This window comes from Corvus moneduloides, chromosome 11 (assembly GCF_009650955.1).
Source record: "Corvus moneduloides isolate bCorMon1 chromosome 11, bCorMon1.pri, whole genome shotgun sequence".
Classification (NCBI taxonomy): domain Eukaryota; kingdom Metazoa; phylum Chordata; class Aves; order Passeriformes; family Corvidae; genus Corvus; species Corvus moneduloides.
The window spans coordinates 6,389,696-6,533,874 of record NC_045486.1 but is presented as its reverse complement, the minus strand read 5'-3'; the positions used below and the strand labels follow the sequence as shown (position 1 = coordinate 6,533,874).

General features: G+C 44.1%; 2 protein-coding genes across 4 annotated transcripts; both read left to right on the top strand.

Moving 5' to 3' along the window:
• The first annotated feature begins 35,261 nt into the window (after positions 1-35,261).
• Positions 35,262-44,591, top strand: KBTBD8 (kelch repeat and BTB domain containing 8). The gene is made up of 4 exons (XM_032120926.1): positions 35,262-35,366; positions 36,671-36,881; positions 37,508-38,622; positions 40,865-44,591. Exons 1-4 carry the CDS (start codon positions 35,351-35,353, stop codon positions 41,326-41,328), a joined length of 1,806 nt encoding a protein of 601 aa, XP_031976817.1. The 5' UTR covers positions 35,262-35,350; the 3' UTR covers positions 41,329-44,591.
• An 8,246-nt stretch (positions 44,592-52,837) lies between these two features.
• LOC116449427 (monocarboxylate transporter 2-like) lies at positions 52,838-88,092 on the top strand. Of its 3 annotated transcripts, none has more exons than XM_032120938.1 (5): positions 52,838-53,184; positions 53,417-53,674; positions 76,853-76,996; positions 82,808-83,683; positions 86,136-88,092. In XM_032120938.1, exons 2-5 carry the CDS (start codon positions 53,458-53,460, stop codon positions 86,426-86,428), a joined length of 1,530 nt encoding a protein of 509 aa, XP_031976829.1. In that variant the 5' UTR covers positions 52,838-53,184; positions 53,417-53,457; the 3' UTR covers positions 86,429-88,092. The 3 variants fall into 3 exon arrangements, with proteins under 3 accessions (XP_031976829.1, XP_031976828.1, XP_031976830.1); XM_032120937.1 differs by lacking the exons at positions 52,838-53,184; positions 53,417-53,674 and adding exons at positions 62,539-62,637; positions 63,149-63,396; XM_032120939.1 differs by lacking the exons at positions 52,838-53,184; positions 53,417-53,674 and adding an exon at positions 75,718-75,742.
• Positions 88,093-144,179: the final 56,087 nt, after the last annotated feature.

Genomic DNA, 144,179 nt, shown 5'->3' with positions numbered 1-144,179 from the left:
AGGGCAGGAGGCTGGGATGGTGGCAGGCTCCACTGATAACCATTGGCTCCATCCGCAGGATCCAAGCTGGGGCTGGAGATTCCACAGCAGAACCAGAACTGTCCACACTTTCTGTTAATGCCACTAAAACCCATGCTGTGGGTGAAGGAAACTGCAGTACTGTCAGATGGTGTAGCTTGTGAGCAGTGCTGGTGGCTTCCAGCAAGCAGTGCGTGTGGTCTGGGGTCTGTAGGAGTACCTGAACATGATTGGACATGAAGGCTGCAGTTGGGTATGTAAATGCAGTGTCTCCTAAAATGACCAGAAGAGGACTGAGAAACTAATGGCTGAGGAATGGTTTTGCAGAGTGGGCATCCTCTTGTCTGGTGTTTCAGTTGTGAGATAGTTTGGTCTGGCGGGCTGAAGCCTTATTCTTTCATAGGATCAGTGCTTGGTTCCCCACCATTAAGCTGATTTCCTTGGCTCAAGGGGGTCAAAAGAACTGGCTGTTCTTTGCAGGGATATATTCATGGTAGTGCCAAGATAAAAGCCTGTTTCCACCCATGGTGCAGCCAAGGCAGTTTCCCCTCCTCGATGCTGGAGGACTGAGCTGAGCCCAGCTGCTCCCCTGGGCCAGGCTCTGCCCAACACACACAGCCTCTGTCCCAGGAAGGAAGGGCTCCTTTTCACAAAGAACTGATGAAAAAGACTGGCAAAAACAGAGGAGAAAAATTCTCAACTACTTAACACTTCCGATAGCTGCTGTTGTTTTTATTTCCTGGGGCTGAACCAGGGCTATTTTGCAGAGTGGGAGTAAATCCCATACTGAAATACCACAATGAATATTAGCTATTAGTAATGCCTCGATAGAAACACAAGATACAACCGCAGTGATCAAGAGGGATATGCCAGAGATGATTTCACTGTTCCAGAAGCTAATGAGATTGTTAGAGGAAGGAACTATTATTAGCTCCTGCAGATCCTTGCAGCCTGCCTGTTCAATAAACTGCTGCTCGTGGGGCTTTGCAGGGTGGTTTATTGCAGAGTGTGAGCCCACGTGGTTTCCATCCTGTGACAGCATCCTGCAAAGTCCATGCTGGTGTCCCTGGGGGTGTCAGCTGTGATATGAGCCGTGCTGCAGTCTCCCCAGACACCTTCCTGCACCTGCTTAATCTCCTCGGGCTTCATCCTTCTGCACTTTTCACCTGGAGGGGATGGGGGTTGTGCTCAGCTACTCCCATGGGAAGATGCTGAGGAAATCCTACTGCAGTGGTTGAATTCCTGGGGCAACCCTGGGCTGCTGTTTAATAGGGCCGTGGCTGCAGCTTTAATCCAGACCCTACAGATTCCTCACTTTACATTAGGGTAACTAGTAAGTGAGTCCTAGGCCATACCAGATTCATGCTGGTGATTTGCATGCTGGGGGAGTCAGTATGAGCCAGCACAGAATCATAGAATAATCAAAGTTGGAGAAGAACTCTCAGATTATTGAGTGAATCATTAGCCTAACGCTGCCAAGCCCACCACTAAACCATGTCCCTAAGCATGACATCTACTGCTATTTGAACACTTCCACTTCCCAGTTCCAATGCTTGACCAATGCCTGTTCCAATGCCTGACCTTCCAATGCCTTTCAGTGAAGAAATATTTCCTAGTATCCAGTCTAAACCTCTCCTGGTGCAACTTGAGGCCATTTCCTCTTGTTCTATCTTGCTACCTGGAAGAAAACACTGACCCTTACCTGTCTACAACCCCTTTCAGGGAGTTGTAGGGCAGTGCCATATGAGGGACAAGCTCAGTTGACAGGCGCCGCTGTCACTGCTGCTTCTGCAATCTCTGACCATGTTTGATTTCAGGGGGATGTATATAATGGCTCAACTGGACTTGAAAGCCCTTGGATGTGATCCTTCTCCTCATCTGGACAAAGCAGGTTGGTTTTTCTTAATGCAGCCAATGCTGCTGGGCAGGGCAGGCAGGGAAATGAGATCAAAGTTCAGCCGAAGCCTTTCAAAGCAAAGCAGCAGAGTAACTTGTGATTGGGCTCTTAACTAAAGCTGCACAGCCACCCTTTGAAAGTGCCTGGACCCAGTATAAACCTTGCATTATGCATGGGAAACACCCAGAGCAAATGCTTTTATCATCCAGAGCAATCAGGGCTGGCTATTAGCTGAACACAGCATTAAGAAGACAAAAATTTGGCCTATTGATGCTGCTGAGAGAGGTTATGAGGTGCAATGAGTTTTCCACTCTGAAAAACAAGACTGGAGTAGGAACATGGACAGCAGAGGTGAAATGGGATCTCCAAAGAGGGCTGAACTCACAGCCCATCAGGTCTGGCTCAGTTATGCCCAGCATTGTCAGGGCATGCACATCCTGAGGCTGCTGCTGCCTCACTTCTGCAAGCAGCTTTGAAAGCAAATCTGTGGTGCCCACACCAGCCTGGCAGTCTCGCTTTACATCTTAATATGGCCAGTACAGCAAAGTCTGAGCATCCCTGTGTGTAGCAGAGGATACTTCCAGCCTTCCCAGGTCAAACAGTTTGTGTGAAACTGTTTGGCAGCAAAGGGAGCTGCAGCAGCTCTCAAGGTTATGGGAACCAGGAGAGGAGGCTGAGATGTTAAGAGTGAAATCGTGGACCTCTGGAGGCTCTTCTTGGCCCTGCTACAGACTTTCTGCATGACATTAGCTCTACTTTTTTTTTTTTTTTTTTTTTTTTCGTGAAGAAATGATTTTCATTTGCTGGCAATGGGGTCCTTCATCTTTTCTGGTCTGGGTTCTCTCTTGGTAGATGGAAAATTCTTCCTTTTCTCCAAGGGACTCTCAGGGTGCATGTCTGTTCTCACCACTGAGGCACTTGCAGACTGAGGTGATGAGAAACCTATAAAAACGTATCCAGCTCTGTTAGAACTGAAAAAAATGAAATGGGAAACAAATGTTCACCCCATATTAGAAGAAGTGCAGAGGGATTGCTTGCTCTGTTGGGGGAAAAAAAAAAAAAATAAAAGAAGAGTAATTCTGTACATTTTGGTCTCCATTTGGTGTGGAACTGCACAGCTGTGAGTACTCCAGGGTGAAATGACAACCCATCCCCGAGGTTGCTCTTACGAATACTGAGCCTTCAGAAAGACGACAGTTTTAAACAATTTGTTCCTAATTGAAAGAGGTCACATGAGACTGACTTTACAAAGTTTACATAACAAAGAGTAATTCTGTTAAGTAAAATGATTAATTCCTGTCACTGCACATCAAACAGCACAGTTACAAAACAGTATTGTCTATGCTCGAATTGCATTGAAAGCCATTTTTCCTCCAGTTTCCCTTCCCAGAGCGAACCTTTTGACAAAGCCTTAACTCTTTGGTGTTATTCAGGGCAGGAATTTGTGAATGGGAAGCGAGTAGGCTGCCATGGACGTGTGAGGTATGTTACGGTGGTGTGGTGGCAAGCAAAAGACAACAGCCCTTTAGAGCAGGACCAGCTCACCCAGGGCCCCAGAGCTGTGAGAAATGCTTGCCAGGACAATGCGTTGGTTGTTGCCCTTCCTTGGCACAATGAGGCATTGAGGGAGACTCATGGCCCAAAATGGCAAATTCGGACTTTGAAATTTTTCCATGGTGTGTTGGACAGACGTGTTAAGGACCCAGAAGAGCAAACAGCTGAGTAATTCGGTGCTGGGATAGCCTGAGAGGATATGGATATCCTCACACCCATCACACTGTGTGCTTGGGGTGTGCACAAGTACCTGGGATAGCAGAGAAACTGGCTGTTCTGAGAAACTGAAAAACTTGGAAAGCCCCTGTGTGATAGGTGGGGATCTGACAGAAGGAGAGCCTTTAGCTTTGGAGCAGCACCCTGTTACCGCTGCAGGGTCAGATCTGGCTTTGGAGGGGAGGCCGTGTATCCACGTGGCTGCAGGGAGACCAGACGCAGCACCCTGTCTGTGGCAACAGAGGTCCTTTGATGTCCTCAGGACAAACCTGTGTCTGTGGGGCTGGGTGCCACCTTCCTGACTCGCTGGGCAAGGGAGTGGTCTGTGCCCCTGCAGACTGGGATGCACTGGGGTGCACAGCTTTGCTGGACGACTGTGCTTGAGGCTTGGGCTGGCATTCAAACCCACTGCTGGCTTTTAATATGATGTCTCCTGCACCCCATGAAGTTTTCTTTCCTGCTTGTCCCTCTGCACATTTTTGGTCTAAGACAGTCTCTTTCTTGCTTGGTAAGAACCAAAGAGAAAGGAGGTGCTGGTAAGGGCAAAGAAGACATAAATTTGTGCTTAATCAGGCTATAGCTCTGCAGCTTCTGAAATTCCTTGTTTGTTCAAATAATTTGGGATTTGTTTGTGTGTAAATTTATCTTTCCCCAGCCTGTGAAGTAGAAGTGACTTTCCTGTAAGCAGTTATTCTTGCTTGCTTATTCAAATAGAGCGTTTATTTGCTCTCTTCATGTTTTTTCTCATTACAATCTCTTTCCTTCCCTTACTCCAACCTCCCCTTGGATCTCTCCTTCCTTGCCTGCATTTCAATTCAAAGCCCTGTTGGAGTTTTCCATTCTCTTCTAGGGCTGAGTCACTGACTTTTGTCAGCCTCCCACCATGGATGGCAAGGGGGAGGAGGAAGAGAAAGAAGAAACAGACAGAAATAGCTTCAACACTAGCCAAAAGCTGCATAAAAAGGCCCAAATGTTATGGCATCTGAAATAAAATCAAGCACAAGCGAGCCCTGCCAAATCTCCCTTGAAATGCTGGAAATCTGGAAGTGTTCAGTGCAGTTAAAGTGCAGCTTTCTAACCTAAATGTCAGCGGAGGGGTCAGGGCACATATCCTGCTTTGCAGGTGGGATCGTCGTGTTCTCGGCACTCTCCAGGCACAGCCAGGCTCAGCATCCCTCTCCTGCTGTGAGGGCAATTGCTGTGCAGGGAGATGATGCCATCCATGGCTCATGCTGCAGTTTGGTGGCCTGGTAGCACACATGTGGCAGAGCTTGAGTTAATCCCTGGATGAGCACATGTTGGAGCAATGCTAGGAATGGCTGAACACCCAACTCACCCCCAGCCCCAGTACTGCCCCAGCACTGCAGGAGCTGAGGGAAGAAAGGGTTGGGGCTGCTGCTACATCCCAATGCCATCTTCAGCCTTGGCCGTGCACAGACCGAGCTTTGGACCCTGACTCCCAGGGAGTGCTCCCAACCAGTGCTCAGGCCGCAAGGGCATGCAAGGCAAACATATCCCCTGTACAAATCACCCAGTACCTCCTTTTCCCCCTTCATTTTCAGGGCAACAGGTCTCGTTTCCAACTAGATAGAAACCTGCCAAGGTTAATTAATCTGTCTGGGATGATGACAAGTTTCCCCTTGTTGAAATCAGACTCCTTACTCTAGCAGAAGCCATGGGCTCAGCATGGCACCCAGAGTGTCAGAGCCCTGCTGCTGGCTATGGGCAGCTCTGAACCTCACCGAGCACCTCAGTTGTGGGTGCAAGGAGGGCTCAGACTTTGAATTCTCCAGAGCATCCCAAACTGCTGTGGCCAGGCCTCTGCTTTCCCTGATCAGGTGGAAACGATGGAGCAAACAGTCCTTCTGTGTCTACAGGGAGAAGTCCCATCTGTCCCAGGTCTTTGCCTGGAGAGGGAAGAGTTGAGAACTGCTCCACAAGGACATTTGAGCTGGATTTTGTCCCTGCCTTTGACTATATTCTGGAAAAGCCTGTTGTTTTCCACAGACTATATGAGTACTAATCTTCTCCCCATCATGCTTTCCACATTAAACACCACCCCTCTCTTCACCCTTCACCACCTTTCAATGGCTTTTCCAAGCCCAGAACAGACCTTTCATGGTTTGCCTTCATGGCACTTGGCTCCCAGAGCTCCCAGAGTAGGTGAAGGTTCATTTCAATGTAAGTCCACTAAAATCTACTTCTGCCATAAAAGGCTATCACTGGCAAGACTCAGGCATTTTCTATACCTCTTGCCATAAATCTAAGCAGTTTTAATGGTATTTACTTATTTATTTGTGCCACCAGCTAATCTGTTCTGTTGAAAAAGCAGATTTTGTATTGTTTGTCATTTCAGAGACATTTTTTCCATCTCTTTCATGTGCTAAATCACAAGTTCTCTAATGTTGCAATCCATTTTTCTCCATAAAAGTGTTTAATAAAGATAGATTAGATTGGCCTTTCTGACAGATTAGATAGGTTTTTAGGTTTGGCCTTTGATGAAATTACAAGGGAGAGCATGAGACAAGTAGTAAAAACGTCCTCGTAGAGAAAGGTTTGACTTCTTATCTTCATAGATTAGCACCCTGCCTCTGCAAACAGCTTCCAGAAAGCTTAATGAGTCTGTGGGGACTGACTGTTATCAGGAATAGTTGCTCTCTGGGGACTTGAAGGGCAAGGAGCAGTCACTTTGATTTAATGAGTAAAAATATGCTGTGCTGCCCACTGCAAGGGCCATTAACCAAAGGAGGCCATGGGCTTCCTCAGTGCTGCACACACATTGTCCCTTCTCTGTCTCTATGCACACCATTTCTACACATTTTGAGAAACCCAGCACAGCCAGTGTAATGGGATGGGTAAAGGTTGGTGGTTTAAGTTCTCAGTCCTGTCCGCTGGGTCCAGCCAGCCAGGAAAGGGGGAAGACCTGGAGTCTGGGATAAGACATGAGTGGGCAAACCAGTGTGATTTCCATCTAATTAAAAGGAGCCTGAGGACATCCTCTGTTCACTTGCACCTTTCTCATGACATGTATTCATGGCAGACCAATATGGTCTCCTTTGCCTGCCTCCAGGAGCTAGGGAGGAATTTCAGGAGCTGGGAGACAAACAGATCCAAGTGCATCCTACTGTTTTACCCATGCCTGTGATGAGCTGTACTCCTCAGCTGCCACTAGTGTGAAAGGAGACTGGACTCCAGAAAGACACCAAGGGGATGGAAAAGATGGAAACCAAAGCTCTCAACGTCCTTCTCAATTGCAAAAGTGTTGGAAGGTCCTTAGAGGAAAAGTTCTGCAGAGAGTCTGTGGTGCACAAATATGCTCTGAGAATGATGCAGGCCAAATGTTTCCAGGAGGAGCAGGAATGGATGGATCAAGCTTGTGGAAGCAGTGGGTGAGGCACCATCCAGAACACTCACAGACTCAAAGAGGATGCATGGGAAGATGTGGAGGCAATGGGGAGTCTATCAGAGAAGCAGCTAAACCAGCTTGTTTAGTCTGGCAGAGGTGAAGGGTGACAGGGTGGTCTCTATAAACACACATTTACAAAGCAAGGCCCCATATTTATTTATATTTTAGTTAGATCAGTTAAAAAATGGGAACCCTGATTTTGTTATATTGGTTTTGTTTTTTTGGGGGGGGCATTTGTTTTGCTTTGCTTTTTTTTTTGTAAAGTAAATGCAGTAGGGTTCACAGTCATTTCCATATATCAGTATCCTTAAATTGCTCCATGCAATAGAAATTTTCAAGTGCTCCCATTTACTTTTATCTTCCTTTCCAGAAGGCTGAGTTCACAGGTGGCAGGAAGTGGTGGAGGGACTGAAGGAGTGGGTCCTGCCAAGATGGACCTGTACCTACCGGAGCTGTGTGGGAGCACAGAGGATCTCCAGGTGCAGCCTATGTATCTTGTGCTTCATGGCTGTGTTTGCTCCTTGGTAGCCAGGTGTCCCAGCGAGCTCATCTCCCTGAGGCCAAAATCCCTGAGGCAGCCTCAGCCCAGCAGTCAAGGGGCTGGATGTTTGGTCACTCACAGGAACCTGGGCATTTCCAGGCCAAAAGGAGGATGTTATCCTCCTGTGTGGACTTCTCTGATCTCCGAATCTGCCCATGGCTTCCTCCAGCAGCAAGGAATATCTCATGGCAGTTTCACTACAGACTACCACTTTTATTTTTAATTAACACAGAATATTCTCTTTCAACAAATCAAAGCCCAAAAGACATCCTGGGCCTTTGCATTGTGTCTTTAAGGGACAGCCCTGTCCTGGAGGGGCTGCAGGACTCACCTGGATGTGTGGTGTGGCGTCCTATGGAAGTGCCACAGCCCCAGGGATCTTCTGCAGGGCTGAGCTGGGCACTGGGCTGCAAAATCCATGGGGGAGCTCTACAGGAAAGCACCAGGATGTGGAAAGGACTCGCACAAGGAACAGGAGATGACTTTGCTGAGTGAAGATGTCACCCCCCTGTCTTGGGAATGCCAGTGTCTCTTTTTGTTTTTTCTAACCAAGAGAAGGAAAAGATTGTTGTGAAGCTCGTGAAGATTTCTGAAGCTGCTCTGGCCCTGCAGCTCCAGCCAAGGAATGCTCAGAGGGTGTCAAGGCAGCATCATTTCCCTCTGTGGGAAAAGGAAACATGCTCCCCTGTAGCAGAGCCCAGGCATTCCCCCAGAGAAGGCAGATTTGTCCCTCTCTACAGAAATATCTTCTGTGGTGGAGGTGGCTGCGGTGCTGCATTCCCTGATCGTGATTCCAGCAAAACAAATAGCTGGGTTGATTCTGGTTGGTGAAAAAAAGTGTCTTAACAGCATCAACAAGTCGTTCTCCTCTGGAACAAGACCCCAAACTCCTCAGGGCTGCAGGCTCAGTTTCACACTGTGAGCACTTGGAGAAACCCTGTTCTGGCAAGGGAATCTGTGCGTTCCCCTCACACTCCCGGATTAATTAGAGAAGTCTTCAAACTTCCCAAACACAATGATTTCCCTATGATTTTTAAAATAAGCAATTTATTTTAGAAAAAACACCTCTGCCTCAGGGACCTGCTATCTATGCAAGTAGTTTTGATTAACTGCAGAGAGGAATCCTTTGGGGTGAAAACACCAGCTTTCAGAAGGCTGTAAAACACTGCTAATTTGCACTTATTTATTTATTTGACAAAAGCCACGAAAACTGAAAGGCATCCCAATGATTATTTTAATCTCCTTGCCATTCTCTGGGTATTGTTTGTATTCTGGGGAGATCACTTGAAATTTCAGCACTGTCTTCTCATACAAAGGATATGTTATTAACATGCATATTCTTTGGCAGCAGTTCCACGTGCTTTTTGAACCAGGAAGGCATTTTTTATCTTGCTTTCATTTGAAAGGTGGAAAAGCTGTTTTTCCATTAGGGCAGATCATCAAGGGAAATAGTTCAGCCTGGAAGAAATCAGTCACGGGAGTGTCAATTCAGCTGCACAGGGCCCCAGAGGAAAGATTGGAGGAGTTTGGTACTGTCTGGACTCCATCTAACACAGCAGACTATCCAGGCCTGATGGCTTTTTTGTGTGGACAGTGACATCCAGGGAGCTTTTGAGGATCTATGGGGCAAGGGAAGGCTGGACATGGCCTGGAGAAAGAGGGACCAAAGCACCAGCCATGCTGCTGAGGACTCTTAACTTGTGACATGTGTTGGCAGCAGAGCCTGGCTCCTTCTGGGCTCAGGGAGATGCTTTTAGCAACAGAAGGAGTTTGGTTCCCCTGTCACCTGGGCTGATAGAAGCTCCCTGTAACCCAGGCCAGCCCTGCAGAGCTTGACTCTGCTTGAAGGCTTTAGCTCACGCACTTTGGGTTAATCTGAATCAGCAGCTTTCTCTAGACATGAGTCTTTTTCTGCTGCAGCACGAGCATGAGCTGTTTTTACCAGTGTGCCTGGATCCAGAAGGGAATTTCTGTCCACAGGAGGGCTTTGGAGCAGAGATGCAGCAGTGAGACTCCCCCCAGCACAGCTGGACACGCCAGGAAGGGGCTCTGTGAGGCTCTGCCTTCCCTGTGCTCCTGGACACCCCCCAGCATGACTTTATCTTTTGGCCTAAACGTGTGTGCAGCTGTTTCACTGCCTGCTTTGGGCCTGGAACAAACTTGCCTGATAATGTCTCACTCTGGCTTTCCCAAATCTGTTTGTTGGGAGTGATCTTGTACATCACTTTGTGCTGCTAACCTCATCTGCAGCCAAGAAAATTAATGGCCTCAGCTGGCTCCATGTTTTTCCCTAAAGAAAGGGCACAGGTGAGAAGGGAAGGTGCCAGCAAACAGCCAAAATTGGGTGTCCTGGGAGATGGCTGGAGATGTGTCCCCTTTTCTCACACGTGCAGGCAGTGCCCTCTAGTGCTGCTGCCTTTTGGACAGGGAATGTTAAATAACGAGAAAAACGGAGAGCAAAGCTCTGGTCTGAGCTGATGGCACAGACAGATGGACATAAATCCCTCAGTTCTGCCAGCACCCTGGGCACAGGGCGGCCGTGGTTGCCCTTCTCCCTGGAGGAGCTGCAGTGGTGGTGGCCATGGTGGCCAGTGGTGAGGAGAAACTGGACCACTGTGGAGAGGTAAGACACAGAGGAAAGCCCATTAGACACTGGGATTTCCCCCTGGAATCACAGGAGGATCTGGAATGGGAATCACAGGAAGAGCACAGATAATGGGTGGTGGCTCTGCAGGATGTCCTCTCCCAGTGGAGCCTCAGCTTTGGATCCCTCCAAACTTGTGGTACATTCATGCTGGGAAGCCCCTTTACAACCTGTCACACTCAGCTGCCACCAGAGCACCACATTTCAACCAACAGGTGATGACACTCAGTCACACTCCTGGTGAGACAGGTGCCATTGGCATAAATGGGGAGAAAAGTTAAATCTGTTTTGAATTATGAAAACAGCAATGTTAGTTTAGGTTAGGGACTTCTTTTGTATCTTTCTTCCTTTTATTTTTTCCTCTAAGAAATGTTTTTTATTGTCTTGAAGGTGCTGAACATTTTGTTGCTTCATTTTCATTTCTTCATCACAGTTTGTTTGCTGTTGGCTCCTGGCTCTAATCAGCTGTGCTTTCCAGAAGGGAAAAAAGGTTTTTCTTTTCTGGATGACTGTATGTTTAATGAAAAAAGAAAACAAAAAAACTCATCCTACCTCTGGTTTGAAGAAAATTTTCATTGGTACCCTTGGGAGCAGGTGAAAAGCTTTTCTATTAAACACAATGAGAAAGGAAATTTGATCCATATGATTCCACACAGCCTCTTCCTTCTTATTTCTGGCAGCATTCTCAGAGGGTGTCTTTTATCTTCATATCGTCTTGGCTGACACCGGCCACAAACCATGTACTGCTCTCAACATACCTGAGCACAATCCTGCTGCTGAAAATGCCTGCATTTCTCAGCCAGGAAGGCGTCATCTATTACTTCTACCCCATTGGTCTCTGGGGACTGAGAGGGGAGCAGGTTTCTTCTGTGTTAGTTGATGTAAATACACACAATTAAAATTGCTCACTACTTCTTAGAGATGGAGACCAATGGGAATGGACGGACCCTTGGCACAGTCCCTTAGGGCAGAACTGGGGCCAGGTGAGGTGCTGGAGCAGAGCTGGGCTCTGGAAAGTTGCCTCTTCTCTGCCTGTCTGAGGTCCTCACTGTGAAGGCCACAGCTCCATCTCATGGTCCCTCCACCCACATCCACAGAGTTCATGAGCCAACCTGGGTACCAGCAGGGAGATCTCCCAGGTGGGGCTGGTGTGCCCCAGAGATGAATTCTGAGAAGTGCCTTAATTTTTCTAATTAATGCAATCCCAACAGTCAAGTTTTTTGTCTTCAACAAGTTCAAACTGACTAAATTGCCTCACTGAACATCCTTTCTGAAACTTAGAGGACTGGATAACTCTTTGGTTGACACATAAATATCCTGGCCTGATACCAGAAGAGCAGGAATCTGGGTGTCTGTTCCTGGGACACAGTGAAAACCTGGGCACAAGTGCTTTGTGGATTCCTGCTGAAATTGATACTCTGATATTGATTCCAGTGTAGATGCTGCCTCATTAACAGAAGAGTTTTAACAGAGACACATCCCCCTGCCAGCATCTTCCTTGGCCAGAAAGTAACTCGTCTTTTACTGAGCTGAAGTTCTTAGTTAATACTCATTTTTTCCTTAAATGATATTTCACTGGTACAGTAAATGATCAATTTCTTTTCCTTGTAATCAAGGTCAGGTGTGAGAGAATAATAGTCTCCTACCCCAGCCTGGCACACCACATGGAAATGATTTATTGCATTTCTAAAAGAGGATTCTTGACATTTTGAAAATGCAGTGTAGTCCAACAGTAATTAAGCAAAAAGCAGGCTGCTGAACAATTGATTGCCACTGTCAGCAAAGCCTGATTAACTCAGATGCTTGAAGAACTGTTTCTACCACCCATGAATTAAAGGTTAGTAATTAAATTTATGGGCCATGGCTACTGTCTCTGGATGGCACTTCATTTATAAGCATCCCAATGAAAAATAATCAGATAGAAAAAACAGAAGTTGTTACCTCAAAGGCTTTTTATTGAGAGACAGTGAAAAGTGGCAGAGGATTGTGCACCTGTATCAGCCATTGGGTGATTTGTGGCCAGGAAAAGCACTTCTGGTAGGACTGATGTCCTGACAGGGTGATGGAGCCTTGTTCAAGCTGAGAAGCAGAAACTTGACTTGAACAGGAATTTTACTTTGAAGAGATGAGCATTAATCATGTCTCTCCCACTTGGAGCCTTCAGGAGGGGTTCCTGACCCACCAGTCTGATGCACAATGCTAAACTTGATACAGAAGCCACTGGCTGAGTTCTCCCAGTGATGGGAGAGGCCAGACAGTGACGGCAGGAGCTCTTTTGCAACACAACCTGGTCACAATCAGCTGCTGCTGGGAGCTTGGTTTTGGGCCCACCCGGTCAATGCGGAAAGCAGACGATGGACAGCAACCACCTTGAAAAATCACTGTAAAGACAAGGGGCATCTTGATGTTCTCAAGGCCCCACATTTCAGGTCCTCCCTTGTGCAGGCTGAACAACAAGAAAGACTTATGGGAATTTCCCACCCTTTAAAAACACCTAAATTTCTGGCTCAGATGTTTGGGGTTTCAGGTCCCCCTTAGGGCTGGGCTGCCTCATCTGGGATGCACCAGCCCCAGGATAGCCAAAAGGCAGGGTTTGTACCCAACCACTGCTTTGTGACAAACATTTCTGTGAAACAACATTTTGGGGTTTGGGAAGACAACATTTTTTACGGGATTCATGAAATCTGTGCCTTCATCATGCAGGTTTATTGTGTGTTTGTCAAGATTAAGGAGGTTTTGGGAGATGCCTGAAGTTCTGCTCCTGAGCAGAAGTTAATAGATGTTATTTGATTGCTTTGACAGTCTTAGGCATTGTTTTTGCAGGTTTCTTCCCACCACTGGGCTGTCATTCTTCATGAAAGCAACTTGAATTTAATTGCAAGGCTACGTTGGACTCCTGCAGAAGCACTTTGTAGTCTCATTTTCACATTAGGATAAAAACGAAAAAAAAAAATCAATGCATAATGATTTTTGCAATCTGCCATCCTCTTGGGTGAAACTCATCCAGAACAACTAAAGAACAGTAAACACCCACTTCTTCTGTGAAGAACCAACTCTGCTCATTACACACTGAAGATTTCTGCAGTTTTTCTCCCCCTTCCTGCCAGTCCTGACAGACACATTTAAAATCCTGCACGTTACTGACAGCAGCTGGAAAAGCACAGTGTGACAGAGCTCGTGCTGCACCTTCACTGTTATTTTCCCTCATGAACACAGGCCTGCAAAACCTCCTGTGCATTCGGAGGGTGTTTCCACAACAGCTGCAGGGTTAGTCAGAAGGATCAGGATTAACCCTCCCTTGTGGGTGCAAACACACAGCATTTAAATGTGCCCATTACCACCAGGTTTGCTCTAACACAAGTTACCTCTCCTGCTAATTGCAGCTCTGTAGATACCAGATCCAAAGCAGAAGAAATCTCATGGGATTTCTGAGGATTGTGTGTTAATTTTATTAGGGTCACTGGGAATCTCATGCTGCTGGCTTTCAGATTTTGTTCTTAGGCTCTTCCTAACAGACACTGCACTGAGTTGGTCTTCCTTCTGTATCTAAGAGAGGGGTTTTGGTCCACCTTATGGCACTTTCAAGACCCTCTGCCTGGTGGTATTGTTGGTGGAGCTCCATGACGAGCACACACGGCTCTCATCTCACACCACAAGAACACAAAAATGTCACCATGGGGCAGACAGGGGTGGCCAGGGATATGTGGCCAGGGCAGCACTATTCACTCATGCAGCCTGAATGAGATAAATAGGCTGTGATTCATACTTCCATGGGTTTGTGCACATTCACACAGCCTACTGAAAGGAGAAGAAAGAGTTATGATGTGTTCTGAAATATAAATTATATCAAAGTCAAAGCTCAGGGTAATTGCTGCTGAAGTAGATCCAAAGGTTGACATTATGATTAAATAGTGCTGCTGCCTTTAAGGGGAAATCTAGTTACAGACAAACAACATGGAGGTCAGCAACAAAATATAATTTAATTCCTAGCTATGAATTAATGAATGTGCTTTAGATTAATTTAAATCCACAAAGAGACTTTGTGTTGCAGAAATATTCATTAAGAAGTTTACCAGATTACTCCTCTGGCAGGGGTTCAGCTTCCTGCACTCCTCCAGGTGAACCCACTTCACACACAGGACAAGGAATGTGCCAGTTTTCCTTACCAAACCCATCTGCTTTGGTTTTTGATGCTTTCCCTCTGTTGCAGCTGACCTGTACAATGCCTGTCACTGCTCACCAGGCTCTGAACAGGACATTTGCAGGGAACGCTAGCAGGATGACAGACTGAGGGTTGTTCGAGCTCAGTTTGATTTGTTACCTCATTTGATTGAGGTAACAATGAAATGGAACCAAAAATCCCTGCTGGAGACCATCACCACCCAGGGACCAGGTGATAGCTTTCTACCTTTTGCTCTGGGATCGTGGTCTCTCTGCAGGAGAACACAGGTGTCAGTGGGGCTTAAGTGTGTCCTTGAATGCTTTCTGGTTAATGGGGCTCTTCTCAACCAGTGCTTATGAGGGGGTGTGCTGGAAGTCTTTTATTTTTCCATGTTATTTGGAACCTTTTCTATGTTGTAATAGTCTCTGGCCACCCTCCTAAACATGCAAGGAAAAGAGCTGATACAGCCAAGGACTATCCAGGGGAGGAAAATAAAATGTTTTCAGTGGTCACAAGAGGGGATGAAGCGGGGACAAGTCACACCAGTAGGTTCACAGCCCTGCCAAGGGGTGGCGAGCCCCAGTCCTGCCTCCAGGAATGGTGCCAGAGTGGGAAGGGCTCCTTGAACCACCACCCCTTCTCTGGAGGGAGCTGGGGCTGGGGGAACTGGGCTGGCAGGACATGAAAGCAGCTCCAACACTGCCTTGGCTTTGCTGTCCCTGTCATGGTGGTGAAGGAAGGATGGGTGGCCAGGACAGAAGGCCACTTGCTTCCTTCCACCTCCCATGACCCTCATTTGCTTCTTCGCAGTGCTGGAGTGATTTATGATGTGCCTTTATGGGGGCAGAAGGCTGCACTTGAAATAAGATGGACAGACCCTCTGTCCTCACTCAGCGTTTCTGTGGCTTTGGGTTGCAAATCAGACCATGAAGAACACAGAGGGCACAGGGGAAGAGCAGACAGCACCTCCCTAGAATGAAATACTTGGACATTGAAAGCCAGATCAGCTCACCCCCAAAATAAACTGCTCTGAGCTGCTGCAGAGCTGCTGTGACAGAGACAGGCTGGCTGTGCTCAGCCCACGGTACCTGCTCGTCCTCTGCAGGAACCTCCAGCAGGGGCGACTGCTGGCCACAATAGCCACCCCCCACTCCTGCTTGTGACATTGCTCGCTGTCCCCAAAGCACTGCAGGCAAAGCCTGTTCCAACTCCATCGACCTACTAAGACGAAACACTTGGCTACATGTCCTAAGCATATCTTGGTGCATTGCTTCTTCAGTGGAGTGCTGCTGCTTTTTCTGTGGGTTTACTTTTTATTTTTATTTTGTTTGGTTGGTGTTTTTCTAAGCAGAACACGTTGTTCTTCTACGGTTTGATGTGGTTTGTTGCAGAGAGCTGTCATAGCCTTGGGTAGTCACCCTTCCCAGCCTTCTGCTCCAGGTGGCTTTGCTTTCCTGCAACACCAAGAGCTTGTGCCACAGAGGCCAGCAAGTAATAACTCATAAGCCACTTTTGGCTTATTTTAGCTCCCAGTCAGGAGCTTGGCTGGAAAACATTTACTGTGGACAAGCAGCAGCCATTAAACGTGGACTTTGCTTTCCAAGCACTGTGGTAATTTCTCACCCGTAAGTTTCACTCATTATTATGGTAGGAAATCAGCTGCAGCAATTTAGGAAGCTTGGGATGTGGCTTCCTTCACCCTTGTGCATACTCAAACCTCAGGGAGCAGGTGGAGACTCTTCCACACTCATAAAAGGTGATTTCCAGTGACCACAGATTTGGTCCTGGGGTTTCTGAAAGGCTCTCCCTTGGCTGAATATGGGCTACTTTTTTTTCCAGGCACCATTCACACCATCCCTGGGGTCCTTGTGGAGACACCACAGAATGGAAATCCTTGTCCTGCAGTAAAGAAGCAGGTGGACTAGGGCAAGAATCTCCTTCTTGTATGGCAGCTCTCATAGCTGGAGTTAGAGAACAAGACTCACTGCTGGCATGAAATGGTATAGCTCAAATGAAGTCGGATAATATCTGCTTGAAATGAGATGCTCTAATTTCCAAGCAGCAGGAAGAGCAGCTCAAGTTGCTCAGCTGAAGTCTTTCCTTTTGAGCATTAAGCAAGCAGCAGAAAGAGGGTAGTGAAGGCAAACCTGCTTGTGCTGCTCTTGGGGATCACAGGCCTGATCCTGCCCTGTGAGATTTAATTCATTTTAATTCAGTCATGAGTTGCAACCTCCCTCTTTGAGGGTGCTGTAACTTGTCTGTAAGCTTTACCAGAAGATTTTCTCTCCTGACCTAAATGCCATGGTAGCATTTGAGCTGTGCACCTGTTCCCAGCAGAAGCATTTTGCTCCACTTCCGAAACACTAATTTAATATCCTGGCAGTCCCCAGGACAAGTGTGTGTGCCTGTTATCAGCATGTATCTACTATCTATTACCTAAATATATTAAAGGGTCAACATGATATTTGTGACCCTGTCCTTTAAAGGGCTTCATGATGGAAGGAAGGACCTGTGTTGACAGTGTTGCAGATGCTTGATTCAAACTGAAGTTTATTAAAAGACTACCATAATTTCGAAGGATTTTTTAACTAAGAAATAGAAGAAATCTTTAATTAAATCTCAAACCGCCGTGAGAGGAAACACCAAGTGTGTGAACATTTGAAAAAAGCAGCACACCATAATAGATTCAGGAAATAGACATTTTGGGCTCACGGAGAGTTCTCAAAATCTATAAAATTAATTGAACAGGAATGAAAGTAGTGACTCCCACGGAACAGACGCAGCAGAGAAACCTTGGTTACTTATCTGTTGCTGTAAAACTCTGGCTCAGTGTCTCTTCCCACTCCCACCCCTCTCTGAAGGGCAATCCCCCGGTGTCACCATGTCTCCCTTGGCACAAAGGCCACGTTACCATTATCCTGGTTGGACATTGGAGCTCTTGCAGGTCAATTAACTGGGAGGGAGAGAGGGAGCAGAGAGACTGTCCCATGGAAAACATCACTACAACATGTCTCGCCTGCAACCAAAGCATTCCCGAAATGTTGAGTGCTTTTCTCTCCATGGGCACCTGGCACCCAGAGGCCTGGGATGAGATTTTCACTTCCATTGCTGGCAGCCCCAGCCCAACGCTCATTTTCATGGGATGCAGCAGTTTCACTGCAGGTTTGCAGACCGTGGGCTCTGTGTGTGGGTGTTCACTGACCTCTCCTGGCCAGACCCAGGCAACTCGCAGCCGGCTGGGAACCAGCTGCCCTTGAACACCTTCCCTGGGAAAATATTCCTGCTGGGAAGCAGCGACAGGGCGCAATTTACAGTTAAAAGGCAACAAAGAGGCAGAACCAACCCTTTGGGGACATGCAGGAGATCTTCTGTGGTATCTTTAACAAACTAAAAGCATCTGTGACTGTGAGTTATTATTGCAGTAATAAATCACAGTACAGGGACAAAGGAGACCTGGAAGCATCCAAAAATACATCTCAGTCCTGCAGTTCCTACTGGGGAAAAATTAGGGGTAAAACTAAGGGCCACAAAATGATGCCCGTGAGGAAACTGGGCAACCTTGGAAACATTAAGTAAGTATTAGGAAGAAAGGAGAAAATCCAAGAAGTTATCACATGTATTTGGGAGGGCATCATTCCCTGAAGGAATCTGGTAAATCTCTCAGCTGCACAGTGTAGGACCTTCTGTAAAAACCTGTATGAAAATGGTTGTTACTGTGCAGTTGTAGTGAATTCAAATACGCACCAGCAGCAGCAGCAGTAATTTTCCTGACAAGATAAGCCAAACATCTCCCTATTCTTACAGATTTCTACAAATTCCTCTTATTTATGTAACCATCTCAAAACACCTCATTCAGCTGCTATTTCTCAGCTGCATATTTCAACACCTGCACCTCACAGAGCAGAGTACAGCTGTAAGCTGGGGACTCACATTTGCTTTCAGGAAGGGGCAGCACTCACCCCTCCACAGTTCCCTGGCAAAGCAGTGCTCTGGGTCCAAACAGATCCACATCTCCCGTCTCAGCCTGCTTTCTTTTTTTTTAATTTCTTTTTCCTGCTGGAAGACAAGGAGGATTAGCTAAGCCTATAGCCTAAATATTATAATTAATTGGTGCTTTTCGATTTTTTTATATGCCTTCTGCTGCTATGCTAAAAGTGGGTTTTCTTTGTGTGAGAAAGCCTTTGTTTGCCTGAAACAGGCTTTCCCCACCCCTGCATAAATAGCACTTTGAAAAATTGCATCACAAAACCTGCAGCACTGGGATTTTAGAAAAAGAGCCTGAATGGCTGGAAACTTCACATAGCTCTGCAGCTGGGAGAGTGTGGCTTTCATCTGACAGGCTGTTTAAGGATGGTTTGACCTCTCTCTTCCTTTACATGCTGGGAGTTAACTTCTCCTGTAAGTGTCCAGCATAAATTATTTTAATGCAAATTTCCTTGTCAAAACTACAAACAGACATTTGATCAAAGGTCAGCTCTCCTTTGTGTTCCTGTTTGATATAGAAATTTCTATTTCATCTTTGACTGTCATGGTCAGTTAAGGGAACTGTAGCCTGATGGGAAATTACTCATGCATTTCATGTCCTCTCTCCAACAAGGCTTTTTCCCCCCTTTCATATCTTATGGGTGTTTTAATTTGAATATGTTTTCATTTTTTAATGGAATAGTTAAATTAGCTTTGAAAAATGTCGTGGTATGACACTGAAAATTGTCTGCTTTTTAAACTGAAGCTCAATTTACTGCCATTTGATACCCTGGGAGCTGATCAAATAATTACTATTCCCTTACTGCTGGTTTTATTTCATGCTTAACTTGTGGATCTTTATTTTTTTTTTTAATGGGACAGTGCCTGAAGAACAGGAATTGCAGCAAAAGGAAGGTTTGGGAAAATTTTGTATGTATTTTTTGGGGTTCTTTGGCTCTGCTGTATCCAAGAGAGCCTGGGGAACCTGGAGCTCACTCAGAGCTCAGGGAGCACAGCAGAGGGGTGAGTGCTCCTGGTCCCATCCTGCCCCAGCACTGGGATCTTGTGCTCCTGAGTGGGAGATGCTGCAGGGAACTGGCCACACCGAGACTGGGGAGGATGCAGACACTAGCTAGGGAATGATCCTAAAATCCCATTTCTATCCACACAGACTCTCCTAAGAGGTATTTTCTTCTTTTTTTGAAACAGTTTCATGGTTTAACCAGGCTGTACTAGGCTGGCCAGGCTGTTTGCCTTTCCAGTGTCCCCCAAGCTCTCCTGACTAACAGTCCCTCTTTCCTCATTAGCTTTGCACCCGAGTCCCATGATGAGATTTAGCATCAGGGCACCTTTGGAAGGCAGGGGAACTTAATTTTAGAGCTGTGGCTCTCGGGTTAAGTCTCCAGGGATGTAAAAGGATGACTCCCATGAGGCTTTGAGGCACTGAAACTACATGATTTGCTTTAAACAGCACAGGAGATTTCTGCCAAAGCAGGGAATTGAACAGAGCTCCTCCTGTGGCCAACACTCCAATCCCTATTTATCACTCTCCTGCAACTTTTTGGAGCTCTTCACAGTGCGTAAAGTCAAGACTATGTCTAAATCCTTGTAGGATTAAACCACTGCTGCAGTGTCCCTTTGCTTTTCCCTATGCAAGTGCAGAGAGGTGTCTGTGGCTATGGGGCTGACAAACCCTGGTGAGATTTGAGGACCAAAACCCAGGTTATGATTAATGTTCAAATGTCCAAACCTAGAGCCACTCTGGGGGGGCCTTGCCTGTTGATGAGTTCTGAAACCCATCCCCCTTGGGTTTTTTACTGACATGTACCATGACTTACCTAAAAATACTGGAGCCATAACCCCATCTAATGAGGTGGATGGCATAATTAGATACCACTCTGGGAAATGTGAGGATGCATTTTAGCCTTAAGAGAATGTTGCTTTCATACTTAAGGCCAAGGCTTCGAAGACCTTGGACTCATGACAGAGGCATTGCTTCCTGCTCCCCACATGGCTCCAGTTTGAGCTCCCAAAGACCTGCACTTCCTGCTCTGCTCCGTAGCTTTGCAAACCTCCCCTTTTCATGAGCATTTCCTGGTGGCTTTTCTGGAGCAGGATGTCCAGAGCTGCTGATCCATAACTCACACTGCCAGGTTGTGTCTCCTCTCAGCAAAAAGTCTTGTAACCAATTTCCCTTTTTTCCTGTGTCTCCTTCTGTTACCTTCAAGCACATAAACCGGTTCCTTTGAGATGGAGATGGATGCGAGGCAGCTCAGATGTGTAGAGCCCTCCTTTGCCAGGGAAGTGTTTGCCCTTCTTCAGTGTCTTGGATCAAGTCACCTCTCATTTATCCAGCAACTTCTGCCTGCGATGTCCCAGCTCTCCTCATCGGTGACAGTGACACCAGATGGCAGCAGTGGCCTTCGGATCCACCTCCGGGTGAAGACACCGGTGAGTGTTTCTCTGTGTCCCAACTTTTTCGAGGACACCTTCCCTCTGTACTTTCCTTCACTGGGGCTCAATCAGCTCCCATACAGGCCGTCAAAATAAAATTGCACTGGCTATCTACTGCTGTAGTTACTTAGTGTGTCAAAATGACACACAGACGCCAACTTAGAAAGCCAAGAAAGAGAATTCCTATCTTCAGGTGTGCTTTAAATAATCATTTTGTTACGGCTTTGATGCTGCACTGACAAGTGAAAGCAAAGACTAGGATTTTTGAAGGTCATGGGGATTTTGGGGTGTCTGGTTAAAGTGATTGCTAACTGACCATCTGAGGAGTTCCCAGTGGGTAAGTGAGGATTTGCGGCATCCTCCATCTTTAGCCCTTGGTCTCATGAGGCTTTGGAAGATGTTGGATGGCTCTGGCTTCATCATTTTAGGGCCTCCTGTCCACTGTGCCCTGGTACCAATCCTGTACTGCCACTCCTGCCTGCCAGGCCCCCAGGGGATTCAGCACTGAAACTGTGGCAAGGACCAAAAGTTGTGCCAGGAGGCCACAGGCTGTCTTTGTAAGATGCTCTCACCTAACAAACCTCCTTTGCAGGAGAGGAATATGGGGCCCTGAATGCATTTTGTTTATGACGATGCCCAAGTATTTACTGAATTTTTTAAATTGATCTGGGGGCTATCAATTTACCTGTTAGCCACTCCAGAAATCATTACTGTACTAACTGCAAACAGGAAAAGAGAGTACCCAACTTGGATGATTGATTGTTCTGTGTGTTGGGGCAGACAGTTCCAGCAAAGAGAAAAACAGAGGTAAATCCCATTGGTTGAGGGGAGACCTCTTAGTGATGGACAAAAATGGAGAAAGCCCAGTGAGTGCCATGCTTGTTCCTCGGATTTCGGAATGGTACCAAAACCCAACTAAAATGGTGCTAAGTAATTCACACTGGCACACTTTAAAACGGTTCTAAACAGCTCAGCAGTGAGAATCCTTTGGTGTAACAGAGGAGCTGGACTTTTTTAGGTTAAATAAGAGAAATACTGATATAGTCCAGAAATCCTGCTGGGTTTTTCCTCCTAGATACTAATAACTGCATTTTAACTTCTCTGCTACTCCCACTGACCTGGTCTGCAAACAGAAACAAACCATTACAGCTTAATTTATGCAGGCCAGTGACCCTGCAAGTAGCAGAACAGGAGACCCAGGCTCAGTATTCTCTTTACCTGTGTCCAGGAGCTTGGGAAAACTCAAATTTTAAGGAAAAACCTCTGGAGTCAGGGAAACCTCAGAAATTCCACTAATCCTGGATTGCCGGCTTAGTTTCTTTTATCTGTCTCCATTACCCCTGAGCAAACCACTGGACTGGTCTCCAGGTATGCCCATGGGATGAGCCTGGAGGGGCCAGGAGAGGCTGGGATGGATTCCTCTCAAGGTGATGTATCAAAATACGGAACGTAAAGATATGACTGGCAGTGTCTGCTACACACTACTGTCTTGAAAACCTGGTTTAGCTCACTAGATAACCTGATATCATCTAGAGCTGAGACCCCTTCCAGCACCAGGCAAAGTGAACTTGACCCTACTCTGGAGTTATCAGCTCTTATGACCAGCTCTATAACCTGAAAACAACTGGTGGCACCTGAACAAAACTGTGGGTGTTCACAACTGAGAGAGGAGCTTGCACTGGCTTTGGATACAACAGTGTTGTAGCTTTGCAACTTGGGATGCTGAGAAGGTGTTGCATCATATTGCCTTGTAATAACACGAAGCAAAAGCTCAGCAGAAAGTCTGTGAACCAGATAAGATTGATTAAACAATTTCTAAGCAACGGGGTTGCACATAAAAATTTTATTAAAACCTCAAGTGCTAAATTTATTTCCTGGGTCTGTCACCGCTATTTTTTTTTCAGAAGTGATAATTACTACATTAGAAATTAAATGAACCTCATATACTACATCTTTCAGACCTCCTAGGAGAGTTGTGAAAGTGATTTAGGGAAGTGAATTTGCTATTGTGCCTAATCAAGTTACAGTAATTGTCACCTATAATTTTAACTTGACTGCTATGTGTTTAATTGGAAGCTTTACCTTTGGTTTTTTCGTAACTGAGCTTCTCTGTGACTGTTTTTCTACTTTTCATCCTCTTCCAAAAGCCACTGACAGAAGACAAATCATTGCATACAGCTGAGCAGCCAACAGCATTGCTGTTTGCAACCACATTGGCTTCCTCATCAACCTGATGTGTTACAGCATCAGGTGATCTTCCTTGTGACACCAGCACCAGGTTGTTTCCTTTGAGAGTCTAATCGCAACTGTGTAGATATGAGTGACAATAAAGGGTCTTTCTGGGCTGAGGGGCTCTTTAACAGGACTGCAAGTATGGTTCTGACTGGCCTTTGTTTCTGTAGGTTTGGTCAGAGATATAGTCACAGACCTGACCCTGCTTTGTACATGCTGGGTCATTTGCAGCCTGCTTAGAAAAGCTCATTAATGAAGTCCCTTATTCTGATTCCTCCAACCCAGACCTCGTTTCCTTAATGAGCTCTGTGGCACAGCATGCCAAAGGGTTTACAGACCTGCAGGTGAGTCACAAAGTAAGATACAATGGAGACAAAGGTGTCCCAGTGCTTCTCAGCAGGTCCCCAAGCTGCTGAGTTGGGAGCTGGGCCAAGAGAAGGCTTGTGGAGGCTGTAATGCCTCCTCCCAAACATGTGCAGTGAGTGTATTGCACAAGTTCCCTCCTGTGGTGGGAGGTCTGGGTAATTGCTCTGGTCACTGAGCTCTAAAACAGGACTGGCTGCTCCTCCTCCCCTTTTCATGCTAAAGAAATGTACCTGTATATAGATATGACTGCAGTCTGCAACAGGACAAGGTTTCTTGTGGACCTAGGGAAGATAGTAATGATTATGGACATGGAAACTCTAAATCTGATTCACGGTAACAGATGGAAGAAGGGGACTGCTTCTAACCATACCCATTCAACACAGTGGAATACTTGTCCTCCTGAAGTCACATAATATATAAAACTTGTTCAATTTCAGCTGGAATCAGGCCCTTCATTTTTAGAGAGTCTTTTATGGAGCATTAAAGATCCAGAAAGGCTATATTATGTTGATGCAATTAAAGGAGGTTACTTGAAACTATTTTATCACTGTAACACTCATAGAAATTATTGTGCTTGTGTGGCTTTGGGCTGGCATTCTGGAGCAATGTGTATGGAACAGCAGTAACCTTGTCCCTGAATAATTCATGTTGTTTGTCAGCCACTTCTTAAGCCTTTTTGCTTAACCACAGAAGATTAGCATTTTTGCTGCTTTTTTTTTTTAATCAAAGGTTTGGGGTGGGGGGAAGGGAGAGTGTCAGTTTTCTTTTTAACTTACTTTAAACACTTCCCCAGGCTTTCTGTAGGTACCATAATAATTCAAACTGGGATATTTTGGTCTTAGAAGTATTTTAGCTGGCTCTTAGGCCTGCTGCATTATACAACTTTCTGGTAAATCATGAATAAGCTGAAAGGCTAGAGAGCTCTTTTCCTAATTTCTCAAGGGTCCTTTTACTACCTAATTTGTTTTCATCCCATGTTATTTACTGACTAACTCTAATCAACATTTCTGGTATTGTTCCAGTCCACAAGTGTGGGAAGGTTTGGCAGGTAATGCGTGGCAGTGCAGGGAGGCTGAAAGATCCTGGCCTCGAAATGACTATTACTGGTTGGAAACTGGACTGCATTCATTACATGCTGCAGTTCTCCTGAGCTTTGCCTTTGATTAAGGATGCTCCACTGCTGTAAAGCAGCAAAGCTCTGTTAGGTTCTGAAGTGATGCTGAGCTGCACAGCTGCAGTTCAGAAATACTCAGCCTCAAAATCAACAGGATGGAGGTATAAGCCAAGGGTCTGGCTCAGAGCAAAGTGAGGGGGAAATGCCAGCCTGGGCAAATACAGGGTTGGGGTGTGTTTTCTTTGCTTCCACCTTAAGGTCATGCAAAGTAGTCTTTGGATTTTTGGTTTTGGGTTTTTTGTTAGTTTGTGTAAATTAAAAGTGAAAATTTGAATTAGTGATGCCATTAAGCATCCATCCTGTATTCCTCATGGAAAGGGCCCAGCAGAGGTAACCCAGGGGGTTTGCCATACACTGGCTGGTTATGATGATGATAGCAGGCAGCCCACTGCCCTGGCCTCTTGTCTGGGAGCTGCTCCTGACCCAGAAGTCACTAAACTGGTGACACATCCACTTTGTCTGTGGATCTGCATCAGCCCTTTGCACCTAAGCAAACTAAAATCACTGGCATGCAGCAGCAGCCAAGTCCTGCTGGCAGGAGAGCGTCACTGAAGGGGAGAGTGTTTGGGCTGTGGTGCTGACAGATTTCACAGAGAAATGTTGAGATGTGCAGAGATCTGTGGACAGATTTGGAGAAGGACAGGTTGGAGTGAGATCACCGGACAGGACACAAATTCCTTGTCTCTGCAAGGCATCTCTGCTCTCCACTGGTCTGTGTGTTCCCTCAATTTCCATGCTCTTTCTTTAACTCTGAATTTTCATCTGACACACCAGGGAAGGTCTGGCAGGGGATGAGGTGGCAGGAATGAGGATATGGCCACAGCTGTTGAGTGTGGAGAGCTGTGGTGTGACATTCACACCTTCCTCTGGCACTCAGAGTTGGCTCATCTCCTTTTTTCCATTGCTAATTCTTTTGTTTTCCTCTCTATGCTGTAACATTTAAGAAAGAAAACCGGGATGCTCTTGAAAAACCAAATGGCTTTTGGAAGAGACTCCTGTCTTAAATCCCAAACTTTGCAATTCGAACTTTCCAATCAAGCTAATTTTCCAAAATGCTGGCACTGAGTTTCTCCTCCTTTCCTCACTGATACTGTTCCAACCTCTTCTCCTGGAGCTGCATCCTCCTCTGCTGTGTGTGGTTGCCAGGAGCCAGTCCACAGCTCCCACCCGACACACGGCTGGAGTGACAGCTCCAGCTTTCACACGCTGCTGCGCTGGAGTCGCTGGGGAGTTTCTCTGTTCCTGTTCCACTATTAGGTTTCAAACCTCCCTGCTGAGGAGCTGTCCTCAAGTCACATCAGGTAAGCTTAGCTATGCATTGAATTCAAGGAGTGGAACTAATCCCACATTTCAGCTCAAGAGGAGAACAATGAGGCAGGAGCTGAGCCTGGCCCCTGGCTCAAAGGTAAAGGGTTTAATATATTAGTTGAAACAGATGCTTTACACTTAAGAATGTGTGTTGTATCTAATTCCAGGTCTATCTCTGTTTAGCTGAATGACAGGCCTATATATTTCATGGAAAATAGGTACGATACATAATGTATTACATATATGTCCAAATTATGCATATTATGCCTAATGTGTGTATGCTTTGGTCCATTACTCCTGACAATGCTGCAATGCCTGGATCAATAGTCTGCATATAAATTCAGGAAGACACAGAAGACTACTACCATTAGCAGAGAGCAGCCCCCCACAACAAGTAGATGCTTTTGTTTTCCCAACTGTTGATATTTCAGTCACTGAAAGAATTAAGTTCTGTCCCAGGTTTCATCTCCACTACTCTGTGGAGAAGTATCTGGCCCATAGTGAATTTTCTCCCAGCATTCCCTTTGCCTCCAAGGGACATTTATATATATATATATATATATATATTTAATGATAAAAAGATGAACCTTTATTCAGATCTGAATTTATAAAATCTTTATTTATAAAGATTTGAATCTTTTAGCTGAGTGGCTATGCTGGCTGCTAAAAATGATACTTAGTTGTCTTACCAGGTCTCCAAAGTGCAATTGCCATCTTTGACAAATAGAGGAAAAATTTAATTTCCACTAATTTGAAATGTAAAAATAATGGTGAATAAGAAGTACTGCCCTGAGATCTTGCTGGCACAGTGCATGCTTGAAATGAGAACAGTCTCTGCAAGAAGGAAGTGGCAATAAAATGACTTTCCCTTTTAGCATTTGTACTATTCTCCTATTAGTAAAAGGAACCAAACTCAGAATTTTTCATGCCAATGACAAGCAAGCATGACAAATCTGAAAATGAGTTAAGACATTATTTTCTTTTTCCCTGCTCTTCAATTCCCGGCCTCCTTACGTGGCTGACAAGTTTTCCCTTCCTGTTTGTTTGGGCCAGCAGAAGAGAAAGGTCATTTCCCAGCAGGGGGAGGATCGATGCCCAAGCCAGGTGTGGGCAGGGCAGGTTGAACCTGCTGAGGAGTTGCTGCAGTGGCCTGAAGATTTCACAAGGAGTCCATGGGAACACAGGGCCCTCGCTGGCCCAGCCAGACCAGTTTGTACACTGGCTCTCTGGCTGATCAGCAGGTTTACTTTTGGAGGCACAATCAGGCTTTAAAAAAAGTGCAGATGTAGCAGTGATCAATCCTCCAGAGTGAGTGCTTTCCTCATCCCTAGTGTGACTGTCTTGGATTTCCTATGGGAATTATATGTCCTGTACTTGCCTGGCATGTGGCTTGGGGAAAATGAGCAAGTAAGAATCCTGATTTTCAATTTCAGTAGGACTTTCACTGTTCGCTCTTAAATTTGTGAAGCAAACCAAAATAATTAAGTTAAAAGATGAAGGGATGCTACAGCAGGATAATACAGATACCTGTAGCAGTGCAAGTAGCTGCAGCCACCCTGACCCCAAAGAACCCCCTGAATCCACAACTTGGTGATCAGGCACCAATATTTAACAACATCCTGAGGTTATGGTGAGAACCCATAAGCCTCCAGTTCTGTAATCTACATATTCTTATATGATTGGTTAATGTTTTACCCTTCCTGTTTTATGTATGAAGTTATTCATCTTCATTTCCCCTAGTTAACCATGCATCAGTTCTAGAAAGTTCCGTGATCCTCAACACCGCATTGCTTCCTTCCCTAAGTCCCTCCTATGTATTAATCCCATCGGTTCCCTCAGCTTCAACCCCACCTCCTTCCCTTAATCTTATTGGCTGTGTCCCTTATCCCCGCCTTATCCATCCCCGCTATAAAATCCCTGGACACCTTCAGATTTTCGGCTCTTTGTTCCTGGTCCCTCTGCAATAAGCCTTCTCTGTGGAATCCATACGAGGAGTCCCCCTCTCCTTCTTTACCTTCTCCCGTGTGCTCTTCCATCCAGCTTTGAGACAGCTCACAGGGGTGAGGAGCTTACCCCATTTGGTGAAGCCGCCTTGAATCAGTGAGGGTGCAGCCAGACCTCTGGGCTTCTCTTAGCTGGAGTGCTGGGTGCACCAATCACCCCCAGATAGCTATATATGAATCTCTACTTTTATTTATATGTCAGTTTATCAAAACACCCTAGGGATGTTCAGTAGTCAAGGTAGTGGTATTGTGTGTAATTTTTAAAATGTCAGAATTGAAACCTTGGGCAGTCTTGCCCTTGCCACCCAATAGCAAGAAGTGAATGCCCTGCCAGGTCTAAGGATAATATGAACCATTTAATCTTAACTATTTTTATTTGGGAAGCTCTTCTTTATTCTACTAGGTTAAAGAGTAGGCATGTTCTCTCAGCACAGTTAAATCCCACAGCTTATTACCATGAAATACATAAACTCAGAGGATATGAAAGAGTTCCATCCAAGAGGATATGAAAGTGGTCTGCCCAGAGAGAGTTCAAGGCCTCCTGTATGTGGAACACAGTTTCAGGCTTTAAAGCTGTGCCGTGTCAGGACTTTCAAAAAGGCAGTTTTCAAAATGGCCTTTTAAACTGGCAATTATCTCCCATGGATCATTAAGACGGAGTTGTAGAGGGGAAATGAAAACACTGAAAAGAATTCAGTTTGGAAGGGTTCCTCTGCTTCAGAGATGCAGTGGGAGGATGTGTGGGGACAGTGCAGCCAGGTATGCTTTGACAAGCCCAGGGACCCAAGAGCAGCTTAAGTCACTGAGGCATTAGGAGCCTAAATTGGGTGTCAGGTCTATATCCCAGCTGGCATCATCACAGCTCTACTGTTGCTGGAATCTCCTTGGATCAGGCTAAAGCTGAGTGACTGCAGTTAGACACACTCTTACCTGGGAAAAGAATTAGTGAGCAAAACCCGTGTGACCTTATTTGTGGGAGAGCGGGGGTCACATGGTGGAAAACCCTGTTCCCCGTCTTCCTGCTTTAGATTTCAGAATCAGTCATCTATCTTTTTGTATATTCTAATTCAGTATTTGCACATAATTTCTAGGAATCCAGCCACTGTCTGACTTCCAGTTATCTTACTTATTCTGGACCTCAGCTCAGTGTCCCTCCATTCAATACTAAAGATACTGACCACAAGGAGAAAAGGATTTAAAGCCACAAACAGGAAGTACAAATTGCCAATAAACAGAAGTATGTAAACTGAAGTTTTGCAGTCAAATATTCCATATTGAATATAATCATAGTCCATAGAATTAAAATTATGCAACTGAATTTGGATAGGGCAAGCAAATAAGGGCAGCTATTGGGGTATCTGTAACACACCCATTATTTCATTATTTTAAAAAATAAACAAACTATTGCCCTGTATTAAACTTATTCCCTCATGGAAGCTGACATGTGGGACTTTCCTCTATTATCAAAATACCCACATTATCCATTGTCTTCTCCAGGATGTTAAGATTGTTTCTGGTTGTTACCTTTCTGCATTCTGAGTAACACCACACTGCCCCATCTTGTTAGATTGTTTTTAAGCTACAGGACTTCTGAGATACACTGGAGTTATTTTTCTATTAAGCTTCCAGTTTTCTTTAGGCTGAAAGTATGAAGGGGAATGATACATTCCTTCCTATTGCAGCTCTGGGGATTGTATGTTTTATATTCAAGTTCTTCAAAATGCAAAAAACCAAAAAAAAGTTACTGAAGAGAAGAGCTCAAAAACACACCAGCTCTGAGTGATGACTTCAGAATAGCCCAGGAATACAGGATGGTGTTGAGTAATTCAAGTTTACTTTCTGCTAAAAGATCCCTCTGGCTTCACTGGCTCCCACAATTAAGAAGGAAAACTAGTTTGCTCTTAACTTTCTGGGCTTGTTCCAGGCAGAAATGGCACTTTATTTTTGCTCTCACCTTTCTCTATCCCTGTGTGCTCTTTGGGAAGTGGCTGCAGCTTTCCCATAGTTGAATCCCATTCTGACCACAGTGAGATCAGTTTATGTCTACAGTAGTGCATTAAAGTCCCAGCTCTCTGTTGCCACTGGTCAGGCCATCAGTGACATATTTCTGTGGAGGCTGGTATGGGTTTGTCCATGCACACTGCAGAGCTTCAGTAGCCCACATGTAGGCAGAAGTGAAAATGGATGGAGGAAAGAAGGGGCAGCAAGACATCATTGCTCTTCTCTGTTCTTACCTCTTGCATCATTGCAAGGGTCTGTTTCATCTGGGCTGTCTGGAAGTAGAGAGGATGTAGGCAGAAGGGCTTGGAGATGAGATTAAATCACTTGTTCAAATCCTGGAGACAAGGACAGAAACACATCTTTTCCTGCTCTGGATGGGGTATTATTTGACATTTGTATGTGGTTTATTTTACAGAGTGACCAAGTAGCCTGGGGCATATGGGTCATGTTTGCCAGCAAGAGAGATTTTAGAGACTCCAGGTCTGCTATGCAGTGTTTGTTCCAAAGAGCTGGGAAGCTGGCTATTTTTTAATTGGTGCTTTTAAACACCATTTTTAGGAATAAGAAATAAGAAGCACACAGATATGCATGAAATACCAACAAACATACTTCACTTGCAACGAGGCTGGAGGTAATTCAGTCTCAGGATGCTCTGGCAGTGCCACATTTTCTGTTGGCAGCCTGGGCTCTGATGCTCACTTCTAACACAGCCGTGGGAAGCTTAAGGGTCCTGGTGTCTTAAGGAAGGATCACCATAAAACTGTGATTAGAGACTTGACAAATTGGAGCAGGGCTGTGTCCTTTCAGATGGCTTTGGGTTATACCTGCTGAAAAATGAGGTTTTCAAGGGGACCAAACTCATTCAGTCTCTTCTTCCTGTTCCCTGTGTTGCACAGAGCAGTGAGATCCAGCTGAGTACCGAGTTCTTGTCTCTGTGCAGGTACCCCAGCCTTCTCTTTGAGGCTCCTGGTAATCACACACTGCTCCTGCCAAACTTTATTTTGACAGTGGAAGAATGGCTATTTTGTTCTGCCGTGACTGCTCCAGGATACATCACTGTCACGTCACCTAAATGGCGCCAGTCACCCCAGTTTACAGTAGCTGCTGGGACTTGCTGACCGCAGCAGAGCCTGTTGTTCTGAGATTAAGGAGGGATTAGCTCTGCAATTTCAGTCAGCCTTAAGAGAAAGGTTAAAGACTTTGGGAGGAGGAGGTATGCGTGTGCGCGCACATGTGTCTTCCAAAACAACAGATGGTTTCAATAAAGTTGCTCCTGCTGCTAGGAAGTGGCACTTCTTGACACTAGCAGAGCCATATCTCATCAGGGTTCTTGTTTCTACCAGCCTGGCTCAGCATGGCCAAACCCACTGTCCGGCATGGGGTAATCAGGGAAGGCACTCCGATATCTGCCCCATTAATTGCCCCCTGCCAGTCGGCCCTCTCTCCTGATGTAACGCCCACTGTGCTCAGTATGGCGGGATCGATTGGCTTTGAAGGGCAACTTTCCCTAATAATCAGCAATTCCCCCTACTTAAACTGCAGCCAGAACTGTCTTTTTACGGATTCTGCAAGAAGTGTGTGATTTCTTGGAACCACTAAACAAAAAGCTCTCTGCTCCAATCAATGGATCGATGTATTAAATTATTGTGCAACTAAATTAATGTGCCCCTTGGTGACAGAATTGCAGAAAATGAGCAGCGTTTTATGCATTAAAGACAACCTGGTAAAAGATTGTTTTTCAAGGTTAGATTGTTCCACAGTGAATATCAAGATTTTTCCAATTAAAATATGAGGGGTTTCTGGAGCTGCATCAGCTCTATTACTTCTCACAGTGTCACAGTGCAAATTAACTGGGACAAATAACTGAAGAAATGTAAACAGTAATTGAGACATATTTGGGAGTTAGCAAGTAATACTGGGGTTTTTTACTAGTTTGTATTTAAATTCTATAGGTAAACAATTTTGCTGGAAATCACTGTGGGGTTATTTTGGTGGGGTGTTTGTTTGTTTGTTTAAACTCAAGAGTCATGAAAAATTCCGCCATTCATAACGTTGTCATTAAAAACTAAAGAGCTTATGCAGCCCTTGGTTTCCTCTTTTTGGGCTATATGGCACGTGTGGGATTAGGCTATGCCCTCTTTTCAGTGAAAAAAACAGAAGGGCAAAGAAAAAAAGGGAAATAGGCTGCAGTGACCTCTTCCTACAGCTTTAACATAAACATGATACCCAAAATGAAAATGGGAATATTCACATGGATTAAAAATCATTATCTTTTAAAGCTGCTTGAACAAACCCTGGTTTATATTTCTCTGACTTTTAGTCCAGTTGCATTTCTTATCTTCATTTTGCTGACAGGAGAAAACATGGGAAATTTCCTACACACCTAATACTGTGCAGCAAGAGCTGCCTGTTCCAAAAGTGCTCTGTGCATGCTCTCTTGTGCAGCAGGAGCACTGGGGCAGGTTCCTTCCACGTGACCCAAACCAACCATTTCATAGATAGGATGTTCTCTCTGTCCCTATGTTGAAGGCAACCAGGTGAACCAGTTTTCTAATTAACTTGCTCTGCAGGAAATTAGAATTTCTCTGCAGGAAAACGTTTTCAATAACTTCATTGTTTGGTCAAACTCTTTTTATGGATATCTTCTAAGTTCTCTGAAATATCTGAAAACACTTGTATTTTGTCCACTTTCTCCTGAAGCTTCTTCCTTTTCCTCTTTTCTTTCTTGGGCTCATGACAAAGACATTTTTATTCTGAAGGCAAGGATCCCAGAACCACACAGTGCCAATTGTGATTTTATAAGGAGTCCAATGTCTCTACTCACTTATAAAAGACAGACATGGACTGTGTGTTCCATATCAGTTGACATAATTTCATTTTTATTTTGAACCTTTGGAATATCAGATGGGAAAATTTCGCCCCCAAGTGTACATTTTCAAGCTCTATCTCCAGGAATGATAAATTAGGTGTGAAATTAAAGCACAAGTGAAAGCATCCCAGTCCCTCAATAACAAGGACTTTGAATTCTTGCAAAATCACCAAATAGGTTTCAGTGCATTGCTGCCACAAGGAAAAAAAAAAAAAAAGGTACCAAAAAATTATTAAAATACATACCAAAAAATATTGTAAGATAAAAGGATTTACATGAATATATGCATTCACAGCTCCCCATTGTCTCCTGGGAAGCCAGAATTCATGAAATCAAATTATTTGGTCAACAGCATGAAGAAATTTGTGGCAGCATGAAGCTAAGAACCCAATTTTTTCATGTCTATACTCAAATATGGGCCTTCATCGCTTCACAGACAAAACAATGACAGGAGAAAGAAAATAACATGGCAGAAGGGAGATGGAATTCTTTAAGCATCTTGTAATTTCTGAAAGAACAGGCTCAAATATTTGTGTGTAATGCAAATGCCATTTATATGAAGCTTTAACATGGTGTGTGACTGTCATGGATTTCCGAGCAGCTTGCACAGCCAACACATCTCATTCTGCCCTTCAGAGTTCCAGGGAATAGTGTGCAGATCCCTGGACTTCCCCTGGACTTCCATGGGGGTGCTACATGGTAGTACATCCTGGGAGTGCTAATGGGGGTTTCCAGGGCGGGGAGAGGGTGATGGTGTTATTCCACTTAAGAAAGGCTTCAGCCTTAGCAAAAGTGCTCCTATCAATGCCTCTTAAAGCACATCTAAACCTGTTTGTATGGCAATTTACTTGCTTCACCAGAAACCATACAAAGATAAGCTATTTCAAGAAAGGCTCATGCTCCAAAGTGCCAGTTCAATGTGGGATCTGTATTAAAAACCATTCTACATTTGGCTTCTGCATTTTAACACTAATCCAGCCTGGCCTACATGCCCACACTGAAGGAAATGAACTGTATCAGGCAATGTCATTTGCTAAAGGGTAAGAGTAGAGGAATTCTCCACCCCTTCATTTTATATTTCTAGGGACAATTTCACAGGCTGTGCTGGTGCTGAATGGGGAAATTGGAAAACTGCAGAATCGATTTGCAGACGTGAAGTTCTATTTTCTTTTACACCTCCTTCATCAGAGTCTCCATCACTCCTGCGTTGTGCAGCATTATCAACGGAGCAGCCTGGACACCACTGATAATTGCCGAGTGAGGGAAAGGCTGTGCCTTGCAAGCAAAAGTAAAACCAGTGGGGTGGCACTACCTTTAAATTCACCAGCTTTGGAGAAGTAGGCACGTACTCAGGCTACTATTTCTGAGAGTTAATGAGAAATTAACTTAAAAATACTATTCAAATTGGTTTTGTTTGCTTTTACTTTTGAACAGAAGTTCACAGCTAAAAGCGGTGAAGCTGTATTAAATCTATTTTGCGTAAAAAAATAAAACACGATTTTGCAATGCTTCCATTTTTTAGTTCTTTTGTTAATTGTGTTTCACAAGAAAAAAACCTCAAAACCTCTTCCACAGCAAATGCTTGATAATGACTCAGTTCCCAAGAATGAGACCAGTGGCTAAATGCTGCAGAAGACTGGAAAACCTGGTGACTATCATCCACTTGACCTCTGGGATGGAGAGAGAAATGTCCTTTGTATTAAGGGTCAGGGGCAACAAAATGGTCACTTGTGTGCTACAGTCACTCAGCAGCTCTGTGGGGCAGCTAGGGCTGATCTGGCTGCCCACAGCATGCTGGGGTTACCAACCCTGGAAAAACTAAGAATATTCCTGGTGTAACAAGCTAACAGACCAAGTAGCCGATTATTGGTTTCCATTAAAGGTCAATTCAACCTTGCAGAGATATGGATCTCCCATCCTGACGCTTCCCTGCCCCTCACCACATCCTTGCAGCATTAGGACATCGGCAGGCATTTCTGTCCCCCTTTCTGCCTGTTTTCAGCAGTAATGGTGGTGGCAGCTCTGCCCAGCCATCTCTGGGTGACACCTCCGCTCCCCTTAGGGAGGGTTTGCCCCAGGAGCCGCAGCTCAGTGTTGACAGGAGAACTGCAGAACTTTGGGGTGGAGGGGGTAATTATTCCTCTGGAGAAGCCATTTCTGCCGGGTGTCTCTGGTGAGGAGGGAACAGGATCCAAAACTCCGGGATGAGGCGCTGGAGCAGCCCACACGTCCCTGCCAGGGGCCCAAAATGGCGGCTCGCCTGGAGGCGCCGCCGCCTCGTTGCTACGCGACCGGCAGAGCCCGCCTCTTCCCGAGAACTACAACTCCCAGGCGTCCCGCTCCAGAGGGACTACAACTCCCGGCATGCCCCGCTCGCCGGCGGCTGCCGGCCCGCACTACATATCCCGTCAGGCGGCGGGGGCAGCTACCAATCGGCGTGGCCGATGCTGCGGGGTGCGCGGCCGGCGGTGAGCGGGGGAAGCGGCGCGGTGACATTTCCTGCCGGGCCGCCCCCGGAGCCGCTGCCCGAGCGGGGCCCAGGATGGCAGCGCTGGGAGGTCGGTGCGGGGCGGCGGGGGAGCGCCCGATGTGAGGGGGGGGTGTCCTGGTGAGGGTATCGGAGCCTTTGTGTTGAGGGGTGTCTGGGCGAAAGGGTGGGGGGGTGGGGGGCGAAGAGGGGGGTTGGGCCTGTGCTGGGGGGGAGCACCGTGTGAGGGGGTTCGGGGGTGCCCGGGCTGGGAGGGTGTGAGGGGTCCCTGGGAGGGGCAGCGGTGCTCGGGTGTCGGAGGTGGTGGCGTGAGGCGAGAGGCCGCCTGAGCGGGTGGCTCTGTGGCAGAGGGGGTGTGCGAGGCAGTGTGCTGTGTTAGGGTGGAAGGAGGGTGTCCCATGAGGAACACCCCTGCTGTGTGAGGGGAGCGCAGCCGGGAGAGGGAGTGGGGTTGATGAAAGGCTTCTATGAAAATGGGTGTGCTCTCTCTCCTCTTTGCCCCTTTGTGTTGCCCAAATTTTGTTGGAAGCACTCTGTTGCAGTCAGCAGCTTTACCTGATTTGCAGCTCTTGCCACCTATTGTTTTTCTTTTGAGCTCTCCTTTGTTGTTGTTGCGTAAAAATTTTGTTGCTATTACGAAACAGATTTTTGTGCTTGAGCTATTGCTCAATTTTCACTTTGGGATTTATTTCATTATGCTTATCACATGTTATTTAGCAGCATATGCTCTACTAAATATGTTTCCGCGGTGATATATGAGCTCCTTCACACCTGAGAAAATTCAAATTATAATTCAGTTTTATTTGTAGAGAAAACATGTAACTGTATCTACAGATTTATGTGAGTTTAGGTTTGTTGCCCAACAGACTTACTGTAGGGCTGTTTCTTCATGAGCCTCTGCACTAGCCATTACTTGTGTAAGGCAGGAGCTAGTTCCTGTTTCAATGTGAAGTTAAATATTTACATACAGACTTGTGTAATGGTGGGGTAAGTTGGGGACTTATTTTATTTTTCTTGTTCCTTTTTGTTTTATAAGTCAATAAGCATTGGTGTTTCTTGACTTGATTTCCTCTTCCCCAGTGATATGAAGTATTTGTATTGTTTTCCTTAATGTTAATGGATATTAACTTTATAGTTTATAGGGATATAGACTTTAATGGTAACTGACATGTGTATTGTGAAATCTTTATCTATTTACTCACCCTTGAAAATGTTTGGCTTGTTGTTGATGGATGGTGATGCTGAGGAAGTATGGACTATTAATTTGTGCTAATTCTTGGTCATTTGCAGGTTTTTGGCACATATATGAATTTTTTTGGAGGCTGTTTTTTGTTGTTAGTTGTTTTCTGTTAAAGTTTTACTTTTGCTTTGTAGAACCAAGTCAGTTTTCACAAACACTGAATGGAATTCCTCCCTCAAACCCAGTCATCAGTGGAATGGACCCCTTCCATGCTTGTAGTATTCTCCAGCAGCTGAAGACCATGTATGATGAAGGACAGCTGACAGATATTGTAGTGGAAGTGGATCATGGGAAAACATTTTCGTGTCATAGGAATGTTCTTGCTGCAATCAGTCCTTACTTCAGGTACAACCGTCCGTTGTTCTAGTGGTGATCAAAGCAGATAGAATATTAGTATAGGTACGATTTTTTAAAATATTCATTTAACAAAAATAAGTTCTATGTATTTATAGTGCACCTAGCAAGTAAAGATTATTGTTCTCTTAAGGTCAGTGAATTACCAGTGTCTGTTTCTCAAAGGAGGGTTTCATTGGAGAAAAGGTCACACCATTTTAAGCCAAATAAAACTGCCTCCGGTACTGAGGGTATCAGGGATACAGTAAGAGCATATTGAAACTACTTTTTTTTTCTTTTAAAGTTACATATTTTAGCATGGTAGATTATCCATACGAAATAACTTGTTGAAAGTTGAATGCGAAGACTTGGATACGTCAAGAGCTTTGCTTGTAAACCCAGTGAATTTTAAAATGGGATTAGTGACATAACTAAGCAAAAAGCTCCACTTTTGTTTCAGTAAGTGTAGAACTGATCTTAAATTTAGGTACGCCAACAGGAAAGTTTAACAACTGTGATAAATGTATTTGTGCTGATGGAGGAGCAATCGCGTTGGGTTTAGCTGTACAGTATATTTAATTTTTTACCTCTAGTTAAAGGTAATTACAGACAAACTGCTGAATATTTTTGTTTTGCAGATCAATGTTCACCAGCGGCCTTACGGAGAGTACCCAGAAAGAAGTTCGGATCGTTGGTGTCGAAGCAGAGTCGATGCATTTAGTGTTGAACTATGCATATACCTCCAGAATAGCGCTGACAGAGGCCAACGTTCAAGCTTTGTTCACTGCAGCCAGTATCTTCCAGATCCCTTTCATACAAGACCAGTGTGCTAAATACATGATCAGTCATTTGGACCCACAGAACTCCATTGGGGTGTTCATCTTTGCTGATCACTATGGTCATCAGGAGCTTAAAGACAGGTCACAAGAATACATTCGCAAAAAGTTTCTGAGTGTCACCAAAGAGCAAGAGTTTCTTCAGTTGAGAAAAGACCAACTGATAAGTATCCTCAACAGCGATGATTTAAATGTAGATAAAGAAGAACATGTTTATGAGAGCATTATAAGGTGGTTTGAGCATGAACAAAATAAGAGAGAAGTGCACCTTCCAGAAATATTTGCCAAATGCATCCGTATGCCTCTGTTGGACGAGACGTTTTTAGAGAGAATCCCTCCCGTGTTTGCACAGGCGATGGCCAAAAGCTGTGTACAAAAGGGACAGCCCAGTGCCAATGGCTACACACAACGGCTTGGAATGACCGCTTCCGAAATGATCATATGCTTTGATGCTGCCCACAAACACTCAGGAAAGAAGCAAACAGTGCCTTGTTTAGATTCGGTCACAGGGAGAGTGTTTAAACTATGCAAGCCACCAAATGACTTGAGGGAGGTTGGAATTCTTGTGTCTCCTGATAATGATATTTACATTGCGGGTGGTTACAGGCCAAGCAGCAGCGAGGTCTCCATCGACCACCGAGCAGAGAGTGATTTTTGGATGTATGATCATCCCGGCAACAGGTGGATTCCAAAGGCTCCTCTGCTGCGGGCCAGAATAGGCTGCAAGTTGGTTCACTGCTGTGGGAAGCTGTACGCGATCGGGGGGAGAGTTTATGAAGGAGATGGGCGGAACTCCCTCAAGTCTGTGGAGTGCTATGACAGCCGTGAGAACTGCTGGACAGCTGTGTGTCCCATGCCGGTAGCAATGGAGTTCCATAGTGCTGTGGAGTATAAGGATAACATCTATGTGTTACAGGGTAAGGTGGTTTGACTGCCTCTGTGGTGTTTTATTGGAAGGGGGGATTGTTCATTCTGACTGACTGTGGTTTCTTAAGCAACTTGGAAAAACCCCCGGGGTGGTGGCGGCGGGGAAACTAGGAAGAGGGAGGTTGCTGCTTGAATTCCCATGCCCTGGAAATGTGTCACTAAGTTGTAGTACTGAGGTATTGTACAGATGACGTTTTTGGTGGTATTCTGAGTCAAAAATACGGTATTAAACTTAACTCTGAAAATTCTGTATTAAATCTTTACCTGGGTGAATGCACCAGTGTTGAAGATACTGTCCTATGAAAAAGCACTTTGCATTTTATTTGGCTAAAGCTGGGAAAATTCCTGGTGTCTTTATTCTTGGTGGCTTGTAAAAGTTGACTAATGACTGTAAGTCTTCATTTCCTGCCCTGCCCTCCTTTCTGAAGTCACCCTAGAAACTAGAACGAGATAAAGCATCTTTCTTAGTTAACGCTGTTTCTTTGGTCAGTAATTACAGTACTGTTTTTACATTCAGTGCACACTGAAAAGTGCTGAGACTGGTTTGAGGCTGTGGTAAGATGCCCACAAAGTGGAAAGGAAGAAAGAGAGGGAGGTGTCTCAGTTTTGTTTTGCTAAGGGCCATCTCTGTAAATACCTGCCCAAGTTGGGGTCTCAGATGCACACCAGCTCCTTCTTGGGTCACTTCCATACAGAGCTGGACCACAGGAGAGAAACAGGATAGTGAGTACTGTCAGATCCTTGTTATTTACCAGAAGAAGTTAACATGATTTCTTGACTTGCATTCATGATCTTCCATGTGACTTGCAGAGTTTTCTTCTTCTGTCATTTGGTTGTGGCTTTAAATAATTCTGTTATGCTAAAAAGTTCTCTAAATCTCTTTCTTTTGGGTCAGATGTCTGGTTTAGATGGTTAGAAGGGAGTGCTGAAGAATATTGAGCTTAGTGGTTGTTCCTTTAAATGTTTCTTAGAACTGGTAAAAAGTGGATATTATTATAACCTATAGAATAAGAGTGAACCTTGTTTACAAATTTTAGCTGCACTCATTCTGTGCTTCAGTGCTTTAGGTGACAACTGACTGCTCATATAAATAAGCTACTTCCTGTGCTAACCAGCAAATTCTAAAGAGTAGTGTTACGGGTGGCTAGATAAAACCTTGTGCTGTAGTACAAAGAGATTAGCTTTTAGTAATTTTTCTAGGGAAAACTCATAAGTTAGAAGCAGTCAGTAAGAACTGATGAGAGTGTGAAAATGCCAGTGGAGTGCAAGTGTCAGTCACAGGAGATTGCACTGTGGAACAAAACTGAATAATCAAAATTAGTATTATCTGTAAGACTTAATCTCTTAAACTCTGTTCCACCAATTTTACTGTCTCATTTCTGTATTCTTTGTTATACGTGAGGTGCTTGATCACACAGCAGCTTGGTTAAAATTCTTAAGATAGCTGTGTGAAATCATATATGATTTGAATTATGCTAGTATTTGGCAAATATTAGGCCTTTCTTCCACTGAACTGTGCAAAAGGCAAGGTGTTCTTTATCCATGTTCTTTTCATGAAATGTTACAGAGCATGAGTTTTTGGTCATCTGAACTTCCATCATCTGTAGTCTGTAGATGTTGCTCTGTGCACTGAGCCGCACAGGTGTTTTATAAACCTAACTGTGAATCAGTAGCTTCATGCAGGTTTTCACCTGGCCTCCTTTTAAGCAAATCAGCCTAAATGTGTAACCCAGCCACCTGATGCGAGTAGCTTCGAAACTTGTGTGTAGTGTAAGACAGAAGTCAGTGTTTGAAAGCTGCTAAACCTGAGCAAGTAATTGTGAGACTCCCCATCTGCAGATGACACATTGTGAAGATGCTAAAGAGTTAAACAGATGTACTTCAGACATTTCAAGACTGGAATCTTGAAAGGTTTTGTCCCAAATTAATAAGCATGATTTAGAAGTAACAGAGGATACCTAGAAACTATGTAAAATGTGTTTCTGACATGCTTCCCTCTGCTTCAGCTGAAACAGAAACTCAAAGTAGTTTTTAGTCGTGCTATTAATATTTTGTAATGCACTAGAAGGAAAGCAGTTGATGGTGCTGGGGTGTTTGTTTTGGGATCCAGGCTCTAGAAAACTCAGAGCGTTTCTGTCTGTAGAGGAACGTACTTGAAATCTTAATTGCCACAGAATTGTTGGTCTGGAAATGAAGCATAAGTAATATTTTATTTTTGCTTTCTCTTTTCAGGGGAATTTTTCCTTTGCTACGATCCTCAGAAGGATTACTGGGGATTTTTAACCCCAATGACTGTGCCTAGAATCCAAGGCTTGGCAACAGTGTACAACGACTCCATCTACTACATCGCTGGCACCTGTGGGAACCATCAGCGCATGTTCACCGTTGAGGCCTACGACATCGAACAGAACAAGTGGACTCGAAAAAAAGACTTCCCGTGTGATCAGTCCATTAATCCATACATAAAACTTGTTCTCCTCAAAAACAAACTCCACCTCTTTGTCAGAGCTACTCAAGTCACTGTTGAAGAACACGTTTTCAGAACCAGCAGGAAGAATTCACTCTACCAGTACGATGAGGTCACTGACCAATGGCAGAAAGTCTATGAGACTCCAGACAGGCTCTGGGATTTAGGCCGGCATTTTGAATGTGTTGTTGCTAAATTGTATCCGCAGTGTCTTCAGAAAGTTATTTAATTTTTTTTTTTTTTTCAGTAACAGGCCTTAGTGATTTCAGTGGTAATTTGATGCTAGAGAAAACATGTCTTAAAAGAAAACAAAGAAATTCTGTCAGTATTTATTGTAAGATGAAACAGACAGTTTTTTGTATATGGGGATGGGTGCTCATTAAAGGTTGCAGTCCGGGGAGGGAATTGTTGGTTCAGTTTCATATTTACTGATATTTTCCTGGGAAATGAGAAGGAGGTTACAAAGTGCAATTATCAGCATTTTATTTCTGGTAAACACTTAATCATATCATGTTAAAGGTTTTTTTGTGGTAAAAGCAAGTTAAGTGGAAGAGCCAGGATAACTATGCACTACAGTGAAAGAAAATCTAGCATTAATAGTTAAGGATGTCCAAGATGTGTTGAAGTGACTTTTCTTCTTTTTCTCTTTTTTTTAATACGGGTAAAATTTGAGGCAATATCACTAAGTTTTGTTGCTTTTTTTTTTTTTAATTTAGATTTGAAGTACATAGAGAGGAATGGTAGATCCTGATTCATAATGATCTCTTCTTTTTGTACTGTTTTTGAAGTCTGCTAAGATGTTTGTGATGTTGTTTGTGCACTGCAATTTGGGAGAAAAACTCAAGTCAGAATTGGATTGTGGAGTACCTTTGCCCCGAATGGAGGCCTGTTCATATTGTTGTACCAGTTCCTGTCTGTGGATTTTTGTTGAGATTGAGCTTAATGATAGTGGGGAAAAAATCCCACCACCTGTTTTTTGCCACATAGATGTAGTGCTGTAAAAACGTTTTGGTTTTTTTTTGACACTGATTAAAACCTTTTTTTTCACCCCGTAAAGGGCTTTAACCCAAAAGTTGATGGTGCTAGTACATTTTTAATACTTGTTTGTCTGAACTGGGCCAGCCTTCTGCTACTGTTTAAGACAGCCTGGTACTTTCCATGGCATGTGTGTCTGTCTCCAGGCCCTGTCCTGTCATCAGATTGTCTTTTCTAACATAACATTTTTACTGCAGTGGTGTTCTTGCACAGAATGGTGACAGGATATGGCCTTAATAATACTGATTCTCTTTTATTTTTTCTCTTTGTGTGGAGTGTTCATTCTGTCTCCACTACAGTACAGTGCTATGTGCAGAGTTGGCATGTGCATTTGGAAAAGTGTGGTTTAACTTTGCAAGTTGTTTTTCTTTTCTCTCTGCAGTCAAGCTCCCAACTATCTTCTATTTCATTCTGATCTGTAATGTGAAAAATTGCACTACTGAGCTGTCAGCATTATCCAGCGTATTAACGCAAAATTGACAGTAAGCATCCATGGCTTAAATAATCTTAGGTGAAATACAGAATAAGGAATATATTGCAACACTTTTCTTTATATATTTAACATTTAACTTATTTTTAAAAAGTAAGTAAGTTCAAAGTTCAGCCTCTACTTCAGTAGTGAAAATTGGATTTAAAAGGGAAAAGAGGAATCCTAAAACTTACATCAGCTGTAATTTACCACGTTTCTTACTGCTCTACTTTTTGCAGAGCTTTAAGTTAACTTACTCTTTCCTATTTTTTCCTGTTGACCTAAGTAAACCAGTTAACTTGACGTGGCACTGGCTATCACTGGCTGAAAGTGCTTACCATTATCTGGCTTAACAGCTGACATGTCAGTCAGCCAAATATTTAGCTCATTGTTTATCCCCCTGGAATGGCTGAGGATTTGGATAATGTTTGTTTACTATGTGGTCTTCCTGTTCCCAAATGGAATCTTCCTAATACACAAAAATACTTGCCTGGTTCTATTTATTAATTATTGCACAAAATGTTTGAGAGGCAAAAACAAACAAAAAACTGTGAAATGAAAAGCAAAATAAAAATGCCTCTTTGCATTACATACCTCATCTTCCAGAGATTCACCAAACTCTTCTTCCAATGCGAGCACCTGCGTTTTGTTTTTTTTTTTTTTTCCTGAATTTGGCAATTCTTGCTAAGACTGCATTTTCCAACAGTGTTGAAGTGTGTTGTTTCTTTGTTTAGTTTTCTTCTGGATAGTTTTATCTATATGCATAGCCAAGAATAAGGGGTTTTCTGAAAAGTACTAATAATTTAGTTTTTAACTAATGATCCTTAGTCCTTGGCTAGCTCTCTTTGTGCTGTTGTAGGCCTCTAGCTGCAAGCTTTCTGAAGCACCCTCCCTAACAGTGTTGCATTTGTGTGTAAGACCTTTTTTTTTTTTTTTTTTTGCAATGTGTTATGTAACTTTTTCCTTGTTTCTTTCTTTGTTTTTCTTTTTTTTTTTTTTTTTTCTTTGAGCTTGGTTGAATATTTACAAGATTTCTTGCTGCTTTTTGACAATCTATATTTATTTGGTAGAACAAATTTCAATATATTACTTGAAACTATGAAATAGAATTGAGTTAGCAGTTGACTGGTCATGTGATGTATAGAAGTACAATATGCTGTGGTTAATTCTGCAGTAGGTTTGTTAATTTTGTTTATCTGCACTAAAGTACGAAGATCTCCATTCTGTTTAACCATTCAAACTGAGGGTGTGATCCAAGTCTATCGTGTTTGAAAGCTAAATCCTGGAACTTGCTGTGGGAGTAGAATATACTAAATCTTTTGCATGAGGAGTTTGTTGAGACAGTAATGTAGCTGTGACATTTTGCCAGTTCTTAAATGCTTCTATGTTATGCTGGAAGTCAGATTCCTGGTAAAGTTTTGCTTTAGAGTCAGGCTTAAGTCAACTTGCACAGCACAAAAAAAATAATTGCACCAAAGGTACTGATAATATTTGAACAGTAATCTGTACATTTTGCTCATTTGGAATTTTATTTGCATTGGTTTAGTTCCTGTTATGAAATGAATTTCTAGCATTGTAAGAACTTAGGTGAGTGTAACTCTCTTCCAAAATTATTAGTTACTTTAGAAGAAAACATTTTGTAATTCCACTTGCTTCCATCAATGAAATTGAGAATAACTCAAAGCAGTTTTGGTGCACCAGACATGCAGTGTGTGTATGTTCTACAAGAGATCCAAGAGCTCCCTGTTTGCGAGGCTGTTGAGAAGTGGCATCCAACATTCAGTGCTCAGGTATGTTAGTAAGAAGTACTGTAGTCCTATGAGGGCAAATGTGTGGATTTTTAAACATTTTGCCATAATTGCACAATTTTGCATTTTTACTTAATGTCATGTTATGTTTCTTAAAATAAACCTATTGTTGAAATACAGTGGAGTTCAACTGTTTTTGTGACAAATCTGTGTGCATTTTAGTAAATTTCTGAAAATTAATCTGATGTATTTTTGGCGTTTGTTCAGTTCTTCTGTTTCTGCACTCGTGCCTCGCCTGTGTGTAATGTCACTTGTTTTTTTAAGATGGAAGGTGCTTTGTCCTTTTGTCTCATTCCTTGTGGCTATTCAGGTCTAACTTCGCGTTTGTTTGCACACAGGTGCATGGTCTTTCCCTTCCCTTTCTCCTTGTCTTTGTTTGCAGCTGACATCCCAGCAGGAATGTCAAGTCAGGCTTTCCAGCCTGAGAATACTGCGTATTGGAAAGCCCCAACCCCCTTTACATTGAATTTCCCAGCATCCTTGCTGCAGAGCTGAGAACTAGAGGCTCCTGGCTTTTAAAGCAAAGCTCCAACATCCTGTGTGGTTTCTGCTGCAGTGATGGTGCTTAGCAGAACTGCTTGTACATGATACTGGTTGGTTGAGAACCCTTGTTCTCTTCCAGAGATTGTCTTGTGATCAATGGAGGCGCCAAGTCACGGCAGCCTAGGAAAACAACATGGAATTCTCTGGTTTGGGACAGTGCTGTTGTCAGGTTCTCCAGGCACCATCTGTGTGCAGTCCCAGGGCTCTGATCTCACTGTGACTGCAGAGGTGGGGTGGGATGGCTTGTGTGACTGGGGTGTTGGTGTGAAGGGCTGCACTGCTCGGGAAAGACAGACCAGGAAGGCACCGTGGTTCTGGTGGCAGCACTTGGAATGTATCAAGGCCTTGTCTTGGGGTGGGTGGATGATGAGTGAGTGAAGAGCTTATGGGCTCTGCTCATAGGGCACTCTGGTAAGGGTGACCTGCTGTGGGTGTTTGCTACAGGCAAACAGGAGGAGGAACTGGATGAGGCTTTCTACTGGCAGCCTCTTCAGGGGTCTTGGAACAATCCCATGGGAACTGGCATTACAGGGAAGAGGGGTCCAAGAGAGCTAGTTGATATTCAAAGATCACTTCCTTCAGGGTCTAAAATGATGCAACCTGATAAATTGGGTCAAAGGGGCAAGACACCTGTGTGTGTAAAAAAGGAATTCAGTTCCTGCATAAGCAGGAAACACACGGAAGATGGAAGCAGGGTCAGAACAAAAGAGGGACAGGAGTGTTCCAGACATGTTCTTTGATTCCCTAATTTCTCTTCTGCTGTCATGGCAAGGAACAGATACATGGGTTGTCCCCCAGTGCCCCAAGTTCCCGTGGAGCTCTTATGAAATCCTTTCAAAGTTGCCTGTGTTACAATGCCAATGCTATAACAGAGGTGGATGAGATCTCTTTGCAAGGTCAGGTTAACCTACTTGGGTGCAAGGACCATGAGCAGCTAACTGAGGGAGGCGGGGAGCCACAGGTCTGCAGATGATTACACTCTTTTAAGCGTCAATAAGGATTTTTCTTCTTTGAATACTAAAGTAAATTCCAATGTATTTTTTTGAAGAGAGAAGTAGCTGGGCCCTTGAGAAATTCTTTCTGTCTGCAGGCTGGGGGTGGAATTACTTGCTGGGCATGTTTTTCCTTTCAGGCATCCTTTTGGAAGTGAGTTGTGTTATTTTGGAAGCATCTGCTGCTGAAGGACAGGAACACACAACGCCCTGCACACCCCCTTAAATGAAGTAGCATTACTTAAATGAACTTATCCACTGTGTTTGTGCCCCAAAGCTGTGAAGTACATGCTGCATGCAGGGGAGTATCTTAGTTTGGCACTTGTGTGCAGCCAATAGGTGGGGAAATATCCATCCAGCTGTTGCTTTCTCCTTATCTCTTTGCAGCATGTTCTCCTCTCTGGGCCTCTCAAAGAGTGAGACCAACAAAGCTGGAACCTCCCCCATTTTCTTAATATCTCACTAAGGTCCCCTGTGCCTCACTGCTGATTTTTGTGTTTGTGTTTTACGTAAATAATGATGCAAATATCCGCTGCAAGAGGCAGGTATTTATTAACTTTAACAAGGATGCTGTGATCAAGTTACTTCTTAACAAGTAGGAGCAGCAAAACCAACTGATTTCTAACATCTCTCCAAGTGGAATTTCTGAAGCACAACAAAGGCGTTTGTCAGCTTTCCCTTTCAGAAGGTGCTGGTGGGGGTCTCTTTGTTTTTAGCCAATAGGACACAAATCCTGTACAGACTCTGTCTTTGAAAGCTTTTGGCCCTCTACTAAATGCAATTTAAAGCATCTACCACCTGAGAAGCTGGGGAGGGGAGGGGGGCAGGCGGTGAGCAGACATTGAGAGTGATTGAGCACATGTACAAAACCCTGAATATTGTGTTCCTTCATGGAAAAAGTGCTAAAAACCCCCACTTGGAGAACATTTGGCTGGGTTTGGCTGTTTTTGAAGGATTAGGTGGATTCCTGCATGTCACAAGCTTTGAGTGAAGAAGGCCTAGGTCTGCCTGAAGAGGAACAAAAGGGAAGTAGGTAAAGCATGATGCCCTACTCTTTGTAGTACCTGGGTGATGGGGAGGCCTTCCCAGCATGGTAGGACCTCTGTGTAACTCATACAAGTGAGTCACAGGTTTCTCCTCTGCCCTCCCTCTTTCTGTGGCTGTGGGCCAAGGCATAGCCTGGCCCCAAAGCCATGCCAGGATAACAGGACTGAAGGTTGTGCCCAAATAACCTCAAGCTGCTGTCTTTTAACAGATCAGCTCCACAATTTACAGATGGTATGTGCTTATTTAGACCTTTAAGTGTCACTGAGTGCTAGCAATGATAACATACCCGTAAAACATCAACCAAAACAGTACCAAATATATCTATTTAAGGAATGCCCTCTGTGTTCCCATATCTCCTTAGATCTGCAGAGCTGTGCTTTGCAGCCCTCACTGTCACACAATGCTGGCAACATCCAGCCCAAGTGTGAGAAGTGTGAACTGTATGCTCACTTTGTACCAACTTTTGGTCCTTATACTTGATACATGTCTATTTTTTGCTCATCTATAAACTGAGTTCTAAATTTCATTGGATTAATTATTTTGAAGTCAAGACAGTATATGACACATCGGTTTCAGAAAAAGATCGCAGAGATGTTTTAAATTACTTTAAACCCTTCCAGTTTGATTCAGTTAATATTCCTTCATTAACAGATTTCTTTATAGATTCTGAAAAGTTCAGGGGCAGGAATATTTGGTGAATATCAAATTAACCTTGTCCAACAGCCAATAAATTAAGTGCTGAAATTGTATTTACTCTGCAAATTTACATTTTTTTTTCTTAAATAAAAGTTGTACCATATTTTATATCAAAACTAGTATATGGAGAGGAAGTGTTAAGAGTCATTGGATTAGTCATTCAAATTTCAATTTTGCATGGGCCAATGAAATAGTAAAGGAGAGTTTCTTCTGCTTTTGTCCATCTCAGCCACAAGGGAGGTTGTCCAAGGTTTTCTGAAGTGATTTTGAAGAGCAGTCTCAATAGTGTGAATTGCTATTGTGTCTGAAGTGCATTAAAAATGGTCACAGCCCAGTAACTATCAGCAAAAACCTTTATAAATGAGGCAATTGCTATTAACATGGAGATGGAAGGAGAGACAATATCTAACAAAGGCAAATCCATGTTTTGATTTGGTAAAGCACCAGTCTCAAATGGCTCAGTGCCAAGGGAACTGTTAAGTATCCACAAGCAAAATACAAAGTACATTTTTGGAAGTGTAGAAGTTAATTTATTCTGAAAATCTAAAGGAACTCCACCTTTTGCAATACCATTTTTTTTACAATAGCATTCTTCCAACACTACACCTTTAGCAATACATGACTCCCATGAACTTTAGGTCTGGTGTGGTTGCAGCCTCCTCGACAGGCAGCTCCTGGTGCCCTCCCATGAGGTGGAGCACAGAGGACCACATGCACCTCCAGCTGCCTGTAATGAATCCCCACAGCACCTATAACTACCTTAAAGGATGTACTAATTTTAGAAGACAGAAAAAGCACCAGATATGCTTGTTTATATTTCTGGCTGTAAAACATTTTTAGAGGGAGTAACTGGTAGGAGCCATGACTGGTGAGGCAGAAAGAGCTGGACCACATGATCGATCAGCCCAGGGTACGTGCAATTGGAATTCTCTCCCTGACTCGGAATTACTGGTGGGTGCCTGGGGAGACAAGCATGGAGCTGCCTGTCAATACTTCCCAAGCTCCAGCAATTTGCCATCTGCAATGCCAGAGGTGACATCTCTGTGTTTAATAGCCCTCGATGGATTTCTCCCCAGAGTTTCTCTTGCTGTTTTTTGACCACTGGAAACTTTTTTATCAAGCTGTTACAACTGCCTGGTAGAAAATCCTTTTAAATGGGAGATGTGCATTGTGTGTCCTGTGTTGTGAGAAGAACATTGAGCTGGCTGGGAGAGCACCATTTGCAGCCTTGTGTGCTAGTGCAAATGGGAACTTGTGTGTGGGTTTGGGCATTCCTTGTGTCCTCGCAAGGAAGATATTTCTGCTGGGGCCATATGAAAGTGTGTGGATGACTGCATGTGGCTATAGGGCAGGAAATACGGGCTACAAGAGATGCTGACTGGCAAAGTTAACTTAAATGTATGATTTTTCTGTCTCCATTTACCTTTCTGATGAATTTTCTACTCAGATTGGATAAAAACATTTCCCCAGCCCACCTACAATCAGTTTTTTTTCCTATTTTTTTAATATGCTTCAGTAGTGCATTGCAGCATTGGGATTATAAACGCGCCAGGGGAATGTTTTAAATCCCCCAAATGGGGATTTGCAACATAAGTCTAGTGGAAACATTCCTCCTGAAATTGGGTTACATTAACCTTTACAAAGCATGGACTCACATTGTGGACACTGCTCGTTTAATAGTCCAAGTCAACTGCTTGGTACCTGGCAAAAAAAAAATCAGGAATTTTCTGTATCTTTTCCCCTCACTCCAGGGTGACATTTACCCCTTGCTATGTACTGTTGTGGCTTGCCAACCCCTTCACTTCTTGGGTGATCAAAATCTATCTGACGCAGGATTTTGGGTGACCCAGAGGCCATGCAGGAGAACTTCAGGCAGAAGGGTAAAATGCCTGTAGCAGGATGGGGAAAGACCTCCATATGCAAATTTCCCTGGAGGAGAGTGGGAGCAGAGCCTGCAAAAATATGTTGAAAAGAAAGAATAAGTTAATATGTACAAGGAAAAGCGATATCTGACAAATAATTTATCAACATCCACAGGGAGCTGAGAGATGCCAGCATTCCAAGCACTGCAAATGGAGAGTTTGCCCTGGATTTGTTCCTGGTGGGTGATGGGCCACCCCTGTCCCAGAGAAGTTAATGTGACATACAGTAGCCTTTGGGTGTAACAGGTGGCACAGGGTGTTCCAAGTTACAGAAAGGCTTTACATCTGAGGGTAGAGCCTCTGATCTCAACCCTTGATCTCAGCAGCATCTGGGGTGGGGGAAGGAGGTCAGCAGATGGCTTTAAAAGCGAGCAGGTCGCTCCCAGCGGAGCCAGCAGCCAGCGTTACCGAGGGACGGGAGCCCGAGCGGTGCCTGCCTTGGCCAGAGAGGGAGCAGTCCCATCAGACAGTGGTCAGTGAGTGTGTGTGTGTGGTGGCATGCTTGGGTTGAGGGGAACTTGGCTCCATGGAGCCCTTGGATCAGCAGGTGAAGCCGCATTAGACTCAGGTTTCATTTATCACGGTGCAAAAAACCAGCCCCAACCAAATAAAACAAGTGGTGTAGAAAAATAATTGTATAGTCCAAGAAAAGTCCCCAGTTGATCTGGGTTACAGAATGAAGACTGTGATTGTATGTGTTGGTTCCAAAAGACAGCAATTCAATAATCAAGGAAAGAGGATGGTAAATGTCAACTGGATTGAGATGTAAGGGCCTTGATTGTGCAAGACACCTGGAATTCCTTTATTTCCAAGTTGTTACCAGTAGCCTTAGAGAGATTCATAAAGAGGACTGAAGAATAATGGAGAAAGAATCCAGGATACCTGTCTAAAGAGTAAGTCTAAATAAACCAGCTGGAATAAAGCAGGAAGCCTACAGGGAGTGGTAAGTGGAGAAATGGGACATCCAGACTTGTTTGACTTCACAAAAAGGAAATAGGGGTAAAATGAGAGAGCTGACAAGTAAATTTGTGCCAGACAAAGACAACTCTCACTTTAAAACTGCAAAGTTGTGGTTAAGAGGATGGTAACAGCAGGGGTAGTGCCTGTGAGAGAATGGTCCTGAGCCTTCCTTAGTGCTGAAGTCTCAGAAAGCAGCGTGCCACAGGAGAAATGACGGGAGACTGGGACTGTATCGCATCACCATCTGCTGATTGCTCAGGCTATTGAACCCTCTAAAAATAACCCCAAATTTTATAATCCCCAAATTGGATTCCCTTAAATCTTCCTCTGGAAGCCTTGTTTTACAGTTGGGGAAGTAAGATTCAGCTGGTGTGATTTTTATTTTTGACTGTACACTACCTTTTCATTTAACTTTGGTTCCTCTCTTTGGTTTTCTGTATTATGTAAGAATTTGCCTTGATAGAGAAAAGATGGACAAGGATCTGATACCGTAATCTGATTTTATGATAATGTCTTCTCAATATATCTCTCATTAAACATCAAATCAAATGAAATGCACAAATATATTCATCATGTAAGACTTCTAAAGGTGGTGTAGAATTAGTCACAGTTTTAGAATTGATAGTAATAAAAAATAACCTTTCTTTTTAATCCTATGTATAAAGTTCAGGCTCAACCTTTTTTAAAGGACTAACAAAAAAATTAGTATTTGAGGGGCCTGAGAATTTTGCATATCCTAAATTTTGGTAGACTGTGAAACAATATATTTGTGAATACCAAATGTAATGTTAAATAAGGAAACGTGTCCTCACTACAACCACCCCTTAATCAGTTTTATTTTGCCTAATTTCAGTACCACTAGTATATGTCAATATTTTTGGGATCTTGGTATTCTCCATAATATTTGAGTGGCCTAAATTTGGGTAGAATAACCATAAATGAAAGAAGCAGTGAAATGAAGTGCAATTTGGTGAGTAATAAAATCCCTTAAACATCAACAGACAGGCATTCCAACATCACCACTATTACTTTTTAACTTAGGTTTTCCTTTTAAAATCTCACCTTACAGTAGTGAAGTAGAGTTAATGTAATTCTAAAAGAAAATTATTTCTTTTTATGGAAAGACTTAAGCGATGGGTATAATAGACTGCATCAGAATGTTCCATATACTGTGGATACCTGTAATGGAAAAATAATATTTCACGAATATCTATCAGACCACTTTGTTACCAGAGCAAAGGGAAACTTGCAAGTACAATCTTCCTTGATCCTGAAATTAAAACATAGCATTCCTCATAGTGTAATGGGGCATTTTCCTTATTATTTATCATTTTACTCCAAAAGACTTGGTCATCTCCTGATGCAGCAAAGAAATGTCAAGAAACCCAGCAACTTGCCATCCTGGATATTATCAAGATAGGAATTAGAGTTCTTAAAGACTGGATTTATTAAATACGACATTTTGGGCTAGTATTTTTTCCACTTACAGTCAAGTTCCTCTCATGTTCCAGTGAAATTCTTGGCAAGGGGTTGGAGCTGGATGACCTTTAAGATCCCTTCCAACCCAAACCATTCTGTGGTTCTGTGTAAATGGCAGTGAATCCTCTCCTGGGTCTTAGTGGATCAAAGTTTGGAGCCATGTGTGGGACAGTCTCTGTCCTGTTAGACTGGCTCTGACCATACCTCCTCACCCATAGAGGCAGGGAGTGGATGCCAAGGGATGAGGGTGAGGATGGAGCAGGTGCATGGTGATCCTCTCCCTCTCACCCTCTGAGGGCCTCCAGAACCAGCAGTGGTGTCTTTAGAGCACTGAACATGGGTGTACATGAACTTCCTTTAATTAAAAATAAATGGAGATGAACGGTCTCGGACTCTAGCAACAAAGACAGTGAAGAAAGGCTATGGCAAGAGCAAAAATCAGCCATTACCTTTCAGGACAGGACTGAATGATTTCAATGGAGGTCTGGCTGTTTAGCAAAGAGATTCCAAAACTCATCCCTGATGTATCTGAAAGACTCATAGAAAAGAAATGTATGTTTTACTTACTTTTCCTTTTATCCCCATTTTATTTTAATGACCAGGGAAAATGGGAAGAATGCAAATGAGTGAATGCCCTCTTTGATCTGTGTTGTTCCTGAGCATAATCTGGTAACCTGGCAGGCATCAGGCACAAGTGGAATTGCTGCCCCTAAGAAGGAAGAAACTTCAGCCCCTTTGCAAGCAGTTGCTCAGTTTGGCTGTTGGTTTGAGGGAAGCAACAGCTAAAAGAGCCCTGTCCCCCTGCAGAACAGGGGAGCTGGGCCCACTGTGGGGCTGATCACCTGCTGTTTACATCATGGGGATTACTCTTTTGAGCAGGAATAACCTGAAATCATGAGGACTTCCACCCACACCTGAGAAGTACACAATGAAGGATTCACCCTAAAAAAGGTACAACCACAGCACCGGGTTCTCTCCAGAGGGACTGTGACAGGAGTCACCTCCAGAAGCCATCTCCTGAGGTGGACACAGAGCCACAGGCTGGATATGGGAGAGAACAGAAAGTGGATGCATTGACTTCATCTGGAACTGAGGTCTGTCCCTGGACATGGAGGCCACAGAAGTATTTTGAGGGTATGTATTTAAAATACAGGTGGAAGAGCTGGACAGGGTTACTGGAGAGGGAAGAGTGATCTTGGTTGTGTTAGAATTGAACAATAGAACTGTTAAAAGGCAGCAAAAGGATTAAGGCTTTAAGAGTGGGTGATTCTCTGTACCTCTAAATTATTTTATTTTGCTTTAAAATGATGCCTGACAACATGTTATGCATATTCTGTACAACACACACATCTCCTCTGCTCTGCAGGACATCGGGAAGCAGGGTTTGCTCTGGAATCTGCTCTGACCATGTCTCCTCCAGTCCTTTCAGACCTGGGCTATGTCCCCCCCGATGGTGGATGGGGCTGGGCAGTGGTGTTTGGAGCCTCCATCACAATCGGGTTTGCATTTACCTTTCCTAAAGCTTTCACAATCTACTTTAAAGAGATCCAAGCTGTTTTCAGCATCTCCTACAGCCAGATTGCCTGGACAACATCCATCATGTGTGCTACCACCTATGGAGGAGGTAAGTGAAGCAAGGCTGTATCTCCTTTGGAAAGAGGAGATCTGATCTCTACACCAAAAGGGGAGAATGTATTTCTTTGAGAAAGTTCTTGGCAAGTGCTTACTCTAAGTCTGGCTTTCTGTTTTCTGATGATATACATGGGCAAAACTGAGAAAACTGGTTTTTATATTGCCAACATATATGAAGTCATCAATTATTATTTCATCAGAAATCTTGCTATGCATGGGTGAGTGGAGGCTTGGAATTATTTGAGTGTGGGCAGTTATTTCAGTAAATTTAATCTTTTTTTCTGTTCCTATTCTTGTCTTTCCTCTTGAAACAAAAATGTGCTACTTGTACTCATGATTGCAGAGAAGCCACTGAAACTCAAAGCCCAAGTTTTGCTGACGTACAGACGTGGAATATGTGCACTCATATCTTGAGATAGCATTGAAATATGTTTTTCCCTAAATCTGTTGCTAAAAATCTTGTTTCAACTGAGTAAGGGATGATGTTTTAGGCTTTTCTTTGCAGAATCTTTCTAAAAGAACAAATACATACACCAGTTTCTTAAATTAAAATGTTCACTGGGTACTTGAACCTTGGCTGCAAAAGTCGCTGTCGTGGGAAGGTATCTGTCGTCCTCATAATGAAACCATCAGGTGGATGTTCCCCCCCGAGGGATGTTTCCCTCAGATACTGAAGCCAGGTTATCAGTCTGCCCCTTGGATCTGAGTAGCTGGTTAATCTTGCTGTTAATGGTTAGTAGAAACCATCTGGTTTTAGGCTGCTGATGCCTGTGAGGTGCAGCTGCTGGCAGCTATTCCTGGGCTCTTAGCAGATCCTGGTGGTTCTTAGCTTGTTTTGCAAGGGTGAAAGTAAAAGGATTAACACTTAAGGGCACAAGAATAGCCACCCAACTCACACCTACCCAAACTTGTATTCTCCTAAAACAAGTCACTCACACTCTTTGGGCAAGAGTATTACAAAAAATTTTGTAGATGGAGGGATCTTCTTGGTACCCTCTCACCTTCAGGACAGGGTGGTTTGGAGGCTCCCTCAGTCACTCATTGCAGAGATCAGGGGTACACCCTGTGTACAGAAGTCTTCCACACTCATGTACTTTAGGAACTGGTTTTACATGGCAATAAAAAAAAGAGCTGGTGTGGGATGGATTAAGGTGAAGGAGATGTATGTGACCAGAGAGGTGTGAGGGATGAGCTGCTTGCAGAAAGAGCCTTTTCAGGTCTGGCTGGAGTGGGTAAGACCATCAGTGAGGCAGATTTGCTGGGATCTTTGGGCTTTGCCCTCTGATGCAGATGGACAGAAGGGGTCACTTCCAGGGGGAGTAACACTGATTTTTCCCTTGAAACAATGGCTGTGTATCCTCTGGCTGTGGTTTGGCTCTGGTGTTTTTGTGTCAAGAGCTGAGGAGGGCTGACAGAGTCAGAGCCAGAGACTGAAGAGAGATTCATTTAGAGGGTTCATTTCCTCAGGGTGGCTGTTGAGGGCCCTCTGGAAGCTGGATGTCTGAAACTGAGCACCAGATATTGGATGTGTCTCAGAGTTGTTGGGACTTCTGGCTTTTTATTCTCCACATTCCCTGAGTGAGGGCCCTTGACATCCAAATGGAAATACAGAGGAGACGACAGCAAGGGAACTGTCTGTGGTATTGATGGGGGAAGAAGCCGTTACAGGATGAGACTTGTGGCTTTCATCACTGATCTTCCCATCTTTAAATACAGACTTTTATGAAATCATATTGCTGCAGAGCTGTTATTATAAACTACAGCCATGTGTGCAAGTGCCTGACTTTCCCAGATACCACCTGTAACAACAGGAGGGTGCAGCACAAGCAGGATAATAAGAGATGCTGTGAAGCAAGTTGACTTTTCCTTTTCAGCATTGCATTTATATTCACACAGACTCTGGGCCAAGAACTCAATGCTGGTAGGGACGTCCTGTCTCTTTCACAAACACCTGTGCTCATTGCTCCAAGAGCACCTTTCCTCTCTGGGGGTTTGTCCCCCAGACAGTACCTGTTGCTCTTCACCTCACTCAGCTTTTAAATCACTGCAGCATCTGAAATAGATCTTGGAAAAACATAAATCTGAGGAAAAAATCCCTGCGTACTCTCCTAGAATTAAGGAAGATCAAGTGTCTCGTCTGTTCGTGCACATGATTCATAATTCTGAACATTTCCCTGTCATGCTCTCATCTTTCAGTTTTGCTGCCAGTAACTGGTGTTGACATCTCCATAGGTCTGAAAGCAGCAGCATGCTAATAATAATAATAGAAGATGGAATGGCAATAAGAACACATTTAGGAGTTTCATCTCGGGGAATAAATATCTTTGAGAGCACAAGTAATTGAATACTCAGTTTGATCTTCCTTTCAGCTACAGCAGCATAAGTCTACAGCAATTCTGTAGCATCCAGTGAGGCTGCATGCTGTGTTTGAGGAAGGAGGAAGGCACCAACAAAGCCTGCCCAGAGTGGTTGAAGGAATGCAGGGGATCCCTTCAGACCTCATATTTTATTTCACAAAATTCAGAAAAGCTGCAGCTAACTGTATATAAAGCAGTTGTTTAGGACAGCCTGCACTAGAGCAAATAGGAAAAAAAAGAAAGCTTCAACAAACACTGAATATCATTTTGGGTGAAGCCTGGGCTGCACTGAAGTCATCAGGCATCTTGCCATCACCTTTAGTGGAGCCAGGATTTCATCTTTCAGCTGCTGAGTTTGATGTGCTGAACTGTAGCACTAGAAGCCTGGCAAATTTCAGCCCTAAGCATTTTGGGAAAGGGGGCTTCCCCAAAGGTCTTCAGGAATGTGAAGTAATGGAGCACCCTGTAAACCTTACCTAGATAACAGGTGCATCTTTAAAGCATGTCTTACAAGGAGTCCTTTGTGTGGAACTTAGGGGGCTCTAGGTCAGTCTGTAAACCTGGGATTACAGCAGGCTTGAGTAAATACTACACTTGGACCAAAAAGTCTCCTCTTTTTGATCTTGTGGGGTAACAGGGATGTACAATGTCAAAAGTTCAATAAGTTCCTTAAGCTCTCTCTGTGTAAGACCTTGAAAGTTAATGCTAAAGCATCGTGCTTGATCTGCTGGACAGTGGTCAGCCAGAAGGGCAAAACAACCCAGAGAATTCAGGCCCAGGAGCCCGGCTGAGTTTGCCCCAGCAATCCTGTGCATTGCATCACCCTGTGTTAAGGGCACAGGGATGTTACACACAGCTCTCTGCACTGTGTGATCTGTGCACTCAACTCCTCCCCGGTTTGTTTCTGTCTCTTATTTCCATATCCCAGCGTTTTACCAAATTTGAAGGGTAATGAGGAACTTCCTGGCTTTCCTTCGCCCCACCAAGAGGAGCTGGTTGTGTTCCAAGTAGCTGCAGACTTGATCCTGTTGTCCTGCTTCCCACCTGCTCTCTTACAGTGCCCAGAGCCTCGCTGGTGGCAAGCACAGTGCGGTGTCAGCTGAGACTGGCTCCTGCTCAGAGCATCCTTGTCCTTGAAGCAGATCAAAGGTGTCCTACATACACACAGCAAACAGCAGTACCTGCTCCCAGAACACTGCAGTCCTAGAGAAAGATTTCTTGGGGAAACTCATGTCAAGAGGAGGTGCCTTTATGGAGTTACAATCACATGTCACAATTTTATTTGGTGGGGAACCAAAACCCATAACAAAGCCCCAGCTGCTGCTTTATGATGTTTTTTCTGTACCTGTAATTGACTATCCCTCCATTATCTTAAAACTTGGGTGAGGTGTGGTTAATTTTTTTTGAAAATACCTGTGTTACGTAATGCCAAGGAGTACTATGATCTGCAAACAATGGTGTTCCAGAGATTGTTTGTAAACTGGTGTGCCACCCACCTGTCCCCAGGCCACTGACCCTCAATTCAGGCTCAGCCAACATTGTGCAATTCCAGGTTTTTGCTGCTCTGGAGTGGGAATCACTCTTAATGGTGATCCTGCAACATCTCTCCTCTCTCAAACCTCATGAGGGTTTAATGAGATCTAAAGCTCTCCAACTTGGTGAAGTGTTATTCAGGCAGCCTTGTGGCAGCTGATCCTTTTTCTGCCCTGTTGACAACTACTTGAGAGTTTACTTGGAGATGAGCTGGAGACAGCAGTGGTTTTCTGGACCCAGATGTGCCACAGCTGCTGAGGGCCATGCCTTGGAGATGGTGCTTGTGGAGGGGCTGGATGTGTCATAATTCATAGGATTAGTTTTGGCAGTATAAGCTGCAGATCTTTGCTAACCTGGTTCCTTTTCACTGAAGGGAGTAAGGAAACTCTCACAAGAATATTTCCACTGGAAATCACAGGCAGGCTAAGTGGGTAAGACCGACTGGGATAAGGTGGGATACCATGGTGGTTTTGCTTTAACAACACTAAAGACTCTTTATTCACTAAAAGTTTACCTTGTAAAAAATGTAGGGACTCATTATCCTGTGGTAAAACCTCACAGCAAGGACAGCAAGGCTTGAGTCTGGAACTGGAGAGCCACAGGGTGGGGAAGGCAGAGGTTTCCCTCGGCACACAGTGTCACCACTGGAGTCCCCCTTACTTCCAGTACAAATGAAAGAGTGACCTGCTCTGCTCTGGCTAATGTGTAATTACACCTTCAACACAACCTCCTGCCCCAGCTGTTTGTTTGCCTTTGTCTGCACAATCTTAAATGCCTTCAGGCTCTGCATTCAGCAGTGGTTGGAAAAAACCACAGTATTTCTACTCATTTTCAACCATTTAGGACTTGGCATAACCAGACTTCTGCCATAAAAGTTAATAGGTAAATTCTTGATGCATCTCTGAGTACTTCAACCGTGTTGTTTTTCCATTTCTATGCAGTCATTTTCCAAATATAACAGAGGAAGTTCCTTCTGGGATTCAAATGTAAATGAGACAAAGATGAAATAGCAAAGGAATAATTAGTTTTAATTCCCCAGTGAAAACATTCCAGTTATTAGATCTAGATTGTCACCATCTTTTTACCAACAAGAATGTTTTGGTTTGAGCTGCTGATTAAACTCCTGCAACAAGGGAAAAACAGAAGAAGTGATGCTACTGCTTGGTTTATTCTGTTTTCTCCAGGAAACCAGCACATCCCGCAGTGATGCTTCATGTACCTGTCTCGTTTGATGGCATAGACACAGGGCTGGGGCTGTCTGAGAGGTTTCCTGGCTCTGGAGAGACTTATTTCATGTCATGAATCCCTCTGCCTGTCTGGAGTTCATGCTATTAATACCGGGGTTTAGCAAAAAGCAAGTTTGACATTTCATAACTTTATATTTTGACCTCTCCTTGACCCCCTTGTAAAACATTACTCAGTGAAAAACAAAGCCAGGAGGCTCTGCCAGCGTCCCAGGTGGTTTCAGTGCCAACACTGATGTCACTTGGCTCTGTGCAGTGTCACCCCATCACCAGGTGCAGGGGGGTGAGGGGCTGGTGGCTCTGCCTGCAGCAGAACATCTCACTCAGCAGCAAAGAGGCTGCATGGAAATTAAAGGTCCCCCCTCCCAAATAGCCACGGAGATGTCAGGGGCTGTGGATTGACCGTGTCTGACCAACACATGCCACTTGGAATATGTTGGTGGGGTGCTGCCTGCACCCCTCCTGCTGCTCAGTGCCCTAGGAGCCACCAGCCAGAGTTAGGTTGCCTTTAATTAAAAACTCAGGCATGAAAATATTAGTGGTAAATCCTTGAATGATGGAGTCTTAGGGCTAAACACTGAGGAATGTGTTTTATCAGCCTGTGTGCTCAGTGGTGGGGAGAACACAGGGTATAAGGGTAATTCTGTGCTTGTTGGGAAGAGGAGTGGTGCTTTGTCCCCCAGTGTAAGATACCTTCCACACCCTAGCTGGCATTTTGTGGTGGCATCTGGTTGGGGTCCAGCACCAAGAATTTTGGTGACTTGAACTCTACTCTCAAGTACTAATCTGTATCGGTATGGAGCGATCCCTTGGAAAAAGTTAAGAATTTCATTAGGAACATAAATATATGGGCCTATTTTTTGAGGACTGGGATGTCTCCTTCCTAAGACAGGTCACACAAGGCAACTGCAGGGGCCATTCTTTAGAATGGCATCCGATTTAGTATTTCTGGAGAAGGGAATTCTCATCTTCCAGTGATGGTATTGTATGGGTCCAGCTCTTTGGATTTGCAGAAAATTGCTGCCTATATTCTCATTCATTAATTCAGGAGCTCCATTTTAACTGTGGTTATGGATTGGATTTCACTGCTGCTGTATTTTATGAGCAAATGGAACATGACAGTAGAGCAGTTTTAAGAAATGGGGTGTGCCATTAAAGACCCTTCAACGAAATGCAGAGGTACCTCTTTTGGCACTTACCAGATGCTGTTTTCATGTAGCAGAGCTAGGTATGGATTTTTTTATTTTATGTGGAAGTAATTTCTAAAGACTTTAGTTGACTTGAAAAGACTCAATGAAGAAAAAACTCTGTTGGAGTTACAGAGCCGTAGCTCTTACCTTTGGCTGCCATATAAGGCTTTGCATAAAATGCTTTGAATAAAATTATTTCCAAATGCCAAAGTGGTTCACTGAAAATAAATAGAAATGTTTTCAATTCTTGAGGGAGCCCAGCGTTTTTCCCCCCCACCCTGTTTTTTTTTTTCTTTTTCCAAGACAAGAAAAAACACTCAAGTTGTCCTCATTAGTCACTTTTGGAGGGAGGAACTTATGTGCTTCACTATATGGGTGGTGAGGCACTGATGCAGGTTCCCCAGGGATGCTGTGGCTGCCCCATCCCAGAAAATGTTCAAGGCCAGGTTGGATGGGTGTTGGAACAACCTGGTCTGGTGGAAGGTGTCCCTGCCCTCCCAAATCATTCAGTGGTTCTATGATTTTAAATATTGTTCATCAAATCTTGGACTTCATTAAGTGATGGTTATTAGTTCACTTGATTAAGAAGTCATGACCTGGGAACTGTCACAGAAAGCTTTGTGAAGACTGGGAAACGGGGAGAGAGGAAGAGTTTCAGATTCTGCTTGGCTCCTGGCCCCTGTTCCCGGCATATCCCTCTTCTTTCAACACCTCTGGAGCAGAGCTCTGGGAATTACAACAGCAGTCACTTATTTACATGGAGTGCTGTGATAGGGAAATGAGTCATTTGAAAAGGTGTTTTGCAATTTTAATCAATTTTGTTGCTGCTTGCCAGCAAATTAAAAAACCTGCCCTCTAGAAAGTGTCTGCTGTCAGTGGATGAGAAAGCAGAGCCTGGTCCCGGGGGAGAGTCTGTGGTGCCGACATGGAGGGGGAGCACTGCCACAGGCAGCTGCTGTGAGCTGAGCCCAAGACTCCCTAAATCGCTAGGGAGGCCTTTTTGACCTAGTGAGCCCAGGATTTCCAGTGTCAGTCCCACCCCCTGCCCTCGGGCTGTTCTGATTTGCTTGTGAGCTTCTCTTCAGAGCAGCAACAGCAGTGCAAAAACTTATCACATTTAGACATCTTTAGAAATCATTTGTTTGCCCCCAGTATCACCTGCTGCAACTGGTTTCCTGCTCCAGTTCTGAGTTTGCCATGAGTTTGTGTGAAAGTTTACCCAGAGGTGCCCTGCTGGGGTTGGCTGCTTTTAGCATGACACACAATTTAGTAGTTCTGGAGAAGGAAATTCTCATCTTCCAGCTGAGAGTTGTCACTGCTTCCATGGCTGGAGTTGTATTTGCTTCTTCATCCCTCTGCTCCCTGAGCTTTCTGTGTGTCCTCCCACCTTCCATGCTGCTGCTAGGGATGTGCCAAGTTCAATCTTGGGTGTGTTTATTTTGTTTTGGTCTTGTTTTTGATTTTTAACAGAACACAGAAAGCAGCTGCTGAAATAACTGAATGCTGGTATCTTCACAGCCCATAAAGTGGGTCAAGGCTGTACCAAAATAAAACTCTCCAAGTCATCACACTGTGATCCCACAGATGAGAGTAAAGGTTTCTGGTCATTTTGAGTTTACTCAGTTTCATAGGAAGAAAGAAAGGGCAGTAACAAAATATCTTACAGTTTTGACGAGATTTTAAAGCTCCAGATTAACTGTGCCAGGTAAGCTGCAGAGCAAGGCCCTGATTTTTTCCCCCTCTCAGTTGCTTCATCGTGCATGTAGAAAAATGGGACACACACGGGGCTGTTAGTTAAGCCAGGGGGAGGCAAGGTTGAGTAAGACACAATGTTTGTGGTGAAACTGGACCTTCCCAGCCAGAGCAAACACTGCTTAATGTTTTCTCAGCCAGAGCTCCATGTAAATACTAGAATACACAGCAAACTGGTGGACATGAACAGGGGGCAGAAGTCTACAATGATCACAGAATCATAGAATTCTGAATTGGGTTGGATGGGACTTTAGAGCCCATCCTGTTCTAACCCCACTGCCACCTTCCTCTATCCCAGGTTGCTCCAAGCCCCGTCCAACCTGTCTTTGAACACTTCCAGGGATGGGGCATCCACAGCTTCTCTGGGCAACCTGTGCCAGTGCCTCATCACACTCGTAGTGAAGAATTTTCTCCCAACATCTGATCTAAACCTCCCCTCTTGCCGTTTAAAACTGTTCCCTCTTGTCCTATCAGCATCCACCCGTGTGAAAAATCACTCTCCTTTTTTTTATAACGACGATGTGGTCCAGGGGCAGGAGAGCAGCCTGCAACTTGGTATGGAGGAGAAAAGAGGAGGGGATGCAGGTGGAAACACAAGGGAAATAAAAAAGAACGATTTGCGTTTAAGTAACTGAGGGGGGTTTAATTAATGCCCGCGGGGGGGCTGGTGCTGCTGCCTCGGCTGGGGGCGAGCGAACACGAGGGGACAGGGTGCTGGAGTAAGGGATGTGATTCCCGTGGGTGTTTGGAGCGTGTCCCCTGGGCCGGGGCGGGCGGGTCCCGCCTGGGGCGGTGCGGCTGCTCCGCCGTCCCGTCCCGTCCCGTCCCGTCCCGTCCCGTCCCGCGGGGCCAGAGCCGCGCCAGCGCCGCGCTCCGCAGGTGGGTCCTGCCGCGGGGTGTGCGGGGTCCCGTGTCCCACGCGTGTCCCGGGAGCTCGGCAGGCATCGGGGGGGCGGAGCAGCGGGTTGGAGCCGCTGTTTCTGGTTTTCCCCACTTCCACGTGGCGTTTCTGCCCTGTCCCGCTGCCCCGGCACAGCTGCCGGCGGCTGGGGCTCTTTGCGTTCAGTGGCCACGCAGGGGGCTCGGGTGGGCTCCACACTAGGCGGGACCCACTAGAATGAAGGTGTGTTGGGGCGATGCTGCGCTGCAGGATAGGGTCCGGGGGAGCAGCATGCCGGGACTGGGGATCTAGGGAGCAACACCCCAACACTGAGGTCGGGACAAGTAGCATCCTAAGACTAAAGGTCCAAGGGAGCAGCATTCTGGGACTGGGGGTCCAGGGGAGCAGAATCTCCTGGCTGGGGATCTGGGGAGCAGTATCCTGGGACGAGGGGGTCCAAGGGAGCAGCACCCTGGGACCGACCCCGCAACTCTGCCCTTTGTATTCCAGGGCTCCCTGAGGAGCGTGGGCCCACCCGGCCATGCCGGCCCCCGCGGAGGCAGGGCGAGCCCCCGGCCCGCCGGATGGCGGCTGGGGGTGGGTGGTGCTTTTCGGCGCCTTTGTCTCCATCGGCTTTGCCTACGCCTTCCCCAAAGGCTTGGCCATCTTCTTCAAAGAAATCCAGGATTTCTTTGGCACGTCCTATAGCGAGATCGCGTGGGTCTCCTCCATCATGCTGGCCACGACATACGGTGCAGGTGAGTGATCCTGCACCAGCCCCTGCGGCACGGTGTGTTGTAAGAGCAGGAATAAGCTCTTACAACCGCCAGAAATCTCCACTCTGGGCCAGAGTAGGGGGAGAGCAACCACAGTGTCCATCTGCATGAGCACCATCCACAGATTTGCTTTCTGATCACGTTTCCAAATGTTTGTTTAGGCAGACAAGTAATATGTAGAGCCTAAGGGGCTCCTATCCAGAAATCAGAAGATCACCTATGAAAACTCTCTATGGGCATCAGGGAAAAAGCCCTGAGAATAGGCTGGTGTGAAATAACTGGTTCTGGGTTTCAGCCAGAGCTGAGTATGGAGTAGAATAATAAATGAAGTAGCTGCTTGTTTATTGTGGCAGCTGATAATCATGGCAATGAAATTGCCAGTCAGTCGTTCTTATCAGCTGTAAAGCAGTGCATGTAACTTTGCTGTTTTTTATGATTTCAATATCACTTTCATGACTCAATGAAATACTTGGGCTGCCCTTGATTAAATCTGCAATTGGAGGTGGACAGGAACCACACTCTGCAATTGCAGAGTAAATATTTCATCAATATTTATCCTGTCTATTAAACAAATTCTGAAAATAATCTTTGTTCTTACAAGGGCTTTTTTTTCCCCCTTAATAATGCACTGTAGTGCTTTTTGAAGAGCACAGTTGCTAAAGAAAATAAAGTTGTTTTGTATAAGTTTGTAAGGTGGAAATGAGGCTTGAGTCAGAACCTATTGTAATCCACTCTGTTGTAACCCAGACTCGGTCCTACAGAGATGAGCTCTGCAAAAGCTGAGTTCCTAGACAAGAACCCACAAATGGAGCACTTGGAGGGCAAAACCCAAGCAGTGATTTAGAAAGAGAAATCCCCTGCTTGTGCCAGTGCTGTTGTCCCATTGGCTGTCCCATGACACTGCAGTAAATGTGCCAAAGTAGTCCCCTCTGAGCTGGGGGCTCCCTGGCTGCCTCTGTGAGTTGTTGGCAGCTCTGCTTTGTCTTCCAATAAAAAAATGTTGTCCCCTCGGCTGTATGTAAGAGATGCTTTGTGTCTGACCATGACCAAGTGAGGAACATGCTCTGCAGATTAACCTTGCACCTGGCAGCACCTCAAGTTGCTCACAGGGATTTAGATGGGAGCTTGAGCCTCTTGGGGTTCAGCTCATGGCCAATGAGCTGGTGCTGGAGCAGGTGAAATGCTGCTCTGATCACCTCTGCCCCCTTCCAACTGCTCATTTTCCAACCCACCTTCTTCTCTGTCTCTCCAAAAGTTCAAGTTAGTGCTGTGTGCTCTGTACCTGGGATGTTGTAGTGGACTTTTATCCTAATTAACTGAGCATCTCCTGCCTTTTTGCAGGAGCTTTAACTTTACCCTCCCTAATGCTATTTCGTGATGATGTGGGGGATGATACAGCTGAATTGCAGGTGACCGTACCTTTGTAGCTTCCCACTTGCCTTGCAGCTGCTCAGTTATGTCCAGTTACCAGTCATCCCCTCCTCTGCTCTGCTCTGGAGTAAGATTGATGCTTGTTGGATCCTCCCTGTTTCCGCAGTGACCCCGGCTGTGGTGTTGAGTCTCGCAGTGGCTGCAGACGGGGCTGTGGTGGGAGCTGGAGGAACACAGAGTCAATGAAACGTGGGTGCCCAAGAGTGTATTTAACACATCTGGTTTGATTGACTGGGCATTTATTGCTGGAGCGGGGTTAGCTTATGAATGACTCCATGTGATTTGGAAATTCTCATTAAAGGACAGTTCCTCTGAGTTGCCCAAGTTTTGCTCTCCTGGAGTGCCTGTTGGAGCTGTGAGGATGCAAAGCTTGATTTACTCTGCTGAAAAACTAGAAAACAGTTTAACACTGGATTTTTGCTAATCTTTCTGAAAAAAGAAATTCTAAAGACACCAAGCTTTTAACATACTCCTGAATAACTAACAGAGTTACTAAACCAGGTGATTATTGCCATAGCATGTCCATCTCTTCCTTTCCCAAATCAGTGGTGATGCAGAACGGTCACAGGCTGTGTGGAGGTGCAGGTGATGCTGTCTGCAGCCATGTGGGAATCGTGTGGGGGCACTGAGCATCTCCTACATGAAGAACATGTCCCCAAGGGGCTGGAGGGGCCAGTGGTGCATTTGCTGGTGTCAGGTGTGGGCATCAGAGCCATGGAAGGAAATCCTCATGAGGACTGACCCACCCCAGCTCCCTCCATCCCCAGGAGCATCACTGCTGCCCCATGCCCTGGCAGGGCATGCAGAGGCCAATATTTCCACTGACCACAGCTTTTGCTTGCAAACATCCCCAGGACACAGTGCCTGGTTTCCTTGGTGTTCTCATTGGTCTAAGGTCTTGTTTTTCGGCTGTGCTGCTTACATTGTAACAGAGCTTATGTTTGCATTTCATAAATAATGCAAATGAAGCTTATTTTCTGAAAATACATGAACTAACCCAAATCTCCACTGAGAAGCTGTGTTGACTTTGACAGCATGGATGCAGATTTACAGTGACCACCTGAGGCTTTGCTTGTAGCAGCAGAGGAGTTCCAGTTTTTCAGACTAAAACTGAAAATCAGCAGCCAAGACTGTTTCTGCCCTTCACTATCTGCTGAATTCCCCCAGGAAGCTGTTTTATACCAGCCAAGGCTCTGGCAATATATATTACAGAAGTTAATGTGTCTTATCCCCCAGTTTCTTAATCTGAACTAGGTTGCAGAAAACAATTCTGTCACTATAATACAAGTAGTAAAACAGATTACTGTGCAGTAAAGTGGATAGCCTAGACTTTATGATGGGGTACTTGTAGTTCTTGCCAGAGCTCTTGTTCAGCAATTCCACGTTTCCAATTGCAGAGGGCAGACTGGGAGGTTTGAAAGTGAGGAGCATGAGGGAACATTGCTTTCCTCTGACCAAATCCCACAGGCTGAAGCCCTATCAATCTGATAAAGAAGGATTTGTTCTGCAGTGTTTCTTCTTTTCTTTTTTGCCTTGTCCTAGGTGAAGAGCTCATTCCTTACCCCAAATGAGAAAGGTATTACAGAACAGAGTCTTTGATATATGGAAAGAAAAGGAAAAAGGATCTGATCAATGATCTTGGAGGTCTTTTCCAACCTTAATGATTCTCTAAGAGACCAGGGGCCATGGCAACATCCTTCCCTAAAGGTGCTTTCAGCTGCACCTCAGCACTCACTAACAGGCTCTGGGGGTCAGGAGGACCCAGCAAATGTCCCAAAACATGAAGTACCACAGGGCACCGATCCTGCTGCCAGATGCCCTGGCCATGGCTTCCTTTTGCAAGCTGCCTTCTTGGGCTTTGCTACGCCAACACAAGACCAAGATTCCCAAGGTTTTGCCTCATGTTCGGGGGTGAGTTTTGTTTAGGAAACAATTTCATTGCAAAGCCAAAAGCCTTTGGCCTTTGCACCTCCTGATTTGGGCTGTGTGGTGGTGCCAGGTTCCCAACACTGAACTGAGCTGCCCTTGTCCCACTTCTAAGGGTGACACATTTCAAGCTAGGCCACAGATGTGTCCCTGGGGATAGACATTACCAAGGGAAAGCAGGAGGCAGCTGAGCTCTCAGGAAAGAAAAGATAAGCAGTATTAATTTGCTAGTAAATTAGTTGCCCTATTCAGCATCAGGGGAAACAGCCAAACATTCTAAAAATAAGAAATAGCGATGCCACTAATTTAATAGCAGCCATGTTCTTGTATCTGTTACCTTCTCCTGTAAGGCTGTAAAAGAGGTAAGGATTGTGGGAAGAAGTAATGTCTTTTATTATGGCCAACTGTTGGAGCTTGAACAACGAGTCAGCCTCCTGGCACATGTGCCAGAATAGAGGGAATAATTTAATACTAGGATAGGATCTGCATTTTCATTTTTTTTATTTTTTTGATGGTGACTGTGTGGCCAAATGCTTCCTTCATCTTTATAATGGAATAACAGGAATCATCCAAGGGAAACTGAGAGAGCAGATCCTCCTGCAGAGTCATTTCAACTGCGTGGCTTGAATAGCTGGGGCTACACCAGGGGACATTGGAGCATCTTTTTAGTAATTTTGAAGAATTTCACTCTTTTGCAATTGCTGTGCATGTTTGTATACAGCTTATAGGGGTAAATAAATATATGCTGCTTCTGTTGCCCTTTAATACATAAAAAACTCGGTTGCATCAGCACCATGCATTGTTTTTATTTACAATGTACTGCAGTGGAGTCTTGTCTCAGCCTCGCTATATCCTGCTGTAAACGCCCCCCCAAAATCTCCAGGGTGCTGCTCTAGCACATCCAAATTTCCATTAAAATTAAGGAATCACCTTCTGTCTATTTTACAAAGACAGCTTCAGAGAGCCACATTTCGCAAACACAAGAAAATTTAGAGTGTTTCTGGTGAAAAAGCCTCCACCTGAAACCAACCAGTGTTTATTAGTCTTGTTATTTATTGGTTTGTAATCTGGTGAAGATCAAATTACCTGAAGATTTAATTCTGGAAATGCTCCACAACAGAATCTTTTCTCCAAAGAAACTTTCTTGCAGAGCTTGTGAGTGCTTAATAGAGCATCTGCTAAAGCAGCAAGGAAGAGATAGGGAAGCTGAAAGTCCACCATTGACCTTGAACATTTAATCCAAAATTTTATAGCTGTGTTTTATTACACTGCTAGCATGATAAATTGCAGTGACAGGTTTAGAAAGCACCTTACAACATGCAGTGGTGTAAAGCTATATTAATAATGAGTTTGATTCTGCAGTTTTTAACTTAATCAAAACTGCCAATGTTCTCTCCTGCTCTGGTCCAGACTCTATCAAAACCTTCTCTGTCTCCAGAAGAGCCCACCCAGGGCTCTCCACCCGTCCCAATTGCCTTCAAATGGGTGTGAAGCACCACAGCACTACGAGGGGAAACTGAGGCATGGGAGCAAGGTGGGTTTTTTCATGGACAAGGTTATGTTCACAGCAACATCACCTGTGTCAGCTCTCTGTACCGCTGTACTTACAGCACTGGTTCAACAAACATTCATTCTCAATGGGGCTTTTACTAGGATTTCCCTAGGCATGTGCTTTTCCACCTGGGTATTTTGTGGAGGCTGAAACAAAAGGAGGAATATTTTTCTCTTCATTCATGGTGGATATCCAGCGTCCTGGCCTAAGCCCTGGCAGGTGCTCCTTGGAGCTGCCTGATGCTGGACTTCACCTTTCTCTTACCCTCCCCTTGGAGTCCCACTCAATCAGTGTCCCCATGCTGTGGAAACAAGACATCTTCCCGTGCAGGGGCAATCCCCAGGGTAGCAGCACCATTACAATCCTGGATTTTGATAAGAAAGCTGGATGAGGAATGATCTGGTTTCTGTAATGAATGGTGCTGCAGATTCATATACTTCTCCCAACTCTCAGAGAGCACTCCAGCTCTGCAAGGTCACCACATATGGGCTTATATTTTTTATTTTTTTAAATAGCTCTGTTCTACTTAAGAGCCATAATAGCCACTATAGGTTCAGGTGAAATATTTCTGTGTTCGTGGACTTGGTCACAAAGCTTTATCATTTTGCCCTTCATTGGAGCAATCAAGGTCACCAGGCAGCAGTAATAGAGATGTGATAGACTTAATAAAAACCAAGATTAATAAGAACTAGGAAGAAGGAAATGAAGAGTTTTGGTTGAGGGGTTGTTAATAGTGTTAACAGGAGTAAGTTCTAATCCATTCCCCCCAAGTGGAATTCAAACATGTGAAAGCTTCTTTCCCCAGATGCCAACCTGTCCCAGAGTGTTGCAGCTCTTCTGCCCCTGGATGGGCTCTCCAGTGTAACTGGTCTCTTGGTCAAGTTATGTAGGGCTTCCCAGGGGTGGGCAAAGCCCTTTGGACATCACAGGCGGGCAGGGGCTGAATTGCTCGTGGAGCAGCGTGTTAAGAGTGTTAATGAAGAGCTGTTGACCTCTGGGAATGGCTGTTCCAGCCACACAGGGAACTCCTGTTCTGCAGCTGGGCTTCCAGTGATGGAAGGGATAAAAGCCAGTGGTCCTGCCAAGGCAAAAGGACAGCTAAGGAAATCACGGGAATGCAACTCAAACACCGCGATGTCATGACCTTGTGAAGGTGAGCAGCTGTGATCTGCTGTGTGGTGACATCCAGACCTGCAGCTGGGGAAACCACTGAGTGTTGTCCCCTTGCAGGAGAGGTTATTTAATTGCCTAAATACGAAGTGACATGAAGGACCTTGGCTGAGCCCCGGTTTGGGAGCTGCTGGCCTGTGGCTCCTCCATGCGCCGCAGGAGCAGCGCGTGTCAGCTGGGTAATCTGGAAATTGAAATGCCAGAGCACTGATCAGATAAGATTGCCGGATAAGGAAGAGAACACTTTGTCTTTCAGAAGCTTGGGCCTTGTCTGCTTTGTTTTTCTTCTTCTTCCTTTTTTTTTTAACATCAGGTTACTGCTGTGGCAAATGTAAGTGTTTCTGATGGGAGGTCAGGGTCCCTGTGTTCCCAAGGGCATGCCTGGTGGGTGCAGGGGAGGAAGGATTGCTGCAGCCTGGTTGCTGCAGTGGATCATTGCCCTCACTGCCTTCCCATCTGAATAAGGTGCCAATCCTGCCCGGGGGACTCAGCACCACAGGACTGACCAGTTTGATGACTGAATAATGTGTGTCCAGACAATTTCTCCCATGCTTGGCTTATGTATCATCTCACAGGGTTTGTGCTGAAGCTGCAGCCATTACCCCCTTAAATGAACTGACTGTTTTCCTCACCTATGAGGAAGCAAGTGAAGCATCTCTGGGGCCAGGTTAGCTGTTGGAGCTGCTGTGGCATGTGCTAGATTTCAGCCTCCTTATTTAAAATTGATTATTTGCAATGCAAAGTAACACTAATAGAAGGCATCAGGATGGTTTGGCTGTGGACAGGTCTTTGGAAGCTGCTCTGTCAGGTCTGGCAGAAGAGTATTTGAGACTGTGGTTGTTACCTGAGGCGTGTGCTTGCCACTTGTCCTCAGTGCGTGGCCATCCTGTGTCCAGCAGCACTGCCTGAGGAAGGACCAATTGTCTGTGGGCTCCTCAGCCAATGCAGGTGCAAACTGAACCATCTGAACCAAGCAGCTGAGACTAATAACACACTTCATTATGGGCAGGTACCACCAGTTGTTCTCTGGTGATCTGGAGAAGGCAGGTGCAGGGCTCAGTCACTGTGGGGCAGTTGGGGAGCAGCAGTTCTCCCCGCTCTGGTGACACAAACACTTAAAAGCATGAGCTATCCAAGTCTCTTCTGGCATGACAAAGAGTGACAGGCTGCAGGTTTTAACCCTCTCATCCCTTTCCCCCCCACTTGCAACTGGGCCTCGTGTTTTCTCTGGCTACCTGCCTTTCAGGCTGTGCATTGTTACCAGGGGCTGGTGGCTGATCCCCGCCGTCTCCAGAGGCTGGTGTGTTCTGGCAGCACGTTAATAACGTGGGGGCACTTGCTTTCATTCTGGGGGTAATGAGGAGGTTGCTCTGTTACAATGGGCTGGTACCCTGGTGGATAAATTACGAAGCCAAAGGCAGTGTTGTTATTCCACGGAGGGAGTGAGATTATTACTGAGGAAATTGCAGGCCTGCTCTTGTCGTTGTTTTACTACTGGTGTAATAATTGACTTTGTTTCATTAGTATAAACGATTTCCCCCCCTTTCCCTCTCAGCTGAGTATGTTGCACTCCTTATGTCCCTAGTGATTCCCCACAGTCAATGGCAGTCATGGCATGCTGAGTTCCTATTTGTGTTTTCATAATAATTTGGAAAAAATTGACTATCTGGGCAGTTCTTTTGGTGCTGACCAATGTCCCTGTGCAGGAACAGCTCTTTAGAGCCACTTGCCACTGTGGAAAAGCAGAAAAAGCTGAGCTGCATGTTGCAGCCCCAGCAATGGGGGCACTGGTGGTCCCAAATCTTCCAGCACTGTGGTCCGTGCAGTTGAGTATTTTAAAGTGTTGTTATGTTATCACCTGTGTGGTCATCAAATGGTCTTACCAGCAGACCTTGAACATTTGCAGTGGCTCTGTGCCACTTTACACTGTCAGAAGGTCAGTGTTGTGAAACCTGGAAAAAAAGGCACATTGCTGGAAGCCTCTGGGTTACAGATTTTCAGGGCCTCAGCTCTTAGCTGCTTATCTGAGAGCCTTACACAGAAATATTTCAGCAGAAATTCATCCAAGACAAGTTCCAACAAAAAGGAGGAACGCTCTTAGTACTAGGTTAAGTCAGAAAAAAAAGACAAACCAAACCTTACAGATAAGGGATACCTGTATATACATGGGGTCAGAGGTATGGGAGAGAAGAATGTTTTAGTCCCTATTAGAAACACATCAGTGTTTCACACCGGCACTGGAAGTTTTGCAGCTCATAAAAAATTCATAAGGCTTGTTGAGGAAAACAGGAAGGCAATTCAGGTGTCTATTTTTTGAGCACTGTCATACTTGCAAGAGTTTAAGCCAGTCTGGATTGATATTTCTTGTTATATGCCAACTCTGCTATATGATCCTCTCTGGATCATAGTTCAGTGACTGAAAAAGAATGAATGACAAGGTGGCCTGGCTTTGTGGAGGAGAAGAGAGAAGAGTCCAGGGTATTTTGGCTTTTCTTTATGGTTTTACAGTCTCCTCTTCAGGGTCCTTTTCACTTCTGCAAACACAAAACTCAAGGTGAAAAGTAATTGGACAAGCTAACAAATGAGTTCAGGCTTGCTGCATTCCCCACTGGCGAGTCTCTGTTTCTCTTGCCACCAAGAGCAGCCTCTTTGACACGGCCTTTCATGTACCAGCTAACAAAGAATGGAAATCTGCCACAGGTATGAGAGAAGAGAGGCTTTAAACAGGACAGGCACTAAACCAGCATGATTTATTTGGGCTGAGTATAGTGCTTTACATTTCATCAGTCTTCCAGGGGCTGCGTGATCCCAGCTGCATCTTTTGGGGATATTTGGTGTGAACTGTTGCTTTCCAGGCTGCAGAGCTTTACTGCGGGCAGAAGCAGAAGCCTCATGGTGTGCACCCTACTCTGCAAGGGCTTGGGGTGTAGAGTGAAGCACTTCTGAGTGGACATTCCTTGCTCTTACCACGGGCTGATGGAGACACTGGAGAGCGTGTCCGTGTGAGCTAGGGGAGGTGCAGAGCCACAGGCAGAGCTCTGAGTGAAGCCAGCAGCAGGACGAGGCTCAGTGTCCCCACTGTGTCCTCTCTGTCCTGTGTCGTCCCCCTGCAATGGATGATAAAAGATGGCCATGGCTGGAAGTTTATCAGAGGGGCGGAAGTCACTGGGTCATGGAAGGGGCTGCCATGTCTCCTGAGGCTGGGTGGGTGGGAATGCCATCCCTTCCTGCACTGACACACCACCCGAATGTCAGCACTCTTGTCATTGGAATGTATTGGGGTGCAAGGGGTTAATTAAATGACACTTCCAATTTCACCATTAGGAGTTGCATTGCTGTCATGGTAGTGGGGCTGTGGGGACAGCCCTGGCTGCTCCTCTTCCTGAGAAGCCTCAGTGCATTGAGGACATTCTTGGCAGCTGGGATGGCTGTTGCTCCTTGCTCTGACTTTTCAGGGACTTGCACAGCATTTGTGTGGCTGCTCCTGCAAGGTCAAGCCTGGCTAATGGCAGCTTTCTGAGAGCTTTGCCAGCTGTTTCTCTAGCCCTGTTCTCACCTGACGCTGTAAATTAAGAAGCAAAAATCACCCTGACTCGTGTTAGCTTCTCCCACTGCAGGCTTGCAGGAGGGAACAATGACTTCATTTGGATGCCAGGACAGGGAGCCTGTGGTTCCTGCACATTTGACCAGGCAGGTATTAGCAACTAAAGGTACCTTGGGATCTACGCTGCACACGCTGTTACCATAAGTGGTTTCTCTGTGGTAATATACGATATCTTTATTCTTTCCATGCCAGCTGAGTAACTGGTAAATGACAGGTCCTGCTTTTCAATTCTACTGTGCTGCCATGGCCTGTCACGCTTTTAATTTGTGCAATAGCTGCAAGCAGAGCAGTAATTGTGTTTCCCATTTCCCACACCTGCAGTGCTGGCTTTGTGTTCCCTCTTCTTCAGTCCTCTGCCCCGACTTGAGCTGTTTAATGTTTTCTGAAGCTCCCCACAATGCTGCTGTTAAACTTATGTAATGTTTGATGTCTAATCCACTTCCCCCCCAAGAAATACACTGTGGGTGGCATGGGGCAGAGCAGGGCAGGAGGGTGCACTCAGATCTGCTGGGTGGGATGCTGATCGCTGCGGACACCTGGGCAGGGTGAGGGGGTCTGTGTGTGTACACAGTCACCTGCCCAGGCTGGCAGGGTTGGGAGCTGAAGTGTGCGCAGCTCCCAAATGTGACAGATTGCGTGTGCCACTTTCCGCCCAGAGATGGGACAGATTTTGAAAGGCTCTGCTAAAGCCTGTGGATGTTTCTGTAGGCCCAAATGACTTAAGTGGAAGTAAATTTGGGGATGTGATTTTGCATCTGCTTCAATGCATTTGAAAGGTCTGCTCAGGACTGTTACAAACTCTTGAGCCTTTGAGCAACAACTCAGGGAAGTTTGATTTCCCAGCTGTTTGAGACTTTGGGTTGGATTTTTTGGTGTCTAATCTAAGTCTAGCTTTTCCTGCTAGGTCTAGATTTTCCTGCTATTTCTGCAGGTTGAGTGCTTCTCATGGCTTTCATTGTGGATTATCTGTGGTTGAGAAGGTTTAGTCCAGATGTTCTGCTCCTGTTTTCTCCTCTAACTGGATGCACTCAGTATCTGAGAGGTCTCTGATCCCCAGTGCTGTGTGGGTGAGGCTGGTAGGGAGATCAAATGCTGTCACTCACAGGCATGTGCTGTGATCCTGTAGGCTGTGGCTCTTCACCAAAGCAGGCTCACAGGGCCTGGACACTTTCAGGCTGTGAAGGAGAAAGGCTTCTGTGGATCTGAATTTTGTCACAGTTCCCTGTGAGCTCAGCCCAGCCCAGGCAGGTGACATCTTTGAGAGCACAGCTCTCCCACCTGGACTGGCAAACATGGGACTTTTGTAAAACTGATTGTTCTGGTTACAGCAGATGAAGGTTGTTTGCTGAAGGTCATGCAGACCTGCTGTAAAACATTGCTGAGAGATCACACATGACAAGAACAGGGAGAAATTGCAGTCTCATGGCTTAATAAGTGATTTCTGGAAAGCTGGGATGTAGCTGAGGACACAGCACACTCATGGAGTGTCCCCAGGGACACAGAAATGCTGCTCTCATTTGTAAAGCCAGTAGTTGGGATACAAACATTTATTTTCCTCTTCTTCAGCCTCTACCCTGGCTGTCCCCACAGCTGGGCAGAATGTGTCCTACCCTTAGCCCCTTCCAGTTTATTATCTCCTGTCATGGTCCACACACATCCTTCCTGATGGCTGAAGCCAACCATTTATGGACTGAAGGGAGAGGATCTTTAATCCTTATTTCCTTTCTCCCAGGCTGGATGCTGCAAGAGTGGGACATATGTGAGCAGTTCTGTTTTTTCTCTCATGGGCTTCTCTCCATGGTAGCTGTCCCAGATCAGAGCAGGAGAGAAACCTTAGCAGGAGTATTGCGGGCTTTAAATGCTTTGCTCCATGGTACAGCATCGTATAGGGTGAAAGCCCTCTGCCAGTGGGCGAAGGTAGTTGAAACCACATTTTCTTAGTTGAGTAATTAGATTGATTCTGCAGAAATGCGGACATGTGGAAAATTGAAAAATGGAAGAGTTGCATACCCTTAGGCTGCAGATGAATATGTTGGTGCCTTTCTGAGGAACACTGGCTCGATCTACTGAATTACAGGACGTGCTGAGACCAGCTCAAGCACGATGCAAGTTTAGGCGCTGACTGGGGGAAACTCAGACAGAAGGGGGTCTCTTTCTCACTGTGCTGGTCTGAAATATGTATCTCTTTCCCCTCATTGAATTCTGTAGTGTGCTGTGCAGCAAAAGGATGCAGGTGTGTGAATCGAGTTACAAGATTAGCAGAAAAACTCTCCACATAATTACACACAGAGAAATTTTAATTGAATGGTGCATTTGATGGGACCAGATCACAGATCACACAGTTACAGGGATGTTGTTGAGACTGTGCTTGTGTGCATTTAATTTATAAGTGTTTTGACTTGTTTGATGTAGAGACATCTAGTGGAAAGTATTTCTATGGGCTTCATTCCCCAGATTAAACCAGCCATACCCACTGTTTTCTATTCTTGCACAATATAACAGCTGAGAACTTGTTCAGATGCTGTCAGCCATGCTGAGGGAGTGTTGGGGTTTCTGGGTTTCGTTCCTGTGATTGGGAGTGCTGTGGTTTGCAGGGTCTGGAGAGAGCTCCGGAGCTATTTCTGGCTGAGATTATTTAAGCAAAGGTAAATATCCTGCCATGGCTCTGTGGTAAGGTGGGTCCCACAGGCCAACTCTTCAGAGATGCCTGTGAGTTTAAAATACCTGTTTCCAGTATTGTGTGTGTGTGGCTGGTGTGGGAAGTGGCAGGAATGAAGGCAAACAGGCTCACTGGGCTCTGAAACGCCATTACTGTATGACGAGTAGCATCACAAATAGCCGGGTAAGTTCAGATATTAAATCTGCCTGTATTCCCCTTCCTCATTTCCAGTATCACTTTTGAAGCATTTTAATTCAGGATTTTTGAGTAATACAGAATCTTTTCCTGACATCTCACAGCTTGGACTTCTGGACTGCTCTTTCCTGTTCAGTTTGCCTTCTCTAGTTGTGGCTTCTCAGTCTGCTCCAATTTCAGACCTGGCTTTTCTTTGAGCAGGAGGTTGGTCCTGAGGTACTATCAAAGTCCCTCCAATATATATCATACTGTGATTCTGATTTTTACTGGTCTCACTTCCTCAAATTTCAATTCTTTGTTTCAGTGTGCACAGGTTTTGTCAAGCCATTTCCCTCCTTCATAATTTTGCACTTTCTTGAACCTCCTCTTTGCATATATGCAAGTCCAAACTGGTTCTTTTGAGCTCTGGCTAATCCATCATCCCAAACCTTTTCTACCTACATGGACTGCTATTAAGATTTAATTAACAACTGTTCTGCTGAAGCTTCAGTTCTGGTCAGCAGTATTGGAATTGCATTAAATAGAGGCATTAAAAATGCAACAGAATTTGTGATATCAGCCTTGCAATATGAACCCCTGCTTTGTGTGTATAGTTTAACATCATCATAAATCAAGAAGCTCCTGTGCTGGGGTCCTGTGTTCACATGATTTGTTATTGCTGTTTGCCTTCTCTGGTGACACTTGAAAGTCCTGGGGGCAGGAGCTGTCACCTGTTGCATTGGACATGCTGCCATCTCCATGTGGTTCATCTCTGCTTTCGCATTTTCTTCCTGAACTCACCCTAGAAGCTGTCAGCAGCACTCAGGGCCATTGATATTGCAGAGTTTTACCTGCTTTGTGTCAAACATGCCCTTCTGTCAGAAGATATGACCTCAAGGTCCCTTTTGCCCTCTTTCCCCAGGTCCCATCAGCAGCATTTTAGTGAACCGCTATGGCAGCCGCCCCGTGGTCATGTTCGGGGGCCTCTTGTGTGGTGTGGGGATGATCTCAGCCGCCTTCTGCACCAGCATCCTGCAGCTCTACATCTGCGTGGGCTTCATCACAGGTGAGAACAAAGCATCTCCTTCCCCTCCACATGTGAGGCTCCCTCCTGATGGCTTGGGATTTCCACACCTGGGCAATGTGAGGACCAACACAAACACAATGGGAAGCTGGTGAGATAAAAAGCTTGAGATAAAAATCTGGTGAGGTAAAAAGCTGGTGGGACAGGGGCCCTCCTTATCAATGCTCCAGATGAATTTTAGCAAAGAGCACATTCCCTGCTCTGTGCCATGTTCCTGCCTGGACATCTTGTGTGGGATCCAGGCAGGTCTGTACTCTCTGCAGCTGAGTGCTGTGGGCCAGGGTGCTGGGGACGATGGGGTGTCCCCCTGGTGACCATCAGTGCCCTCAGCTCCCCCTGCAGCGAACCCAGGTTGAGGGTGGTCTGCCCTGGGCAAGGCATGTCCTTCTGGGTACAGGTGTGGCTATAAAGAAAGCACCCATGTTCCTATTTTACTGTGTGTTATCTTTCCTCTGTGAGATACATGAAATGAGATTTCAGCGGTTTGCTTTAGTTTACTTGCCCTTTGCCAGCTTGTAAGGTGAGGAGATCCTTTATGTGAAGATAAGAACTGCTGGAGTAGTCTGAAACAGGCAACAATCTCCCTGTTGTGAAAAAACCGACTGTATTTCCTTCTTGAAGTTCCAGTTGGAATTGCCTATATTGAAATATGAAATTCTATATTGGAAATTCAAATGGGATAAGGCATAGGCTCAGTCCAGTGTCTTTAAAGCCTGCAGGTGCCAGGTTATTGCTTTTAGAGGTAGATGGATTAGAGCTCTCCACCTGTGTGACTATAGATGCTTAATTGTAAGTATTTTTGTTTTATTATTTTGGATAAAGTTCAGCGAAAGTTTCTTCCAGTGCGGCTAGGACATCTGCTTGAAAACATGACACAATGAGTTCAAAATTGGCTTTTGAGGTTGCCAGGTGTATAGTTTAATGAATGTTCCCAATCTCTCCTCAGATGCATTAAGTGTTGCTGCTTTCTGAATGTAAAAATGTGAGCTCAACATTTAAAATCAATAAAACCAGCCACTAGCAAGTAAATTGGGACAGAAAGTTTGTCACCCTGTTCTTCTATATCAATATTACTTTATTGAATCTAGAGTAGTGAATAAATCCCCGTGTAGGACTCCCTCTCTTAAACCTTACTCTTCCTAAGGACTGTCACTGTAATTAAATGAAGCTGTGTTATTATTCGATGGATAAATCTTGCAGATTCCTTGAAAGAGACTCCAGAAACAAAGTGATGGGAAATAAAAATAACCAATGTCTCCCAATATTTATTAATGCATGAGCTTGCATCATTTTCTGCTAAACAAATAGGAAGGCAAGGGGGAATGACTTTAAACTGACAGAGGGCAGTTTAGATTAGATACTAGGAAAAAATTCTTTATTGTGAGGGTAGTGAGGCCCTGGGACAGTTTGCAGAGAGAGAAGCTGTAGCTTCCCCATCCCTGGAAGTGTCCAAAGCCAGGTTGGACGGGGCTTGGAGCAACCTGGTCTAGTGGAAGGTGTCCCTGCCCATGGCAAGGGAGTTGGAATGGGATGGGTTTTAAGGTCCCTTCCAACCCAAGCCATTCTGTTATTCTAAGTTGACTAATGTTGGATTAGCACATGGAAACCATAAGTCCTTTGCAAAAAATATTCCATGCATTTTGGTGAGCAGGACTCAGGCAAGAAACAGGGCTGTAGAAAGGCACCGGCTTCTATGTTCTAAAGCACTTGGCTAAAAACATGACAGGAGGGAATTCTGTGCGTAACCCTAATGGACCTAGGATTGATAAAGACCTTGCTCTTGCTTGCCCCTGAATGTGTTTGCAAGTCTACTCCATCACCCACTTCAGAGAGCTGATAGTGTGGGCAGTGCTCAGTGCACACAGGTGACCCTCATGCCAGTCCCAAGGTACAGGGCTAAAACTCCCACATCTCTTTCTCTGCAATGCTGTGTTGTTTCCTCTGAGCAGAGGACATCTTTTGTTATGTGCATCCTTTCCTCCTGCTTGCTGAACAAGGGCAGCTGTGCAGATGAGGTGTTGGCTGATAACCCATCATCTCCAGGCACAGGGTGTGTGCTGGGCAGGGAATATTAACTTGACAGAGAAGAGAAGATGCTTGTAAGCCTGCTAACATGCTTGATGTGTCTAATTAAGCTTGAAGTATTTTTGCTGGTCAGGCCTAACATGGAACCGTTCAAGGACAATTACGATGCTGCGGCTGTGGCAGCGCTGCTGCATGAGGAGAGAGGCTTTTGTAAAGGGCATTTGCAGCAACTGTAAAGCAATCTGTGAACATCACACTCTTTCTAGCCTCCTTCCTACTAGCCTGGAAAGAAAACAGACTGATGTAAAAGTCTGTGTTCATGTAAATCACAAGGATGGAGGTAAAAACAAGGTCTTGGTACCAGGAGATGTCTGCTACAGTCCTGTGCCTTTGGCATATTAGTAGAAATCTCTTCAGAGGAGCAGAGCAGGAAGTATCTGTTTGCAGTGGAGGGATTAGACACAGCAATCTCAGTTCCTGACTTGATTATGCCTGTTTCCATTTGCATGCAGAGCAGGAACCAGGCTCTGCTGGTGGAGGCAGCTCTGTCCTTGATGGCATTCCAGGCTGCACAAGGCACCTTGCATGCACTGGAAACCCCACAGCCTCTTCCCATTTGTTTCCCTACAGCGCTTAGAAAAAGAAATGGGGTTTCCAAGCTGTCCACCTGGACAGATGCCAGCCTGAATGCATTAAATAGCTGCTTCAACATGCAACCTTTTCTGAAGTCTGAGGTAGAAACAGCAAATTCCAAAGCAAATTGCAAGGTTGTAATGACTGGCCAGAGTTTAGTTCAATCTGCACCAATTAGACTGCCATGAAATAAAATGGGATCTTGGGTGAGGCATATGGACTAATGAGAGTAGAGTCTTTGCCATGGCTGTAAATGTTGAGCTCTGAAATACCTGGTCAGATTGTTCCTTACTAATAAAGTAAGAACAAGATCAATAACTAGACAGCTGAGTCCTGTAGCACCACTTATTTCCTCCTAATATGAGTGAGATGTATTTAATACAGGAAAGGACACTCCCTCTGGCACAGGTTTGCTTCTGTTCTTGCAACACCACTGACAGACCTCTCTGTCGTATCCCTGGGGAGAAAATGTGGTTATTGAGTAACAATTCCAGCTATGGAAAAGCTGCTGTAGTTTCTGAAAACTGCAATAAAATGGACGTAAATATTTCCTACTAAAGTCAGCCAAAAGCTTAAAGTAAATTGAAATTCCAGTTATTCAATTTGAAACTCTCCAAATTTAATTAATGGGAAGAGCATGAGGTAATATTAAATTAGATTTGTCTGACTGGCAAATTAATGTTCACATAATAAAAAATTTGAGTTGATTATTGTTTAAGTGGGTAGCTGGCATCCAGTCTGATTTTCCTCCTTTGGAAGACATGTGGTGTGTTCCTACCAAAAATGACTCTGTAGAAATGATGGTTCAATTTCTGCCCTTCCTGACCAGCCTGGGAAGTGGGGAGTTAATGCGAACTCTCACCTGCTGTGCTGCATCTTCTCAGGTGAAAGAAGATGCATTTCTGTATTTCAGCACTGTCCAAGGGTGTTCTCTAACCAGGGCTGTGGTTTTCCTCTGTGGTTCCCAGGTCATGCTGAATTTGGCCTTATATGCATTATAAGCAGGCTGCACTTCCCAAAGATGTGCCCTGCCCAATATATGGACTATCTAAAAAAGTTCATGCTGAGAATGTTTTGTATCCAGATTTATTTTAATATGTTGCCATTTCAATTTATTTTTAATGTTGTAAACTTCAAAGTAATAAAAAAAATTTAGACTTGGCAAAAATCATAATTTTGTAAACCCATTTAAAATGAAGCTATCCAGCATCAGCTGGATCCTGCTGCATCAGTTGGATTCTACTCTATCAGTGACTAATGATAGTGCTCCTTAATTAATTTTGAGGACCTTGACCTTTGTAAATTCTCTTCTGTAAAGCAATATGCCTGATTATGTACTGCACAGTTAAACAAACTAATTATATCGACTAATGAACAAGAAAAAATCTGCATGACCCTATTTTCAGGATTCATGTTCTCTAATATAATCACTTCAAGGATTACATTTCTGCTTTGTTCTAATGTGGCTCATTCTTTCCTGGATGATGGAGTGGAAAATATGTGGCATGACTTTTAAATGCCATTTTGATGGAGTTCTGAAAAATTAACTTTTTGTGAAAATACTGCATGTCAAAGAAATGCTTGAAAATGTTATTGATGTTTGATTATTGATTGTTGATGTTGGGCATCAGGAAGAATTGTTGGACATCAGGAAGAAATTTTTCACTGAAAAGGTGGTTAAACATTGGAATGGGCTGCCCAGGGAGGCGGTGGATTCACCATCCTTGGAAGTGTTCAAGAAAAAACTAGATGTGGCACTCAGTGCTCTGGTCTAGTTGATAAGGTGATGATTGATCAAAGGTTGGACTCTGTGGTCTTAGGGGTCTTTCCCAGCTTTACTGATTCTGTGATTCTATGGTTCTATATGGCAGTGCTCTCAAACATAGAAAATTGAGACCATCACAGCATTTGGTATCTCTGCCTTCAGATTCCACCTGTGCAGGAGAAGGTGGAATTGAATTAGCCAATTGAATTAGCAATACAGATTTAAAATGGCATTTATATATCTAAATGCAATAAAAATAAATTCTAATTAAAAGAAACACTCTAGGGTCCCATGTAATTAGCATCCTCAGTAGAGGTTTTGCTGTGTACTTGCAGACCTCTTAATCTTTTGCATCAGACCTGAATTGCTCACAGCACCAAATCAGTCATGGCTGAGGAGGGTGATGTTATTTTCTGTGCAGGTCTGGCTGCCCGGCAGCAGAGTTGGGTGCCCATGGAAGGGAAGGCCAGCCCTTGATGGATGTACTTTGTTGGTTGGCACTGGCCAAGCCAAAACAACCTTCCTGGAACTGGGAGTTGCCGTTTTTTAAAAATAGAACCATCCTCTCCCCCAGCAAGGCTGCTGCATCTGGACAGAACCCACCAGCATTCCATGAGGGAATAGTTTGGGTTCACTCTGAAGCAAACTCTTGGTGCTAGTTTTGCCACCCAAGAGATTTGCAGTGCAAAATGAAGGGGCATTCTCTGACTGAAAGAGTTTTTCTGGAGTCTGGTTACCCAAATGTGACAGCCAGAACTCAGAGACACCCTGAGCGATGTTGCGGTGCCTAAGTCCACTTTACACCCCCCAAGTTACCCTAAAAGTGATCTCTCCCTACAACACTGTGCTAGAAAGTTCTCCCTTTGTCTAGACTCTGCTGGTCACTGGCCCTCTCCCCCTCCCATCCCTTTTCCCATTGGCCCCTGTAATGTCACTCAGCCTTGCCTCTGCCCCCGAGCCCTCAGACCATTGGTTTTGGATGCTCTGCCCGCCTTTGGGAGCTTTTGGTTTTGTGTTCTTGCCTCTGTTCCCATTGGGGTGTTGCCATTAAACGCCTCGGAATCGCAGGCAGAGAGCCCCTCTCGGCTCTGTGTCTCCGGTTCGTGCCCAGACTGTGGCTGTGAGCGGCTGTTTGTGACCACCTGCGAGGGTGAGATGGGTGCACGCGTGGGTGCTGGGAGCCACGAGGGACCGGCAGGGACAAACACGGCACCGATCCACCGAAGCCCGCATCCAGTAGAGCAACATTTGTACCCAGATTATTGCATTGAAGAGCCACTGGTGAACCAATTGCCTGTGAATTTCCTTAAACAATGAGCTGAGGAGAAATGGGTGTCAAATCTTCCTTTGTTTATCTGACCTTTTTCCAGGATTTGGCCTTGCTCTCAACCTTCAGCCATCAGTGATAATCATAGGGAAATACTTCTTGAAGAGAAGACCCGTTGCGAATGGCCTTGCTATGGCAGGGAGCCCTGTGATGCTTTGCACCCTGGCACCTTTAAACCAATTCCTTTTTGACAATTTTGGCTGGAGGGGCAGCTTTTTAATTCTTGGGGCAATTTTATTGAACTGCTGTGTGGCAGGAGCTCTCTTCAGACCCATCGGGGCAGGTACAGCACTGGTCAAAACCCAGGTGACTGAGGAAGGGAAAGATGCTCTGAAAGGAAAGATCACTCAAGATGGCAAGGAAGTGAGTAGTGCCCTGAACGTCCCCATGGAGAACAAAACAGAAGATGAAGGAGAAAAGGACTGCTTTGAAAAAGTCAACCAGTACCTTGATTTTTCCCTCTTTAAACACCGAGGGTTCTTGATTTACCTGATCGGAAATGTGCTCATGTTCCTGGGATTCTTTGCCCCCATCGTTTTCCTGGCACCCTATGCAAAGCACACTGGCATCGATGAATATTCAGCCGCTTTCCTCCTTTCCATCCTTGCTATTGTGGATATGGTTGCTCGCCCCGCCACCGGCATCGTTGCCAACAGCAAGTGGGTGAGGCCACGGATTCAGTACTTCTTCAGCTTCGCCATTGCTTTCAATGGTGCCTGCCACCTCCTGTGCCCGCTGGCCTCCAGCTACACAGGGCTCGTGGTGTACTCCAGCTTCTTTGGCTTGGCCTTTGGCATGGTGTGTGCCATGCTCTTTGAGACGCTGATGGACCTGGTGGGAGCTGCCCGGTTCACGAGCGCTGTCGGCCTCGTCACCATCGCCGAGTGCTGCACGATACTGCTGGGACCACCTATTGGAGGTGAGTGTGTTTTCCTCCTCTGCTGCCACTGTGCTGTCACTTGAATTTAGACTTTTGCAAGCACAGTTTGCAGGAAATTATTCTAAATGTGTTTTCTCTGCCTCCCAATCATTATTTTTCCACTAGTGACTGGACAGGAAAGGATGTCCTTGATGTCTTCTCCAGCATTTCCTCTTTCCTCCTTTCTGTGTATTCCTGCAGTTGAAGTCAGTCTTGGAGGGTCATCTTTTAATCCTGGATCCCTTCAAACACTTGAACTAAACTTGCAGAGTGGGACTTCCTACAACACCAAGAACCTTGCACTTCAGACAACTCCTCCTGGAGATTCCTCCTTTTGCAAAAGGCTGGAGTCCACCACAATTTAAGTATAACACAGCAGTTCTATGAAAGCCTCTTGTTGACTCAAACCTTGCTGTTTGTCTCTAAGGCTCTGAGTACACCATTTAGGAATTTCAGTCATCTTAGTGCAGCTGAAAGATTTAAGTCTGTTCTAAAAATAATTTAAGAAATATTTATTTGGGATGGCATGGTTCGAAATATCAAAAGGCAGAGCCCACAAAGGTCCATGTGGACAGTATTGAGTCTCCAGGAGGACTTTCAGTCATCTAAAGATAAGTAAGGGCAGTGATCTCCTGTGATTTAACAGCCTTAGTATTCCCTCTATAGCATGTGCTCTTTTTGCAGTTTGAACCCTTTTCCTGGATTCAAAACTGAGATCTGGCTAATGCTCCATATGACACATCCTGCAGAGCTGTTTAATTCTTCATATTACTATGTAGCTCATACAGTGTGACAGAAGCAGCTGTACCCTCTTGCTGTCTTAGAGATTCATTATTTAATTAATGACAAACAAAAGAAAATACAGTTTTAAAATGACCATTTTCTGAATTATATAATTTTCTGTGTGGGAGATTAAGTTAATGACCAGAGATTGCTAATGAGGCTAAAACAGTTCTGTGTAATAATCAGTAGTATTAGTTTTGTAGGGTTTCCCCACCACTTTAATAAGCAGCAAATTTATTGGTTCTTTGGCATTTTAATAACCTACTGCAGGGTTCTGCTTTAATGAACTAAGTAAATTGTTCCCAGTGTGTTTTATGACTTTATCTTATTCTCAAAGGAAAAGAGGCAAGACTATCCTACTGTTGAATTTTCCAATACTCTACTCATTAAAACTCTCATTGCAAACTATTTAGGAGACCTCTAGGTCATCCTGATGAGCAGAAAAGGAAAAATTGTTGCAATTAGCATTTGGTTGATGTTTCACCAGCAGCATGAAAAACACAGTGCATTGAAAATGGTGTACCAAGTCAGCTAGGGATGATTCAGGAAAAAACACTGTCCAAAACCAGTTAAAAATTATTATTTTTGTGATCAGGAGATACATTTGGTGACCATAAAAGCCCTTGTTAGTGCAGTGGGATAATTAATCATCAGCTTTTCAACATTAAGGGTCAATCAGGAAGTAATTAAAGGTCCCTCTTTCTGAGGAGGAGAACATATTCCAAAAAGTCAGAGAGCTAATGGATGATGGGCCAGTTTCAGGGAAGATTGTCTGTACTGTGAAGGCCAGGTTAGGAGTGGGTCTTACTTTAATTAGGATTTGGAATGTTAAGAATGGTCTGTGTTGCCCAGTAAATGGGAATTAATGCTCAGGATCATAATCCCAATAAGATTTGCATTACATTTTGACATAATGGAGAACGGTGACATTTCAATTAAGCCGCCTCCCTTCAATTACTCTGTAACTCCGTAGCAGAGGCATTAACCTTTGAGAGGAACCTGTCACATTTGTCTTGGCATTGAAATTATCTGACATTGACAGCATCATCTTTGCTTTTCCTGGAACTAATGTTTTCCAGTTTCACGCTGTGCCCTTTCCACTTAAGATCATGAGTGTAAATGCAGAAAGGGCAGCTGTGACCAAAAGCTGGGTTCCTTCTAATGCTGGTGAGTGACCCGTGGTGGAATAAATCAGAGGGTCTCTGCCAAGAGCCTGAGACAAGACCCAGTGGGCAGGTGCCTTTTCATGAAAGTCGTCCCAAAAGCTGCCACTATTTGACTGCCAAGCCAAATGGACTTCCTTGTAGTTGATCACTGGAGTCAGTGGAAAGGCTGCCTGCAGGCTCTGTGATCAGAGGAATAGTTCAGCATGGAAAACATAGGTGTGCTTTAAAAGTCCAGACTTAGCAGTGTAGGTTCTGTCCCCTTCTACTGAACTGTGCAAATTATCATTACCTGTACCAATGTCAACTACCCACAGGCTGTATAGTGCAACACATGTTCAGTATTTGCAGGCTCAGGGTGTTTGTGGAAGAGATCAGAAGTTCAGAGAATGTCTTATCCTAAAGCCACAAGGATGTTCCTTTATATATAGGATCTGAAAACACAATATCCTTGCCTTTATCTCTAAATTTCCTTTTTTTTTTTTTTTTAAATATATATTTTACAGGAATTCTTATTGATACCTTTGGGGACTATAAATATATGTTCATTAAATGTGGAGCTGTGATGGTCCTGGCAGGAACATTTCTGTTCATTATGAATTATTATAATTATCGTATGCTTGCCAAGGAGGAGAAGGAAAGAAAGACAAAAGAAGAGGATCCTAAATCTGTAAGGACAGAAAATGAAGGCAGAAAAAACTGGAGTAAGGACTCCACACAGGATGAGCCTGAGCTGGAACCTTTGAGAGAAGAGGGAGAAGGAGTAAAGAAGGAAATGAATGGCACAAAAGAAGTTTAAACCTGTTCTCAGGGGCTAAATGGAAAATGACTTCTGGGTTGCTCAAGTGAGCACCAGCTGTGAAATCACACTAGGTTTTTAAATTTTACTCTATTCTCTGTCATGTGCATCCTCTTCTTTGTTGTAGGAGAAGACTAGAACAGAAACAAGTCCTGGTTCTTATAAACTGCTGGGACACTGCAGTATCCACTTGCATACCAAAGCTCCTGCAAGATTTTCCTTTAGATATTTCCCATTCCCCAGAGAAAAGGGAAAGATGATTTTTTGCAGGCAGCCAGCACAAGGACAACATGATACAGGAGTCCTTCTTCAGGCGCTTTGTGTGCACGGGGCAGAAATTTAGTCTTAAGCTTAACCGTTGATCTACATTCGAACAGTGCAAATTTAAATTTTCCTTAGGAGGTTACAAAGTCCTTATTATCCAATTTCTGAGTCATTTCTAGTGAGCTTTTTCTTTACAACACCCTGGTGAGACAGTAAGTGTTGCCACTATTAATTAATTGTACAAATGAAGAACTGGAGCACAGAGGAGCTTTGGGCGTCATAGCATCAGTGGACAAAGCTTAGGTGTGGCAGAACTGAAATGGAATCCACTGCCCTGAGTTAGATGCCTAAAAGCCTTGCTGAGCACAGGTATCCCCTTGCTAGAAAATAGGGAATACCATGGATAGCAGTGCATTAAACCACAGCCCACTCTGCAGCGCAGTCTGCTCGCTGTGTGCCTCATACTACTCAGGATTAGTGATTTTGAACACTGTCTCAGAGCTGGGACCTTGTGCCATATTTTTTTAACCTGCTTAAGTTGCATCCATCCTGGAGGGAATCCAAACCCAGCTGCTTCCCCCTTGTTTGGGCTGGAGTAGGCACCTCCCTGGTGCTGGCACTGCAATACCTGCTGGCCTCATGCTGTCCTGTTGCATTAAGTAAAGTTTGCCCAGGTCGGTGATGGAGGTGGAGCTGAGAGCGCTTAGGAGGCTTTCATCCTGTGCTGATGATTTTGAGCTGGGAAGATCTGCACTCTGATGTATTTTATACCAAGCAGCTGTTGCCCAAGAGCCATGGATGCTGAGCATGACATCATGCAGTTGAACCATCAAACTTTTGAGGAATTTCATTGATTTGATTAGATGAAAACAAGGACTTTTCCGGCAGATCACCCAAATCCAAATCTAAAACTAGTCCAAAGGTTAGTTCTCCTTTTTCTTTGCTTCAACGTTACTCATATGTGATCAGATCATTTTTTTTCATGGTTTTGTCTTTGAAGAACTGTATTTTCTTGTCACTTGTGTACACAATATGAAGAAAGGCTTGTAAAAATATTTCCATAATACACTGTACTCTTAAAATTGGATAATTCATATCTTCTTGTACAAAACCTTTTCTGTGAATTCTTTTCTTTCTTTGAATAGTGGTCTTTGACTTCAGTAGGACTTAAATTTTAGCCTAATGTTGTAACTTCTATTTTGTCTGAAAAAACCAAAATCTATATGAAATAATTAGGCTTTCAGTGCTTGTTTTTAATACCCTTTATTTCTGTCAAATATCTATGTCATATTTCATTAAAAAAGGCATTAATAGAAGGTCATGAATATTTTCCAATATGCCTTCTGGAAGCTGTCATATACTTAATAAAACTATTTTAAAAAATTAAATGAGTTAACATTTGCCTGTGTGTGTAATGCAGCCTTTTGATTCAGTAAGGAGTTTATCCTCAGAGAGTTTCCAGTCCTGGCTCCATGCACATGGTCGCACAACTCTTGGTCACAACCTCATGTTCTTGTTGATTTGGATTCTTTTGACATCCTCGGTGGTCTGGGCCAGCCTGACTCACACCTCCAGTTGTCTAAAAGCAGTGCAGAATGACCTGGCAAGGACCTTACAAGATTATTTTCATACCTTTCCACCAGGTTGTATCAATTAATCCTCAGTGCAATGACCCAGATCCCCAGCTGTCCTTACAGCAGGAGCTGATACTCAGGCTCCTTGCCTCTCAGAAACCCCAAGCAAGCTTTTTAAGTCATAAAACTTTGTTAATACAGATAAAAATTTTAATAAAAAGTCATTCTGTTCAGCTGTCTGTGAAAATCCTCCTGGAAAGATGCCTTTGTTAAACTGCCCCCGAGGGCAAAAAATGTTTCATTGGGTAAGTAGATCTTTAAAGCTTCAGAATTCTTCTAACATGAAGCAGCTACTTCATTTAACCTAATCACCCTCCTGTCAAAGAAACTTATACTGCCTTTGAAATTATGGCATTATTTCTGTCAGGTAGGAAGCCGACTATTTTAAGACAATTTTGGTGGTTATGGCCGGTTTTCAGTGGTGGGTGGCCTGACTCTTCCCTGTTACCTGTTCCTCCTGCCACCCTACACCCTGATCATGACATCCCACTAATCACTGCAGCAAAGCAATGCCAAATAACTCCGTACTTATAAGCCTGTGAGTAGCCCTAGAAATGCTTCATTGACTCAAATCCCATGAATGCAACACCTTGCAGACTCAAGCTGTAATCCTTTCTTGGAAAGCTCTCAAACTTTTCTAAGAACATTTTTAGTTATTGAAAAGGACTAGTGCAATATGAAATAACCATTACAAAAAGCTCTTGTGACGGAGTAGAAGCTGCCTGTGCATCTAATTTAGTGATTTCTGTGGCAAATTGAACACAATATTCATATTTGCTTAGGTTTGGAAAGCACCTGTGTAAACAAGTCAAAAGGTGCGAGTGTTGTGCCATAAATATGCGTACTAGGCACGTGGGGGATATTTGGGATATCAGATGTGCTGGGATGATTGCAAACACTTTCTTTGGAGTGCAGTTACAAGACTTTTTTTTCATATTTCATTAGCTTGTGACCTTATTACAAGCTATTGCCCATTGTTTCCAGGGCTGCTTGAACTTCATCAAGAGCCTGATTTGGATGCTGAACCATCATTCCCAACAACCTCAAAAGAAGCCAACAGAGTGGTGTTTGATGGGGAGGTGTGACAAGTACCAAGGATTGGATTTAGATTTATCCCATGAGCTTGTTTTCTATTTACAGTTCCCCTCACTTTTACCCTTCCCATATCTAGCTTTCCAAATTCAAAGGCATGGAGGTAGAATTCAAATATTTCACTACTTTGGTGTGGCAAAATTTGTACACCTTCCTCCCTCCATTTTTAAAAGCATGTTAGAGCAGTGACTCTGCCACGATGGAGTGTCATGCTACTAGAATGGGACATTTTCTGCCATCACACCTTGGGCCAGGTGCTGCTTTGCCCCACACAAAAAGCATCATTTAAATAGAAAGAATGAAGCATGTCTAGAAAGTGCAAGGAGACTTGAGAAGTCCGGAACCACGGATGAGTAGAGGCAACTTGGTAGTAACTGTGTTAAAAATTAGTAAGCAAGCAAACAAACAAATGAAGTGCCAACCTATATGTTTGAAATATGCAATCATTTTAGGTGACACAGGAGATTATCCAGAAGGACAGTTCCCATGGCAGCTGACACCAAATTTATTTGGCTGCGTTCAGAAAACGCCTCGTAGACAATACAGGTGCATTCAGATTACATCTGGAAGGAATTTAAAAGATGACTGTCATGCCCTCTGCAGTGACAGTGACATTGTCTATAAAATAGTGTTATTTAGACTTATCAGAACTGTGTGAGGGCGTTTTGATGAGTGACATTCATAACTGTCAGCAAAGCTTGCCACAATGGCAGCGCAGCTCAGAAACACAGATTTGATTTGCTGTCTGCTCTGACACTCACTAAAGTATTGCTGTGCTTTAGCTTGGACTTGGAAAGAGGTTCATTTACATCCTGACACCAGAAAAATGAACATCCCTGGGTAAATGGGGTCTTCTCAAGAACCTGCTATCACCAGTAGCAGCATCACAAAATTCCCTTTGATACACTCTACAACCCTTAGTCCTGCAGAGCCCTGCACTGGTCAAGGTGTGACCCTGTGACAACATTTGTGCTGCACCTTCTGCAGAGGCTGAAGCTCCCCATGTTTGACAGTGCAGGTGTCTAAAGGCTCAAACAAACACAGTCCCACATGGCTTGAGATATCCAAGCCCTTAGCCCATCAATCAAACTGTTAGAGAGGATGTCTATATAACGGGAAAATTATATGTACCCTCCCTCTAAAAAGGCATAAATTTGGACAGTAGTTAAAAACTATCTGTATTTTTTTTAGTATTTGTTTGTTTATATGTTATTACTTTCTGAAATGTACTCTACATGTCTTCAACTTTAGTATTACTGATGATTTTGGACTGCAAATGCTTCCTCTAATGACCTCCCTCTCCTCAGTCTTTTTAAACGCCCTTATTCAGCTGTACTAACTTTACACAGCACTTGGCTGTTATAACGTTCAGTTTTCATACTTTTTAACAGTATGTTTTCCCCCTATTCCAACATTTCTGAAGCACTACAAAGTCATTTAAGAGTTATAGATCATATTTTAGTCAGCTCTTCAAGATGCAATTTGCTGGACAGCCTAAGAAGCTTGTTACAGCACAAGTCAGACAGAGACAGCTTCAGAGGAGCAGCACCATGCAGGGACCATGCAATTCACAGAGAGTCTGGCATGGACACCCAGGTTTGTAGCCTCCAGATATAACAGTCCCTCCCAGTGTTCAAAAGATGCATTCACATTTTGATTTCTCTGATTTCACAGGTAAGTCAGTGACAGATACTTGGTGCCCAAGGCTGTCTGTGTCAGCTATCACAGAATCACACACACAGTCACAGGATGGTTGAAATTGGAAAGGACCTCTGGAGATCATTCAGAGACTGCGTGTCCAGCACTGCTCCTCTGCAAAGGCTTATTAATGTCACACTAGAGGCTTGCAGGTGGCGGAGTTTGTGTTTCCCAGCCCACACTGGGGGAAAGGCTGGAGGCAATCCCAACAGGCCAGCATAGAGTTCAAAGCCTTTTGGTGAACACAGGTCTGTGTTAGTCTCACCTATCAAGGCATACATGCCCAGAAGATTTTAGGAGGGTTAAGAAGGAAATAGATCTATTGCCAATGTATCTTACGCTGGAAAGGACAGGGATGTCCCTCAATGCACGCACAGGACAGAGTCCTGCACTTTGGCCTTAGGAGTCAAAGTCTGGATCTACTTCAGACAGAGTATCTGACAGTCTAATGGTCTACACACCTCAGTTTGTACTGCCCACCATTACACCCTCATCATCTCTGAGTGGTCCAGCCCATGCTCCAGCTCCCCAGCCCATAATTTTTCATTTTTCACACCAGACTAAATGCATGGAAAGAGAGACGCATAGAAACATAGGCTTTCCATAGGCTCTCCAGAGTTTTTCAGACTTCTGTCTGCTGGGTGCAAAGGTATCCCACCAAAATGTGTCAGAAGAAGAAATTCCCACCTCCTGTGGGAACACTGTTGTTTGGGATAGGCACCAAACAAGAATGTGCTTCTACACTTTCCTGGTCAAATCCATTGGCTTCCAAGAAGGGGAATATATTCATCCACCAAAGATATCAGCTTCAAGGTCTAATCCTGGCACATCAGATTCCTTATGAATCCTGGATCCTGTTCGATGTGCAAATCAGATGAATGGTTACAATTGAAATGAAATAGGGACAAGCACTTGCCCCCTGCTGCAAAGCCTGGCATTCCCTTCCGGGACAGATGAGATTCTTAAGTAGTTTTAATCAGTATGTAATCAGTCGCGACCATTAGTTATGCGTCTGATCACAAAGCACAACTCCACAGAGAGATCCTTAGAATATCTAGGAAGTTCCATGCATTATTAAGTGAAAAAACCACAGACTCTACCTATCACCCATTAATACTATGTATAAGGAGTGCTTGTTGAGCAAACTTGCCAACTCTAATTATTCTCCCAGCAGACTGTGGAGGTTTTTTTGGCACTTCTACAAGTCTAATGGAAACCTCCACAGCCCTGTTCCTGCACAGGCAGCGTGGGGAGGGAAATCTCTGTGATGTGCTTCAGACTTCTGAGATAGCCCTACCCTGTGTGCACGTGCATGCACCCGCATCCAGCATTGCTCTGACAGATCGAAGGGAAAATCCTCCTGCTGAAGGCTGGGATGCAGGGGCTGCATTCCTCTGTGATGTCAGGATTGATGTGTTAAAAGATTGAGTCACTCAAATCTGGTGTCAGGAGGGATCCTCAAAGCATCTTTGGTGGTGCATCTTTGATCCCAGCCAGGTACCAGTTGCAATGGGAAGTGAGAGGGGAGCTCTTTTCAGCACCACCCCCACCCCCAGATCACAGCCAGGGACTGAGGAAGGGACACAGGTTGCTTTCCATGTCTGGGCTCCCCTTTCCACTCTTCCAGGCAGGACAAACTGTGTAATAAAGTTTGTTCATAGCTCATGACCTGGGACATGATGTATGTTGATTCATATTTCTTATTTCTTTAGACTTTTTTTTAAATCAAAAAATACTGTGAGTGCAGTGGCTAGAAATAAATCGAATTAACTTACTGAGTAGTTATTTGTCCTCTGACTTACCTGTTACAGATATCCTTCAAAATACAGTATTCTGTAGCACATTTCAGTATGAAACATGAGGGATAATGATATTACAATTTCAGCTTTCAGCCAGAGAAGATAGTAATTATACACCATATAAATAGAAGTGCAGTGAAGCTGCTTTGTAATTACAGTGTAACTAAGCTGTACCTCATTTACTTGCATTCTGAAGTGCATCTGGAGTTAGCAATTAGGGCCAGTACATGATTAAAAACCTACCTTCACCAATCCCAATATATATAACACTAGACTTACCTCCACATGTGTATTATTTTTCACTCATATCTGGTATGAACCTAGATATTTTCCAGGGATTAATGATAGGCTGTGAAAAGTTGATAGCCTGAAGTTCAGCAGAGAGCCATTAAACTGGCCTGGCCATTAATCCCTAGAAAATATCCTGCACCAAGGTTGTTGTAAGGTGAATATGGAAAATAACTTTCCACTCGTGTTGACTTTTGTTTTGGCTGTTACGCCTTTGTCAGTGTGTAGGAACAACGCCCCAAATGCAAGTGACTCCCTTGGATTTGGGTGTGTCTGATGTAAAGAGGATGAATCCTCCCTCAGTTCACCTTTGTGCATCACCAAGGCCCTGAATAGACAGCTTGTGTTCCAGCCAGTCTGTCTTAGCCACGGTTTTCTGGCAATCTTTGGAGCTCAATTTTAGACTGAGCCTCCATTTTCTGAAATGTGTAATTCCAGCTTCTCTGAGCTGAGAAACAACACTGGCAGGCAAGTAAAAATATCCATTACCAGGGGAATATGTAAAAACACTGTTTCATCAGTCATCCTGCTCACACAACTCCCTCCCAGAACTCAGAGTGGTAATGAAAGTAATTTAACACACATCTATAATTAATTTACTACATTCTTCCTGCCGTTGGCAATCATCTTACCCAGGAAAGTTCATGAAATTGATCTTAATGCACAAAAATAGAGATGGAAAAGCATTAAAGGAAGCTAAACGTGGTTTACTTCTAAGCATGTAAGCAGTTGAGCACTGTTTGGAGAACCGATTTGGGGCTGATTTAGCAGCAGCCATTACCTGTGAGAAATGACAGTGAGCACATGAGCAGAGCAGGGCTTTGCCCTCAACACACTCAGTTTGTGAGCACTGCTGAGAGCAGCAGCCTTTACTCCTGCTTTGCATAATGTGAGCAGAGGTGTGAGTCTGGGTTCAAAGAGGCAGTGCAGGAGGGGACAAAGCTGCTGGACAGCTGGACACAGCACCAGGGACACGGCCTGCAACAGATATCATAGGTGCATATATATATATATGTATGTATGTGTGACAGACAGTCCTACCTATGCAGGTTGTTTCTAGAGCTTTCTAGTAGCTTTAACAACGTTCTGTTGTTGCTGAGACATCACTGGGTCCTTATTTTATGACCCATTATCACTTCAGCTGTGGCTTTTCTGCACATCCATGAGCCCCACACTGCTAGGCTGGTGGCTCCTGCAGTCCCAGTGCCTCTGTGCCCCCTACATCTGCAGAGCAACACTTGGGACTGTCATACACTTGTCTACAGGCTGTGATCTGCACTTCCCAGATACCCTACTTTAAAGTGCAGGTCATGACATTATGATTTCAATATGAGCTGGAAAATGTAGAAAGCAGGAGCCTGTAACAAGTAATGCTTCAATGCTGTGCAGCAGCTAAATAAATACGTATATAAATAAGTAGGAAGGCTTTTAAGTGCGCCATCCATCACTGTAGCCTCCAAATGAGGGAGTACAGTAGCCTTACCTGGATGGGGGACAGAGGGGAAAGAACCACTTTGGTGCCCCCTTTGAAGTGAAGCACAGCCTGTCCTGCCTGCCTGCACTGCAGGGGGAAAAGCAAACCTTGCATGGGAAACAATCACTCATCCTGTGGAAGAGCCCCAAAGAGCGTGGAAGTAGGGCAATTCTTTCCTTCTCCTATGCCTCAGCTGTGAACGCAGCTGAATGAGGAGGATTCCTGAGCAAGACTCAGCAAGAGGCATTTTCTACATGTGGCTTCCTCCAGCTGCAAAGCTGTTCACTGACATCTCCTTAATGCCAGGAAGAACAGGATGTGTCAGGCCCATGCTGCCAGAGAGAGAGGCATGAATCAGCCTAAGGATCCATACAGATGACAGCAGCTTGCTGCAGGACTTTTATTACCCATTGGCTGTCACACAGTTCCTCATCACAGGGCAGCAAATGCTGTCAGGACTGGCTGCTGGGGCTGTGAGAGGGACAGCCAGTGGCAAAATGTGAATAACAGGTCTGAAGCCAGCAGAAAGTGTTCAGGCTTGCTTTGAAATGCTGGGGTGTGAGCCCTGAACACATGCTTTCCACAGTGCCCCCATGGCAGGAGTCTGAGGAAGTGTGTACCCCACAAAAAAACCCAAACCAAGGAGGTCCAGGAAAGGAGACAAAATTGGAAAGCTTCCTCTACATGCATTTGTGTTCCCATTTTAGGCTGGCATGAATATGACTTAATGCCATGCCCTCAAGCCTCCAGAGGCTCCTGCCCAGCCCAGCCCAGCCCTGACCAACTCACGGCATGAACTACTACATTGTGCAAGACCTGCACACTCTCCTCCCTCTCACACCAAAGTGAAATTAAAACCTGAAAAGCCCTGTAGTAAATCCTTTTGTCATAGACATTACAGAAATTTCAGGATACAGGCATTACATGAAAAGGCTGAGACCTGTCCTGGCTTGGGGAAGGGTGGCTCTGGCCACCCCTGCTTTGAGGAGCAGGGTCTCACGGAAGCACTTGTTGCTAGTGAGGCAGCACTGCAGGGGAGAGCCCTGCTTTTGTCAAAAGGGAAAGTTATTAGCAAGAGGCAGAAAAAGGAAAAAAAAAAAAGAAACCCTGGGCAGAAAGCACAGTCTGAGGAGTAGAACTCTATGTCCAGGAAAAATGTGGACATTGGCTATGGCAGCACAGAGGTCAGAGAGCACGGGGCAAGTTGCTAACCCCGGTCAAGCTGCACTACTGAGTGAGAGATGCCCAAAGACGTGCTAATCACTGAGATTTTCAAATGTGAGGAACATCAGAGGGATTTGACTCAGGTAAGAAAGGGTATTTTAATGGTGTGGTTGGTGGGACGAGACTGAGACCAGTGTTGGACACTTACTTACAAACAAAACCAAACCTGCCCTTCATCTATAAATTCCCATGTCCCTCAGTTTGGCTTCTTCCCACTCCATTACAGCTAAGTGCTGATTAGGTGTTTCTGTCTTTCCCTGAAGTGCTGGATTTGGTGACAATATTATTAGCTGTTGCTGTGAGATGCCCAGCTGGAAAATAGATCATGGGGTGTAGCTGCTGTAGAGGCAGCATGGAAGCCACTTGGGATGAAAAGTATGTTATAGGCTGTGCTAGATCAAAGTATTCTTAATCGTATCTTCTTTAATTAAGGAAGGGTTATATTTTTCTGGGAAAAGAATGGCCTGTTTCAAAGGACAGTGATGGCTGAAATAATTTCTGGAAGTTTGGCTTTTCTGTCTAGACTTATGTGCTGTTCATCAGCAAATGTTATTAATTAGCAATTGCTAATGGAATATGCAGAAGATACAGCAGGGCTGTGCGTTTTTTGCAGCTAATAAAAGAAAGCCCTCATATTAAAGGGGTGTGAGCACACAGGACCATATAAGTGTGCTCTGAATGTGTATTTCTGTTTCCATGACTTGTCAGAATTATGTAGAACACAAACATATACAGGGACTGACAAAGCAAGAGTGTCCTCACTATTAACCTTACAACTTGAGAACAAATTAGTGGGTTTAGGTTGTACAGCACAGCCCAGAGGAACATGTCCCTGACAAATCTTACATAGCCCTTCAAAGTACGTAATGGTACGATTTTTGTCTATTTTGAAATGTGCTTTGGATTCCTTCTTTCCTCCCAATTCCTATAAGTGGTGGCTAGAAGGCCCCTGTATTTCCCAGCTGCTTTTTCAGAGACTGGTTTAGAAACAAGAAAGCACAAACCAGGCACTCACTGGTGCCCATTTGAGCAAGAACCCCTTTGCTGCCTGGCTGATGGCACAAGTGTGCACTTTGCTTTGTGAGGAGCTGTGTTTTCCTGTTGGAGAGGAACCACCCTTTTTATTCCAATGAAATAATATATTTTACCTTTTCTTCTTGTTAATAGCCCTGCAAATATTATGCATGAAGGGCCATCACTTATTTTTGTTGGAACTAGGAAGAAAACTATTTAAAACAAATAAAAAGTACGTCAAATCTGGTATTTACCTCTCCTTTTCCCACTTTTTTTCCTTCCATCTGTCATAGGAGGAACTAGGAAAGGAGGATCACAAGGAAATAAATAAAAAACAAATATTCAACAGAGAATAAAAAGAAACAACCTCTTTGAACCACGATCTGAAAAAAATCTAGAAAGATCGAAAATGAATGTTTTCCTTTTTTATCCAAACAGACCTTGTCAAGAAGACCAGTACTCAGGAGGAGCTCTGCTCCAAGAGGCACAGGTGGTGCTGCTACAGAAACGGCTTCAGCGGGAGGAAACACGTTGTGTTGTGTTAGTTAAAAGTGAGAAAGCATGATCCGGGCGCGTTTAGAGCCCGCTGCGGGCGGCGGTGCCGGGCTGAGCGGCGGAGCACCGCTAGGGATCAGCCTTGCCCCGCGCTGCCCGGCCCGCGGCTCTCGCATCCCGCTGAGCTCCTCCGGAACCGGCACGCTCTTCCCTGTGCCTGTGCACATTCCCCCGTGCTTTCCCCCACCGCTTTCGGCTTGGCTGTGGTTAATTAGCCGACAGCACGAGAGGTACATTTTCCCACAGAGAGAGCGTGTGCCTCTCTCTGCAGCAGAGATGCCGAACTCCCTCTGTCCCCGAGGCTGTTTGCTTTGGTTTAGCTGCTTTTTTGTACTATCCTCTGCTATAAACTTTTAAAGTTTTGTTTCCCTCCCGACTCCCATCTGCTGAGAGATGACTGTCTTAATGCTCTGCCTGACATTTTCCATTCTAAGATGCACACGGATCTGGGAGGGGGGAGATAAAAATAGACAAAGGAAAAGCATATTTTGCTTTTGTACAAGGGCTCTCCCATCCCAGCCTGCTACGTGGTCTCTGAGATTGGAGGCAGTGGGCAGCAGGACAAACCCAGGGCTTCTTTACGGGCTCAGGGCAGGGCTGGTGGGCATCCATCCTCCACCCCACGCCATGCCCACACCAGTTCATTTTTGCACTGGGGATGCTGGGGGCAGTGATACTGCACTGCTCAAAATGTCAAAGTGGTGCACAGTGGTCCTCCACAAGGAGCAACTCTGCAGATGCTTCCCCTGGAGCAGAGCTCTTCCAGCTTCCACTCTGTGCCACACTCAGCCTTAATGCTGCAATTAATCTCCCAGTTTCCCCGTGTCAGGTATTTCAGAACTTCTCTGATCATCTTTCATTGTGCGCCTGGGAAATGGATTGAACATGATGTGCGGACGTAACCAGCCGTGACAAATTGTGGTGTAGATGTGAGAAGCACATGGCATACCAAAGGATGTGAAATGCCAGGGCCTGGGCTTCAGCTTCATCTGTGTTACAGCACCTCAGTTACATGTTTGTCTTAGGCAGAGCTGTGTTCACCCTCACGATTTGTCCCAGCTCTTTCCTAAATAGCTGTTTATGTTCATAGGCGCATCTCACATGATGTGCATGTGTTTTGGACACATGCCTCACTATTAGAGTGAAATAGTTAATCTGCAATAAACATTTTTAACTAATTACAGCCTTTTCTGTAAAAACGTAGATCAGTTCTTATCATGCCACGCTGCAAAAACCTACCCATGGGTTGGCTTAAACTGGTGAGACTGCTCTCGTGATTCTCCACTAAAATGAACAAACTGAAAATGAAAGCTAAAAACCCAACGTGACTGAGTGGTACGCTGAGGACATATGTGGGCTCAGTCTCCTCCTGCTCTGAGCTGGCCAGATGTGTCAGCCCCCAGGGGATGTGCCTGCCTGAGGTCACTGCTGCTCTGGGAATAATGCTGTGCAACTGTCTGAATGCAAGAATTTGAAAGCCACTCTCCTCCGGGGCTGAGAATATTCCTCCTCCTCCTTCCCATCTCTGTGAAACAAATTCAGAAAGCACTGGAAGATGGCCAAAATTAGTTTATGAATTCTCCAGAGATTGCAGTGCTCAATTTTCTAGAGGTGGCAGTCAGTGTATACAGCATCAAATATCTCTTTTTGTACTGGAAGGAGAGCTATTGGCCAGTCAAAAATTCAGATTCTGAGACCTGTATCTACCTCAGTCTTGAAAGCCTGAAGTGCCATTAGGTTTGTGATGTTCAAGAAAGCTCTTTGAAAAGCCAAAAGTGACAGCACATGTACTGGGTGACGGAAACCTGACTGAAAGAAGAGCCAGCAGTTCTGCAGGAACCACAAACCACTAACCCAAAGTGATCCCTGCAAACTGGGGTGGGAGCTTGAGAGTCAGAGTGGAAGGAGAGAAGGCTGGGTGAGGGGGAAACACTGCAAGAAATGTCAGTCCCAAATAACATTAATGTCTGCCCAGAGTGAGAGTTCTGTTCTGCTTTCACACATGGTATGTGGGCACATGCTATTCTTCCACATTCATTTAGTGTCACCAACCCCCTCATGCCTGCAGAGGACATGAATGAACCCAGCATTATAATATCCTTTATACACAGTACAGAGGATTTTACAAGAAATGTGACAATATCTGAGAACCCAATCTCTTTCAAAGTGAGAAAAAAAACAGGAAACACTGGACTGAGTCCCAAAAGAGATGTCACTGCATTTAATGTGTATTTATGCAGCTATTTAGAAACAAACGAGAAGCAGTGATTATTATAGAATAAAATGGAACAACAAATTTAGATTGTTTCAGTTTCCGCTCTATCTGATTAGCCAGGAAGAACAACAGACTGATATGCTCTGAGCAAACAGGAACACTCTAAGCCTAAATGCTCTGCTCCTTGGGGGATTCATTTTTATTTACTGCATGAAACAAGGAGGGAGAACAAAAGAGATTTGTTTTGAGTCAGCTGTGGCTTTTGGCAGCCCGGGCTAAGCCAGTCCTTCTGCTCACCTATGTGCTGCTGAACAGAGCGGGGCTTCTTGGTGCCACTTCCATGCTCCTGGGCTGAGGTGAGGTCCTCAATCAGCTGCAGCACCCACAGTGGCAGCTTTGCAAGTCAGCCCTGGCGATGGGTGGGAATTGTGGCACAGGAAAGCACTGCAGCACAAGGCATTTCTCACCTGGACACATTGAACAGCAGAGCAGTAGGTGGAATAGCTGAATGTGGTGCCTCAGGGTCCCCTGGCTCAGATATCTGCTCAGTGCTGTGAGACACGAGCCAGATGCTGAGAGAACGAAAACCCATTTTGGACACACTTAGGGAGGATGGACAGCAGTGATTTATGGGGACAGGCAGCAATGTTTCCAAACCCTGTGCACAGCTGTGGGGAGCAGGGAATCCACGAGATGTCTGGCATGATCCCAGCACAAGATGTAACTGGGGAGACTTCCAGGAGCCAGGTTTTTAAAGAAGGAAGCAAGTTGAAATTGGACATGAGCTCCTAAGTCTATAATGTGCCATCTCAGAAAGATGGAAATCACCAGCTATAGCTTTGCTCTTGTAGACCCTTGACAGGCACAAAAAAGGATGTGCTGGGGTTGAACAGGAGCTGCTGGATGAACTCCTTGGAGTTGCATGATTTCATTCATCTGTCCTTAGAACACACCATGGGATCACAAAGCACTGGTGAGTATCAGTGCATTGGGAAATGTTATTATATAGGCTTAGGTACTACATTGCAAGGGTAGGCAACAGAGCACCTGCAGAAACCAGTTTAGTGGTAAAGGCTTAGTAGCTTTTTCATGCAGCAATTAAAATCCTACACCAAAAAGTCCTCATGACCTAAGTAATAAGTAACACTGCTGGGGCAGGAAATAACACTACACATAGCAAGTGTTTCATGTACATTGAACCAACCTTTTATAAAACCAGGGAGGTCAAGCTAAATCTTGTTTTCTTCCTATTCTCTCCTATGGCCATGGTGGTGTAGAGCAGCAAGATACTCAATTAATTCATCACTGCTGGCCATCAGAGCCCTGCTCCCTCCCTGCTCTGTGGGGAGGCTAGTGCTGTGCCTGAGAGAGTACACCTGAGTACACCCCAAAAGGTGCAAAACAACTACAATATGCCTGAATAAAGGACAGATTTTGTTGTCTCTCATCAAAATATAGGACACCAAGTGCTTCACTCTATTAACTTATCCCGGTCCTCTTAAATGTTTTAATAATAGTCTTTCAGTTTCTCAGTTATGTTTTATGTGGAATGAGAAAGTGAGGTCTTCCCACAAAACATGTTGTGCTAAAAATACCACTAGAGATGTACTTGAGAAATGTCTGAATAAACACTGACACAGAACAGGAAGAGCTGTTCCTACCTAGAGTCAGTTGTATGATACTCAACGTGCAAAAAGATCCTGTTAAATGTAAAGAAAGGTCAGTAACATAATTTTATGCTCCTTTCCCCAAAAAGAGATGATTCATCAGAAGAAGAGTCTAGGGCTTCTGCAAACACACTTTAGCAAATTTCTAAATGAAGAATGGCAATAGTTTTACAGAGGCTGCTGTGAAAAAGGTCATTTGTGGAAAAGAGAGCCAGTGGTGCAAAACCTAAGTGAAAGAGAAGTGACTTAATAGAACATGCCAGGGAGGACTGTTCAGCTGGGATAATAACAAGGCTTCTGCATTTTATTATCTTTTAGCCTATTTTCCCAAGCAAGTGAGATTCACACAATCATACTCCACGTACCTCTATGCCTCCATGTCTGTTCCTCATGGGTAATTTTTGAATCCATGGGGCTGTCTGCACCAAGTTTGAAAGGGAACAGCAGTTTTAACAGCAACTGAGATCCCCTGGCTGTCATGAAAACAGACATTGCTATTCCCACTGGTGGAAAGGCTGCAGCCAGACCTAATTCTTACTCAGACATGGAAGAAGCCACATAGGGAAAGATTTTATCAGCACCCAAACCCCAGAAAAATGTTCACCTGGAGCCTGCTCCTTCCTGGCACCAGAAAATCAAACTGCAGAGTACAACTGGAAGAAATCAGCTTTTATTAGTCCCATGGCTGAAGGAATGCCTCATTTAAAATTCGACTTTTCTGAGCAAGTTTTGTAAGGAGAGAGCTTTTTACTTCTGACTTTTAGACACAGATCTCAAGGCCATTGCAAGAAACACACTGTGTCTCTTTTAGGCTCAAGGACCCAAGCAACTGAAGGACCCAAGCATAAGGTTTTGCCCTTCACTGGGCATGTGTTGGTCTTTAGACAGGTATGAGACCCCGATTCTGTATGGAGGAAGGATGCTCTAACTTGTGGCTTTGGACAGCTGTGTTCAGTTCTCCCTTAACCACGTCACTTAGCACTCAAGCCTCTCGGCAATTAAACATTTGTATCTCACCTTTATCTGCACTGACACTGTTGAAGCTGTTCTGCTGTTCCACCCCAGCCCTGTGATCACTCAGCTTTCCACCACTTGATGCAATTCAAAACACAGGGCAAGTTCAAAGCAGAGCTGAGGATGCACAACTCCTTCCCAGCAGGGTGTGACACTGATGATTTGAAGAGGAGAGGTCCTGGCCTCTCCCCCCTCCCTCTGCCTCTTCATTTCACACTTCACAAGCACACCAGGTGCCCTTCTCATCTGAGAGCTCAGGGTCTCCACTGTTAGATCCTACATTTCTCTATGCCAACAGGCTTTGAGGTGGGTGAGAGTTGGATGCTAACAGCCAAGTAAAGCAAAGCATCTCCCTAAAGAGCCTCTCTCTCCATTCCCCAGCTCCCAATTTGACCACACCACAAAACTGAGACAAAAGAGGCAAAACAAAAACCTTAAGAAACTACAGCCATACAACAATATAAATCCCAAAACAATGTATAGGAAAGCAAGCCTAGCCTGTCCTTAGAGCCCTGACTTCCTGACTGGAGCTGTTCTTTCTACAGGGTGCTACATTGCTATATAAAATTCTCACTCAAGTCATGCTAGGTTAGGTTTCAATGATAGCTCAGGATTCATTTCATGCTGTGAAGTATGGTTATCCCTGAGTTTTTGTTCCAGCCTCAGTGATACCTCACAGTGCTCCCCCAGATTTTGGAAGGATGAAGGCAACATCCTATTAAAGCATCACAGTATTTCTGTGCTATCTTCCACAGGTAAGAGGAGATGGCTGGGAATGTTATTTGCGTGGATGAGGAGGAGACTGATTGAATTGAGGAGCAACATTTGTAATCCTGATTTGAGGAAATGCCTGTGTTTATCAGGGCATTACACTCTCCATTTATCTGTTATCTCTTCCCTTCTTCAGCTAACCAGTGAGATTTTACTCTGGCCGGATTTGGCAGGTTTTGTTTTGTGTGTTTACTTCTTCCTTGTCATCCCTGCAAACAAACACATGCACCACACGCTGCCTGGCGTGTCCATAGAGCACACACAGACTATCATCTCTTATGAATGCACCAAAAAGGTCAGACTATTCAGCTGGCATTGCAAATCAGCACCAGTTATGTACTCTGACAGCACCAGATGTCAGCTCCAAAATGAACTGCATCTGTTCAGCAGTACATGAGGAGCCATGCATGAGAGAATGAGACTGCAATGGCCCCTCAGAGCTGGGGCTGTGGGCTTGCATTGCAAATGCAGCAACGAGTCCGTCTGCAAAGGCAGCTTTGGGCTTCTGTCCTAGGACTTGTTGCTCTGCTTAAGCTGAGGTGAGAATGAGAATCACAGGTAAAATGCAGCAGTCAGACAAATAACTGACCTTGGGGCTGGCCTGAACATGGCAATTCCCTTTCCCAGCTCTGAGCAACTCAGGTCTGTTTCTTTTTCCATCAGCTCTTTCCCACTCCAAATCCTGTTCCCACCAGCTAAGAGGTGTTAATTGGGGTTTCCTTCATCTTATCAAGCCCTTGCAGCATCTTCCTTCCAGAGTGCCACTGACACCAAGGGAAGAGCTGGTTTGGTAGTGACAGCCAGGGCAGGGTGACCTGCCCTGCCCTGGAGCATCCAGCCTGGAAGGGCTCCTCAAAGTCAAACCTTTGAGTTAATCACGCCCCTTGTGAGGCTTGACAAAATATATGCTCACTGGATATGATGAGGATAGTTTGGCTTATTTTGTCTGTTGGATTTTTTTTAAGGTAAGGGCAAGGAAGGTTTTCCTTTCCTCCCCTGCACATTGCACCTGACATGATAAATCTTAGCACAGTAATGAGAACAAATTAGTATGGGACTATATTTTCTCTACTCATAATGAGCTTTGTCATGGAAATGGATTGATTTTATGTCACTTTCTTTCCTCTTTATAATTTTTATGGGTGGAATGAGTTAGCAAAATTTTGTCTCTCATAAATTCAATATAAATTTTTCTTAGCCTACGTAACTGTGTTTATTTTGACCACGTATTTCACAGCTTCCCTGTTTACAGCATGGGAAAGAGGAGAAATGGCCAATCAATCAAAATCTGGAATACTGCAATGTTGCTGCCTGTTTTGAGCTTCCCCTCCCCCCTCCCAAAGACATGTGCTCATAGCTCCTTTGTTCCAAGCGCGGGCAAAGCCAAATGTAACTCAGACTCTTCAGCAGTGTCTCATTGGCCGCTCACCCCGGGTCCGCCCCCAGTCCTCCCCTTTCCCCTTCTCCTAATAAAAGATCGTCGAGGGGAAGCAAAGGCTCTCTCTCAGCTCAGCTACTTTCCTGTAAACATCTCTGGTCGTCTGTCTCATTTGAAGGCTTCTAACTGCAGGGAATTGAGTGAGCAGGGAGCTATATTTCTCCCTCTTTGCTTCTGCTGATGGTATTTGCTCTGCAGCTGATTCAGGTACCGATTTTAGAGCTACTAAAGTGCTAGATTGCCCGTGCTACCTCTCAAGGCTGCTCGAGGCTTTCTAAGGCATTGAAATACAAGCGCTAGCCGGTATAAAGCTGAAAAGATACCTTCCGCACTGCAAAGGTCACAGCCATTCACACGATACCACCATCCCCTGCAGCATTGGGCATTTCCCAGCTGCTGCACTGCTCCAGATGTGCCTTGTTCTCTCTTCCCTGCAGTTTCCTCAGGCCCTGGAGAAACTGGGGGAAATTCAGATCTTACCTAAAGGAAACCAGTGCAGAAAGAGTGGGAGTGAGAGGTTTCTGCCTCCTGTCCAGCCAGAGCAGGTGTCCCGTCTGGCACGTGGCGAGGAGCGCGCCGTGCTGCCACGAGCCACCGCGCTCGCGATGGCAGCGCTCCCATCACTGCTGTTACCCTGTCACTGGAATTGCCAGCCCCACAGAGGGAAAACGGAATAACTTCACCATCTTCATCCAACTGCTCTGCCCTGTAGCCCCAAAAAGCTGCAGACTGGATCGATTCTGAATCATTTCCCCTTGAGTGCTGAATAGTTTTCTCCACCCTCTTCAAATTTCTTGCTTACCACCTTTTATGAATCCTCTTTCCCTACAATTCAACAGCTGCCACTTGTGGCAGAAAAACAACTTTTTTCCCAGGTACACACAAAAACATGAGGGGCTGAACTTTAGTTTCTCCTCTTTGTAGGGCTAAAGTAGACACCTGCATATTCATTGGTGCTCATTTCTCATTGCACAGACTATTTGAAACCTGAAAATCCTCTAAAATGGAAACATGGAAATAAAAAGGGGTTTTGTCTTTCTGTAGCTATGTGCAAAATCTCACATAATGTAATGACTCCAAGTAGGACTACAACTGGTCTTCTGCTGCCCAAAACAGCAGGGCAGAATGTATGGATGGCCAGCACATACCACAACAGCCTCAGGGTGTACTGAAAGGTGGCCTAGTCCCTGCTAGGTAAGCATCTGGCCTCTAGAAGTCAAAATGGATCAAAAATCTAAACTCATAATGAACCTCAACCCAATCCTCTGAAAGTTGTAACCCTTTGCAGTAAGACTTCATGTAAGAAACAAAAACAGTACTTGATGGGTTTTTGGATGATAACTCTTTCAAATGGGAAGGCTGTATAGGAGAAAAATTGGGGAATTGCAATTTTGCATTTTACGTAATAAAAGCAATGAGGGGATAAAGGGAACACGTGGCCTCTATTTTACAAATGGAGTTGTGGAAGCCAAGCTCTATCTTTGCTCCCATTAAGGATTAACATCTGGAGATGAGTTTAAAATCCAATATTGCCTTGAAAATGATTCACAGACACAGCTTCAAGTTGTTGACTTGGCTGCATTTTACAGTTACTGTAGGCACTACACAGCTGCTCTGCAAAACAGCCCCATCAGACACTGCAGAAAGGGAGGGAAAACTGAGGCAGACCCAGGGACAGGCAGAGGGAATCTCCCTCTCCCTTTTCTGTAAGGATTAACTGTCCTGTATCAGCACCTGAAAACCATCACACTAATTCATAAGTGAAGAGACCCACTCACTGTTGAGAAGGATTCATTTTTGTCTTCACCTTTAAAGGGAAACTTTAGGAAATGTGGAAAAAATTAATGCAGCAAATACTGATTTAAACCACTGGAAAATTTTAAAGCCCATTGTATAAGGGGAACAAGTCCTAGAGAAGGAGAAAAAATATTTTAGCTACTAAACAATGCCAGCATGCAGACAAATGGGTATCATCTGGCTTTCTGAAGGCATGAAGCTTGGAAATTAGAAGTCAGCTTCCACTGAGAGAGAGGGAGCAAGAAAGGAGTATATTTAGGTCCTGTGATGCTAATATTAGCACGTGTGTATCCCTTTTCCTTCTACAGGTAGCTGAATAAACAGCCACTGATATACAGAATAAGAAATCTGTAATGTATAACCAGTGCCTAAGAAGAAGCTCTGACTGTGTATTCACAGGAGAAGATAAATAAAGAACTCAAGGTACTCTATTTAAAAAAACCCAAATTCTTGGCTTTTTTACAGCAAACTGTGTTATTTTGCCTCAGCAGTGTTGGGAATAAATGTAACTGTAACTAAGTGTTACTAGAGGTAATAGGACAAAATCCCCCAACCCAGCAAGCAGTGATGGGTTCATGCTGAAATCCTCCTCAGTCCCACTACCATGGGTTCTGAAGTTTGGCAAAGTAAAACTTAGAGAAGCAAAACTCCTTCTAAATCCACCCAAACACAAGGCTGAGGGGGCAGTACAAGTGCAAAACCAAGGGGGCCTTCTTCACTAAAATTTGTTTCTACTCCTGGATGAATCCTGACACCCACTTAGAAGGAAGCAGGGCAGGAAGGTAGATGCTAAAACTGAGCTCCTGGTTCCAGGCCTGTGACAGTCTGTCCTGCTGCACAGTGATTAGTGCTGGGCACATCAACCAGCTAATTGACAGTTAATTGGCTTGTCAGACAGTTCTAAATATTCCTTTCTGCCATAAGTAGTAGGGATGAGGAAAAAACCACCTGGGAGAGAGCATCAATTTTCTGTGTTGCAGAGTTTTGGATAAATCATATTTTCTTGGCAGCTAATACAGAATTGTCCACAGAGCTGTTCACCTCAGCTTGTTAATATAGAGGGCCTCACATGGTTTTCACATATGAATGGAGTAGTGACAATGTGCTGTGATTTATAGGCACCTTTCAGTTTCCATCTTTGATTTACTTAGACTGGGATTTGCTTCTTTAGGGAGTTTTGCTTTGGCATTTGCAAAGCACCAGACCACAGCAAGTCGTGAAGGACTTGGCAGTTCAGGGACAATGGTTGCTGTACATCCGTTCCCAGAGTGCTCTGAACAAGGGCAGTAAGAAATGTTTACCCTGAAAATGCTCTTTCAAATCCTCCTTCAAAAATCTGGTTCTTCTGCAGCGTTTCTTTACCATCTTAGTCTTATAGCCTGCAAGGAGCCACTCAGGACAGAACTTAGAGGAAATATGTCCTTCATTTCCTAAATCAGGAAAAGTATCTCTTGCCCTGATTAATACATCTAGATGAGGTAAAGTGATTTGGACATTGCTCCTTTCCATCACCACCTCCTTGGCTTTGTTTGCCATCTCTTGCTCAATCTTTGCAGCAGGGCAGAGCAGTCCTTTGGTGCACAAGACATCCAAAAGAAGGGCTTGGTCTCTGGATGCTGAGCCACCTCAACACAGTGACTCTTCTCCTCCTCCCTCATCTCACTCATTTGGAACTGAAAGACAATGCTGATCTCCTTGGAAAGCTGATATGATTGGCTGATACTAATTTCAAAGCAGTGAAATGTGATTTACAAGCTCCTTGGCAGCAATCTTTAGGTTCACAAATTACAAGGCAGTGGGAATGCTGTCACATCCCTGTACCTCTAGAGTCACATTCACTTCTTTGTTCTCCTGTCACTGATTTTTACTGTTCACCCAGGTCTCACCTCTCTGGCCAGCCAATAAATGCTTCGTGCTAGAGCCATTCAGGGGAACGGGTGCACACACAGAGGGCTGGTACCATAACAAATGCATTATTACCACAAAAAGAAAAGAGAAAGGAGTTTGACAGGGACCATGGAGTGTTAACTTGATGGAAACAGCCAATAATATGATTGTATCATTTTAGTTCTCTTTGCTGTCTATCTGGCATGAAGATTCCTCTCAGGTTCATGCCATCAGAGCTGAAAATTTAAATAAAATTTACATAATTTAACACTACTTGAACATGGGTGACAATTGTTTGCCTTCATTTTTATTTTCGTTAATCCCAGTTTTGCTGTTAGGTTGGTTTGTTTGTTTGTTAATCCTACAAATGAAATTAAACCAAGGCTGTTAGACACAAAGGGCTTGCATGGATCAGATCTTTTAATGTCATATTGTGTTATTTTATACAAAATGATTAGCTAGTAATTGGTTTAATGGAAGAAAAAACAAACAAAAGCCTCCATGAAATGAGTGTTTCACATGCCATGCATGGCTGAAGTTAAGCTAACTGTGCAGAGTATCAGCGCTTCGTGCTGGACACAGCCTTGTTCCCAGTGAAATCAGCAGAGATATTCCAGGGTGGGAGCAAGCTCAGTTGCAGGATGTCATGGAGCAGATAACGAGCAGTTGATGTAATTCACTGTGGTGTTACTGATGCTGGCACTTCTGAGCTGACGGCAGCATATTCCAGTAATGAGCCCACCTCCTCCCTCTGTAAGGTGTTCCAAGTGGTGCAGGAATATCCCAGCTTTTGTTTTTCTCTCTGTGTGTACACCAGGTCTCCTCAGACTTGCTTTCCTTTGCCACAAGAGCAGCTGTGATAAATGGCTCTGTAAATCATGGGGACCTGCAACTTTGGTTCACCGCCCTGTAATGTCCTTGATTATCTCCTCACAGCTTGGTGGTCTGCAGTGGCTCAGCTTCCCCCAGCTCTGGTGCTCATCCATCTGGACCTTTGAGTCTATCACAAACCCACTGAGCACGAGTTTTGATGCTGCAGTTCCAGAATGACAGCAGAGGCAATTAAGGCTTTTTTGAGAATCTATAAAATCTTTACACACTGCATCAAAATTTTAAGCATAATTTTGCTTTGGTGTCTGTTTAGAGATTCTACTCCATTCTGTTAATACCAGGGGAACTGTGTTAATTTGCCCCAGAAGAGGATTTGTCTCTTGTTTTCTATCAGTGGCATGACCAGGATATTTGTGTATTTTCTGTTCTAATGTCAGAGTGACTCGATGACATGCACGGGCTATTATTCAATAATGATGCCTAAATGGAGCTATCAGAAGGGTTATTATCAAGGTTATTAAAAAGCAATTCTTTCTGCCTTCAGTTTAACCATGAATTGCAGAGCTAACCATCATCTAGGTGAGGATGTGCATATTAATCAAGAGGCTTCCTATGGTCTACCTAGATATCCCAAGCCTGGATAATGATTGATTTACTCTACTCTTAGATTAGCACACAATCATCCAGGGGTGTTGAACATCTGACCAGCAGAGTTAATTCATGATGCTTGGCATCCATTTTGCAATTTTCTCACATCTGTTCTTTCTGGCTGAGACACTAAATTTCTTTTAAGAGCCCAGAAAATGGCACATAGAGAAATGTTTGTGGTGCAGGCAATGGTCCTACTAAAACCACTTTCACTTCAACATTTTCCAGGAGAAATAAGCCTTCTATAGAGCAATATGCCAGATGCTAAGACATGAAAATGCCAATAATTTTTTAGCAATCATTTGAAGGTAGCTGCCCAGAATTGCATTCCTGTGCAAACCAAATTTAATCAGGTTAGTTCCTAATGAGCCTGTGAGCATCATTTGGGCTGAGCACCAACTTTAGGGAAATGTATTTAATTTCACTTCTTGCCTTGCTGAGGTAAAGGGCAGCTCCACATTGCTGTCACATGCTTGTAGCAAGCCCTGAATGCAACAGGAATTGCATCTATTGAGCCATTTCTTTGAACAGAATCATCGCGACTCAGCTGCCTCAGGACTTTCCTGCTGACTCTGCGCTGTCAGGGCACACATTTCAGGCTTGGCAAGACTCTCACAGTGCTGTCAACCTGACCAACACATCTTGTATTAAATGGTTTCCCATTTGCTGTTATCATCATTTTCACAGGCTGCACTTGAGCTTTGCTGTGCACTTCTAACACTTTCAATATTGCTTTTTGCAAGTGAGGAGACCAGAGATGCTGATGTGTCCAGTCCAGCCCCTTTCCCTGGCAGCCTGAGGATGACAACCAAAATTACAAGTGGTTGCTAGACGCAGGTAGACTTTGCTCTGGTCTATCCCTCAGTTATGTTATCAAAACTGCTCATCCTGTCTTGAGAAGTTGTCAAAGATGAAGTGTGCAGAACAAATGTGAGGGTGGATTTAATAAAAATTCTCCTGAGAAATATTGCTTGTGCAATCAATAAAAAGCTTTGGAGGGGATCTCAGGGCTTTTGGGCAGTGATTTGAGTATAAGGAGCTGAGCTTCAACAAAGTGGGAGATACAGGCATTTCAGAGAGGGCACTGAGATTCACCTCCTTAGGCTTAAGTGTTGTGTGGCAGGTGATGATGTGCTGATGGACAGTCCTGTGCTGTTTTTTAAAACACTGCTGTGAAGAGTAACAATGGTTACACTGATTTTGAATTGCTGCCAAAAGTGAGAGGAAGAGAAGAGGTATCATTTATATGCAGAAAGACACATCTATCAAAAAGTGAAGGGTATTCTGAATTTCATGCCATTCATGGAATCAGTAGCCTGGAAGCTGGATGCACAGTAAACGGAGCAGGGTCAACTGAAACTACTTCAGTGGAAGCAGATGAAAAGCCTTGTGGAGACTCATCTCAAAAACCTACACGCTCCTGTTGAATAATTCAGTGCTTGGAAACTCATGCTTAGTTGTTTCTTCTGCTTATAAAACACAAACTACTAGGACTCTATATTTCTGATGTTATGGCATAAACTGAGGTGAGCAGCACGTTGCTCTGAGGAAGTTTAGGTATTTTCTAATAAAAATTCCTTTCTACAAGCGCTCTCCCTGTTAGTAGAACAGACCTTACTACACACAGTACTATTAGAGCCCTACTTCTCATGGTGCTTCCCCATCCACCAAACCCAACAGAGAGAGAAGCACTTCTGGAAAAGCATCTTTACTGCAAGTTAGGATGTACTTCAAGCTTCTACCATGCAATAGCAAATTCACCCCCAGGGAACAAATAAAGCAACACAATTTTGCATCCCCCCTTCAGAGCTGGGTACCAAACACAGATACCCCATCCTGCTTTAGAGTAAAGCTGCTGGATTAAAAGAGAATTATTCCTGGAGCCCTCTTTTATGAGAAAAGCTATTTTTAGAGAGTATTTAGCAATGCAAACAGAAGAAGAGGACCCAGCCCACAAATCTCTCAGGGTACAGCCTCGTGGGAGCTACAAAGATGGAACGCTGCTCTGACAAAGCATTTTAGGTGTGTCCAAAGGAAAAGTTTCAGGGAGCAGAGCTGCTGAAGGTGTGGCCCTGTGTGGAGCTGAGGTGCTCCCAGGGTGGGCAGTACTGGGGTGGGGACATGGGGTGGGGGTGGTTTGGTTCTTCTCACCACCAGGGGTTGCTTGAGATCAGCTCGGCTCAGCAAAGTGGACTCCTGTGGCCTGATAATTTATGCCTTGTTATGCCTCGGCTCTGTAATTTACCAAAATAAAGAATAACATTCCTGTAACAGAGATTAATGGCTGTCAGGCTGCAAAGTAATTTTTCGATATGAAATGGAGCAAAAGTTACATTTTTAGCACAATTTACCAGTTCAGTGATGCACCTGGTAATAATTATGATTTACATTAACCATAACATCATCCTTCTTATATCAACTTGCCTTAGTGAAGAATGAAATAGGCTCTTGTTAAATGTTTCATGAAATAATTCAAATTACATATTCTAAAATTTCCCAGCTCCCAGTAGCCAGGCTAAAAATCAACAAGAATAAAAATTATTTGCTGCTGAAAACCCCTGATTCTATGTTAAGAATTAGGCAAGTAGAGCCCTAAGAGCACTTGTGGTTAAATTAATTACAAGAACAGTTGACAAAAACTTAAAGTCTAAAATAATTATGCAACTGCAAAACTCATTTTATGCAGATTTTCCATGTGCTGAGACTGAGTTCAGGATCACTTTTCCCTGTAAGAATTTGCCTGTAACAAAACAAAAGAGGAACAAAACCTCCGTTATCCCCAAAGTCAGCAAAGTTCAACCCTTCAAAACCACCTAATTAATTAACTTCCAGGCAGCAGGGCTGCAGAAAAGCAAAGGAGTTGGTAATTTGTTGCTTTGCTAATCTAGGGCCTGAGTGTGTCCCTTGTTCTCCAAGGCATGATGAAACACTTTCCTAGTGGAATTTCTTGCCAATATATAATGAACTCCTACAAAAAAACCAAAAGACAATGTCCTTTCCCTGGAATTTGTGAGGAATGCAGAAAATGTACATGCTAAAACATTACAGAAAAAAAAATAGGCACTGGAACAGTGTGAATTATTTGCCTTAGAAACACAGAAAAATGAAATACAGAATGAATGCAACCCTAAAGAGCAGGTAAATTCATTTGAATAATGGAATTATGATTTATGATTTTACTATTGCAAGAGCGAGCTTCAATTCCACAGCCTTTAATTATGCACTGGCTGCACAAAAGCTGCTCTGCTCCCGTGCATGGAGCACCAGGACTCCAGGCAGGATTCAGGGGAGACCTCAGGCACCATGAATAGTCATGGCTTCTTTCCTGACATCCTGCATCTCTGCCAGGAGGAGCACCTTAGCCAGGAGCTTACCAGGAATCCAGGGAGCTAGAAAGCCTCATTCCCCATAAATATTCTGCATTTTACCTAAATAGTCCCTGGAGCACCTGCTGGAGGCAGATATGCTTAGACTGCAGGACCCTCCCTACTACATATCAGGAGCCCGCTGCTGTTTGGGGAGGAGGAGTGGATGCAGTTCACCCCAGAGGAGCAGGGTGTGGTACTCAGCCCCAAACCCCAACCAACTGCTGCAAATGTGGCTATTTGGTGACAGGGACAGCTGCTTTTGGCATCACCAATGGCCAGCACTGCCTGGCACGTGGGTGCAGAGCTGCCCAGGCAGCAGCAGCTCAGCCTCTCCAGTCCAAAGGGCTGTTTCATTTCCTCTGGCTCACTCAGCCCCTATCAGCTGAGGTGGGTAATAGCCTGGTGCTGCTGCCACTGCCAGAGTAAAGTTCAGCACTGAATCATTAATTAGGATGACTGGATACTCTGGGATTTAAACTGGTGATTAATGAGCCTGTCCAGCTCTAGCTCCATGTGAACAAGTATCTAGTTCATGTTATATTTAATTTATTTAAAAAAACCTCACCAAGGCAGTAAATCTTGCTCAGAAGAATTAGTGGAGAAAGAAATAACACACCACATTTATTACATTGCTTTCAAGTTTATATTCACACTCTCTTGCACTAATTTGAATGTCTTTTTCAGAGACATGATATAATTTATGGTTTAGGGGATTCTTTGAAAATCTGTTTAGGTTGGAAATGGTGAAGGGGGCATCATGATAGGGTAAGGAAAATGAGTATGGCAAATATTGCAAAATAATTCAGATGAAACAAAAATAGAGTGTCTTGCTTATTCATTTTGATGTAAAGCTCCCAAGCCCTTTGTGGTAAGTCAGTATATTCTGCCAAACCAAGCAATCCATTGTTAATTATCTTGCAAAGGAAATTTGAATTGTACTGGCTGCATCATGCAGGTGCTCAGACATCCTGGGTTTCCTGGTGTTTTTTTCTTTTCTTAAGCAAAGGTTACAGTGTGGGGGTGCATGGCAAGTGCATTGGAAACACAATTTTGAACTAATCTGCTGTTCAGAGCATTAATCCACTCCTAAGCTCCCTTCGCTCCTGTAGGATATATAATCAAAAGCTGGGATCATGGCTGCTGGAGCAATGCTTACCTTCACATCTGCAGGCAGACACCAGGAACTCAAAGGCCACCAGTCTTAATTCCTCTAACTGTGCTCAGTGATCTCCTCACCAGGAGTCAGTCCAGGGTATCTGCAAATTTCCATATGTTTGAAGTTCTCCTCTCCTCTTTTATCTTTGTCTGAAAGCTGTCAAAATGCAGCTACAATTTCATAGGGTAATGAGAAAGAGATTAAGGAACGCACACATCTGTCACCTAAATATGTGCAATAAGGAGAACATAAAATAAATAAAATTAGAATCCCATAAAAGCAAACAGCAGCAGCTGAATTGCCAGCTCTGGTGCCTCCTACACCAGGTTAACTCCTGCACCCCCAACTGCAGCAGCAGCAGCACATCTGCAAGCCACAGGCACATCCACAGCAGCTCCTGGGGTATTTTCATTATGGTCCCGCCCAGGGATGGAGGCAAGAAGGATAAGCATGCTCTTCATGCAGTCCATTCCCCTTTGCAAATGGGGCACAGCCTAAACCACTTGTGACAGCTGTGCCTCATCTTTCATGGAGCTGAAAGAAAATGCCTGGATTTCAAACTGGCTGCAAAACCCAAAGCAGAGTCTTCCTGCAGCAAATTAAAAATACACCACTATTAAGCTTAAAATACCGACATGTTATTCTTTGGGATTACCCCAGTATCATCTGTGGAAACAACATCAGCCCTCGGTTTTCCTTATCTGTACAAGACTGAAGGGATCAACCCAAGCCTGCTCACAGGCAGGAGAGCTCCAGGTTCCTGGGGCACTTTTCCAGGCCTTTGAGCTGGGATGTCCACACAGCTCTCTCTGCAGGAGGTAATGGAGATTGTGGAAATGGGCTCATTCTCTCTATGTTTAAGCAAAAATGTCCTGGCAAACCTTGCATTTTCAGCCTTTACCCAGAAATGGTTAAGCTCCTAAATTGGATCCATTATCACCCAAATGAAGACACATACCAGTAAGCTAATTATGTTTCTTACCAAACTCGTGAATAATTAAATATTTTATTGTGATGTTACAATTTGTATTTATTATCCTTTGCTAAGGAGTGAAATTAAACATAACGAGGTCTGTTAGTGCCTCTTTTCAGAGACAAGCCCACATTACAAGCACCTATATCATTTGCACCAATGGTAATTAATGGGTTTAATTTACTTGACTTGCATATGTTGGAATTTGTGAGGGGGAGAGAGAAGAAAACTCAGATTGTTAAAATCCTTTTAATTAGACTAATAATGCCAAGTTTGCATGTGTTAACTAGGGTGCACTATTAATTAGTTTTAGTAGGCTGTTTTCTGAAAGGTGGCACTGTAGCATTTAGGCCTGTCTTGTGATCCCAGGAGAGCTCATAAGATGACAAACAGAGCATGACATTACACATAACTGCAAACAAACAGCCTTTAATCTTTCTGGATGAAGAATTGGGAGTAATTGATGGGCAAAACACTTGCTGCACTGTAGCTGCCTCTCCCTCTCGTTGCCTTTACTGGGTGTTACTCATTCAGCTGCAGCACAGCCTCCACGGAGCAGCCCATCCTCAGCAGTGGTAGAACTGTAGGGTAGTTATGGATCTCAAGCCCCCCAAAACTGACAGGTGAGGGCTTGTTGACACACAAAGTGCTCAATTCTGGGGTTTCACTGCTAAAACAGCTCTCCCAATCCAGGAGGCAGCAGGCTGGGCAGACTGGTCCCACTGACAAAGAGCTTTCCATGCAGGTACCCGAGTGCCTTGAGCATCACCACAGCAGCTCCTGTGCTCATGCTGGGAGGCTGGGGCAGCCTGGCTGCCCTCGAGGCACCACCAGAGCAACATTCACCATCTCCTCGGCTGTCTCACAAGGGGCAAACACAGAGAAAGGGACAGATTCTGCCTCTGATCAGGTGGCAAGTTGGGAGAAAAGCACACAGCCAGGCAGAGGTTGGGAAGGGAGGAGAGATGTCAGGGGTGAGGAGGGCATGTGTAAAGCTCCCTGGCATAAATTGGGCTGCCATTTGCATGGAGGCAAGAAACACACAACAACTTAAAACAACTTCCCACACAACTTAATCCCTGGGTACCACACTGACTGTCTCCCATTGTTGGTGCTGGGGATAATCAGTGGGCAGGTAAAATTACCTTCTGTGAGCAGTTGCACCATGATCTGTGTGCACCCCCAACCCAGGGTGGGCAGTGAGACCTGAGCCAGAGCTGCAGCTGGGTGGAGCACGGGTTTCCCAGTTTTTTCTAATCCATATTACTCAAGCTGTACTACCACAAGCAGCCTTTGGAGTGTTCTCAGACCATAAAAGCAGTAAAATTCCTGTGTCTTTACTGGAATAAACCTGGAATTCAGCTGCACTGTCAACAGGCATTTGTAATAGTTAGCAGTTTCACTGCTGGAATGGATGCCTGAAGGATTGAAGATTTCAACCTTCACTTGGCTTTCTCTGTTTATATTAAATACCTGTCAGTGCTCTAATGTGTGGAATTTGCATCCACATCCGTGGAGACATTTTGAATGCAGAACAAGCAGGGATTGTGCAATAAAGAGCCATAGTGCAGACAGGAACTGTAATAATGGAGGGAAAATGTCTTCAGTCCATTTCTTCTGCAGCCCTGTCACACTGCTCCCAAGAAACACAGAAACAGGCTCATGCCCCTGTAGGCTTACTCAGCTCTAATGGCAAAGGAGGTTGGCTGCTGTTGAAGCAAACTGGAGGGGAGAGGAGGTGTTTTGGCTATTGCTCCAGGTCAGGAGTTTGGAAGCCAGTATAACCCTGTGGAAGTGGACAGACACATTTTATATCACCCTAAAATCTACATGCATGGCTGGGGGGAGGGTGTCGGATGTCATCCACTTTGAGGGATCACAGGACAGGTGGATACAGCTGCACAAAGATTATTTCTACAGATCCCACAAGGCTGGGGGCAACCAGGGTGGATTTGGGACACATGGATCCAGAGCAGAGAAACTACTTCAGAACAAGGAATTTGGGGTTGTTTTCATGAACAATTTTAAACCAATAGAACTAAAAAATGGCCTCATTATCATCCGTTTTCTTAAAAAGCTGTACTCCCATCACACATGCAGAGTCAGGAGAGGAAGGAGAAAAAGACCATGCTCTTCTTCAATCTGAACAGGACAGACACTTGGCCAAGTTTGGTGTTCCCAGTTCTGCTGGCCATGCTTAAATATGTTATTGCTCTAGACATTTCTTGCTTTGCTGCTCATTTACAGGAATTCCCAGCTGAATATCCTCTCTCCAAAGTCTCCAATAACAGATGCCCTATTTCTTACAACAATTGCCTGGTCTTGAGTTATCCAGTGTCCCCAGTTCCTAGAAATCTGAAAGCTAGAAATCTGAAAGCTAGAAATCTATTAAATGGCCTCCAACAGACTTTTTTTTTTTCCAATTAATTTCTCATTGTTTTTTTATTCCCATGGTCCTGCAGCATCCTGCAGCCATGAGTTCCACAGTTTCTTTAGGCATTTCCTTTTTTACATTTTTACATTTCTGCTCAGTAGTGTCATGTGATATCTCCCTCCCTTTGTCACATTCATGAAAAATTGACAATAAAGTTCCCTGACATTTGTAATAGTAAAAAAGGTTATTTGCTTCTCAAAGAGGGGAAACAGATTTCACTCATAAGATCAGTGATTCAGGGATACTAAATACATACAAATTATCTGAGTAAATAGACGCTTAATGTATGTTCTTTGATTTTTAAAGAAACAGATATTGAATCTCTGAGTAGGATATCCACCCAGGGATTCCCAGGAAATGAGCAGCAGTCTTTAGCATTTAGTGGAGCTCAAAAGCCAGACATGTCAAAAACTTCTTTTGATTCATTGCTGAAGTGTGTTTACAGACTAAGTCATTTCCTACTTGACAGGAAGCCTATTTATTGATTTCTATTTGGGCAGCACATGATCAAATAGTGATCTGCTCTCTTGATAGAGGCATCTAAAGTTTCCCATATTTAAGGGTGCTTTGCAGAGACACTGGTCACATTAATTCCCAAGTGTCTCACTGTACTTTGGTCTCTATGAATTAACTACTATTAATTTAACAACTTTTAATATACTCATAAATCAAGAATATTTAATATTTTCCATCCTAAGCCTTTCAGCTCTGCTTGTTAGCAGCCTCTAAGATAAACCTTATCCTTCTTAGTCCTGTTTTTAGGGGAAAATCTTATTAAACCCAGCTTCATAAATTACAATACCCCTACTTGTATAACTGAAGCTAGATGATGTTTGAGGGGAACAGTCAAGCTACAGAAAATGCCCTATTGTATTCTTTGGAGCCACAATAAAAACAGAAATTCCGCAAACCTTCCCTCACAGAGGACATAGAGCTGAAACTGTGTCCTGGGTGAGGCACATCCCTTCACTCCCTACTACAGTTATTCAACTCTAGTATTTAAAACATCCTCCCAGCCTTGTAGTCAGTCTGCTAAATTCCCACAGAACACTTGCTGAGCTGTTTTCAGCCTAGGCAAAGACAGATCAGGAAAGCAAAGCCTCAGAACTCAAGTCTAAAATGAGAAACCTCATCATGTTCCCACTCTCTAAAGCAGGAGTCAGGGCAGATCTATCTTGCAAACTTCAAATAAAAGGTTTGAGGCAGAGAAGTGCTTGCCTGGAAAGGCTGTTTGATGTATTTCCTAATCTACCTGTGCCAGGCAGCCCTCTGCATCTCAAGTAGAGGCTTTCCTGCATCCTCCCACCCCCATAATTTCATTTTCACTCAGATGGAAGCTGGTACTACCATTCTTCTGAGAGACTACTCTGCATTGCCAAGTCAGGTATTTTTAGGGAACATGTACACATTTTTCAAACATTTCATTCACATTTTTTTCCCCCATTGTATCAAGCTATCCTGATTCAAAATGCACTTAAACAAAGGGAAAGGTCCCCATGACAGTGGCTTTGGCTTCAGGTTCCAGGTGGAGACAATTCTTCGAGGATGAACCGCCTAAACCCTGAGCTCGTTTACTCTGTCAGCATCTGCCATGCCTTAGAGATGATGAAGCCATCAGCAGAGGTTAAACTAAAGCTATAGCCACACAGAACCATAAAAAAAAAATGCTGGGAAGCAGTGACAGGTGTTCAAAAAGGAAGGCAGAAGAGAGGAGAGACAGCACCAGAATGTTTGAAAGTCCTTCTTTCTGTGTCTCAGCTGACATCAGAACAGCTTGGGGCTACAGCCTCCGAATTCCTGTCTGGCACCACTGAGATGGGCAGGCAGTGCCCAGCACAGGTGAGGATCACAGCTGAGCCAGAGCTGCACATCTAATTGCCACTATCACAAAACCTCCAGCAACACCTTATTGCATCTATTTTGAACGAGCATCAAGTGACCATTAAGACATTACCTGACAAGTGATGTGTCTGGCGATGCACTGTCTGTGTACTTCGACTTCCTTCGGTGAGGAGTGGGGGAGTCAGTGGCAAATAAACCTATCTTTTTACCATTTACCAACTGCTAGGCTGTGAGCTGGCTTTTCAGTCAGACCTTGTCAGCCTAAATAGCAACACATCACTCTGAAGTGCTGTTCTGGGATTTGAAGGGAGACGCTGCAGATCCTTCAAGGAAAATGGGTTATGGGCATTCATTGCTGTTACAAGCACGTCACTGCAGGTTACACCTGGTGCTTTGCTCACAGCCACAGCTTAAAATCTGCCTTGCAATAAGGGATGAACCTGCACATTTCTCCATAAATATGGATAAAAGTATGTTTTGTTTGGCCCAGGTTATTTTCCTGGCTGCAATGAGACTTTGGCCATGACCAAATCACCCAGGGCAGGCAGAGATTGCAAAATTGTGATAGAGATTGCTGGCACAAAGCCCACTTTCAGCTGGGGAATCCAAAAGGTTTTGTCTGTGAATATTTTGAACACTCTGAGGCATTTTATCCCTAGTTGGGATAAGGTGAACTCTCAATCCTGCTTGGATAGTAAGAAATGTTTCAGTCCAAGTCTTTAACCTTTCTGATAGAGTTTTGGACTCCAAACAAATAAATTGTGGACTAGCAAGTATTTCAAACCCCAATGCTCTTTCACATTACAGAGATAACTTCAATCTTTAAAAAAAAAAAAAAAAGTGAAAGAGTGTGCTTTTAAAGAATCTTCAAATTCTAGTTCAAAAACCTAAAAATCAACCACACCAATTCTAGGCTAGACTCTGATCTCCAGGATTTAGTTTTCCAACATAAATGAGAGAAATACCAGGTCTTTTCACATAGATGAGGAAATATGCTTATTTTTAATTCCTCCTGGCAAGTAAAGAATACCTATCACAGCTGGAACAAAGACACCCAAAAGAAAATAGCAGAAGGAGGTTATGATAATAAGCTTATTTTCATTACAGTAGGATTATATTTTAAACCTTTCATTAGGTTCTTAAAATTTCAGAACATGCTTCTTGGAGCCTACACTTTTGAAAGGCAAAAGAAAAACAAGAAGAGAAAGTAAAGTGACTCCTGTGGATGAACCCAGTTTTGTTGCATAGAGATCTTATTGTAAAGTTACTTAATTATATTCAGGGGACATCTAGCTCTGATTATGACTAGAATCACCCATGTCTTCATTTAGGAAGTCCTATTGGAGTCTCTGTGTCCTAAGCACAGGGCCTTTGAAGCATTGCTAAGTGGGGTAATTTTATTGCACGAGTTTTCTTGTAAAAATTATTGTCTTTCTGGATGTCTAATTAAAGTAAAGATGTAATAAAGAATTTATGGTTTTAATTAGAGCATAGATCTTAAAGCAATTATAATGTGATTAATAATTCCTTAACAGGCTTTCTTAGACAAGATTAAGAAAAGAAGATTTGGGCCCTATGAAAAATCAATATGCATTACTCAATTACATTAACAAAGCTACATAAAGCAGTCTAGGTCCCAATTAAATTTCTCCTCATGTTAAACTGGCAATGGAGTCTGTGCTTATTAATGAGTCTTGATCTATTTGTTTAGTCATTGCAATGTTTTTGAACTATGGGGTCTTTTATTAGAAAGTTGCTGCAACAGAGAGATGTGCTTATGGCCTCATCCTGCCTGGGTTCACGTTCAGAGGACAGGGTGAGAAAGATTTGCTCCAGGATCAACAGGCTGCAGCTCCAGGTCCTAAATACACACCCTGGAGGCCATCAGCATCTCCAGGAGCCATAGGCAGATGCTCAGCACAAGGGTTCCCTTGCTTATGTACTTAAATTAAAAATAAAGTAACTGAGTGAGGACACAAAATTAATCTACAATGAATGGTGAATTGAAGCTAAGCAGGAAAGATTATTCCCTATTTCTTATAAAAGCAGGAGTTCTGGAGAACCTGATGAATGTACCAGGGAGCAGGTGTGAAGCCAAGCAAAAGAAATGTAACCCCAAGAAATAGCCCCACAAACATTTCTGACAAAGAAAAATATTAAAGGTCAAGAATATAAATTGATTCAAAAGGGGAAGAGGGAACAGTCACTCACTGATAGGAAAGTTTTCTCCTAAAGGTCCCGATACAAGTTTGGTGAAGCCCTAAAACAGGGATGGCCCAAAGATACCAGAGAACAGAGACCTAGACCTGCCCATCCTTGCATTCTTAACCATTTGCACCGGGTTGCTGTCAGGGACAGGACACTTTTCACACTCAGTACAGCTGCTCTCTTCTTCCTTGGTTCTTTTTTAGATGATGGTTTGATAAATATTGATGAGAGGGGCTTGGGGAGATGAGGATTTAATCCACAACTTGTGTGTCATCACTGAAATGTCTACCAGAAATATTACTGTACCTTTCATTAATAACCTGGCTGAACTGGTAGAGCAGAGAATTGGATAAGTTCATATTTTACAGATCAAATGAACTTTAAAGAAACCAACACAGTTATACATTCACTCATGCAAAGACAGCTCGTCTGACCAAGCTGCCCAGCAAATGAAGCCACACTAATTTAAATGTACTGCAGAGGGAAAATGATCTCACACCAAACTTCTAATTTGTCATTCTGTGATATGGAATGTGGCTTGGAAACTCACTAATTGGTCATTAAGAACACATTGTTATAGAGGTGGACTTCTTGGTGTGTGAAGAACAAAACTCCCAAACTTCTGGAAGGAAGAAACCACCATTCACTCCAGATGAGTGTAGAGGACATTGATGTTTCATTATGTTCAGTCTCAGCTATCACAGAACACAGATTTATTTTGGCCCTGTCAGCTTGGGTGCATCCCTGAGCCTCCACTGATGTCTGGGAGTGATGCTGCCCTACTGCAGCCACACACAAGGATAAAGATGCTGTTAGAGCTACCTCCAGATTTCATTTCTTGGGCACATCCTGTGTTCCTTTGAAGTTCGTAAAGTTTGCTTTAAAAATGCAGCATCCTTCAGCCAAATGACTGCATGAATGCATGGTGATTGCAAAGAGTTGGTCATATTAAAAAAGAAAAGATTCAGTAAGTGCCATGGGGAAGACAGAGAACTATTTTATTCCAAGTTAATGCTGCGACTTGGTTTCAGTTACTTATTCCCAAGATTTTACTTCCACGTTTTTTGTCTCTCCTCTCCAAGACCTTTGGGTTTTCCCCATACTCTGTGGCTGGGGGATTCCCCAAACACAGGACAGGGAGACACAGCATTTTTCAGTTGCAAGGTGTACATCCAGTCCCTGAGGACAGCTCCTGGCAAGGTCCTGTGCTCACTCCCCTGTCCCCAGGTACTATCTTTGCTTAACACACCCTTTCCTCCTGTTATTTCTTTTCATATCTCTTTTTTCCATCAGGAAACCATTTGCTTTGGCATGCTTTTTCATCTTCTCATTTACATGTCTCCTGCAAGACAAACTCCAGCATTGATTTTACCACAAGATAATGTTAATAGGATCAATAAACCACAATGACTATATCAAAGTGTCTGTTCTTCACCCTCCAGGACTGCAGAAGGTGCTTTCATCTTAAAGCACATCCAATACAGCATTTCTCACTCTTCTTGTCTACTCTTATGCATGAGAGACTGTCTGTCTGCCAGGTAGAAAATAAATTACTAGATTGTTGAAATCATTTAAATTTTAATACTGCTTCAGCACATATAAAATATTACTGATGCAATTAAAAAATAGACAATCAGCTCAATGCATCTAAAAATGGGTGTGGTGTGCCCTGAGAGAAATAAATGAGGTCTGGTGGGAAGACTATTGTAAGTACAGACTTCTCCTTAATCTAAAGAATTCTCATCTGGTAAAAATCAGGTGTCCTACTTCATTCAGGTCAGCTACCATTTAGTGATTTTTCTAGGGGGAGTTTGGAAAAGACTGGTTCCCTACAAGCCAGATCCTCTGAGGATGCACAGAAGGGTAATTTTCAGCAGAGTAAAGGAAATTATGTCCTCGTTGGTTTCTTGGCTGCTCCGTGTATTGTTTAAGATGGCTCCTTTCAGAAAGGTCACAAAATAGGAATGATCCTGGTTAAAGGATTGGACTAAACTTTTCAACAGAAAGTTTGCTCTGGCTCCTTCAAGAACTGTGCACCCCCAGGAGGAGCTCACATGGTCTCAAACTGGCTATTTTTTGCTATTCTTTTTGTTTGTTACCAATATCTGACACTTGAATTCAATGCACTTTGCAGACAGCTAAAAAAGACCTGAAAGTCAACCTGATTATTTTTCTCTGGATTTTATGAAGTGTTTCAGTGGAATGCTAATGATTTTGTTCAACTTTCACATTTAAGTGGCAGGTCCAGGTGAAAGTTGGCCTGGGCTGACACCCAAGGACATCTCTGTGTTGGGGTCAATGGGAACCAGGTTTCTACCTCAAACAGTTGTTTCAGTGCCTGATAAGGATAAGCAGGTGTAACTCTGAAAAGGCTTAAAGGTTTAGACAGGGGATATGAGGGCAGCCCAGCTGAGAAGCAGCAACTAAAAGTCATCACCTTCCAGGAGATGCTGTGAAACAGGGCGGGGCTCAGCACCTTTCCTAGGAAATATCTGTGAAAAATCCATGTACAATCCAGCCAGTCTGGGTAAATCAAACCCAGCAGCCTTCATTTGTGAGACTTTACTGGAGACAACAGCTGAGATTTATAAAGCGCTTCTGTAATTCAGCAACACACGGCTACCAAAAACTGTTCCCTAAGGGTTCTTGTAAATCCAAAACCTCTAAAAATCAGATTTTCTGACTCTTTTCCTATTGATTTAAATGGACTATGTTATCCCCAGAGCACTTTAAAGGTATTAAAATTTTTTTCAGTTTTTTATTTGTACATGCCAAACAAACCCAAGGCTTTAACATTATCTCTATACATAATGAAGCAGATTCGTTCTGACGGATTTAGTTTGCTTAAATTTAAAACAAAGTTCAGGACTTTAAAAACCTAGCTGAGATCATCATATGATAGAATGCCAGTTTAGTCCCATAATCATGTGGTTTCTATATCTCTATTAAAAACATAGTTCTGGAAACTAAAAAAAAAAAAAAAAACAAAACGGTACATGTATTTAAATATTAAGAGCCCCATTATAAAAATTCAGCTCTAAAAATAAGTTGACAGTGAGGAAAAACAGCACAATGTGCTCAGTTATACCAGTGCGCATCAGTATTTTGGAGAGGGACAGATTTTTTAAGGTCATTTGGAGCAAACTCCTGCTCCATGCAAGAGCCAATGTGCACAGCTCAGGTCAGCTGTGTGTTTGTCTTGCTGAATCTTGAAATCGTGAAATAACTTCTGATTTATTCCAAATTTACCTTGGTGTAGAGCTTGTCTAAATAGCAAAACTGGGGAAATGTATCCACATTAAAAGTGGACACCAGCGTAAAATGAATTTGTTGAATCATATTTACTTTTTTGTAGGGATCATTATTCATGACTAAAAGAGCAATAATTTGATTTTTGTTTCCAAAGTGAATTAAGGTAAGCTCAATTAAATCCAGTCTAATTCCGTACAAGACTGTCTTTTCAGAGATTTAATGCAACTCAGTGAGTTGGTTTTAAAAGATATTTTGGAATGGTTTTACTGAAGGCCTCTGAGTTAGAGCAGGGACATTACACATACTTAAAAATTTACTTAAAAACCTTTTATGACAATTAAGAATAATTTTTGGTTTTATGGATACATTTGTTTTCCTTTTTTCTTACCATATAAACCTAGAATAGCTGGTTTTAAATTAGAATTTTATCTGAAGAAAAAAACACTCAGAAGAATACTGCAGGCTTACTCTCAGTAATGTCCAAGGGAGATGGGAGGAACAGCCCCACTGTTCCACAGGATTAGCCAGGTAACTGGGGACTGGGACTTAATTTCATTACATAATTACAATTTCCCTTTATTTGCTGTGATGATTTAGCTGTAGGTTGGCTTTCTAATGTCTGTCATAATGTCTTAACAAGCTCTGGGAACACGAGCAGGATGAAATAAGAATGGGCATGATGTATTCAGCTAAAAGGTCAAGCTGTGGTCTCAGCAAAGCCATCGGCTGCTGAGGCTCCCACCTGGGTGCAAACTTCCCACCAGGGGCTCTGGCCACAGTCTGGCTCATGGAGTCTCCAAACAGAATTTGGGCAAAGTACAGCTGGAGAAATGACTTTAACCTTTTAATAAGTGTCCAACACTAAGCAGCTATGAACAGCATCCAAGGCAAAATGTCAAAGCAGAGCAACTGCGAGCAGTGGGGGAGTCAGTGAGGGACATCAAGGCCAAGTCACACTCACAATGACAAACACTGCCTTTTCTTTGTCTCCCCCTTCTCCAAGTAAGCAGACTTTTTAACAATATGGGTAGCAGATTCCTCTCAAAAAAGTCAGGGCTTGCCAACTCACTGCCACTCTTAAATAATTGCAGTAATTGCTTTCCAAAATTCCTATTTGTATTTTTACTGCAAACACCGTTGAGAAAATAAGACTTTTCAAATCCATTTTCAAAAGTCCTTTGGATTCTACTCACAGGCTCATTATCCAAATGGTTTGGTTCACACAGATTTCATAGCTGTAATCCTTGTCTGAGGATGTGAATGCTCAGAAATGGCAATGAGGGTGAGCAAAGGGCAGAGCTGGTGCAGTGAGAGCCCCCAGAGCAGCTGCTCTCTGGGTGTCTGTGCTGTGCTCCAGTCCAAAAGGAGCCTGCTTGCATGCCAGGGAGGATGTTTTCCAGCTCTACGGGGAAAAGGCTGATCAAAGCTCTGATTAAAGGGGGATCTCACAGGGTCAAACTGCACTCCTTTGTTCTTCTGACTTTTCAAAAAAACATTGCACTCAATAAAGCTCACCCTTCTTTTAAGGACATGTTGGCAATTAAACCCTTGCTTGGCCAGCTGGATCAGCTCAGATTTGCATTAGAAATATGGAGCAAAGTGGTGCATCTTGAGTCTCATAGCCTGAATTCTCTCCATGTCATTCACTTTTCCAAGCTGTTGAAGTTTAAGTCACGTTTCCATAAGGGCTGGATATGCGGTTAAGCCAATGAAAGGATGCATTTCCTCAGCCACTCATCACACTCATTATAAACATTTAGGTAATTTCGTTATGCCCTTCAGTCAAAACTGCAATAACAAAGGCTAATTACACCAGAAATGCAGCAGTCCCCATCACACTTCAGGGTGCAGCACCCACAAAAAAAATTGACTCCAAGAAAGTTTGACTAGAAGGGAAAATAATTTTTATGACTATACAAGCTCTAAAGACAAAACCTCATCTGGTAAATGTGCAACAGGCAGGGAATAAGTTGTGATTTTCATAAGTAATGTCAGTTTTTAAGTGCAGTCTTCATCATTTAATTACTACATCTCCCTGAGGATAAAGGGGAAAGCACCAATCCAGTCCAGTAAATTTACAGCATAAGAAGTGAATCCTGTTTTCCAAAAGCTTTGTTTCTCAAACCAGAACCTTAAAAGTGCTGAGCTGTAGCAACATCCTTTGAAACTACACACCTAAGCCTGGTCAATCTTGTTTTGCTGCCCTGCTCCACCCAACCTTCCCCTCAGTGCTGACCCAAGCACTCAGGTGTTGGATACAGGAGGCAGAAACTCAGACACAAACCAACTTTCTGCACCAGGATTCCCAAAGACAAGTCTTTCTTCCAGGGGCTGACAAGTCTTGCTTACCCTGAAGTCCTGTTACAGAGCCCAGCACAAAGCCCCTGCAAATAGACTTACAAAAATTTTGTCTCTTTTGTAAGAATTAACAATGTGTTTTGCAAGCTTTAACCAAGCAATTGTTTTTGCACTGAGGCATCTCAAAATTCTCTTTCCTTTTTTCCTTCTTGCTTTTTTGTCAGATTTACACAAACCCTATCTTTGACATAGCATGAAATGTGGGAAGGCCCCCTTACCCCCTCCAATACAAACCATTAAAGAAAATGGATTCCACCCACCCCCACACCATGGTTTTACAAAAAAAAAGAACAAGAAAAATAAAAAGCACTGTCTGGAAAGAAATTTTTTTAGACTACATGTTAATTTGAAAACAACCCATGAAGATTTTGTTCAAAAAATTCTTGATGAGATGGAAATAAGGCTGCTTCAAAAAGTCTACATAAAAATTTAACCCACTAATACCAGTTCCCCAAAAGTAGTGGTGAAAGAATAGAATTATTCTGAACAATATCCCTATTCCCAGATATATGCAAAGCTGTTTCCATGAAGTTTCACATCTCCAACTTGTAGTCTTAAGGCCCCACAAAGCTGCTCCCCCAAGTAAGCCACTGCCCAAGGGTTATCACCTGCTCACCACTGAAAGTCACCTTCAACCACAGCACTGCTGAACCAAATCAAAATCTGACCTTTTACACCAGAACTTGCCTCTTGCTCCCTCGTGCAGGAAGAAGCAGGTCCAGAAGACACAAACAAGGATGGACCCCAGGTCAGAGAAGGCACCTGAAAGCAAAAGGAAAGTGGTCACATCCTTTTTAGCCTTTATAGGGTAAAGGGTGGTCAGGAGCAGGGGGATTTGGCCACACAGGATTGATCAGATAACAGATCTTCCCCCTAACACTAACACCAACACCTGAGGAGGAGGGATTGCCCACCCCAAGCTTCTTCTGGAAGCAGCAGCTCTAATGTTGCCACTGTGGGATCAATGCACATGGATGTGCTTCTACCCCTAAGAAGTCAGCAGCAAAGTTCCCACTGCCTCTGACTGCACAGGATGGGAACAGCTTGGATAAAGCATCCTTGGGTAAAAGGTGTTGCTGTTCTCTGCACAGGGGGACGAAGAAACACGTGAGAACCAAAGGAGAAGCCAGATGTTGGATTAACACCACCAGCACAGCCTGAGTCCCAAGGGACTGGAGCTCCTGGAGCCAGGCTGCAATAAGCTGTACTATAATGTCCTGCTTTGTATGTGCAGCACCTTATATCACACTGAGGAACTCTGAGTGGAATAAAGCCCTATCCAATGCAAGTTTGGTGGAGTATCCACAATGAAACCATAACTTGCTGTCTAGAGAAGGCAGCCCTCTTCCAGCCTGGCTTCACAGAGTGACAAAGTTAAATTGAATTAAATAAATAAAAGTTAAATTTTCTCTCTGCTTGAGGAACATCAATGTGATTTATGGAGTGTAAGTAGGCAGTCCACCCATCTTCCCACCAGATTAACATAATCAGAGGATCAGAAATGAAATACCATATATTGCACCCAAGTAATCCATTCTGAAGAGGAAATAATTAATTAGTGCCAGGTAATATTGTCACAGGCTGATTAGGTGACATGGTACATTTCCCCAACCAGCTCCAAACTGCAATGAAGACACAGCAAGATTCCCTTTCACTGAAAGCAAATATTAAAACAACATTCATTATCTTTTCATGACAGAGAAAAAAACCAGTGACCTTGGCAGAATTTGTCTTTCCTTCTCACTCTTTCAAAACAAAACCCAGCCAAGGCATCACTTCTTCCCCAAGTCCATCAAAAGACAAAGCCCATCAGAAAGCCACACAGCCTTTTTAACCACTGAAGATGTTTTAAGATGGACTTTTCCTACAGGGATTTCAGAAACTCCATTGCAGCTGCAGAAGCCAATGGAGTGAAGCACAGGCCACTGAGTCCAAGAGGGAGGAGAGCAGTGTGCTACAGAGAGCTGCTTCAAATCATCGTTGGAGATCTGTAGCTAAGCTCTCCAGGGGCCTGCTTCCAGCTAAAAGGCTTCCACTTGAGTGCTTCAGATCATGTAAGTTTGTTTAAGATGCATAATTCATGAAGGGTACTTAACACCATCCTTGAATAACTTTTCACTCAGCACCTGTTTGACAGAGAGAGAGCTGACAGAGCAGTGTGACTTCAGAAATCTGACATTAGCACGCTATGTGTCCCAGCAAGGGACAGGGATCACCACGCTCTCTTAACCCTTTTGTGGGATGAATGCCTGAGGAAGCCAATTCCACTATCTGATTCCATGATTAGGACTATTCCTGTTTGCTGCCGTTATCACTGAAATAGAAGAATAACAAATGGTGTGAAGAGTTATACTTGCATTATAGTCCTTGAAGAGAATATGCAAATAAAAATGTCTGGTTTTATAGGCTTTAAAAACAAATCTTTTTCACATAAAGGCCCCAAGTACAACAATCCCCACTCATGCTGAGTAGTACCTTGTAACTCAAATAGTCCCACTGAAATCAATTTGGGATTATAGAATGCAAGGAAGGAAAGAACCACCTGGTCTTTTGGTAGCCAAATAAGATGTATAAGGAACAAATCTTCAGCTAAAATTAATGTGATTTGCCTCGTTGTGCCTAATGGAGCTGTGCCCATTCACATCAGCCTGAGGTCCACTGTGACAGCGTGCTGGTTGTAGAGCACTTGGGTTTTAATTACCAATGGTAAATAATATGTCCTTAAACTTTATAGACCTTATATATTTGCCCTACTTTATTTTGTAGATAAAAGCCCAACTGTGGCCTGATAGGAAATTTAGGAATGATTTATGGACTTTGTCTGTTAGTAACAGTTTGGAAGTTGCTGTGTGACAGAAGGGAGGCATTTTTTTCTAATTTATTTTGGGAGATAATGGTTGGAATAGAACTGTCATATATTGCTTTCCCTTATAAAATTGAGAATTTTTTTTTTTAGCAAGGCTTTAGAAAAAAGGAAAAAATATAGGGCAAGAAATGATATGAAGAGAACAATGGACACAATAAAAAGAATGTGGGATCTAGTGCATGGTAGAGGAAGAGCATGGCTTTCACAATTTACGCTGTGGGCCAGCAGTGAGCCTTGTCCCACTCTCACCCCAGTCCCAGGCTATTCTCTCTAGAACTCCATTTATTTTGGCTCCTTTATCGCTGGTAAAGGATTTATGCCTCCTGCGTTCAGGCTTGATGTGACATGGATCAAGCACAGACATCTCTCTACTCCATATAAAAGGAACAGCAAACACATGCACACACAGACCAGGAGGGGTTAATTTTCAAACCCAGAGTATTTGGGGATGGTCACCCCCTGGTACACAAAGCCTCCAAAAGAGACATTTCACACAAAGCAATATTTTGCCTCCTGTGTATTGCAGAGCAGTGAAGTGAAACAGGATTTCCACCCAGGGCATTCTGAGCATGCACATTTTAAAAGGAGTAGGTTTTTCCATCCAGGAGTTCAGGGAGGTTTTGTAATTGGTGGCTTATATGACTTCAGTGTGATTTCTGCCCTATACCAGAGTGCTGAGCCTACCTGAAAAGTGATTTGTAAGTCAGAGAGAAATATTGAAATCCACGGACCTGGTGTATTGACATGCACTTTATCCATCCTGCTGTTACTCTGAAAGCCAGCATGGTTCCTTGCTTTTACAAGGGTCATTTGAGACTTTTATCTGAGTCAAATCCTGCTCTTGCTTCCTGCAGGGCATATGAGAGAAATGACACCAAACATTATTCTCTTACCAAGGGAGAGAGATTATCCCTGTGACATGGGTGCCTCCTGGGGACAGCCAAAAAAAAAATAAGGAAAGAGTGTTCCATTCCTCATGCTGAGGTTCCCTGAATAGTGAGCTGTTGTTTGGAGAGGAAGAAGTTCAATGGGCCTTTCAGTGTAATTATTTTGCATCTTTCCCTGTGTAAAACTGGGCAGAAATCTGGGCTGATGAGGCAGTAGGTGCCCACAGCATGCTCTGGCTCAGGATTCCTTCCTCAGTGTCCTTGGGCCTGTCCCGGAAGGGGCACAGCTGTTGCTGGCAGGTGTTATGGGGTTCAACCAGTCTTAGGGAATGGAAACATCCCCATGAGGAATGAGGGCTTATTCTGGATAGCTGGGAAAAGCAGCATAAGTAAACTTGTGGATTAGGGACTGCTTTTGGGCATCATTAGAGTCCCCAAAGAGGGGGATTGGCTCAGAGGCAGCCTGGCTTTCAGCTCTGCTGCCATAGGCTGGAGGGCAAGCTGGAGAGGAGAGTGGGAGCCCGGCGCGTCACTTTGGCTTTCAGGTTACCCCTGTTATTGCTGGGCCATTGCAGGATAAGGCAAAATGAATGTTGGAAGTATTTAAGTCATTTATGGACTTCTCCCATTCAAAAAGCTGTTCTGAACTGTTCCTACATGTCTCCTCTGACCTGGACCAGGGGCAGGTATTGAAGGGTTTTTAAAACCTTTATAGCTCTGCCACATTTCTGAGGTCTGCAGGGTACAGATCCCCATTTAATCCAGCAGCAGTTCTGCAAAGGGCCCACATTGAATTAGTTTGATTTGATCCATTATTACCTATTTCAGCCTCTGTCCTTTTACTTCCTGTCACTGCTCACCTGATTTAATTGCCTGATGATGAGACTCTGCTCATATCAAAAGGCTGTCTCTATGCAGGACCAAACCTTCTCCCAAGGCACTGTTGAAATATAAATTGAAATAGTCTTCAAAAGTTTACAGAGTATTATGAGATCAGTACAGATCTGACCATTACTTATTAATTGTTCAATTCAAGAAATAACTATTTGATAGAAAATGGGATGGAGACCTGGGAAAGAATGACTTTAATGAGATCTCAGTGACTGATATTTGGAAATATATTATTAAGTTTCTGCAGTGCGGCACTGAGATTTCCCAGTGCCTTCAGGAATAGTAATAACACCCTCTGCTCTTGTGTCTCTTGTAGGATAGAGACATTAGAGGTCAGCTAAAAGCAAAGGAGGCTTCAGAAATGGCTTAATAGGGTTGTGCTCTGCATTGCCATGGGGTGGAAGAGCCTGGTTTGCCTCTGGAAGCTCTTTTCCTCCAGCAATGTTTTTTTCCTTTCCTTCTCTTCCAGATTTTCTACCTAATTTAGTTCCTTCATCTCCACACTGATGTATAAACAGGCTGTCTGTGAATCACCCCCTCCTTAAAACTGAAATTAAGCATACATTGTCTTCCCAGAAATAAACAATGAAGACAGGAGGCAGGGGAACTGCATCTCACCCCTTCCCGTCCTTCAGAGACGCAAGACACTCACAGCAAAAGAAACGGGGGTGCAATGCCATCCCACAACTGTGTATTCCAGCAGGAGGATGTGTGGGAAAGTGTGGACAGAACAAAACAATTTCAGGTCCCAGATCTTTTCCTGGCACACATACATGCAAATGAAGCCAAAGAATTACGTGCTCAACTATCCAGCCAAAATCTGCAGACAAGGAAATAGAAAATAATAACTGTGTTGATGTGCGCTTGTCTCTGGCATGTGGATGTGAAAAGAATTACATCTGTCTTCTCCAGCAGGCAGTTATTCATGATTCCTAATGGATAACATCAGAAGGCACTAGCCAAAGCCCTGAAAACTCTGTAGCCACAGGTGGCTGATGGAAGGAAGGTTTTGAGCGTGTCCTTTTAAGTCATCATTCAGCCCTGCAGCAAAAGGATGGGTTAAAAGGCACTGTGCTGCACTTGGAAGGTAACACACAACTCTCCCCAAGTACAGATGTCCTTTGTGACCATTAGAAAGGCTAGGACAGAGCTCACAGAAAATTCCCAAAGAAGACTGGTGTCATACCAGAAGCCTAAGAGAGAGATTAGACCACCTCTGTTTCCTGGGATACATTATCCAGTGAGCAGGCAAAAGCCCATGTGAAACCTCTATATATACAGGGGTGTTGTACAGAAGAGAGGGCTCATCTTTACCCAGGAAGAGCACAAGGCTCCTGACCCAAGTGCTAACATTATTCAGCTGACATTGTGGCAGCCAAATCACCACCCTGCTGAGGCACATCCTGTGCAAATACAGTCACATTTCCACTGGTGAATGCAAAAGAAGGAATAAATACAAGTAAATGAGAAAAAGGTTCCTGCACACTTAGTTGTTCCGAGCCTGCTTTTTGGATCTGTTCCTTACCCGGGTTGTGCCTGCAGAGGTGCCCAGCCCATGGCCTCCTCTGTGGCAGGGGGATGCAACAGGTTGCTTTGTCACTCAGCTACATGGGAAGGTGATGAAGCCACGTCCAGCAGCACTGTGAGAGGTGAGGGAACACAAGCCAAGCCTCCCCCTCCTCAGCAGAGCTCCATTTGCAAAGGGAGGTCAATAATCTGGCAGGGCACTTATCCTGCACGGAGCGCCAGAGGCGCAGTAAACCTTGACGTGCAGCATATATCCACACAGCCAAAACCAGGTTAAGGCTCTCTTGGTAGGAACCAGCAGGCACAAGCCTCAGGAAGGACTATTTTTCTTTTCTGACTGCCCCATAAGAGAACATAGAGAACAATTCTTCCTGCCTCAGTTAATGGTCTCTCCCTTAAGAGTTTCATTGCCTGATTGAGGACAGCATTGTTTGCTGCAAGAACGACTGGAGTTTTGTGAGGAAGGAAGAGATGACACCCAGTCTCCTCACACCAGCATCATGGGTGAGAATGAAGCAATTAAATCACTAACCAGATCCAAATTGAATATAATATTCATATTTGTTATGCTGTATTTTGGGCTTTCATTCTTTATTTGGTTCTTTGCAGAGGTCACTAAAGATTTATGATTCATAAAACTGTCAGGCAGCACTCTGTTTCCATGGGTCCAGTTAAGGAAATCCAACAACATGTGAGTTTTGTGTTGTAAACATGTGCATATTTCTTCCCCTGTAACATTAGGCCTGCCAAAATGAAACTGATAGTTAGCAAATGAGACTGCTGAGGAGGCAAAAAGGAGAATGGCTTTGCTAGAACAAGTGAAACCCGGCAGGAAAGAATCAGAGAGCAGGAATTAGTGCATGACTGTGTTATTTGAAGAAGAGAAGCAGTGGAGTCTAACTGGTCAAAGAGGTTAAGATACCTGGGGTTTAGGTCTGTTTCTACTGACAATCTGTTGTATGACCTTGGACAAGCAAACTTTTTTGTTCCACACTTGCTTTTCTCACAGTTTGTTTTTCCATATCCATTTAAATTGGAAGCTCTTAGGATGGGGTTTGGCTCCTAATATGTGTTCAAACAGAAGCTGAGAAGAACAGACTTTTGTCTCTGTTATGGAGCTCAAGGTGCTACAGTAATACAAACAATAATAAAAAAGAATGAGTGATGCAGTATAATTGCATGAATAATAGCTTACATTTTAAGACTGTTCTTCCTGCCAGATCATCTTTGTGCTACTAAGTTCTGTTTACTCAGGGAATATTCAATAAATAATAAATAAAACCTCAAGCTGAGACTCTCCCAAGCACAGCAGGTAATTTAGGTGTATTGTCCATTAAAATTAATGCAAAGTGTGTGTCCAAATCCCTTAGCGCTCTCAGAAAATTCTTAGCTTGAATATTTCATTTCTAAGCCAGGCAGTTGGAGGGGTGGTCTCTGCATCCAGTGGGACAGAGATCAAGAGGAGTATTGGGTGTACTTGGGTCTTGCTCACCCTAGCAGATTTTCTGGTCATTGGCTGCTTTTGCACCCCTGCAGTCCTGTGGGAAGTCACTGGGAATCCATCACTGTGTCCCTACAGGGGACAGGGCTGAGTGACTTCTGCTTCCTCTGGATTGTGAAGATTAACAGATGAGACAAAGAAAAGAAGATTAAAAAGGAGAAACAGCACCTTCGTTGCATGCAATATGCCATCTATCTCTTCCATCCCCACTGCTCCAGCCTGAACTTGTGCTCCTGAGATTTGCAGTGATACACTTGCTTTCGGCAAGGGTTGGTGGGGACTCACAATGGAATGGGCAAACAGGAAGTTTAAAACAACTCTGAGCCACCTACTCCTCATTTCTTATCTCCAAATTTCCTAAACCTATTGCAAGGGGGGAGGAACAGCACCAGGCTTCTTGTAAGTGCCACATCACTATGTAGGACAGGAGTGATGTGCTCAGAAAGGTGCTTAGTGCAGCTTTGGGAGATCACTCTGTCTCTGTCAACATGACAGATAACAGCCTCCCGACAGCTCTGAACACATTAAAAATACACTTCCCTCTGTGAGCAATCCCACACCGCTGCGGTGCTGCCTTGCCGAGGGGAGCAGGGAATGCTGCACCTCTGGGAGAGCTCTACAAACAGCTGCCTTGCTTCAGCTCCATTTTTCACTATTGTTCCTTCCTGACAATTTTGCCATCCTTGATAAAGACCCGAGCGAGAGGTAAAAATGAAATGAGTTCTCTCTGACTTGTGCATACATGTTTAAGCATTTCTGTCACTGTGTGTTAGAGTCGCAGGCACTTTAATGATGCCGCTTAGTTCTTTGCTTCTTGCACGGCATCAGGTAGTAATGTTAGGCTATAAGGTTTCAGGAGCTAAACAAATCTCCCCTTTCTTAGCACTTCATATCGGCCATTAAACTTATATTATCATCAGAATCACAGCAAAACAGAGCAGGTTCTATAATTCTGTAAGGAAATGAGGCTGACAGTGTCAGAACAAAATACACATCATTAACAGAGCCCTGCTCATAACACAGCTCTTAAACACACAGCTCAGTGGATATTCATGCTCCATTTTTGAGGGCCTCTAAGCTTAAATGTTGGAATTTAAACTGCAGCAAGAGTCATTGGGCTTTCTGAGATCAGAGGACCAAGGAAAAATAGCAATTCTCAGTGTTGTTTAGTACCTTGCTCTCAGTAAACAAGACAGAGGCAAGTTCCTCTACAGAGGAGAAATGCAGGCAGAGCTGTATTTGAAGAAGTGGATTTTGAATATTATGATGCTGGGTTCATCATTAGAGGACAGACCAGATGGTGAAGGCTCAATATATAGTCTCATCCCTATGCAGAGGGATTTCTACAAATGCATATTAACTTTTATTGGAAGTTTCCATACACATGTAAATCCCTCTGTACTGGAATAAGCATATCCTTTAATGCAAAGCATTTATGTGCATTACAATAAGCAGCAAGAAAAGCTGATAGTCATTGCAGTAGTTAGAAACTATTTGGTCTGCTGGTACTTGGAACAAAAAGCAGTAGTTTTATATGTTCTATCTTTTATTTAAACACCACCTTTCATGTCAGCAACACCTTCCCAGATACAAATAGGAAAGTCCAGTTATATGTATGACAGTGAGCCCCAAATAAAATTTTAATGTTCAGGATGCACTTTGAAGGCATTGGTCTGCTTAAATGTAGTTCATAACTGTGATAACATCTTATGGATGTGCATGCTTATATTTTATGTAATAGAATTTAAAAAAAGTCTGTAAAACTTAAAATCATCACTGCAGTTGCAGGTGAAAAAGATCTAAGACACCTTTCAAAACCAGTTGTGTGACCCCTCAAGCAATGATTCTCTGTCTCAAGAGAAGTCTGTCCTGCAGGGAAAACTAACAAATCAAAACTCCAGAGGTAAAATATTTAAACATCTGTTCTGAGCAGGGTATTTCGTAGTCTTCTAGAAACGAGGAGGTGTTTTTATTGGAGTGTGCCTAGTATTACTCCAATAAAACGATGTATTTTCATTTCATCGTTCCATTTTTTTGTTGTTGTTGTTGTTCCAAACAGCATTTAGCAACCATTCACTGTACTGCAGAATTTTGCTCCGTTGAAATAAATTAAACTACCCTGGAGAATTCCCCCAAAATTTGGTATTAAGCCTATGCCCAAACTGAACTCAGAAGATCCAAATAATAGAAATTATCTAGAATGCTTTATACTTGACTTTTCTTGGAAACAGAACTGGTAAATATATTTTGCACATGGACTTTGTGTTAGTTCATTGGTACTACTTATGCTCAGGCTCCCACTAGCAGCATCCCTGGATAGAGCTCAGTGTCTTGGTTTGAAAGACAGGTGTCTGCCAAGGAACGCAGGAATCTCCCTTGAAATGAAAAAAAATTGCAACCCCCTTCCCTCTGAATTATTATAATGTTGAAATTAAGGGGCTTTCAAGCAAAGATATGAGGAACAGGAATAACAGTTCTTTACTATTATATATCTCTATGTGTATAACCAGTCAAACAAACAGCAATAACTCTGGCAGTAACAGCGAACAATCACAAACCCAGTCCCAGCCTTCTCGGCTGTCGGGCCCTTTCCCCTCGGGTGCAGTTCCGCTCGCCGCCGGCAGGGGCGCTGGCGGCTCCCGGTGAGCAGGGCAGGTGCGATGGTTCCCCCGCGGCTGCAGGGGGCGCTCCGGAGCGAGCTCGGGGAGCACGCGGCACTGGCGGCCTGGGATCCCAGGGAGGGATGGGACAAAGGCTCCACAAACCCCTGGGCAGCCGATCCCGGTGTCCGGCCGGACCCTCGGGAACAGCAGGCTGGAACGGCAGGGACGAGCACAAATCCCGGGTGGCAGATGAGATGTATCAAACTCCGGAGCTGCAGTGGAACCCCCGGAGGTCTGGGCAGGCAGGACGTGCGGGGCTACAGAGCAGCGAAGGCTCGAAGCAGCAACAGGGGCAGGGTGGCCACAGCCCGGCTCCCAGCGGGGCAGGGAAAGGCGGGCTTGGGAACCCTGGGGTTTCTCTGGTAGAAGGAAGGTAGCCGAAAAAAAACAGAAATCTGCGGTGCTGACGAATTCCGTCCAGCCTCTCTCCCCATCCAAAACTCACAGCCCACAAGCCCAGGTGAAAGAGAGTAGTCAGTTGGACCCCTCCCTCTGTGGCCAGGTCTTTTGTTTTTCTTAAGCATCCAGTAATTTGTCCCCCTGGCAACATGTATGGGGAAAATTCTATAAGAGAAAAAGAAAACAGAAAGAGAACCCCTAAAATCCCAACACTCAGCAAATGCACCTGCCAAGTGTACCAAGCCCACTGAGGCTGTTTATCATAATTGTTTTGCTTGGAGCTCCCTTTCCATCCTGCCTGTCTACTGAATCTCAGGAACCCAAAACTATAGAAATTATAGGAACAGTGATTCTCTATCCATTATTCTCTTCAGAAGACAAAGACCTGGCCTTATCTTTCAGGAAAGAATTTGCCTCAAAGTGAATTCGTAACACAGACACAGAAAATGTTTTTATTTTTTTAATGGGAAAAGCCTGCAAGCAATTCAGCTTCTTCCAGTAGTGCTATAATTACATCATTGCAGGGGAGAGAAGGAAGTGCAGCCCCACCACCCCTAACACAAAGAAAAAGCTCAATCCCTCCAGAAAGCTATTAATTACAAAACAAATAAGTGCATTAAAATGCCACTGTATCTCCCCTGAAGAAAACTGTGAGGCACAAATTTAGGACTAAGTCTACTGGCAACCCACAGTAGACTTATCAATTAATGGAAACCAATCCTGTTGATTTCCATGTAACTTCATGAAATTAATAAAATATTTGAGTCTTCTGATGAATCAAGGTTCTTACAGTTCTTCCCTTGTCTTTTCTCTCCTCTGCTGCTGGAGAGAGGACAGATGGACCCCTGGCTGAACGGACACCCCTTCAAAAGAGCAGACATTTCACTATTGTAGAGTTATTTCTGTCCTTTGCTGCAGGAAGACTGAACTAAAGTCTGGCTTTTTAATTTAATAAAGCTACAAATTCCGTATCACTAGCTGTTGTTTTGTGTGTGTGTGTATGTGTATAAAGTGAAGTGCAAACCTCTGTCTCAGCCTAGAAGAGGAAAAGGGTGCAAAGGAAGGGTCATTGCAAAGCTGTGCAGAATATGGGGAAGTCAGCCAAAGAGCCCTTTCAGAAATGGCAATCTTCCCAGCCTTTAAGTCTTTTGTGAAAAATAAAATACTCTATTACATTATTTTCCAATTTGAGCTGTCTCCCTTGTTGGGCTCCAGGGTGGTATATTTCCAAAAGTTTAGGAATATTTTGCTGCTCACCATCTGCATCAATAGCTGGACATATTGGACATCAACACCAGGACCAAACATTTGTGGCCCAAGGGCACCAAGCAGCCACCAGTGTTGTACCAGTGGGAATATCCATGCTCCAAATATCTGCAACCTCATTGACCACAGCATTATGGGCACAAAAAAATAAACTTTCCTTCCTCAGTCACTCCCTTTCCTTCTCGGTTAACATCAATACAAAACTGACCTGCCAAATTAGGATGTGCTTGGGTTTAAGGGAAAATGCTTCACTGTACCTTGAATTTGTGGAAATGTGCAGAGGGAATTTCTTGGCAGTCTCTTTTGGGTCAGGCAGCACTCTGCAGTTAGTCCCCACACACATGGCACTTGGACAGCCCTTTCTGGTAGTTCAGGCTCCTTCTCATGGAATCACTTTTATTATTAAAGAGGAGAAACATTTTGGCATAAGGCTGCTAGATGCAGCCAACAAGCTCAGCATTTGGCTTAAACAGGCTCATGCAGAAGCCTGAAGTACTACAAGCCTCCTGCACTGGGTGGGCAATGCCTTACAAACCACAGGAAAAGCTTTCAGGAAGGTTAAACCATGTAACCTCAGAGATTCCCCCCGAAAAGACATACTCATGTTCAAAAAGATGCAGATAACTGTTCAGAAATATCTACTTTGCAAGTCTCATCCTGGGACTTTACGTCCTGACAATTCAGAGGTTAATTTAGGAACCGGCTTGATCAGATCAATATGTCTTACGGCAAATGTTAAGCAATAAAAAAAGAAACCCAACAAATTAAAACCATGATTCTTAAGAATAGCGGAGCTGAACTGAAAACTGTGAAATTTAGAAACTATTTCAAAATTTCTGTTTTCTCAGTTTGCATATTTTATTGTGAGACCTGATGGGAAGAACTTGAAAACTACACAGGTTAGGCTCCAGGCTGCTTTATCCAGGCAACATGATTTTAGACCAACTCTCCTGAAAATATTTTGGCCTAAAATCCCAGTGTGCTTCATGGCAACTTCCTGCTCTTCTCAAAGTAAATAAACAAATTCTCTGCATCTGAAGTAACACAGATGGAACATCTGAACTCTAGGTGTTGCTGTCACACAATTTCTTTGCTATGAACTCCCTGAGTTCCAAGCTATTTGCTCAAACCTCTCTTTGTCGGCTTTCTGCATGGTAAACTGGACCTCTGCACATCGATTCTGCTCCTGCCCACACCAGAAATGGGCCATTCACACACAGATACAGAGGCAAACAGAAAAACTGTGACCCACTGTGACCAGGACAGAAGGAGATGCCTCTACTTCAGCTTAAACTAGAATAACATCCCTGATTTTGGTGCAGGCGGAAAGGAGGGGGAAACAAAAGTTGAAGTCATGTCACCCAGTAATTAAACTGAAATTTCTCATTGTTTGTTTTCATCTCTGTCTAGAGTATAGAGCCCCAAAAAAGCCCACCCTGGGATAATTGTGTACCTGTTAATTGGCCATGTCGCCCTGGGAGGGATCTTCTCTTCCCTTGTTAGGCTGAAATCCATGTTGGGGAAGGAGCTCAAAGGTAGCAGATGAACATCTCTCTCCATTTCAGTGGCTTAACATTGCTTTGAACCATGGGAGCAGCTGACTCTGTAGAGTTGCCTGCACGCTGCTCAGAGCAGGAGGAACATGATGGATTCAGGCCTGTGCACAACAGCAATACAGAAAATCTGTATCAATTTGCAGCTGTTGTTAGAGGAGACTAACCATGAGATTTGAGTAACTGATGCAGGGAGAGCGTGGGGAAAGGGCTGGTATTTTCAGGTCAGCTAGAAGCTATTGTGTTTGGAAGTGAGAGGAAAAAATTGTTCACATTGCTTTCATGAAACATGTAATTTTCCATCTCCCTTGTCATGCCTTAAGAGCTTAATTGGACACAGTTGACGTAGACTCAAACCGAGCTCCCGTCTCAGGCTTATATTTCCAAAGGTCACAGATTTCATGCTGATCCTCTGCATTATGCTATCATTTCCACGAGAACCTGAGGAGTGGAACATTAATTGCTTGTGACTGTAATTGGCTTCATGATGGTTGTCAGGCCAGTGGCTGGGAACACACACCCCAGAACAGCTGTCAAACATGTAACCTGGCAGAAAGTCACCGAGTGTCAGGAGTGTGCTCTGAACAGGACTGACATTTCCTGTGCCCTCTGAGGCTCTGCAATCAAGACAGATCTCTTGACATAATGATTCTCAAAAGGGACTAATTTGAATTAGTTTCAGCTGGTGCAAGACGAAGATGCAAACATGAACAGCCTCTGTTGGCAGCAAGTTCATCTCAAATCCCCAAAGAGAAACGTGCTCTCCTGGACCTCTGTGTATTCAGGCCATGACGAGATCACTGTGGTATCACTGACACAGCACTGACATTCCTGGTCCAGGGCTCAAAAAAGCCATAATCAAAGCAGAAAACCAACACACAGTGAGCAGGTACAGATGATCCAACTGGCATTAATATCAGACCTGGGTTTTCTTCTGCTAAGTCAAAACCAGTCCCTCCTTTGAAGCCAAGTACAGCAACTCAGATCAATCAAAGTATCATCAGACAGAAGTTGTGTTTTCTGTGTTACCACCAGAAATACCAGAACTGATCTCTAAGGCCATTGAAAAGCAGCTCTCCTTGATGTAATATGCACCAGAGCAGAGAGGATTGAGTGGGATTTTTAGGTCTATATCCACCAGTTATACAACAGCTCTGTGTTCCAAAAGAAATTGCCTCTTCTCCCTGCTGGACAAGTCTCCAGTTTGCCTTTAGCCTGCTGGGATCCCTGCCCTGGAGTACCATAGTAGTGAAGAAGTGAATTCAAAATGGAACACTTAGCAAAAACCCCTATTTCCTGAAACCTAGCATATTAGGAAACTGGTAAAAAACCCTATTAACAAAATGATTAAGTCAGACCTAATGAACTAAAAGACTTGGAAGTTGACATGTCTGTCTGTGGTCATGGATTTAAACAATTTGCTGCATATTGCTACTGCAAAATGTAAGATGATAATCAGATGAAACTCCTCTCAAAACCACAGTTATCTATCTCAAGTATCAAGCATGCAGGTACTCACATGTACAGTTTCAGATCAGAATTATAGTTTCGTCTAATTATAGAACACAGCAAAATATTTGTATTCAAATGTTGGATACAGCTATACTTATTTATGGGTAAAAATGAACTTACCCCTTTAGACACCTACATATTTACACAATTGTAGGAGAGAAAGTGAACGCACTAAACACACACCATGAACACATGTGCACTCTTGAAGACAGATGCTTCTAGCAATGCAACACTAGAATATGAGAAATACATGCTTTTCTCCTGAGTCCCACAAATTGGGTCATACAAGAAAAATCCAGCCCAAGAGTCCCATATGTTTATTAGAGTGGCACAAAGACCCTTCCCTGTGTGTGCAGAGTGTGGCTGGAGCAGCCTATGCTAATGAGTGCCACAGCTGTTCAGGAAGGTAACAGATAGGACTGAGCTTGCTTTTTACCTCAGCAAAATTAATCTTAATTATAGCAACACATTCATGGCATTAATGTGAAACACACTGTAAGGCTGAATGTAAATCACAGATTCAACTCAATTTATACCTGCAGCAGCTCTTTTCCACATGGTTAGGGAAGGTGCTGTAAAAGCACCATGAAAATGCCTCTGAAGCCTTTTCTCTCAGCTGTAGGAGAAGATCTAGTGTTAACGAGGAAATATACTCTTGGGCAGAGCTGAGCCACTTGGTAGCACACCAAGGGAACCCAGCACAAGGGCATGCATATACTGATTTGCTATTTGGACCTGGATTCAAACTGTGTGAGCTGGAAAACAGAGAAAAAGAACAGCAGAGCCATGACAGTGACCTCTCTGTGAACCTGAACTGGGTAGCACTTTGCTTCCTCCCACACTTTAATTCATATTTCTGTGCTGACTGTAATGCTGTGTACTGGCCCCAACAAGAATTAAATTAAATATTTATACTTTTATGATGAGATACTTTGTTACCCCATAAAACTTGCACATATGGAACTCTATTAATTTATGCTAATTCCTTATTTCTCTGGAAGAGCCTTTCTCCTCATTAGCATTTGATCATTTAATACAACTTTACAGCACACACTAAATTGAAGCCCATAATCTTTTTTAATTGAGGCTTTGTGTGAATTCATTGTCATTTTTCGAAACAAAAAAAAGAGGGGGCAGGGAGATGTGTGTGGCAGCACTGCCTTTGCATGGTTTGGAGCAGGATCAGCTCTGCAGGGATCTGCTGGCAGGGCCAGCTGCAGGGAGCACAACTCATTCAGGAGGCTGGGCCTGCCCTTGTTTGTGTTGAGGAAGCATTTTGTGCTGACCTCAGGGAGAGAAGAGCCAGTCCTCTGGCATGCTGCCAGTGCCTGCCAGCTGGGCCCGAGGATGGCAATAGAAAAAGAAAGTAGAGATGGAAATTACAGCCCACAGAGCAGCCCTGCAACAGGGAGAGTGTCCAGTTCACCCTGTCCAAGGGACCCTCTGCCTAACCTTTGCCTCCTGCTGAATCTTTCCTTTATGATCCTGACACCATAGAAATGGTGTTATTGGGGAAGAAATCAGACCTGGTATTACGGGGCAGGAAATTAGTGTTTCTTCCCTTGCCATGACATTCCTTTTCCTTGTCCAGTGGCCCAAATTCACTTTCACTTAGCCACAAGTCTAAATTAAGCAGGTTGCATTGGCTAGTGCAGATCTGTCCCCCTTGCTGTTACTGATCTCTGCCCTTGTGCAACTTCCCAGGCTCATCTGTGGGATTCCTCTAATCAGGAAGTTTGCTCCAGGCTCATCTGTGCCTCTAAGATGTAAATTAGAAGTAAACCA

Bases quoted from the DNA above. Each gene is read 5' to 3' on its own strand.
- KBTBD8 (XM_032120926.1), top strand. The intron at 36,882-37,507 runs GTACAACCGTCC...TTTGTTTTGCAG, and splicing joins GCAATCAGTCCTTACTTCAG to ATCAATGTTCACCAGCGGCC. The intron at 38,623-40,864 runs GTAAGGTGGTTT...TTCTCTTTTCAG, and splicing joins TAACATCTATGTGTTACAGG to GGGAATTTTTCCTTTGCTAC.
- LOC116449427 (XM_032120938.1), top strand. From the start codon at position 53,458: ATGTCTCCTCCAGTCCTTTCAGACCTGGGCTATGTCCCCCCCGATGGT. The intron at 76,997-82,807 runs GTGAGAACAAAG...ACCTTTTTCCAG, and splicing joins CTGCGTGGGCTTCATCACAG to GATTTGGCCTTGCTCTCAAC. The intron at 83,684-86,135 runs GTGAGTGTGTTT...TATATTTTACAG, and splicing joins GCTGGGACCACCTATTGGAG to GAATTCTTATTGATACCTTT.